At 50.6% G+C, this 121,896-nt stretch overlaps 3 protein-coding genes across 10 annotated transcripts; 2 read left to right on the top strand and 1 right to left on the bottom strand.

Annotated features, from left to right (window-relative positions):
- The first annotated feature begins 7,690 nt into the window (after positions 1 to 7,690).
- Positions 7,691 to 69,341, top strand: RFX2 (regulatory factor X2). 6 transcript variants are annotated; one of them, XM_082331098.1, is made up of 18 exons: positions 7,691 to 7,826; positions 38,476 to 38,588; positions 41,306 to 41,395; positions 42,383 to 42,462; positions 43,153 to 43,417; positions 47,721 to 47,795; positions 54,177 to 54,358; positions 56,661 to 56,780; positions 57,872 to 57,987; positions 58,916 to 59,034; positions 59,410 to 59,522; positions 61,592 to 61,743; positions 62,747 to 62,844; positions 63,494 to 63,643; positions 64,696 to 64,904; positions 65,241 to 65,394; positions 67,075 to 67,117; positions 67,273 to 69,341. In XM_082331098.1, exons 2-18 carry the CDS (start codon positions 38,484 to 38,486, stop codon positions 67,380 to 67,382), a joined length of 2,181 nt encoding a protein of 726 aa, XP_082187224.1. In that variant the 5' UTR covers positions 7,691 to 7,826; positions 38,476 to 38,483; the 3' UTR covers positions 67,383 to 69,341. The 6 variants fall into 6 exon arrangements, with proteins under 6 accessions (XP_082187224.1, XP_082187223.1, XP_082187221.1 ...); XM_082331097.1 differs by lacking the exon at positions 47,721 to 47,795; XM_082331095.1 differs by lacking the exon at positions 47,721 to 47,795 and having other exon boundaries at positions 7,742 to 7,826; positions 38,479 to 38,588.
- A 2,416-nt stretch (positions 69,342 to 71,757) lies between these two features.
- On the top strand, positions 71,758 to 73,961 carry LOC309599586 (la-related protein 6-like; the record flags this gene model as incomplete). Its single annotated transcript, XM_082331134.1, has 3 exons — positions 71,758 to 71,924; positions 72,197 to 72,407; positions 72,963 to 73,961. The coding sequence occupies 3 exons, from the start codon at positions 71,758 to 71,760 to the stop codon at positions 73,959 to 73,961; spliced, it is 1,377 nt and encodes a 458-aa protein (XP_082187260.1).
- A 3,352-nt stretch (positions 73,962 to 77,313) lies between these two features.
- Positions 77,314 to 85,017, bottom strand: DUS3L (dihydrouridine synthase 3 like). 3 transcript variants are annotated; one of them, XM_082331565.1, is made up of 14 exons: positions 84,970 to 85,017; positions 84,386 to 84,698; positions 83,282 to 83,866; positions 82,570 to 82,611; positions 82,319 to 82,471; positions 82,106 to 82,222; positions 81,668 to 81,733; positions 81,470 to 81,580; positions 80,696 to 80,792; positions 80,052 to 80,127; positions 79,539 to 79,727; positions 79,323 to 79,451; positions 77,562 to 79,097; positions 77,314 to 77,374 (listed from the first exon to the last, which is right to left on the bottom strand). In XM_082331565.1, exons 1-13 carry the CDS (start codon positions 85,011 to 85,013, stop codon positions 79,019 to 79,021), a joined length of 2,001 nt encoding a protein of 666 aa, XP_082187691.1. In that variant the 5' UTR covers positions 85,014 to 85,017; the 3' UTR covers positions 77,314 to 77,374; positions 77,562 to 79,018. The 3 variants fall into 3 exon arrangements, with proteins under 3 accessions (XP_082187691.1, XP_082187692.1, XP_082187693.1); XM_082331566.1 differs by having other exon boundaries at positions 77,562 to 79,094; XM_082331567.1 differs by having other exon boundaries at positions 77,562 to 77,686.
- Positions 85,018 to 121,896: the final 36,879 nt, after the last annotated feature.

The following is a 121,896-nucleotide window of genomic DNA, read 5'->3' as shown; positions in this document are numbered from 1 at the left end:
AACTCACCATAGTAAAAAAGTGACAGAACTTTAAAGTGCTCACAGTCATGAGCGTGTTGAACTTCCCCATAGGAACAAGCTGAACCTTTCTGTTTAATATTCGGGTTCCAAACTTACCTAAGACTTCAACTTTTTGTTCCAGTTCAGGATGGAAGAAGTGACCTGAAACACTGAAAACATTCACAAGGCAGGCGGATAGAAAGTGGCTGTCCTTCCCCAGTCTGGTTTGCAGAGGAATTCCACCCCAGCTTACCTGGCCAGCGTGCGAGTTACGCTATATCCAGCCGTGTGGTCCTCGCCCTATTGCTCGTCGGTCCCACAGGACAGCAAGCTATGCCCATACAGGACACAACTCCCAACCGTGATTTTTTTTGTAGAAGAAAATTCTCCCTCATCCAATGGCTCATTGAAATAGTTCTTGCCTTTCATTGCCCCCCCTTTACCCTGGCTGCTGCAGTTCACAGTGCCACAGCTCAGACTCGCTTCGCTGCTGGTCAAGGCTACAAAGCCAGGCTTTGCCTGGAGGTGGCCAAAGCACACGTCCCTTTCTCTTGGCATTGCTGGGCAGATGATGGCTTTTGGCAGAGAGCTGAAAGGGAAAGGTGAGGACAAACACGGCCTGTCCATCAAAACCTTAAAGACTCGGGTACACCTCTCTTAAATACAGCTGAAGCTGTTTGCTGCGATCCTTCTCCCGGCAGCCCGCTGGGACAGAAACCCAGCAGCTCTTCCCACCTACCTGAGCGCAGAGTCAGGCATCTTAAACAGCAGATCACACTGCTGGCAGGTCCAGCAGATGAGGAGCAAAGTTCTCATCCCAAGCCGCATCTGCTGATTGTCAGCCCCGTTGATTTGCTGATGCACAAATGTTTGCTAAATCATTGCAGGCAAAAGCAGCTGATACAGCTTAAATCACGTAAATCGCTTGTCTAAATTAGGGGGGCTGATTTTGCCTGATAGTAATTTCAGTGATCATTTCTCAGCTTCACTGCTGGTAACATTCACCTCCAAAATGCACGAGAAGGTGGTGTGAAATTAGGGCAGTAATCTTTCCACCAGCATATCCATACCTGGGAGGCAAACGGCCTTAGTGTAAGCCACAGAAAGAGGTGGTTTGACTGGTTTTGCATGGCTGCAGACTGGGCAGTGGTCACACATGCTGCTCTGCCAGGAGAGATGTGGGGAAAATAACCCTACCTGTTAGGAGGCAACAAACTGATGAGGGTGTAACATCTTCAACCAGAAGCTGCCTGTTGCTAATATTAACTAGAAAAAAGAGCCCCAAAACAGGACTTTTTTTGCCAGCACAGCCACATTCGCACAGTGCATTTTTGGAAGCAGCGGTAGTAACAGCTTGGAGGTAAGGGTTTTGTGCTTGGGGTGTCTTTTTCTGCACTCCCAGAGAACATTGCTGCACTGACTAAACGTGGAAATATAAACTAGGTCCTCCTTGGCCTCGCCCCTCGCAGGTGTCATTGATGATCTCCAGGAACCTCCTGGATTGCTTGTGCCCTGCTGCGCTGTCCCTCCAACAGCTCTCAGGACAGCTGAACTCCCCCGTGAGGACCAGGACCTGCGAACACAAGGCTCACCCATCCCCAGAGGAGCTCCCTCCTAAAGAGCCTGTATCCCCCCGCTGCAGCACTCTGGTCACGGGAGCCATCCCACCACGTCTCCATGATCCCAAGCAGACGGTAGCCCTGTCGCTGCCCGCAGGTCTCCAGCTCCTTGTGTTCGTTCCCCGTGCTGCCGGCATGACTGCACAGGCGCTTCAGAGAGGCACCCCAGCACGTTGACTTCCTAGAACTGTTTTTGGGGCTTTCTCCACGATGGTGCCTTATAAGCACTTCTTTGCTCACGTGCAAGTGCTGAAGGTGACAGCGCTTAAGCCGTTTTGTTGATTTTGCAATCCCTTCCCGTCACATCGCCAGGCCCTTTGCTTGTTGACCCTGTCGGTCGCTCCCTCCCAGGCTGCTGCTTGCTGTCCCTCCCCGTCATTCTTCGTGCCCGTGGCTACCTGGGCAATGGGGAGACTCATTGAAACTCGCTGCACTAGAAAAGAAGTTCTGCGTTGTACAGAAATTCCACTGAAACCTTACGCCAGGGCTGTCCGGGCATTGAGAGCTTAATGACACAGACGTTGCCTCCATACAAAAGTTGTGTTGACACAAGCTGTATTGATTTAGTTCTATCAGTATGACTGTCGCTGATTATGTCGAAGTTGTGGACACATCCTCCTCGAGCTTCTGTGAGCCGAGAAGGCTACGGCTCCCTGCAGGGAGGGGCACACAAAACCCCACATACACTGTTTTTTCCATGACTGTACCCAGTGTTTTTTGCAGAATTTCCAGACAGCTACGGCCAAACCAAACAGATAACGCTGCAGATAAATGGTTAGTCCTTTAATTCTGCCGAAAGCAGATTCCCAGGGTGGGGGGAAGAGAGCATTTGGGTTTCTAGCTGTGCTAAAAACTTGTTAGGGGGAAGACACGAGGTTGAGAAGAGTAACCTCTTCGAAGTCCATGTCCTCAAAACCACAAGCCAGAAAGCCTTTGCCGGGGACTGTTGCGATACTCGCTGCCACCCAAGGGAGAGGGAAGAAAGGGCAAGGGAAGGGCCGAACACCCTGTCTTCTTTCTCCCATCTTCAGCACTCCCCTGTTGGCTTTCAGGCTGGGAAAGGCTGTCGGGACAGGACAGAGCAGTCTGTGACACTGGAGCAGCGACAGCCCAGGTTTCATTTTCCTGCTGAAGAGACATGTGGGCAGAGGAGGACGTGTGCTACGATGCCACTGGCAAATTCCAGCACGGCCTTGGCACAGCCACAGTCAACAGATTTATCCTCTTAAGCCCAGCCAAAAGCGCTGAAGAGGGTTGTTGTCTGACCAGCAGCAAATTCAGAAACGTGTGATGCAGAAGACAACGCGCCTGGGCCCGTGGTTGGAGCAGGCTCTCACCCAGCGTTAGCGATACGCTGCAGGGCTCGAGGGACACGGCAGCTCGGCGCAGGAAAAGCCACGGCGTCAGGTTGTTTCAGCACCCCTGAAGAAGATTCCTCAGGAGCAGCGGGTATGGAGATCTACTCTGTTGTCTCTGTTTCTCTGGAGCAACTACCTGCCTACGAAACCAGAACCTATCCCATCTCCATCACAATTTAAAATCATTGTTAAGTTAAATTTTATTGCTGATATATTAAAAGAAAATCCGTTATCGCAGTTTAGACAATCTTAACTTGCGTGGGATGATGCTGTTTATACTTTGGTAGAATGGAGACAGAGAGCCACCAGTTCAGGCTCCTTATATTTTGCACCAGATGCACTGGGATCACTCAGCATTAAAATACAGCACGGACAGGGAGGAACCTGGCACAGAAAGTGTTCAGGTGGGAGAGCGCTGTGTGGGTTGGTACCTGTATAAAAATAGGGATTCTCCCCATTAAAACTGGATGAACACAAGCGATTTTTTTTTAAGCAAAAAACCCCAAAGGCAATTTTTTATTTTGGTTTGTTTTAATCCTCTGGGAATTCTTTCATTTTTTCAGTAAAACAATTCAAGGGAATAGCTTCTTTTAAGCTTTCATCACCAGCAACCAAAACTACAGTATTTTTCATGGATAAACAGGAAATTTCAAAGGATCCCACTACCCTCGCAGGGCATTTGCTTCCATCAAAAGACAAGTTTTTGTCAAAATCTGCAAGTTAAACGGCTCCTTTGAGCGGGATTGGATTTTAGCTGAATTCCAGTTTGCTTTGAGGAACGTGCCCTCCTGTGGGTATCTGTTACAGCTGCAGCAAATGGGCTCTTGTGCGAGCAGGCGTCGTTTCTTCTCTTTCACTACCAGCAGCCTGCTTAAATAAGGCTCCTTCCCCCAGACCCACCCGGTACTGTCCAGAGGGATGAGATCTGGTTTATGCAACAGGTTGCAAGAAACAAGGAAAGATTAATTCCAGTGATCACCTTGACACAAGAGGTGACGGACAGGTCCCTAAGGAAAACTAACAGCGCTGTGATTGCTCCCCAGGTTCCCAGGAGGGAACTGGCTGACTTCCAAGGTTAGGACTTTGTCAAAGGTTGTATTATCCAGCATTTCAGGATATTGCTGGCAGGGTAAGGCAAGATGGGGAACCTCTGCTTGGGGTTTCATACAATAATTGACGTTTCGGAAAGAGGAAGAGCACACCCGAATGTGTTTTACATTTCTTTTGCAGAGGTACAGATGCCGTGCGGTGGAGAATCGTGCCCTAAAAACTGAAGTGATAACAGATCTGCAACAGCGTGTTGCAGGTGATAGTAAAGTGGGAAGGACTGCAGGCACTTCTGAAGGATTTCATTAAGCTCTTAGTAGATTTGAGTGATGACTCAAAACAAACATGATTCACTATGGCCAAACGCAAAGTACGGTGCTTAAGCAGGAATAAGTGACCACAGTATTGCAGGATCAAAAATAACTATTTACGTAGCACCTCTGTAGGAAAGACCTGGATTTTTCTTACAGAAAAACCAGAGGTTTTTTTCATTTAGAAAACAAAAGATTGAGGGAAGAAATGAGAACAATCTTCAAACACATCGGCAGGTGCTATTAAGAAAAAGATGTTAATCTGGTCTCCAGTTCCCACGGTAAAGGTGGATGTTTATGTGCACTAGGTGACTTCTCAAAAACTATTCCATCTCTAGTTTCTGTTTTACTGTTTATTAAGCAATGACACCCTCATGTAAAAGTTGATCTCTTTAAATATCCTTGGCTCGAGGGGCTACAACTCATTAAGAGAGCAACTTATTTTTCTTCGGAGCTTCCCAGAATCTCAGCCAGCATGGCCTCGGTGCTCCGGGACACAACTCTCAATTTTCCCAGTATAACTCTCGTAGTAACCTGTCGAAAGCAGCGACGCTAACCCCAAATCTGCAGACAGGCCAAATGCTAACCCGCAAGTCCAGTCTCTCCCATTTATATTGCCTCACTCAGTCACTTTCTCTCCGTCTCTCCCTTTTCCAGTAACTCCTTTCCTGATATGTTAGGTAAGAAAACTAATAATCCTGCGGTGTTTGGAGCTGGCTGTGTTATTGGAGTCTCCATGGGTACAAATTCCACACACTTCCTTGGCTTAGGCTGGGACATACTTTTCAGAAAACGTTACAGAAAAATACATCATAAAAGCTTTTTATTGCATGTCAATAAGGTGATCCTTGAAATCTTGAAATGTCTGACAGGGATTTTTCACAGCAATTGAAAAGCACACATGGTGATTCTGCTGAGGTTAACTGGGGAAAAAAACCAGCCAAAACCCCACAAACAAACGTATTCTGTAAAGCTTTAGAAAAAAATGCTGCTTTCCTTGGCAACACCTGCTTTCAAAAACCATAGAGAAGAAACTGAGCCCGACCTAGAGCCGTATTGGTTTTCATTGTGCAGCCCTTACTGCCAGAATTAAAATAAACGGGAGAGGACGTGGGGAGCGGAGCACCTCCCTCTCCTGTGGTTAAAGCAAGTGGCTTAGCCACCGCAGACCTGTCAGTCATTTTAAACTTAAGAGAAAGGCCCGGGATATAGGACTGGGTTAACTCTGCACGGGTCAGGCCAGCTCCGAAGCAGCGAGGCTGATGGGTGTTGGTGGGAGATGCAGTTACCCGCAATAAGAGGCAGGACACATCCCCGCTCGTTTTTAAAGCTCTCCCTCCATCCATAATGTCTTCTTTAGGAGCAAAACTGTATTTAACCTTAACCACAAAGCCATGACCAGGCTTATCATCATCATAAAACTATCAAGAGCATTTGGTTGCAAAGAGAAACCTCTTAGAATTTGAACAACGGAACCATCTTAACTTTCAAATATGTTTAAATTTGTCACCTATTACAAATGCAAGACGAAAAAGAGAAAAATCACATTAATAGCAGTGTCAATGTTTCCTTCACCGTCTCTTTCTTAGGGACAGACACGAAACTCAGCCTGCATGAAATGCCAGAAAACAAGAGAATTTGGCCATTCTTTGCAAAAAGACTGGGACAAGATGGCTCAGCATGAGCTGGGGTTCTTGCAACTGCTTAATATTAATTTCCAAGGGAGTTGCTTTAACTATCTGGAAAGGTTTTTACATGCTGATTTGTTTTTATAGGAATCTGTATCCAGAGGAGCAGCCCAACCCTGCAGGGGCAGACTTTGTGATGCCCGCTACAAAAAGCCTCGTTTTCCCCCAAAAGGAAGGAATAAAAGCCATCCTTATGGAGAGATTTTAGTCTGCATGCGTTCAGGACGCCTGCCGCTGCCTTGCTGGCGAGGCCAGGCAGTCACGTCCAAGCTGGAAATGTAAGCCTAAGGCTACAAATCCCCTTTTTCACCCAGCACAATCTTTGAGGCCCTTCTGCTCACTCAGGGAGGGGATTTCAAGGAAACCACCTCAAATCTGCTGAGTTTCCAGCCTGAACCGCTTCCAGGAGGCAGCAGATGTCCGTGCTGGGTAACACCGATTCTCACCGCAGGCGTAGCAGGGACGTTCATGTAAGGGGAGAAAGCGTAGAGCCGAGGTAGCTGCTGCTTTTGCAATTCTCTGCGTCCAGAGACCCTAGTTTAGGCTTCGTTTTCTCCCCACCACCGACATAAAAACACCAGTTCCATCTTCCCACCCATAAGCAGGGGCCATGTGGGTTTTCCCCGGTGCAGTATCCCAAAGCCTGCACACGTGCAGATATACGTATCTGCGGGGCGGCCGGATTCTGCACATTTTCCGGCCGAGCGCGGGTGCTGGGAGCCGTTCCCGAGTTGCCGGCAGCTGGCCGATGTCTCCTCCGGCCTCGCTCCGGCTCCGCGTGGAAAACACGCTCGCTGCTACAGCCGTTCAGGGTCCGAGCCCAGCGTTTTGTGGACTTTGCCCCTTCTTTAAAACCCGTGAGGGATGCTCCGTCAGGAAGCATTTGCTGCTAGCCGGCTCATTCTGCGGGACGATGCCGCTGCTCCTATCCTTAGCCATCGCGCACTCCAAGCGCTGCCGGTGCCTCGCTTCGCCGGCGCTGGGGCGGGAGGCGGGAGCGTGCGCTGGCGCCTCGGGGTGCTGAGCAGCAATTCCCTTCGATTTCTAAAATTTGCACTAAACCGGGCCCCCCGGCCCCTGTTTCTCCATCAGCTCCCATCTGTGTCCCCTCCCCTTTGCTGGCTGTGACGTCACAGCCCGTCGCTATGGAAACGGTTTGATGTCACGGGGAGCTCAGGTAGGAAGAAACCAGCGGCAAAACGGAGGAACCACGAACCCGCCCGTGTGCGGGCCGGATTTGTGCCGTTGCCCAGGAGCCAACGGGAACTTCTTAATATTTAATATTAAATATTAATATTTAATAGTGGAAAAATCAACTTCCCCCCCCCCCCCCCCCAATATCAAAGCGCGGAGCTCGCAGCTGCTTTGTGCCCCGCCGTGCCCCCCCCGGCCAGCCCTCTCCCCCCGCCCCCCCCGGCCTCCCCGCCGCCCACCCGTGCCCGGGGCGGGCCCGCTCCGTCCCACGCCGGCCCCACGCCCCCCCCTTCCCTCCCCGCTGAAGCGCCAAAGCGCCCGCCAACTCTCCGCCCCGCCCCTTCCCCTCCGCCATTGGCCCATCCCCGCCGCCGTCCCGCCCCTCCGACGACAGACAACCGTCGCACCAACCGCTGCCGGCGCCCCGCGGCGGGGTGGGCGGGGCCGGGCGGTGACGTACAGGGAGAGGGTAGCAACAGTTGCTTCGAGACCCGGCGCCAGGCGCCATAGTGACCGTAGCCCTGGAGACTGTTACTTGCCAACGGGAGCAACGCGCGGCCCCGGCGGCCGGAGCCCAGCGCAGCCCGCGGCGCCCGGCGGGGAGGGCAGGTGAGCGGGGGGGAGGGGGTAGCAGGCCCGGCCGCGGGGGTCCCGCCCGCTGAGGGGTCCCGCCCGCTGAGGGGGCCCGCGGCGGGGTGGATGGGGGGGGGGGGAGCGAGGCGCTTCGCGGCCTCCGCGGGGGTCTGTGAGGCGGGGGTCTGTGAGGCGGGGGGCGGCAGCGGACGCGGGGACACCCGCTCCCCCCCCCCCCCCCCCCCGGCCCGGCCCTGCGCCCCGGCCGCAGGCTTCGCGCCTCGGAGCGTTTCCCCAGGGTCCGCCGCCCCTCGGTGCCGCCCCGGGGCTGAGGGCGCTCCCCGCGCCGCCCCCGGAAAGTTGGGGGGGGGAAGCGACGCCCCCGCCCCCCCCCCCGCTCCTCCTGCGGTGCCGCTGCCCGGCGGCACCGCCCGCAGCGCGGCGGTCCCGGCTCCGCGCCCTGCCCCGGCAACGGGAATCGAAACCGTCCGGTCGCCTGCGGCGTGGCCCGGCGCGGGGACCGCGTCCCTCCCGCGGCGGAGCGGGCAGCAGCTCCCGCCGCAACCAACTTCTCCCCGGCTCGGTTTTTCATTTTCCTTGAACTCCCCGCTCTGAGCATCAGCCTTGGTTCGGAACCAACCCCGGCTGCTACGGCCCCTGGCCGCCCCGGCTCCGCTCTTGCAAGTGCCCGGTGAGAGTTGGGAAGAGGGGGCGCCGGGCAGCCAGCCCCCCGGCCGCCTTGTTCAGAAGCTTGCATACCTCTTGCGTTATCTCCGCTTTCCCCCGGGCACTCCTCCTGCTCTTACAGGGGGTGGGGGCTCGGTTTCAACTCCAACTCATCCCTTTAGTTTGCCAGAGCTCTGAAATCCCAGCGCTTGCTTTCTTGTTGGTCTTAGAAACGAGCGAAAATTGCAATAAGACCTATTTTTAAGACTCTGCCGTCTATTCTTGACTTGGTTTCTCCTGTTTGTTTTGAATAAAGTACGTTGTGAAACAAGACTCATCTCCTGTTAAAGCAGGATTTTGTGTGTGCGCCTATTTCAAGCGTGAGTTCCTGCAGTCTGATTAAATCTTTCCATTCTTTGACTTAGATGCTACTCTAAAGTCTTTTTTTGGTTTTGCTATTGAAAGAAGCAAATCTTACTAATTAAAGAGCAAAGTGGAATAAAGAATACTTTTTAAAAATTTACTTTATGTTTGTGGGCTTGGAATATCCTTAAACTGGCCATGCTCAGCTTCAGATTCATTTGTTAGTCAAGGCTTTTTTCATCTGCTGCTGCCCAAGCTTTCCAACTCCATCTCTGTTACAAATCATGTGAGGATAGAGAGTAATTGCTGGCTTAAAAAAAGAGAAAAAATTAGTCTCAAAATATAAGCCTTAAGCTCCCGAAGACTGGGGTTCCTTCTGTGCCTCTGCTGTTTGACTTTTCGGTGTGAGTTTGCTTCAGTCAGTTTAAGATGAATTCAGTTTTATCTCAGGTTTTATTTTAAAGTTACACGTCTAGTGGAAAGCAGTCTGTGGAAGGGAAGGCATCTCGGAAGGCCCTCGGATGGTCACCTATTTCAGGATGTGTTGAATCAGCCTCTGAAGGTATCTTCCTCTGTTGAGGGAGTCTAGGATGAGCAAAGTTTGATTTCTAGATGGCTGGAGTCAGGTGAAGGGAAAAAAACCACGCTTCTAGGATAAAATCGTGGGTGTTGAATATCTGACATGGGGACTGGGATGCGGTGGCTCCGACAGTGACGCTTATTGTTTCATTTTGAAAAATCTTAGTTATATTTTAAAAAACCCAACACATCCAACTGGTGCTTTACCTCTCAATATTGCTGTCCCAAGGGACGTGAAATTTATTTGAATTTTGTGAGATGTTTTGCATTTGCCTTTCAGCATATACAGATGTGGGCATGCTCCATTTTTTTTATTTTAAGCCTTTAGAGTCCATGTTCTCAAAGCTGTTCCCGTACCGGCAAGGTTTGGAAATATTCATCTTTTCAAACAGAATCTGGGTTCTCAGGTAACTGCAGGATCTTGGCCTTGAGGGTGAAAGCGCACACGAAAGCAAGCGAGGGGTTGACGACTGGAATTTCTTTGTCCCCGCTTGCTTTCTGCAAAACGGGAATGATCCCAGGGCATTCGTGGATGGTGATAAGAGCATCCGCTGCCACAGCGGAATGCAAGAGCCAGGTCCCTCAGACTTCACATGGGGCTCCCACAGGCAGTCCCTGCTTTGCATTTCCCTGCTGGGTCATTTGCATCTCATGAATTCCTCTCATAGTACCGTGTCCCTGTCCTGGGGCCCTGCGTGCCAGCTCGGTTTGCTGCGGAAGGGTCCGAGCGAGCGCGAGATCCCAACGCTGTGCTACAGCAACCGGAGAGGGTGTAAGATGTGCGGGCAGCTCGCTGGGTGCCGTGGTCATGGCCCAGTACAGCAAATTCTCCCTTAGCATCAGATCTGCCCTCCCAAAGAGCATTTTGTAGGTTTGGCTTATAAATTTGTAGGTTTGGGATATAAATGGAGGCCCATCTTCATCCAGGGACTTGGCACCACGTGTCCCGTTGAGTCCCACGCAGCAGGGGTGGGAGGGAGGGAAGGGATCGCCCATCTCAAGACTTAAGGCTGAGTGCGGTCTAGAAAGAGTAGCTGTTAAATCACGTGTTATGTGCGTGAAGGTACATCAAAAATACGCTTTCTGTATATTTTTGCATGTGTAAATCCAAAATGGTAATTTAAGGCCATAATTGTTGAAGACAGGAGCAGCCAGTGCCACTGATGTCGTGTGTCCTGGCTATCCGCTGGGGTAAATTCTCCAGCTGAGAGCAGTCATTGCCACTAAAAGTCACCTCTGTACTTGTTACCCTCTTCTGTGACAACTTCTTCAGGGCTGCCATAAATGTAAAGCCTCAGTCAGCGGTTAATAACTGTAGCTTTTCCTAGCTCGATCGCAGTAAAATAGATGGCGCCAGTCATTGTCTTTAAATAGTCTCATGCTTGTAACACCTCAGAGCATTGACAGCTGTTATGTTTAATCACAACGTGTTTTCGCTTTTAATACAGGCCTGTAAACATAGCTGTTTTAACATATTCTAGCATATTTTCCTTGTTCGGTTTTAGTACTCTAGAGCTAAAAGCGTCCTGCGGCGTGCAGGGTCACAGCGTAGGGAGGGCAGTGCTGATTCAACAGGCGTATCTTACCGCTCGGCTTCTCAGCCAAAGTTTCTGCTGGAGGCTGCCGAGTTATATTTAAACCAAGTTTTCCCCTCTTTCCCTCCCTCGAAACAAATGCCGGCGCAGTTAACGCCTGGACGCCCGCCAGCTGGAGCAAAGCGCTGCCCGGCCCAGCGTGCCAGGGCTTGCCGTGGGTGCTGCGGAGAGGAGCGCCCAGCCTCCCCCTGTGTCGGCGCATGCAGCTCGGTGATCCGGGATTATGTTTCTGATATCTGAAACATATGCAAGGTTTCTTTCTGTAATCTGCGCTTTGAGACTCGGTATTTTGTCTTATTTGGACTGGCAGTTCTTGATTCCTGTGTTCAAACATTCGCAAATCCACCTTATTGTCTAAGAATGTGCTGGCTTTCTCACGTTAGGCTGTTTCCGTCTAAGCAGCAGATGAACTAATTATGCCATAAATACATAAACAGACAACAAAACATTTCTTCAACGCAAGCCATGTACCCATTAATACACCGAACAAAGAGGAATCTCTTCATACAGGGCGCTACCTACAGAAAATCACTTTTCTTAACAGAGAAAAAATGGAGGAAATTCTTTCAGGGCACATGAGTACACAAACCCTTTCCAGTTAGGGGGGAAAGGAAAAGTAAAACAAACCCACCTTCAGCTTTGGGTCATGTTTTTATGAACGATGGCTATGTCTGCATTTCACCCAGCTAAAACAGGAGGACTAGAAAAGTTTACATTTGTGTAATTCAGCTGACGTGTTAAAACAATATTTAGTGATGCATAGACATGTGATTTCATGTCAATGAATGTGAAAATCTTCCTCTTCTGATGACGTTCTTTCTTACTTACGACACTGGGGGGTTAGGCAGTATCTATCCGGCATTAAATTTGCAAGGAGAATTTTAAATTGCAGCAGAAGCAAGAGTCGCCCCGAACAGAACTTTATTAACTGTTTTGTTTTGTTGATCTGGTATTACACAGGAGTTAAGAGCTGTAGAAATGCCAAATTAAGGCATTTGAAAAGTAATTTAAAGGCAGGTGATAAGCTTGCTTTTTTCCTAAATTACATTTCTCTTAAGAAATTAAGAATTTATTTTTCTGAGCTTAGAAATGCCAAAGAAGTCTCAGCATAGAGTACAAATGTGTCATAGCAATGAAGCTTTGAAAGAGTTTAACAACTGAACGTTGCAAGTTGCCTTCAAAGAAACAGGGGTCACAGAATGCTGTGCCAATGACTTCATATAAAGCAAATGCAAAAAAAAAAGTTAGATTCTTCGTGTTCTTGTCACAAGTCAATATTCTGCTGAAGGAAATCCTCAGTGTCTCTAGCAAGAAATTACAGAAGTAATTGCATTGACTGCAGCGATATTCCTCACTGCTGCGTCATTTAGTTCATTGATGCATATTATGACTTTCCAGTCTCCACAAATCGTATTTTTTCTGTTTGAGGTGGTTCTTCTCTGGCTTTATGTGCAGGAATGTCTGGATGTGTGTGAGGACAAACGACAGCAGGTACCTGTGTGTATGCTATGATGAAGACCAGCAGTTTGAGACACGTCCCTGTCTTCTGTGGCAGAGTGACTTCAGGCTCAGACTTCTTCAGGCCATCTCTAGTTTTTACAAAGTCTCTAGTCCTTACAAAGAAAATGCAGAACACAACCAGAAACAAAGCGAAAGCAGGAGGCAAGAAGTCTTCTGTGGATGCCACCATCTCCAGGATTCATGTGGCAGCATCTCTCCATGGAGATCAGCACCTGCTCTTCAGGAATTGTCCTGTCGCATCTCTTGGGGCAGCCCAGGCTGCGCTGACAAAAGCACTTTTCTGTTGCTTGCTGCATCTATGCCCTAAATTTTGCTACCGTAGCTCCATGGTGCCGAAGGGGTGTGTTTCCTTTCTGTGCCCTTGCCAGCTGATGCTGTTCTGCTGTGAGAAATCCACAGTGTGGGTCAGGGTTTCCAAAACGCTGCCTGCTCAGCTCCCTCATAGGAAAGGATTTGGGTTGTACCGTGGTACGCGGCAGCAAGCTCCAGGGTTTGGGGCAGGAGCAGCAGACCTGCCTCCAGTCCCGCTGCCTCCTCTCTTAGCCACCAAGTGGCTCCTGGCATTGCACACAGATGGAGATGTTTGCATGTGAAATTATATTTTCCCCATCCCTTCTAGAGAAAAGGTTCGTGGCTGGATTTACTTTTCTCCCATGCAGCTTTGGAGTACGCGTTTTGCCTTTCCCGTCCAGAACTGAACCCGTGCTCGTACACACCAGCAGAGGTGTGCTGCAAACACGTGCACGTCCCCTTGGCAGGGATGTTATCCTTGGAAAGTCCACATGGTGTGAGTGAATCTGGGTGTGAAGAAAGATGGTTCTGCCTCCATAGCTGAGTTTCGTAAGTGCCCAACTCATTTGGAAGCGCTAGGATGAAATCAGTGCTGAATCTAAGCGGTGATGCACCGGTTGTTCGGGAGTTTGGCTGGGATTACGTGGTTGGTGGTTCTTCGAGGTTAACGCAAGGCAGAGGGCCCCACTGAACTAAGCCCGTAATTAAGGATGCTCCTTCTTTTGGAGATGTCGCTCGGTAAGACTGACAAGAAACATCAGGGGAAGAAGAGAAAAAGGAAAAGGCGCGGGTGGAGTGATTATAAGCAAACAACCTAAGCATAATAAGCAATTTCCTTAGCTGCCACCTAGTCATTGTGGGACTATTCTTTAGTATCAGCTTAAGAACCTATTGCCACCATGACAACCCTGGAACTATTCTGGATAATTTCTGGCTTAACACACAGCTGATCAAACATTCACCTTCTTTTGGGAATTCTATTAGTTACTCTATTTCTTACCCTCCACCAGGGATGAGATCTGGGATGCTGGGAGTTCAGTGGGTTTTAGAAAAAGGAACCTTGTGCTAGAGGTAATACCCCTACCTGTGCTAGATGAGGCAACATTTTAGGAGGAACTTAAATCTTCATGTTTACAAGCATAATTGGGAGTGTAAAGAAAATTCTGATGTTGTGTGTGAAATAGCAGAGCAACTGTCTGTAATGATCCTGTTCTGCTGCTCTGTCTTGAGTAGCAAATATACTGTTTTATGAGTCTTTGAGTTAGACTAGCCTGCCTTTGTGTAGCTGAGCAGGTAGACAGACACTTTACAAGGACCTTTTTTTTTTTTTTTTTTTTTTTCCTAAAACAGTGCTACAGTGATTGGAGCAACCAGAGCACTGAGCATTTAATTTTAATTTTTATCATGTATAGACATCCAGCAGCCCTGCACTGCGATGCAGTGATGGCCTGAATACAACGTTGGTTGAAGTTACTCTATTCGCTTGATTTGGAAAGGTTATTTACGGTGGATGCCTATGTCTTCTAGAATGGCATGGTCCAGATGATCTGAGCATGTTGCATCCGATGGTAGCGTTTGCACAAAGGATTTCCCATGGTTTGTTGCTCGCAGGACTGGATGCTGATGCAGTGGAGCTCTAGTCAGCTCCAGTGAAAAGGCCTTTTTCTTTCTTTTCCTTGCTTGACTTTCTTCAAGATCTGATCCTGAGCTGAACCACTGCTTGATGATGTGTGGGTTGGATTAGTGCTTCTTGTGCCTAGGCTGGGTTTACTGGCTGGTGTTGGACAATTTCACTAGTCTTAAGCATCCTCTACTCGGAGTGTAAACAAGGCTGCGGGACTGGTTAACAAGGCACGGGCAAATGGCATTCCTCGCCCCGTGGCTGTGGTGGCAGAGGGTTTCACCAGTGTCTGAGGACAGAACTGAGTCTCCACCTGGAGAAAGCAGGGCTTTGCTGAGACGGGTGGAGAAGGCAGCCTGTCCTTACCAAGCCGTGTATCGCTGCCTCCCAGGGATAAGCGTGCCTGTTCTTCACTGCTCGGCCAAACCTTTCCAGTCTGCTGCAACCGAGGCTGCTGCTGGAGAAGGGAAGCAAAAGGAGGCATCTGGAGATGCGTGTGATGAGGTGGACAAATGGCCCATCTCCATGCAGCTAAGGGATGCTCATGGGAAAGGAGGCTGACGGCCAGATCCTGCACAGAGCTGGATATTCCAGTTGGTTCAGCCAGATCTGGCGCCTTTCTGGCAAGCCGGCAGTAGTCTTGTATCTTCTCTTACCCAGACTGTGTTCTTGTTTGGGCAGTAAAGAGAATTTGTGCATAGCTTCTGATAAGATGAAGCTTGCAGAAAGCTGGGAGGAAGCAAGTTCTGAGATAAGAGCGATCTCTCAGTGTGTCGTAGGTACACGGTTCGTCAGTGTTGTCACCTCGCTGGTCTGCGCGAGGATATCTTTCTCCTTCTTTCTCCTCCCCCGAGCTGTCTTGGATGGTACAGTCAAAAAAACAACTTGAAATCCATCTCTGGGCTGTGAAATGTGGGGGTATATGTGAATAAGTGCACATGGACTAGTTCTGCCTAATTTATCTTCAGTCCTTGCATTTACACAAAATAGTTTATGTGCTGTTTAATCCCCCACCCCTTCCCCCCAAAAGAAGATGAAACGCAGATCTTTTCAAATATTTATTACTTCAAATGACCAGTCATGGGAGGAAATTTTTCTTTAATAGGTACAGATAATAAGAGAAATAATGGCTTCTGGTCACCAAGCTAATCTTCAGAGCTTCCTTCTTCCTAGCAAATATTTATTCTTCTTAATATGATGGATGTGCTCCATTGTTCAGAAGACTTGCACCCTCCGGGAAAGTGAAATATCCCTCACCTAGGGCCTAAAACCCTTGAAGAAACTGGGGCTTGCCTGCAGGCTACCCGTCCTCCGCAGTTGTTTGAACTCATAATGCAGATTTTTCTATATTAATTACCTTCCCCCAAACAAACACAAAATTCACCCTTCATGTTTTAGGCACCAGCTCTGTTACATTCACCTGCTGAGGCTGACAACCTGCAGCACTCTGACTTGAGCTGGGCATTGCAAAAGCAAAGGCTGCTCCTACTCATGGCTTAGCCTAAAGACCTGTTGGTGTCAACGTTTTCCTTTAGGAATAGCGTTTATTATGGTAGGTTCCATAAGATTGCTCCCAGCACTGTGACCAGATAATATTCACCAGATGGGAGCCGCTGGCAGGCAGGAAGCACTTAGAAGGTTAGAACTGCTGCTTGCTGTGCTAATAAATGGACTTATTTAAATTTCAGAGAATTGTCTTGGATGCTGCAACCATGAGAGGTAATTGTGTAAGGTAAGGAGTTGGAAGCCAGGTAATTCGTGTTTCAAGTTATACCGGAGCAGCAAAAGTGCTTTTTGATTCTTACCACTGCTGTTTTCCACATTTTCATTCTTCCCAATCCAGATGCTGCTCAGAACTTAAAAATCTTTTTAAAAAAACAACACCAAAACAAACAAACAACCCAGTGTGGTTTTAGATAAAAAATGCAGTCAACATTTCTGTAACACTTAATAAACGATGTGTTCCTGGAGGTTTACCTGGCCACTGAAATTTTGAGTCAGTTCATTATTTAATCTTTCTTAAGGAGAGGCTCTGAGTAGAAATAGCTTCTTTCAGACTTGTTATCTAATATCAGTTAAAAAACATGAATGTTTGAGCTGTTACAGTGCCAGGAAGCCCCAACATACCCCGATAATCTGTTATCCTGGGTGCAGTCCAGCAGTGCAGGGGGGCCCAGTCTGGGCCCTAAAGTGCTGACTGGTTTCATGGGACAGGCAGAGCAAAGATTGTCTTACGCCAGAGATGGGGGTTAATTATTTTGGGCTGGCAACGTGTTTTATCCGTCACAGAAACCTCCTCTGCAGTCCCCATCCAAGACATTCCAGAGTGGTGCCTCATCAGCTGCTGCTGCGTCATCTCCGTACTGTTGGGAAGGGCTGTCGCCACAGCCTTTCGTTACTAGGGAAGAGCCCGATGTGCCTGCAAATAAAGGCTCTTTAGGCTATTTAAGATACGTAACCCTTTTAGAGAGCAACTTTGCCAAGAGCAAACACCCTCCTGTGCCTTCACGGCAGAAATGCATGATGTGCGAGCTATCGTGTTGGTGCTACAAACAAACTACAAATGCCTAATTTTTAGAGTTGGTTTTTGGGAGTCGGTGTTCTGATCCTTAACGCGGCGTGAGGACAGAGCATACACAAGTATGGGCCAGGCCGTGCCTTTCTATTTATTCCACTGTATCTATTGTCATGGTGGATTACAGCTGAGCCGGGTAGTGGATGGCAGGGTAAGTCCCTCCTAAATACAAACTGTGGACCGAGTACTTTTCTGCATCTTTTTCGTGGATGCAATCACTCATAAAAACATGATCTGCCTTCTCGTAATGCTCAGGAATTTTTAAGTCCCCTACTGTTGCCCTGTAGGGAAATGTGCTTTGTCTTTAGCTCCACAGGTACGGTGCAAGCTCTGTCTTCAAGCTCTGTCTTCGTATCTCATTTGTAAAAAGCACTAATCATTACTTCCTTGATGGGGACTGAAAGGAGACATTTTAATATCAAAACATCTGAGGGTGTGCCTGTCACAGTAAAATCTCTCTGTGTCTTTTTGCAGGCCCTGGGGCTATATCTATACTTGTGTATGTGGAGATACATGTATATATTTTTTTTTATAGATATACACACACACACACATATAAAAATATACTTGTATGCATACATATATATACACATTATGATAAGAGTGTAGTTCCAAGAGTACACCGTGCTGAAGGATGTTTATTCCACATTTCGGATGCACCTCCTTGCCTCTGGACCCAGTCCTCGCTGGGGTTTCCGTGCCACCGTAGACTCTCCTGCAGGGCTGTGCTCTGAGGCGTAAATTAGTCTGATCTAGCAAGTCCCATCTCTTTCTGATCCAGAATCCACATCTATTGGTACTTCTGAGTCTGTTTGGGAAACCCTGCTTTGTTTGCCCTGGGCTTTCTTTTCCATTTTCCATTAGGGAAAAATTCAATACCTGCCTTTTTTCCAGGAGCCAGAAGGTTGAGATGGGTGGACTTGTAAGGATTAATATTTGTAAAGTGCTTTGAAATCCTCAAGTGATTGCTGCTTTACTCACTGATCAAAATCCCTTTTTTTTTTTTTTTTTGATGGTGTCATTATTAAAGGTCTTTTCAAACCTAAATGATTCTATGATTATCGCTCTGCTTCATGCCCTCTCAGAATACTTTGTGCAGAGACTCTTGCCTTTTGCCCCCCGGACACTGAGAACGGGGACGGGTGCTGCACGGCTCTGGCTGCTCGACGCATTTGCTGGCTTCTCTTTGCTCCCCGGGATGTGCACGGGAATGATTCTCCAGGAGAAGCACCTACTCGGTGGATTTTCCTCCCCCAGTTTTCTCTCCCTCCTTCAGAGTGCTGGCAATCTTGCAGGGTGCTCGCTGGTGAAGATGCAGAAACCATGCTCAGAGCCATGTTTTGGTCCTGAAAACTGAGAGAAGGAAAACAACCAACCAGCCCCCAGAGGAATTATTTTATTAGAGAAATGCTTTGGGGGAAAAAGAGATTGGGGATTTCTTGCTGAAGTGACTCCAGTATCATTCCTCAGGCTGTTTTACAATCCAAGTGAACACACATGTAGAGTGCTCTCAAAAAGTGAAATTTGGAAGAAAAACATTTGAAAAGATGAGCTGTAAACGAGCTAAACTCTGTTGTTCCGTGTTGCTCTGTTTGCAGCACCCGATGAGAAACATGGGATGGTTTCAGTGACACTCCCTCTCTTTGCACGTTTCCAGAGACAATTTATGTTGTGGATTGAATTTTTCCAGCTGTATTCTAACCTCATGTCCCTAAAACTCAAGCTTTTTTCTTAAATGCCACCAAATAACTAAATTAATACATCATACATTGCAATTCTTACTCACGTTCCCCGAAGAATTACTTAATACTTTAGTGATGAGTCTCTTCTTAGTCTATCAATCAGTAAGGAATTTTTGTGATAGCTTTCATTTTGGCAGCTACTTTGGTTGAATTTATATTCTGAAGTTGGACAACAAAATGTTCCACAGTGAACATTTTGAATGCATCTCCTGATTTCTAACTGCTTTCTTCATATATGAGGGTTGAATTACACGATCAGCCAGAATATTATGCAATATTTCTGCTGGAGAAAAGTAAATTGTCTGTGGATTAATTTCTACTTTACTCTTCTGGCCTATAGCCATCCTAGGCTAATAGTGAATTGAAAGTTGGTGAGAACTGATAGCCTGTGACCTCTATGCAATAATTTTTATACCTTTTTCTCTCTCAGGTTTATGAAAATTTTACTAATTTTGCATCAGAAAGTTAAGGGTTGAGTTACTGTCTGTTCCCTGGAAGTATGATTTTTCCCCAAATCAGCAGTAGCGTATGTTGATCAGATAAAGAAGGTATGCAATAATATGGTCCAATAATGTAGTAACAGAGGATTTTAATTTTAAAACTCTGCCCCCCTCTTCAGCCCCCAGAAATAATCCTCAGCTGGGTGCAGCGAGTTGACTGCGTTATTGCTTTGAGACAATAGTGTGGTGAAAACCTATTTTGGAAGGTAAACTAATCTCTGTACTGATGCCGTTTTATAAGTTTATAGCAACAGTGGATGTTTTCCCACTGCAGAAGTGCAAACACCGTTCTCCCTTGGACACGCGTTTGCACACACTCGCGGAACTGGAAATCAAGGCTGCAAACACAATTTTTTTTCTTTCCTTCTTTTTTTATTCCCTCTTTGCAAATGGCTTCTGGCATCATTGCTGTAACCGCCTCTCTGCTACAGACGACAACGTCTCTTGTGAACTTAGTAGAAACTGCTGCAGTACTTCTTTGAGTCCATTTCTTGACTCGTATCTTTGCAAGATCCCTCTGTAGCTTCATGTCGGTGTTGGAGGGTGAGCTAGCTGACTTTTTTGGCATATAGTGATTGTGGGAGAAAAAAAAAAATCTTAGATGAATGCTCAGCCGAACAATGTGCGTTATTTCTACTGGAGTGCTTTCTGCCTGAGCAACCTAAGTGCAGATGCAGACAAGATGATGGTGTTTTCTTTTTTCCCCTCCATCTGCAGAAAGTAGAACTTCTCCACTAAGAAAATTAATGTTGTACTTGATTTTTAAAAGCTGCTGTTAATGTCTTGATTGTATGTACTGCTCTGACCTATACCACTGAACTAAACCCATTCACTTTTGATTTACAATGTGCTAAATAAGAACAGAAGCTGACCCTTCTGCTCTGGAAGACTGAACTGGAAATTCAGGGTTAACAAAATCTACTTTTTTGCCTTTGAAACAGGCAGATGGGATCATTTAACATATCATTTGCTCAAGTTTATTTTGACTGAAGTCTGATGTCAAGTAGCATCCCAAGCAAATATTTAAGAATAAAATACCATATTGCTGACTTACAACTCTGTCACTGTTGGTTTAAACTAACTATGGTTATAAAATCACTCGCATTGGCAAAGGTTCTGTTAGCTGAACAGTAATTGTTTGTATATAGTATTTTAAACCAGTTGTGTTTTCTGCTATTACGTTAATGGAAAGCATGTTTTGACATCTTCCCCTTAGCTCCCTGGCTAAACTATCTGGTTTTGGAATTCCATCTGGCTGCACTGAAGAAACTCTTCCCTCTATTCCCCACCCGAATCTCTTCTCGGTAAATGAAGGAGCCACTGAAAAGGTTAACTGTTTTTTAAGAGAACAAATCATTCTGCTTTTAAAATTGGCAGTGCAATGGTCTTTACTGGCTACCTGCTGAACTGAGGCTCTCCAGAGGTACTGGAAGCTTTTTCTAAAATGCTTTGAGTTGTTTGAAGCACGCTTGGCTCATAAATACCTACAGATCATAGCCCGTGAGAGACCTGTGAGTCAGGGAGTAGGAAAGGGTCGAGTACGGATGTTGTAGAAACTCCAGTCCCAATACTTCAAGTAACAGAATAAACTGATGTTTCATTTGACAGTGCCAAAACCCATCCATAATTAATGCTCCTCGACCTGTCCTCTCTCCCCTTCATAAATGTCTTTTTTTTCCTTCTTTGTCTACTTGGGGAAGAATGTTGCAAATTGGAGATTTACCCTATGGAACCGGGAGATTAGTGTTACCGTGTATCTTCTGGCTTTCTTTTTAAAGACAGGTTTATGCAATTCGGTCAATGAAAGGAGAATTAGAGCAGTAATGGGTCGATAGCTAAACAACTCATAATTTAAAAAGAGAAAAAAAAGGTGAATCCCCAATACCGCTGGAAGATGTGAACGCTGATTCCTCCGATGCTTTTGAAGCTGCGCAGCTCAGACAGGAGAATCAGTTTGAGGTGATTTAATCAAGCCACCCATGCAATCTCTCTTATGGAAAAAATCCATTGAAAGCTTCGCAGCCCACACAGAGGAGCAGGGTCTTGGCTCTTAACGTCTCGGACTGAGCTCCCTCTGCTTCATACAACGACAAATCTTCGTTGTTCTTTGCAGCAGAATAAGGGGGAAAAGCTGCCGCTGACGGTTCAGAGCAACTCGGTGTTTCTTGCACTGTGCTTTTTGCAAAAACCAGAGTGGGTCGATGCTTCAGGCAATTCTGGAGGATGCATAAAACCGCAGTGTTCAGCTGGTGCTCCTGGAGGCACGGGTGTCCGGGTGCTCAGACAAGGTCCTCGCATCTCCTTACTTGTTCCAGAAAGAAAGTAGCTGTTGCCGGTTTGTGCGGCTTTGATACAAAAGTCTCAAGTCAGCTGTGGTGTCACTGTGAGGGAGGTTGACCTTGTTTATAACAATAACAAGTTTTGTTAATCCTTGAACTGCTAATTAGGCTGTTTGTGTTAATTCCCGAACATCTGGGTGGCCGAGGGAGTTCCACCTCCCTCCAGGAACCTGGCAGAAGAGGCCTGATTTCCTCCCGCACCACCGCCATCTCATCCGTATGATTTAAGAAGTAAAATCCGTGCCGCTCTGACTGACGAGGGACCGAGAGCGTGCAGGTTGTCGCGGCGCGCCGGGCACGAGAGCGCAGCGCGTGCTGTTTCGGCGATGGAGTGGCACAGGAGAGACCCCCTGCCCCGTCTGGGGGGGGGCTGTTGCCATTTCAGCTCTGCCGGAGCGAACAAGTGCGGCGGTCTGGTGCCATTTGAAATATCGAGGAAAAAAAAAAAGAATAAGCAGGTGTCCCAACCGCTGAGCCTTGCGGTCACTCGCTTTCTTTGTCAGGTCAATTCGCTGTCCCCTGCAATCACCCAGGAGAAGACGGTGGTGGTTAGGGCATTGCTTCTCACTCTGCCTTTTCTGCTCCTTTGTAAAATGCTGTATCCGATAAAATGCGCTCTGTTACAAAATACTTCTTGACTGCAAGTTTTCCTAGAAAACTTTTCTCTTTGCTAATGGTGCTGCACTTTTCTACTAGCGTTTGCTTTGCTGATTATTTGGCCTTAGGAGGGTAGTTACTTTGTTCTCGGCAGCTGATGGCTTTCCTTTCTAGAGGAGATGGATTTTTTTTTTTCCCCCCATCCCTGAATAATTTAGGTACTATTGATAGCTTAAAAATATTATTTTGCAGAGTAACTAGGTACTTGCATTAGACTGCAAATGAATACTCTTCTGTATTTCCACCTGCAAATTACAAAACTGCTACATGAAGTTTACTGTTACAAAGCTTTAGGGACTCCAATTTAGTTTTCATTTAATCAAATTATTTTGTGGAGGAAAATTTATATCAAATCTGGCAGTCCTTTTAATGGGTATGTTTCAGGAATGAAATGATGTCTGATTCTGGTTCCAAATGTGCTGTGAGATTAGTGTCAAAACAAAACAAACCCCGCAATTATTGCTTCTCTTAATTGTGACATGGGCAGAGTCGTCGTGTATAAAGAGATTTGTTTTATTTTTAAAAGGTTGTGTCGTCCTCAGCTGTAGCCCACTATTGTTGCTTACAAGTGCAGCCCCAGCCCAGGAATTGTCTCATAATTTGAAAAACAACTATTTTCTGGCTGGCCTGTATTAGACAAAACATTTAGCCTGCGAACTTGCATTACGATGGTGACATAAATCAATACGATGCTCTCAGTTGAGGCAAATGCTAATTTCTTTGTTTGGAACGTGGCAATGTGAGGTGTGATACAGAGTGGTACCCTTCGAGTCCCTGATCCGATGCCTGCGTAGAGGGGGAGCGTGTAAAGATGTAAAGCAAAGCACGCCTGACCGTCGCATTGCTTGCTAGCCGGTGTCTTGGCTGAACATTGCCATTGCTTGGCAGCTTGTGCTTTGACGGCAGCAGGGCCTTCTGCATCTGAAGAGAGGGTCTGGTACCAGGACCTTCTGAGAGCAGGACCTGCTCTGGATCCAGACTCCTTCCCAGGCTCTGGAGGTGTGTGGTTGCTCCTCTCTGCTCCTGGTCTTCCTGCTGCTCCTCAGTTTGCAAGTGGAGGCATTCTTAGCATTCCTTCCAGTCTGCATCGTAGCTACACAACATCTAATTACACTTCTCTACAACAACTAGCCAGCAAATTAACATTATAATGGATCTTAAGGTTTTGTAATTACTCAGAAATGTCACTGGGCTGGGCTCTGCCTGTCAACAGCCTTTCCTCCCCGGGCAGCAGCGTGCAGTACTTCTTCTGCCTCTGGAGTCTTCCTGCAGGTGAAAAATTTGTTGTCCTGAGGCCTTATTGTCCTTAGCAGCACCTTCCTCCTCCTTTGTAAAGGGTTGTTCTGGTAATTACTTTGGATAGAGGAGCGTCACCAAAGTCTGGGACCAGGCTCTCAAGGGGAGCTGAATATGTCACTGAATTTTTTGCTGAGCTGAAGTATCCTTGCCATTTCTAAACATGGCCAGCTGCTGCCTCCTTTTGTCCTGTCCCAATTTTGATTTTTGTTTCTTCAGGCAAAACGTCTACTGAAATTGCTGGAAGAGTTGCCTTTGGCAAAGGTGGAGATGCTACTTGCAGAACTGGTTCGCAGGAGGGAGCGGAGCAGAAAGCCTTGCACACCGTGTAGTGTCTCAAATCCTACCTTAGCTTGCCCTTGGGCAGGGCAGCTGCATCCTTTCTGCTCTCCGTCTCCCCGGCTTTACAGCGGTGTGACCCATCCTGGGAAAACCGGGGCTTTCTGAGCGTTCCCACCTCCGAAGGGACGCCTCTCGGCGTTCAGGGGCTGGGTGCAGCAGGAGCAGCGGGGATGTCCGCACTGCTTCACACCGGCCCCGAAACTGGAATCAGGATTTTAGACTCCCTGCGTAGGCAGCGCAGAGGCGGTTACCTCCAGAGGTTGGCTCAGAGTAGCTGCATCTCCTGGTGTACCAAAAATGACAGCTTCGGCCCCTAATGAGCGTGCTTGGGGCCGGTGGCTAATGCTGGGTGCTGGAAATCCTATGCATCCCATAACGCCTGCATCAAGAGCATCCTATAGCTAAACTGGGTGTACTCAACCCTTACACGGCTTTAACTCTGTTTCCAGCTTAGTTTAGCCAGCCTTTGCTTTTGAGAAAAGATCCGTCTGCGATGAATTGAGGTTGCTGCCTTTTTGTAGAAAGGGGGGAAGGAATGAAATAATAGTTAATACTTAATGCATATGAGCAGCAATGCTGCTCGGGTTGCCTAGCAGCCGGTTAGACAAGCAAGAGAATAAAAAGGGCTGCCTGAGTGAATGTGGTTGGAGCTGGTTTCTCGGTTTGCGGGTGGAATCTGACCCATGCAGTCCGGTTTTTTTTTTTTTTTTTTTTTTGGGAGGGGGAGGAGATGGTGGAATTTACCACTAATGGATATTTTAGCTCTGTCGGATCATCTCTATCCACTCCCCCACCCCCATCTGTTTTTCCTTTTCAGTTTTTCAAGTGTAACTTGGAAAGCTTTAGCCAAAGGGAGGTGTTAAAGTTTTGTATGGTTTCTGGAGATGGAATGGGCAAAAAAATCTCTCAAAGCGACTTTTTCCTTCTATTTAGGACTGTATCTCTAGCAGTCTGGAGATCATTAGCATTTCACAGTCTCTTCAATATACTGCTCAGCACAGGCAGTAAATGCTGTATAGACTGGAAATAGCTCCTGCAGTCACACTTAACGCTTCTAACATTGCTCTCATTCCTGCAAGCAGTGGATGTACACTTCATTTTCTGGAAAGCAAATGTAGAAAGATACTTTGAAAAAAAAGGGGGGCTTGAGCTGCTGTATGATTGCAAATAAACTGCCCCCTCTCCCATAAGGCCAGAAACTCCCCAAAGGATAAGGTTGGATTAAAACCCACGAGGAGATAAAAATAAGGAAGGCTGACTGTTCAAATAGTGACTTTCTGAAATTGGGTGGTTCTTTTTAGTTTTTCAGTAACAGTTGGAAAGCTCAAAACCCTTTTCCTTGTCAGCATAGCTCTGTGGGAGTAACAGGACTCCAGCTACTGAAACCCTAAAACCCCCCACCAGCATCCTCACTTGAGATAAGAGAGGTGTCAGCTCTCAATTTTAATGTATTTTCCTCATCCCAGCGGTAACTTTTTAGCATATTAAAGCAGGAATGAGGGCACTTAGCAGAAAGGAATGGAATGAGAAGAATCTTGGACTTAATTTGCCCATCTTAATAAGGCATAAGAATAGTGGCTCTTTCAGGGCAGCTAGCCTCTTTTACACTCTGAAGTGAGTTGATAGGTCTTGGGTCAATGCCAGCAAAGATATCACTCTAGTAATTTTGGTGGAAAGACCAAGGAGCGAGGGGGTCTAGACAGCGAGTTTTGGCTTCCCTCGCAGGCTGGCATTTGAGTGAGACCGGAGTTATCAAGAGGTTGGTGACGTTCATCTGTGCTGCTTCTGCTGTCATGGCAGAGACGTTCCTCTTAGCCAGAATTATCTCTTGAAGTCCTTTACTTGGCCAAACGTTGCAATGTTAAAGCATCTTTTAACCATATTTCACAAAGCTTGGAGATTTTGGTGCTGAAGTCTACCACAAGGCAACAGGTGGGGTGGGCAAGGATGCTGTTAAGTAAAGGAGCTTATTTTGAGTTTACTTTTTTCTGTACTGAGTGCAAACGCTACCAGATCACCTCAAATGGCTGCAAATGGTGTGTATTTTATCCATTCGCTGGGCAGATTCTTCAAGTTATAACATTTCTTAATTTTCAGTTGTCATTTTTAAGTTGCCAAGTTATGCCAAACTCTTGGCTGTCTCGCATGAGTGTCTGCTCTCTCTCAAATGCCGCTCTGAACATCACAAGAAAAAGATCCCCTGCTTCCTTCAAAACGTTCCCGGGCCTACCGTTCTCATGCAAGAGAGAAACGCAATCGAATGCTAGAAGACCAAGGAGTAGTTTGGGGGCTGAGGTCAGCAATAGTTTGAAAAAAAAAAAAAAAAAAAAAATCCTTAAATAAAGAACAGAATTTTTTAAAGACCGTATTTAAAAAGTGCCCGGTACTATGACTTCTTATTTTTCACCCAGTGGATGCGTGATTTCTGCTTTTCATGACATCTGCCTGAGCGAGGTGAAGGCCTTGCTGCGGTTCTGCGGCGGTGCCCGGGAGGAGCGTGCCGTTGGCAGACAGCGCCAGAGAAACCTGCGGCAAAGGACGCGCTGAAAGCACCCCACACTTGGAAATCGCCAACTTCAGTAACAAGCTTGATTGTTAATCACTGTGAAGATGAACTGATGTGATGCCAATGCCTAGATTTAAAAGTTGGAGGGACAAATTCTGCCCAGATTCTGTTCCTATTGAATTTGGGAGCCTGTGACAGCAGCTTGTGGCCTTAACGATGATTAGCAAGGACAGCAGAACTTTTCTGGTTTAGATCATGCTGCTGCGCCCAGGACAATGATCCGCTTCCACCAGCCCAACAAAAGCCTGTCTCTATTTCCACAGAGAGCAAGCTCTCCCTTAAAATCCCCTGAGTGTCTATAAATTTTTGCTTGTGATTAGTTGCCTCAAATTTTAACATAAAAAATGCAAAGTACAAAATTTAAATTAGTTTCCCCTGTTTATGGAACTAGAAGAAAACATCTTTCTGGTGAGTTTCTCCTCTTCATCAGATCCGAGGATGCTCAAAAACCACATGCGCCCTCTCCTGAAAGCTTATTGCCCAGCCAGGCTACCTCTCCCCGGGCTCATAGGTACCACCAAAAAAAGCAAACCCGTTTTAAGTAAGCTAAATCCTGCTTTAAAGGGACCTACGATTCTGCTGGGAAACTTCTAGGAATCTACAAATAGGTGGGGAGAAAAAAAAAAAGTAGTTGAAAGAGTGCTTGCTGAGGGACTGGGTGTTTGGGGGTAGCTCTGGCCGGGCGGCGCTTCCCTGCGGGGTGAACTGGGTTTGTGTAATGCCTAGTTACTACTGCCCCCAAAAGAGGTTAATATTTTTAAAAATAAGCATTTAAAAAAAGAGGAAAAAAAAAAAAGGTTCCTTTCCTGGGCATCTGCTTTTGAAGAACACTGCCCAGCCTGTTAATTCGTTTATTCTGAACTAACAATTAAATAAAATAAAACCAAAACAAAGCACCAAACCCCCCAGTCCTGCCCCCCCTCACAGTTACTATAGCAAAGAAATTATTTGTCAGTCCTCCCGGGCTTCTGAAAATACCCGCTGACATATTTAGTGCGCGTTCGCGGCGGGGAGGGCGGGCGGGGAGCGGGGATGGGGATGTTTGGTTTGGGAAGCGCTCCCCGCGTCGCCTGGCAACGCACCCTGGACACGGGAGTGGACCGCGTCGCCCCTGGCAACCGCTGTTGCTCCCCAAAACAGCGTGGGCCCCGCATCCTCCCCCGGCATCGGCCTCTTCCTCCCTCTCCCTCGCTTCACACGGGCTTGGGCTCGTCGGCTGCACCGTGTAACCCCTCAAAGCAGTCTCAGAATCGGGGCTAACCCCCCCCGTGATGATCCAAAAGGACTTAAATCTTCCCACTCGGCTTGATAGACTCGAAGCACAATCCTGATCCGTCAGCACAGCGCCGGAGGACGAGCTTTTAAAACTGCAGCTTTGCCTTGCCCACTTACTGAATGGATAAAAAAAATTGTTTTCTAGGTGTTATCTGAACCCCTCTCTGGCCAGACTACAGACAGCAAGTTTAGTGGGCTGAGATGTCTGTCGGAAAGCCACCCGCTCATGTCTCCAGGCCAAAAATACTGCCCACAGGAATTTGTTGCCTGGATAAAAGATATAACTCGGTTAATTCTAGTTCGGTAACAGTCAATTCTCTTTCTTTGGGAGAGTGCAAACGGTGTGTAGTTTTTGCAAGACTTCATCTTCTCCCATTCATCTAAAATACGGTCCGTCCTATTGCTGTCCTTGCCAAAAATACAGCAGTGCCTTTCTCCAAGTGCAGAATATTCAAATACATAATCCCAAGCTGCGTTTCTAGGGCATCTAAAGCAGCCTTCTCATTTCTTTGCCTTTCCAGGAAGAACTGTGGGATAGATGGTTTGTGTCTTCTATTTGGGGTCTTGTTTAGTCCCGGAGTCTGCAGTACCCATCACCGATAGCTGTATGAACCTTAAATTTCCACAGGAAAAAAACCAGCTCGTTCCCACTCTTCACTGGTAGCAGTGCACTGGTCTGGAAAGCAATTGCTTCTGTCCCATTACTTGCTGAAACAGGCGCTGAATACTGCAATGGAACCACTGAACAACAACCGTGAGTTTAGGTTTGGGACTCCCCGTGCCCGCCTGTGACTGAGGAGCGCGCTGGCAAATGCGCTTAGGCAATGCGGATTCTGAACTCGGGGCAGTTTTACTGCACGTGCAGAAGCAGAATCATCAACAAGCAAATCCCAAACTCTCGTGAGAAAAATTTGCACGTCCCCATGAGGACGTTTTGGTGTGGCACCATCACATAAAGGGCGAGACCCCATTTTCTGTGGAGCGCGGGAGCAGAGCCCACACCTCCGTGGTGGTTCCTTCCCAGTAGCACCAGTCCCTGGTCAGGGCAATGCTCCCCAGGAGCGTGCCGAGTTAGCACAGCCTGGAAGAGCATCTTGTGTGCAGGTGGAAGGATGGTGGAGTCAGTTTGAGAGAGACAAATAAACTTGCCCTTAGTGTCAGGAGGAAAGAAACAAGCCCTCCTCCTCCTCCTCCTCCCCACCCAGGCACTACCTGCCTTTTAGAGGGAAAAGTGACTGCTTCTTGTGACCACTTCCTTGGGAAAGGTGACCACTTCTTTTCCCTCTGCCTTTCAGAGGGAAAAGTGACCACTTGGCTTCTCAAACCACCCAGTACAAACCCACAGCAACACTAACGCTCGTGACCCCTTGTTTATCCCCTCGTGCCATGTTTCAGTCCGCCCCACGGTGGAATCTCTCCCGGAGACCTCCGGAGCACCGACTCAGCTGCTGCTGTAAAATCCGAGATGAAGTTGTCTCTTCTCCGAACAGCCACAGTTTATGTTTGTGGCTTGTTCTGCTTAACTTTGTTAAGTACCACAATGCTTGTGAATGGTGCTATATAAATAAATAACAATATACTGGACTGTGTTGGCAGCGGTTCCTTCTGTATGTGCTGTTCAGCAGATAGGCGTGATGGAAACAGCTGCTGCTGCCTCCCCGCATCAGAATGAAATACTGCAGCAAATCTCCTACCTCACACTTAAATTGTCAAAAGGCTGGCTAGCCTTAAGACCGTTGAAAGGATTGCCTAGTCTAAACAAGTAAAAAGTGATGGCTGATGGACTTACAGGTTTAAATTATGCTGATATATTGCAATTAATTTAAAATAAGTGACATATTCCATAGTCTTCTGCCATAGGACAAGCTGTAAAAGCGGGTCTTGCAAAAACTCGGTCGAGTACCAAGGTTTGCAGTTCCTCGTTCCAAAATGAGCCCAGTTCAGTCGGGGGAGGATTAGCTGTACTCAGGTACTTGGGATCGTCCGTGGAGCGTGCAGAGGCAGAGCTACAGACCGCAGGGGTCAAGTAACCAGATGTTCTGGTTTGGTTGACGATTGAAACTTTAAGATTTGTCCTAGAAGGCAACCTTTGAAATGCTTTTGCGCCAGATTTTTGCTTGACGCGCTGTATTTCCCCTATTGAATCACAGTCCTGGGAAACCCCTACAGTGCATATTCAAATAAAATATGGGAAAATTATTAATTTGGGCCCAGAACTTGTGCATGCTTTCGCCAGATAGCACCAATGCGTATGTTGCAGCTGGTATCTGAAAGGCCTGGATGTGGATTACAGCGTAGTGTGTGACTCTTAATTCCTCCTTCCAGATGTGAAAGCTTCCTTACTGCTCAGCAGAGATCAAGGTGGGGTTTTTTGGGTAGCATCATTTGCCATCATTGCAGCAAAACTTTTCTGAAGTCGAGATGTAGCTAGTTAAGAGGAAGGAAACAAGGAGTGTCAAGCACTTGTTGACAGGGTTGTGCTAGGCTAGAAATCGGGAAGCTGTTGGACTTTTTCGTAAGAGCAAACAGCTGGGACTCGGGCAGTGAAGTCCGTGGGAGACTGAGGGTGAAATGCAGCATGGCAGGCGACAGGCTGTGTGCTGGCCCCTGCATTTCTGAGCACCAGAAGGGATGCATTCAGATCTGAAGGAATGCAGTCCTGGCTTTTGACACTTGGAGAGTGTTCATTATTAACCCAGAAAGAAAATAAGACAGGTTTTTGTATAGGGGGGAGGTTCACAACATTACTTTGCCCATGTTCAGGCCTGAGATCTGCGCACGTGGGATTTGTCCACAGGCTGCTGCCAGCAACATAAAACCATCACGGCTTCTGCTATTCGGTCTCAGCTGGCTCTTAAGGGAACTCCAAATTACACGGCCAGCACAGATACATTCCTCGCTCTCTTCTGCCTCTCTGAAAGTTGCTTTTAAAGAAACAGCAAAGATTAGTGAATTGCTGTTAAACAACAGTTATGCGCGCGTGTATCTATTACTTGACTTGATTCCATGAAATCTGATTAAAGACTGAGTGTATATTTGTATTTCAGTGTATTATTAACTATCGCTAATAAAAGCCATTTCCAAATTTGTATTTTTCCATGAGGACCAGGTTTCTGAAAAAAAAAAAGCTATACTGCCTGCTGTCCTTGAAACGCGTGTTTGGGGTTTATCTGTGTTTCCAGGTAACTAGAGCTCTTAGACAAGCAGTGTTTGCTTCTGTTTTAAATTAATTTAACCTAATCAGTGGAAGGCTCTGGTGCCTTCTCTGTTTATAACATTTTGAAGCAATGTAATAAGCAGCCTCTCCAGAATCAGCTTATTATCAAGTTCCTTGTCATGTTTGCTTCCCCCTTCCATCCCCTCCACTTACCACCGCTTATTAAAAGGCTAAAGGTTACGACACGCAGTTCAGGACACTCTTTAGATGAGCCGGCCCGAGTGCCAGCTCCTGTTAGTCTGGAAGAGCTCGCTTTCAGCTGCGATGAGGGCACGTTCACACCGCTCAGAGTACAGAGGTGGCCCAGACCTCTCCCCCATCCTCTGCTGGAAGGGGATGCTGGTTTAGGAGGGGCTGGTTGCGAAAGGCGACTGCTGCTCCAGCCCTCGGGATGCGAACGGTACCCGAGTGCTCGTTGCTGCTAGCGGGGATGCCGGGCACCATCCCGCAGTATCCCAGGCTCCGTGGGGTGGCTCGGTGTTGCGTGGCTGCAGGCGTTACGGACTGTCCTTGGTGTGGGATGAGGGGTTTTGGTGCGGAGGCCAAGGTTTTGATGAGCCAAGACTCTGTCCAGTCCTAACCTGCTCCCTCTGAAAGCCAGAATAGCAGGCTCTTCTTCCAAGGCTTTTAGAGCAGTTAAAAAAACAGGGAATACCGTAGCTCTCCTAGGTCAAGCTGGTATCATGATTGCCAGTTGTACGACGTTTTGGACAAAGGTTAAGTTCAGGTGCTAAGCAGCCAGCCTCGCAAATGCTTTGAGCTGCACCCGTTGCTAACAGCCGTGTTGGGAGCTTTGTTCTCCCAGCATCGCTTGTGTGGTCTGAAGGAAAAGATAACTCCTAAACGTGGATGCTGGTAGAGCAGCTTCTCTTTGGCTCAGCCATCCGAAAGCAAAGAGTTTCTTTTGGTTTCACAGATGGGTGAGCTGGAATCATGTTTTTCCGAAGAGGGTGCAAAGATGGGGGCATGCTTGGCCCTTGGTCGCGGTTCAGAGCCACGTGCTGGCCATCTGCAAGTGCCTGCTCCCGTCCTCCTCTGGCTTCTGAGTTTTACGGGCAATGGAAAAAAAAAATTAATATTTTCCTGATTGGAATTTCAGGGGAACGCCTGTTGTTTCTTGGAGATATCATGCTTTGGAGACATGCGCAGCAGGGATAAAGGTTGCATGTGGAGGCAAGCTGGGTCTGATACAAGAATTTGCCTCGGTTCTGCTCTAAGGTGGTATAATTCACTCGATTGCATTTTCATTCACATAAAATAAAAAAGTTTCTTCTTCTAAAGAAGGAAACGCTTCCTTTCTATGCTCTGGTTAAAACACAACTAATGCCTTTTCAGGGCAAATTATTAAATATACAGACTAAGCCAAAAATGTTGAATGAAATGGAAAATACTTAAGAAGATTTTCTGTAGTACAATAGATGTGGCATAGAGTGTGGTGGATAAAGTTGATGGACAGTGTGCATCTGCTAGAAAAGAAAGTAAAAACCTGCTATTCCCTACATGCCTTTTATTATTTTCAGTCACTTTTGGGAGCGTTGAGGATTCTCAGTAGTGAATCTATTAAACGTAAAAAACATAATTTTTACTTTTTCTGTAGTCAGGGGAGAAAATACCACTTAGAGCCCTTACAGAATGCGATGGTTAAATAGCATTTTTATTTCTTCTGAATTCAGTTATTGCTGTTCTGGTTTTCCTATTTATCTAAGCTCCAAGCCAACTAAACCTGAATAAAAGTTCCAGAAACCAAATAGCTATTTTTATATGTAAGCCTTCCTTTCAAAGTATGCAAAAAATGCACAAAACCAAACAAAAAAAGGCAAAAACTTGGGTTTGAATTTTGATCCTAGCAGGTCAATGTTATAGATGAGAAATAGGTTTTTTTAATTAAGCTACAAGCTTCCCATTCTTTTCAGTAAAATACCAGGTTTCAGGAGATTTCTATACCAAATTCATAGCTGTATCAGGAACTTGTCTATGGAAACGTGACCGTGTGTGATTCCCTGGTTATGTTACCCCCTGGTCTGCCCGAGATCCGTTGAACAGAAAGAAAACTTGGAGCACAAACTGTGCCCAGCTGAGCATCCTGCCTTTGGGGATACTAAATCTCATTAATAAAAAGGCAAGCATAATTATAGCAGGTTCACCTGGAAAAAGAAACTTTTTCCATCTTTATATCTTAATTTGAAATGAAAGCCATGAACTACATCCTTCTTTCATCCCAGGTTTACTGGGAAGCTTAAATATAAGGAGCTGTGAGAAACTTTGTCCCAGAGGTGGAATAATTGACTGTTCTTCTTAAAAACAACAGCAGAAAACTCGTCAAAGACATTTTCCTTTCCCTCATTTATGTCCCAGTATTATATTCTATTTTAAAAGTTCTGCTGGAAAAAAAGGATATAATAAAGGAATTTTAAAAGTTGAAATAAGATTAAAGGACGACCAAGTAAACTTTGAAAAGCAAATTAAATAAAATAGTCCATGATTTGTCTTCAAATGAGTAAGTGATTCACTGAAACAGTAACAATTTTCGTATTTTGAAAGCAACACTAGTGTGATTGTATGATTATTCTGGATTAAAAAAAGCATTCACTGCTTGCTGGTGTGGGGTAGCTAATATGGTTTACATTTTCACCTTAAAAAATAAAAGATGTGTAAATACAAGACCTAAATACCCCATGAGAGCCAAGACTGTGCCAGTCCCACCCCTGATTTATGTAAGACGGCTCTTAAAAAATAAGAATAAGGGGGGCGGGAGAGTTATATTCACTTCAAATGGTGACATTTTCTTCTAGTATAAAAACACCGAGTAGGTCGGCCCGCAATTACAACCGAAGTGACCCTGGGCCTGAGGAAAGCAGGGACTTAAATCCTCTTTTCTTGGAAGCCTGGGAGCCGCCTGGGGTGGCTGCTGGTGCTCGGCTAGCCGTGTGCCTGCGCGTCCCGTGGAGCGCGGACCAGGGCGCCAGAGAAAAACAAACCACATATTTCCCTGGGCAGACTCCCTGCTCTGGCTCTAATCAGCAGCAGTTAGTAGACACTCGAGGTCTCGGCGTTTAGCTCCGAAACGTTTTTTGTTTGAGTGTTCAGGAGCCGATAGTTTATATTAAAACATTCTGTGGAAAAATACTTGCAGCTCCTCCTCATCTCCTGGATGGCAGAGGGCTGCAGCACAGACCGAGCACCCAGGGGCACCCATCTCACTACGGGGGCTCTCGCATCAGCCCCCCCCCTTCCCCAAGCTCTTTCTGGGAGCTGGTGCAGAGGATGCTGCTGCTTTCCCTTCTCAGCCCTCGAAGGCGACTCGCAGGAGAAAGCTGTGTGATATCCTTCTGCTGCCGCCTCCTTTTCTCCCCCGTCTCGCTGCAAACTTGAACGTGAAAAATATTTTGAAATGCTCCTCTTATCTCTGTTTTCCCAGCATTTTGGAGCTGGTTTAGGCAGGAGAGATGAACAAAGGCAAGGCTATTTACATTAAGGCAACGTGGCTTATGAATGAAACGGTGACAATTGGAGTTCTTATCAACCCTGAAGGCTTGTAGTATTACTACTTGTCTTTCTCAAACGCATTCAGACTTTGACAGCCCTCTGAGACCCGTGCTTGAAAGATACCTTACCTGGGGGAGTACTGTGGCTTTTTTAGGAGTGGGAAAATTGAAGCACAGGGGAGGGGAAGCATCCTGTTCAAGGTCACAGAGCAAGCTGGTGGCAGAACCAGAAATAGCACCCAGAAGTTATTAGTTTTTTCTCTATTTCCTTTCCTGTCACCGCTGTTTGCTTGGTTACCGAGATAGCTGTGGGTAAACAGAAGGTTTCCAGAGCGCAGCAGCCTTGTTATCTGCCTGATTCATTCAGTGGTGATGCAACCTGGAATCCAGATTTCTGCAAGGCCTTCCACAGTTGTGATGCTGCATGTGACATCACCGGCCACGTTGAGCAACCCAAGTTTTAAACTTGTCTCTACCTGAAACGCCCGTGTCTGAGTAAGGCCCTTCTCACTGCGATTTTATTCCTTATGCATGGTCAGGTCCTGTCTGCTCACTCCCCTGGCAAAAATAATTGACTTGACTTTTTGCTTTTCTTAACCCAGTAAGGAGCCCTAGAGCTGAGAAAGTCAACCGCGGATGCTCGTCCTCTCGGTGACCCACCGGCGGCTTTGTTGACTACTAATTAGGTTCTCAGTTTGTGCAAACTCCCCGGTACCGGGGGGCTGCCAAGCTGTCAGGCTTTCAGCAGCTGTCAGAAGCCACGAGACACCTTTTAATAGCTTCTGTCGGTCACTTCTGCTGCGAGGGAGCTACAGCGCTCTCCCCCAGCCGGCAGCGGGAAGCAAGCGTGGCTGGGATGAACCTCTCTTTCTTAGACCAGCTCTAAGAGGAAGGCAGCAAATCTTTGGGACACAGGAGGGCTCGCTGTTGAGCCACCCAGTCTCTGTTAGGAGAGGATGACCAAGAACACTGTAAAACTTCCTCCTCTGTGGGAGGTGAAAAATGAGATCGAAGGAGAGCAGCGAGTCCTTTCATGGGCATTTGCTTTAGGGATGTGGCAGAACTGCCAAAGAGCCGCGCACGCAGGCGGCCCAGCTCCAGCAGCCGATGTTCGTTAAGGAGCTACAAGAGTGTTCCTTACTTTGCACTCACAGCTCCCAAGAAGAGGGAAGAGCAAGACTTCGGATGCCACGTTTCTTCTCCTCCTTGAAAGCCGATGCTTTATTCATCCTCTGGAGCCTCGGCTCGGGTGCCAGCTCCCTTGGTAGCTGTGCTCCCAGGGTGTCGGCAAAGCTTTGTAGCACCTTGCGATGGCTTCTCAGAGCGTAGGAATTCTGTTTACGTTGTCAGCTTTTCATCAGCGCAAATTAATGTTAGCAGATGGCGCACACGTATCTGTCTCTCCAATTCTCAGGAAGCACGGGATGGCTTTAATGGGAAATGAATTATTCTTTGTCCGGGATGTTTCACTGATAAACAAAATAATAAGAAGTCTTGTACATGTGCCTTGGCGGCCCAGTACTTTCGTGTCTGTCTACCTTGTCTGGAAGTACCAGCTGCAGATTTCATCGGGGTCTTTGTGTCTGGCTTGGTTGTCATCATTAGCAGAGCCTGTGTTTTGTAACAAATCTGAAAATAATGTTGATGATTTATTTTGGCAGCAGACAATTCATCTTCCGCCCTGCCTGCCTCTCTCTGGTCTCTTTTGGTCACTGAGGGAAACCAGAAGACAAAATGTATCAGCAGAGATGAGTAGGTGGTAATTTTGAGATAGCATCGCTTCTGAGTGTCCTTTTCTGATTATAACTACACTTGAAGAGAGACCTTTCTGTAGACCTGAAAGGCCGAGATCTGACCCTGCCAGAACCATTCTCAAATAGATCATTAAAATATATTTGGTAACTTACCCAACTCTCCTCTGTAACCTCACTATGCTATATTTTTCCTGTCGCGAAACCCTAGAAAGCTGTGAACTGAAGCCCTGGGCACAAATGATAGACGATAAAACACCCTTGCAAGAGTCAGGGGAATTCGTGTGCTAAAAGTGACCCCTCTTCTGCCTGAGCATCTTCACCTGAGCTTTATAAACCTCCGCCTTTGCCAACAGCGCTGGCCAAATGTTTAGTTGCAAATAATTTTAGGCTGGAACAGGCGGGAGGCTATTTCATTCATTTTTTGTGAGAATTATTATTTTCATGATCCCACAGCGCTGTTGCAGCTGGTATCTTCTGCCAAAGAGGGTTTGGCTAAAACCCGTGCAGAGGCAGCGATGGGGAGAAGCAGGCGCTGCCTTTACAGAGCGGAGCTGCAGGGACCGGGGTTGTGCGTGCCTGCTACGGGCAGACTTGAGGGCTACGAAGGGACACGAATGGTGATAAATAGTGACTGAATTTCTTTACCTTCTTTCTGGATCATCAAATTAATCTGGTAGCTGTATTTGGAGCAGTGACTATGGGGGTTCTGTATCTACTCTTTCTCCTGGATGCAGAAGAGATGTGAAAGAGAAAATTACTTGCAAGCTGTGGGGTTTCAGGGAAGTGGGAAGAGTAATTGGTGTAATTTGCTAATGGGTAGCATGGGGATATGGGGTCAGCACTGCCTGGAAAAAAGTTTTAAAAACCTGTTTTGTGAAGAATCCAAATATTTGGGGATTTTTTCCATGGCTGAAGGAGAATAAACAGGTAACATTTGTAACTTCACCTCCCCCTTGCGTTTGTTTTTACCACAAAGAGCTATCAAATGAGCAGGGTTCTGTGTCCCTCAGTTTGTCATTTTTCCTTTTGCCTCTTAACTTGCACAAAGTTGAGGAAAAAGTTTAAACATTGGATAGAGAAGGGAAATAAACCAGAAAAGGTTTCACGCTGTGTTTTGGAGGCTACGTTATGCTCAGCAGCAAGGCTGAGAAAGGAGAAATGACACCACTCAAAATCTGGATGTTTCTGAATCTTTTGCTTTTGAAGTGACAGCAAAAACCCTCTTAAAATAGTTTTTTAAACAGGAACTTTCACAAGAAACTGAGAAAAAAAGGCTCCCCCCCCCTACATTACATCAAAAACCCCCAAATGACGTTGTCTGTTCTTGGGAAGCCCCATCGCAGCAACCCTCGGTGTCCCTCAGGCGGCTGGGCTTTAACATGCCCCGCGCCCCGCGGGGGACAGACGCGGGGGGCCGGGGCAGTGCCGCAAGGGAGCGAGGAGAGCCGGGGGATGGAGGGCCTGTGCTGCGGGGCAGGCGCTCGGCCCTGCTCGCCTGCTGCCTCTCCAGCCCCAGGACATTCCCGCGTGGCCCTTGGGATGCTTCCCAGGGTGGCTGAGCCATGCTGGGTGAGTGGCGGGACTGGGGGACCCGGGTGACTTGGTGCTGAGGGCATCAGCCCCGCAGGGCGGCAGCGTGGGAGCGGGACCGCGGGCGATGGCGTGTCTGTGTTGGGGGACCTTGGGGAGGCTGATGGGATTTTGGGGTGAGGGCACGGATGGGAGAGTGGAGGTGGTTCTTTGTGGGGATGGTTTGTGGGTTTTAAAATGATGGTCAATCAGTGCTCTTCTGCCATTCATGTCTGGTTATCGGTTGTGATTATAAACCCAAACTGACCACCCCGCTTTCCAAATGAAAGCATTAGCTAAGCTCCAGGCATGTACTTAGACTTGATTAAATTTTTTTTTTTGCGGTAGTTAAACATGATAAGGCAGAGGGGGAGAAAAAAAGATTTTTAAAATATGCTCTTACTCTTCCAGATCTGAAGTTATCCTCACTGTGACACAATAATTTTCCAACACTACTTTTCAGTTATATTTAGAAGTGCATTTTCTGTTCCTTCCCTGTCCTTTCTGTGGAACAATTGTGCAACTTTCTTTTTTCTTAATATAATACTATATTAAAATTAGCTCCAAGACTAAAAAAGAGTCCTCTGTGTAGGAAGGTAGCTACCTTCCTTCCTAGCACTTCCCCTGGATCTTCCACTGGGATTTTGTTCCTGTTAGCCGCGGGTTCCTGGGGCGTTTGCGGCGGTGCGTAGCTGTGCTTTCCCTGGCTGATCTCTCCTCTGCTCTCCCCAGCAGTGAGCATGCAGAGTTCAGAGGGTGGATCAGACTCAGCAGCTTCTGTGGCACTTCACACCTCTGCATCAGCCCAAGCTCCGGTAGTGCAGCCAGTGCCAGCGTCTCAGCAGGTAACGTATGCACAGCTGGGAGTGCCGTTTCCATGGAGAAGAGACCTCTTTTACTGGCAGATGTATTTTAATCCAGGGTTTTTCTATGGGGGAGAGGATTGTTAATCAGCTCGTTGAGGTAGCGGGGAGAACCTGTTCCTGGACTTCGTGTTGATAAAGGCCGTAGATATTTCATGTGTTAGCCCTACAAATAGGCAAGCTTTAAAACGTGGGATTTTTTAACTTAGCTCCCCAAGGAAGTCATTTCATGCCAGTTGGGTGTTTGCTTCAGTGTAATATCCTGTTGCCATTATTTGGTGTGTCAATTAAAGCAGGAGAAAATGAAACTATCCTTAAAGGCATCTCTGCAAATAGGGTACCGAGCTCAACAGAGAAGAGGTGGAGGGAGCGCTAGTGCGGGGAGAGGGTGGAGGAGCCTGACATTGGTAGGTGGATCCTGACGTCTTAAATTGGAGAGGGGGTATTCATGATTCATAGCCATGAATACGATGCACTTGGGAGGTCTCCTGATAGACAAGAAATGATATCTTCAGCTGATGAATGAAAACTACCTAATGCAAAACAGGAAGGGTTAAATAAAACTGGTTCCTTTTTATGCTCTTTGGGGAACTATCAAAAGACGTTTCTGTCGCAGGAAGCTGGAGGGATAAGAGGATGGGTGGGTATAACTTAGCTACACCCTTCTCCAACTCCCAAGTGAGCAGAAGTAGCTGCCATTGGATGCTGATGAAAAGGAAAAATTAAAAATTGTGAATTGGTAGGAGCATTCGGTTCACCAGGAGACGTGGACACTCACATCGTGTGATTCGGTGCGTGGTTGGCCAGCTCTCTGTCATCTTTCAGACTTCCCATCTTCGATTTCTCTGGGTCACGTTTTGTGTTCGTATTGGAATGATGTGAATATCGCTGATCAATAGCGTCAAGGATCTTGGGGATCGTCAGTCATTAGTGTGAATTTGACTGTGAAAACATGTTAAAGAAGTTTAGAAAACCCATTGGCTTTGGATTATGAAATTACCCGTCCAGCCTTTGCCGGTGCTGTCATCATGACGTGGAGTATCGAGTGGAACTCCATGGATTAAGGAAGACCCAGAGGATCGTGGAAGACTGCTGAAGAGGAGGAGCATCCAGAGCCTTCCCTTCTCACCAGCAGCACAAAGACAATACTAGGAATGAACTACTGGCAGCACGACTGGTGTGAGGCTGCAGCCTTTGGTGTTGTTGATCACTGGTCTACCTTTCAGTGTGAGAGAAGGCTGTATGAACAGGATGGCCTCATCTTACAGGTTGGGGATGATTAATTGTTTTGGTTGGAAGGTAGTAGCAGCAACCGGACAGGCGGTGACAAATTACACAAGTAGCTGAGCTGGGCAGCTGTGCCAAAGGAGGAGATGTGTCGTCTGGTAAAAGCAATGACAGAGAATGGGTAAAAAGTAGGAGAAAGGAACAGGTCTTTCTGAGACTTTGATGTAGGTGGCATTGCCTGACTTGAAAAAGGGCTTTTAATGTGCCCATCGTGCACTGGTTACAGCCTCCTTTGGAGAGAAAACGGATGAAGTGTTGGGCGGCATAAGTGTACGTGTCCTTATCGCTAGCTCAGCTGCGGGATCTCCGATGTACCCAGACTTACTGACGGTCAGCCTGGGGACTGGCGATGTAGAGGCTGCCTAGAAATCTGGGCAGTTATCATATTGCTATAATTCTGCTAGAACAGAACTTCTGGCTGGTTGCAAAGGGCACATTGGAAGGTTGTCAGAGGGCTAAAAATCATAAATATGTATGTATAAGGTAGCCAGTAATTGTCCAGGTCTCTTCTAGGATTCACGTGGGATTGTTTTGCAGCTTTTTGTTCGGTTGGCCCAATCTGCTGGATATTTTTAAAGCCTGAAGCCACAGAGGATGACTGTCTCCTTGGAGAAGGTCCTCGTCAGTTCAAAAGGCCATTCTGATAATTGGCTTGAATGTTTCCTTTCTTACTCTCATGCCGGTACCCAGGCTCTGTTCCCATGGGCCTCACTGAATCGTTTCTTTCCATCCACCACGTCCCCACGCTTGTTTTGCTGGACCTGCAAGGTGCTTGGCACTTTACGAGACGCGTGTCCAACCTCAGACCAAATGCTGAGCGTAACACAAAGAGCAGGGGGATGATGGAAGTGCCAGTGGAGATGCAGAGGACAGAGTGACCACCACAAGGCAACACAAAGCGTTTCTGTGCCCTTGGCGGAGATGCAGAACCATCTGAGCTTTGGTGCTGGCAGAAACCGTAAGGGCTGCGGCACCTCGGGGAGTGTGATTTCACGTCGCCCGAGGCAGAGCGTGGTTTGGTATGGCGTCTCTAAGAGCAGAAACGTTGCAGCCCTAGGAGGAAAATGTGAATGTGTGAGGAGTGGTTCTTGTTCAGCTGCGACTGAACCTCATGTTGAGCTCCTCTCGTCAATCAGCTGTTTGCTGTTATTTCCTTGCGTGGAGACTTAAAGATGGTCCATGTCAGAAAATGTCAGCTCTCTGCTTTTCCCAGGTTTAGGGTACTGAGCTCAGGCTGGTGTCCGGTGCAGATTGCGTTGGAAGGGGATGGGAGCCGCAGGGATGCTAAGTAAGGGGTACTGCTGCCTCTGGAGCAGGAGGCAAGCTTTCCATGGAAGTTTGAAAGAGAATACCTAACTCACCTGTGTTACAGACTGAAAGTAAGTGTATGTTACTGTATCTTCTTCTTTCAGAGGGTTTTGGTCCAAGCAGCAGGCTCCGCTCCCAAAGGAGCGCAGATGCAGCAAATCTCTGTTCCCAGAGTTCAGCAGGTTCCACAACAGGTAATATCTCTGGGGTGGGACACCACGCAGGGACCCCCGTGTCAACAGGACCCCACGTCCCCCACGGCATTTGAAGCTGTGCCAGATAGCTGCTTAGAAAAACCCCTGCTCTTCATTAAAGACTTGTGTGCAATTAGAGAGCTGGAGATGACTGTGAGAGCAGCTTTCTCCATCTCTCCCTTTCTTAGACTGATGGCAAAAGAAACTCTCAAGATATTTAAAGTTTTGAAAGAACCTTTACTGTAGCAGTTGTCTTTCATACATTTGAAGATTCGATGGATGCTTTTAATTGCGATTTAAAAGCAGTCCTCCTCTGTAAAGATTTTTTTAGAGGCAAAGTGTTTGGGATTTTTTTTTAATTACACAAATAAATGTACTGACTGCATGTGGCTTCATAGAAGGGTTAGGTGACAGAGAGCCGTGCAAGTGTTTTTATTTATCTGAACTTTGCCTTTTGCAGTCCTTGTTTCCTAAGAAACCAGGCATATGTGGTGCTGCTTCATGTGGACAGTGAGTCTGACTCTCTTGACTTTTTCCTCTAGCAATTTTTTATTTGGTTGCTCAGTTTCAGAAAAAAAACTTGACAGAGGGCAACTCTGTCCCTCCCAGTCCAATGAAAAAGGGAGCTGGGGTGCAGATGGACACTGCCAACCTCCTCTCTGAAGGCAAGGCTGCAGCATGATCTCACCCTTATTAGTCAGCGGAGAACCAGCCCTGAGACATGTGTGTAGAGGAAAGCCAGCTCCATTGTTTCCACTGCTCACGGAGCAAATACTTATTTATTTATTTTTATTTGACCTTTTAAAATAAATACGTCCTTTGGGATTCCTAAGCATGTGGGTTTCTGTTTGTTTTCTTTTTCTTTTCAAAAGAAAGCCTAAATGTCAAGGTAGGGTTGAAAGTCGTTTAAGGTTGTAATATGCAATTTCTCCCGCTGTTCCTAGGCAATAACATACCCATAACTGGAGTTTATGATGCTTGTTTCAGGTGCAATCCGTGCAGCACGTATATCCATCCCAGGTCCAGTATGTGGAAGGAGGAGAAGCTGTTTATACCAACGGAACCATGTAAGAGTCTCTTGTTGGCTGTAGCAGAGCCCCTCTTCCCCTCCCAGCTGGGTTGAGCCCTTCGGTCCTCCCAGGCTCCTTCCATCCCGGCCCTGCTGCTGACACTGCCCGCCGTTAAAAGGAGGAAGAGGAGGAACTGTTTCACATTCTACGTTGTGTGCGCGGGGGTGGTTTCAGCCAGACTCCAGCCTTGGGGGAGGCGTTGTCCTCATGGAGGGACTGTTCTCCAGGGAATCCAGCCTACATAAAAGGGTCTGGTGTTTTCCTCTGCCCAGCCCATCGTGTGGTGAGGTGGGGCACCTTTAGGAACCAGAGCGTAACTGCTAGAGGAAGAAAGGGGGTTTGTCAGGTTTCCTCTTCCTCCTCTCTGCTGTGTCCCCAGTTTGGGCCTGATGCCCCCGCTGCCCTCCGGGATGCTCTCAGCCTTCCCTACCGAGGTTGCCCACAATGGCTGCAGAGTGCCTCCTGGGCTTTTGCTCCAGGGCCGTCACAGGACTGATTAACATTGGGAGGAGTGATTTTTACAGCACAGGGTTCAATTTCAATGGAGCAAATCCCACTGACAATGGAGAGGAGGTTTTTTTAAAAGGTGGTCCAGATTGCGCAAACTATTGTCCATGAGATTAGCTCTGCAAGCTCCTCTCCACCCAAGGTGTGCTCCACCTCCTGACCCTGTTGTTCCTTTGACAGACGAGCCGCCTACTCCTACAACACCGAAGCTCAGATTTACACCCCCAGCAGTGCAGCATCCTATTTCGAGCCGCAGGGAGGTGGAGCTCAGGTGACTACAGCGGCATCCTCTCCTACAGCCATTCCCTCTCACAACATGGTGGGCATCACCATGGACATTGGGGGAAGTCCGATCCTCTCCGGCTCGGGAGCCTATCTCATTCATGGGGGGATGGAAAACACTAGACATTCTCTGTCACATACTTCACGCTCCTCTCCAGCAACGGTATGTAGCCCTGCAGATGTTGCAGCTCGGGGGCCAGGAATTATTCCAAGGGAACTGAAAAGCCTTCAGAAAATAAAACTTCCTATCGTTATCACTGTGTATATGTCTGTATAACGTGCCATGCAAATGCAAGCGAGAGAATAGACACTGGTGTACTACAGATATTTTTCAACAGGAGTTTGGGATGTCTCTCTTGCTCGTGGGCAGAGGCTTGTCCAAATTGCTGGGTGGATCACTGAAATTATGCAGCATGGAGATAAGAGAAAATTCTCGAGGGTTTTGGGGTTTTTTTTCCCTAAGCAAAATGTTTTGGCTTTGCAATTCAAAAGAATTGTCTATGTTTACATTTTCTAATAAGTGTAACATCTGAACACGGGGTTTGGCTTACCCAAAATAAGGAAATGTATAAATGTATTTTTAATTATGAAGAGACCTGAAAAATCCATTATTAGCACAGTGGATAATTAGCACGTAAGGTATGTCAAGCTGATCATGCCAAATGCACAGTGATTGAAAAGCCTTTGTATATATCTCCTACACCATTGTGTATTCTGTCCATGCCATGTGTTACAGAAAATGTATTTTAGGGATAATGCTGATCAAACAGAAATGTTTTAAAGCTCTAATTTTTTAATCATGTCCCTCCAACTGTCAGTCGAGGTGCCAGGTTGCTAGAAGCACAGCTGTACAGCTGTGTGGGACTCGGGGGATACAGCTGTTAACCCCAAACAGCCTTTCTGCAGCTGGAAGCTACCAGGGCTTTTATCGGAGAATCTACCAGCCCGTGGTAGCAGCTGTGGCCAGGAGTGGGCTGGAGCTCTGCTCACCTTCCTTTCCAGACTGACTTCTGTGTGTTTATATGTTTGTATGTAAACGTAATTACAAATGTAGGTGCAATTCAGGGTATGTGGCCAGATTGTAAAAATGTGAACAGCACCACCCAGGGAGAAAAACAGGAGCCGTTTGCTACCGAGTACTCTTGAAATTCTGGCCGGTTAGGTTGTACTTTCTTTTTCCACAGTTTTAGAATACAGACGTCACATTTTTTTGAATCTTTATGCCTTGAAAGGTTGCCTTTGATCCCGGAGTAAATGTGCTCTGCCTTAGGTAGAGGTAGCTATCTGTGGGGAAAAGTCCTTAGCTTCGGGGGGAAGGGAGAAGGACAGATGTGTCTGGGTTAGCTGGGCTTAGATTCTTGTGTGAGAATTCTGCGTGTGTGTATTTTAACTGTTCGTAGATAAAAACTAGCGTTGGACATCCTCTGATTTTTGCTCAAGCTTGTTATTTTGAAGAAAGTAGCTGCTGATTTTGTCACCTCCGAGAAACTGCGTCTTGCAAAGCTGCACAACATTACTCTTGGGTTTTGGCTTGGGGTTTGTTTTATTTTTTTAAATTTCCATGGTGATGGGCACAACGTAAAAAGCACGAGTAGAATATGTGTCAATAGCAATGTCCCATGAACAGCTTTAGGTTGTAGCTGTCTATCACATGGGATAAAGGTGTTCAGGAAAAAAAGAATTTAGGAAGTGACCTGTATGAAAATGCATCTGAAATAAATTCACTCTGTTGCATGCAGGAATGAACTTTCAGGAGGTATTTTTAACACAAAATGTCTGTGGCTCTTGTGGAGGGGCTCAAGAGGGTCAAATAGTGCGTAGATGCGGGTCTGGAAGACAGTACAGGGATGTGGCTGTGTGTGGTTTTCAGTTCTTTCAGCACAGACCAAAGTTGGAGGGGGATGGAGAGAGCCACGATAACTGCTTTCCATTTCACACGGTAATGGGTGAGCAGATAGTGGAAGGCTTAAGGAGAGCAATGACTAAATCAAATCAACGCGTAGGAACGTTATTTTTCATTGCAATGTCTTGCTTAAACAGAGAATAGGCAAGGCTGGTGTTAAGGAGGCCGGAGAGGCTGTAGTCCTGGCAAAATGTGTTTTGGGGCAGGATTAAGAGCTTTGTGGAGAGAAAGAAGAGTGCAGCTCACGCAGATGTAGACAAGGAAGCCGTGGTGTTTGCATGTGGCCTTGGGGGCGTAGTGCAAAGGGGATGGATGTCAAAGTGGCCAGCAATGCGAGGGCTTGGCAACGTGAGAGGCAGCTGCAAGGAATGGGGAAGCGAGAGGGCTTGGAGGGTGTTGAACGCTTGAGGCAGAGCCGGCACTGAGACCTCGAAAGCGAGGAGAGGATCTTCAGAGGAGCCTGGGAACAAGGTAGCGCTTCAGAATTAGTAATGGTGTAAGAGCTGCCTCAGGAGGCTGAGGGATGTTTGGTAAAGACTGTATGTACAGTACAATAAAATCTTCAAATATTTGAAGAAAGCCGTCTTCCATATCTGCTGGAATAATGATGTTCTGCTCCATCGAATGGGCTGAACCAGCACGTGAAGGAGTCCCATTCAAAGACTGTGCCAACAGAGCAATATTAATCTTCATTTAAATTAGGCTATACCAAGAGAGGCAATCCTTGAGACCTCCTCTAAGTGGGTCCTCAGAGCTCCTCACCTTTGTGCAGGGCCGTTTAAGAGCTTTTAGTCTTTCCCCTGTAATATTTTTTTTCTGCAGATGCAAGGTGTCCATTTGTACGGGACGCTTACCAAAATGCCAAAAGGACAGGCAGTGTTTGTGTGCTTGCCTAAGAGGTGTTGCTCAACCAGCACTGCCGCTGCTCCTTGACCAGAGGAAGGAAACGGTGTCTCCCTCGAACACTGACTCATTTCCTGAAGGCTGCATCAGCGATCAGTCTTTGGTTCCTCATGGTACATCACAGCGTGCTAGAGTTTTCTCAAAAAAAACACTGACGCATAGTCTTAGGCTGACCCTTTTTTGAATTCAGCGATAACTTCTTGCCACGGTGATGGCACTTCTAGATGGAAACCAAGGGACGTGTGCTGGAGGTGCTTGGACAGAGTATCACGTTCCGACATGGATGTGGCACAGACTGTGTCTTTGGTTGTTGAATATTACTTCAGAAAGTAGATCTGATTTGTTCTGTTCTCCCACCTTTCTGGCAGAGCTTGGTTTTGTAATCGGCTGCTTTTATCTCGGCCTTTATCTTCGCCATGCTATGAGTCAGTGCAAACTGGGAGCTGGCTAGTACCTGAAGGAGGCCATCGACAGATCATTGTGCAGATGCTTTGTGCATGTGCCTACAGATGAGTGCACAACCATGCATGTTAAATGAGGGCAGATGCTGGAGATAGCTGCTGACTGCAAGTTTTACTGGCTGATGTGTGCTGCCTTGTCCTGCCTGCACTAACAGGTCACACGTAACAGGGTTTTGAGAACCTCTGCTGGAGAGAAACAGCAGGTTCTGCTGCCAGTCCCTTAATGTGGGGTTTTTTTTTGGTTTGGGGGGATTTTTTTTGTTCCTCACTTGGAAAAAGCTTGTGCTCAGGAGCACCAGAGCCCTGGGACCAGCAGCCATCTGCTAAGTAGTTTGCCAGAGATTGCCCAGGGAGCCCCAGTGGCAGAAAGGAGAAGGCAAGAAGGGTCCAGGAGAGGGTCCGGGCACAGGGCAGCAGCCGTAGCCGGGCTGCGTGTAGAGCAGAAGGCAGGCAGAGGGAAGCAAGGGGGCTCTTCAGGGGCTGGAAAGCCTCAGCGTGACTCCGCTTGCGGAGGCTCAGATCAATGGAAACGAGCACAAGTAGCATCGAGATGTGCCAGCCTGTCTTCATGGGAAGAAGCTCGCTTAATTGAAACCGTCTTCTTCCTTCAGAGTCCCTTTGCAGTTCTCTTCAGTAGCCAAGAGCTCTTATCTGTTCCAGCTTATGCATTCTGTGTGTCAGCCTTCCTCGTGCCCCTGTTTTATTTAGCTGCCATTAATTTTTTGTCAAAATGTTGAGAAGTAATAATAACCGAAGTCATTACTTCCAGTTTTCCTTGAAAGATCTGGGTAAAAGGCACTTTCTCTGTAGCAAATCTCCTTTGACCTGCTGCGGCGTATCTGTCTGGTGGTGTTTTGGTCTAGGCATGAAGGGGAAAGGAGAAGGAAAACTGCTTCTCTTTTATAAATGGGCCATGCATATAGTGGAAGATCAGAAGCCCCCTGGTCTCGCTCTTTCGCCCTAGTAGGGATTCTTGCTGTGTTGTTAGTTTGCATGCCACACAATAACGTCTCTGCAGCTTCATCCCATACGGACTGTGCCTCATCTGTTTGCCTCTTTTTCACAAGCCTGTTGATATAAAGCATTAATCATTCAAATATTAATAAAGAAATAATAATCCTGGCTGTTGCTAACTATCTGATTTCCTTTCTTTTTCTTTTTTTCCTTTTTTTTTTTTTCCCTGTGCACATTTTCTTTAGCTTGAAATGGCGATTGAAAACCTACAAAAAAATGAAGGGATTACATCACACAAAAGCAGTTTGCTCAACAGCCATGTAAGTTACAATCGGAATTTACAACCTTTTTCCTGCTTTGGTAGGAGCATTATTTGTAGCCCCTTGGTGTATTCGACAGCACGAGCCACTCCGAGCAGCCTGTGGGTCAGCTGTGCTGCCCAAAGCAGCCCATTCCCAAGAAACAAGACTGCAAGAAGTGCCATGATGTTCATGTTTGTTTATGAGATGCTCTGGATTCTGTTAACTGCCTCTACCCTGTGTTTATTTATTTCATCTGCCCTGCAATGGAAATTGCTGGCAATTAGATAAACCCATTTGAGGGGGTTCTTTCCTTTCACTGGAATTGAAAGATGGCTGGAAAATAACTTGCAATTCTACAGCAATAACTTGGCGTGAATCATGACAGATACCCCTTAGATAGCCTGTACCAAAAGCCTCCTCCTGTGAATGCCTTTATTGCCTCTTTTCGTGCCTCCGGAAGACCGTTACTGTTACAAGGCTATGCTAAATCCATTTGCTAGACCTCTCTCTTCTCACTACGCCAACAATTTCCCTGCTTTGTGTGACGTTTCCACTGTTCTGCTGGGCCTTCTGCGTCATGGTTTATGGCTCCCATGCCGTAATGCTTAACGGTGAGCACATGCTTGTGTGAGATTTGAAGGGTCTAATTCAAGTCCTCTTGAAGTCGTTGGACTTAGCCTTGACTTCATTGTGTTTTGGATTAGGCTGAAGCATGTTCTGCACTGATAAATCACAGTGCACAAAGTGGTACTTTGTTATTCTAACAGGTTTCCTTTTGCTTTGTATTTGGGGGCAGATCTGTTGTCATTCTTAGGTCCTGCAAAAAAACTCTTTGCCCTCTTCACCCTAGAGACATAGCCTGAGAAAATGAAAGGAGCATTAAACCTAATGGTCTGATGTCAAAGCTGATGTCAAACTGCAAGCCAGGGCTCCTGAATGAGCTCGATCCTCATTTCAGCATCTAGAAATTGAAGGTTCCTTGTTGTAGTTGGGGAAACATAAACCTGCAGAATCAGGCTGGTGGCTCCTGTCCTGAGCACCTCTGTGCATCCCCGTCCCGGGCCGGGGCTGTGCTCACGCGCCCGTGCTGTGCCCCGGGTGCCATGCGGATTTCTCTAAGGATAACGTTGCTCTGCAGAATTTTCCGTCTTTGTCCCAGTGCAGAAAAGGACAGAGCAGAGCAGGACGGGGTGGGTCGTGGTGTGGTATTGAAGGAGGTTTGAAAAAAAGCAGGAAAAGAGTAGAGGAAAGAAAGCAAAGATAGAAAAGAGATTTCATCTGACCACAGGCTGTGCAGGATGGAGTTGGGGCCCGATCCAACCTCTGGTCAGATCTTCCCCAGGGGAAGGAGCTGTCTTGCAGGGTAGAAGTAAAGGACTTAATGTCTCTCTTCTCAGGTCACGGTTTATAGTTTGGCATCAGGCTTAAGTTCCCTTACAAATTCTGAAGCAAATAAACTACTCCCTGAGCGCGTGTGTACACATCAGCTCTCCGCTCGCCCCTGCTGCAGGTGTCAGTCCAGGCACAAGCGCTGTGCTGCCCTGGGCAGCTCCAGGCCGGGGGCGGGTAATTCTCTCTGCCAAGGCAGAGCCTGAGCCAAGGAAACCTGCAGGGCCCTTGCTGCCCTGTGAACCTCCAGCGTCCTTGCTCTGCTTTCCCGGAGCACGGAGCGATGTCTGCGGACATGTGGGAATAACGAGGAGGCGATGGCACGAGCAGTGCCTGTAGGAAATGCAGCACATTGCAGAACCGGATCGGGCGATCTCTTTCTAGAGCTGGAGGAGGGTCGGTGCCGTTGCCCAGCAAGGCTGCGCAGCCTCTGCCTGGGGAGGTTCTCAGGGCTCCACTGAATGAGCCATTCGACTGGACTGAGGGGCCTGACCGCCCCTGGAAGTGAGCCCTGGTTTGAGCAGGAGGCTGGACTGGAATCATAGAATCCATCATCAAATGGTTTGGGCTGGAAGGGACCTTTAAAGGCCATCTAATCCAACCCCCCTGCCATGAGCAGAGACATCTTCCACTGGAGCAGGTTGCTCAGAGCCCCGTCCAGCCTGGCCTTGAATGCTTCCAGGGATGGGGCATCCACTGCCTGGAGAGCGGAGGCTGCCAGAGGTTGCTCCCAACCCCGGTGCATGGGACAGCGCGATGAGCGTTGAACCTCTGCACGTCTTCCCTGGCACGTGCCGTGTTATAAAGGTTTCTGCTATCCGGGATGTTTCATTTCCCACCTCTTTACGTTAAAAAAAAAACCAAAACAAACTCCCAGAGGATTACCTGTCCCAAATGCTTGTGTGACCGACACACGATAGTGTCAGGCTTGCGCATGAGAACCAGAAAGTGAAGCAGCAGGTGACTGTGATTTGGCAAGGCTGAAAGCAAAATGGGAGCTTGACAAAAGGTAGCAGCCGAGGCGGCTGTGAGATAATGCTAATTGCACTATTAGGTGGGACTTAATTGCTCTTAGTCTTAAGGTTGCAGAGTTTTTCATTAAGTGTCCTGTCCCTCGTTTTAAATTTCACATTTTGCAAACCTGTAACTTCTTGGGATAATGGTTTATTTTGTTGCTGTCAGCAGATGTTTCATACCAGGAATCTCTATTCTTTTTTTTTTAAAAAAAGGAAAACTAAAGGTATCTCAGTCAAGAGGGAATTTTTTACATAATGCTGTTTAAACAAAGTCAATGTGAAATGGAGCCACACTTGATAACTTAATTTAGCTTCAAAAACTCTCTGAGAGGTTATTTAAGTGCACTTGAAATATCGAATTTGGAAGCCTAAGCTAATGCTAATACCCCAGGGACACATGATGTTTCTAATGAAATTATGTCAATCTATTACTGGTACTGAAAAAGCCCTGCTCACAAGGGTACTCCAGAGTCACTGGGTCAGAGGATTACTTCTGTGCCAATTAGGAGCTTGCAGATGATGCAAAGAAATTTGAGAAAAACGACTACAAGGTTTGTACACCAGTGCCCCAAGCTAGGCACGTAAGAAGTAGTTGGATGCTATAACCTGCCTGAGGCCCTGATATCCATAGCACTCGTAGGAGAAGGGGGAAAATGTATTTTTTCCTCACTGCCTGTAAAACAAAAACCAAAAAAACCCAAAATAAACCCCCCAAAAAGCATTGGACTTCTTCCCTGCGGGTGAATGGCTCTTAGGTAGGTGCTGATGGAGTTTTTCCCCCGAGGCACAGATCTAACCCCCAAAGGGTGTTTAGGTGGAAACACCTAAAATAAGACTGAACAGCGAAGTAGGAAAACTGCTAAAGGGAATAATTCCCCCTTGGGCAGGGGAGGAGTGTAACGACTTAATGAAGGATGAATCTCCTGCTTGGTGGAGAAAGGCGGGCGATGCTGGAGCTTGTGCTCACCTACACGGGTAGCTCGGGGCTTAACTGTGCAGGGGAGCAGAGCTGACAGGCACTTGTTCTAGAAAAGAGACTTTTCAAGAAAATATATAGGTTTTGATGCAACTTTCATTGCAAAAGGTCGGTGGGGTTGAGCCGGGAACGCGTGGTGCGAGGGAAGCGTTTCTTCCCATCGCTGAGCTGGGGATGCTCGGCAGCGCGTGGGTGCTGCAGGGTCGGTCCTAACTCTGGGCTGGACTGCGCGGGGACTTGGGAGCCTGCTCCTCTTAGTCTCAGATAAAACCACCTTAAATATGAACCACAAATGTGTGTCTTCATTGGTTTCTTTTTCATAGAAGTGCCCATAACAAAAGCTCTCCAAACCTGGACCTTCAGAAAAGAAGAGTTTGTTTCTTTTCTCAGGCAGCCCCGTGTATTGCTTTTTCCATCCTTAAAGAGCCACCCCTGAATCGAACAAGGCCGAGGTTTTTGCTAAAGATTATTCTTTTTAAAATCAAAACAGTCAAGAGAAAGAAAGTTAAAGTAGAAATGAAATTTAAATGTTCCCCTGTAGTGTCGATAACAAACAAAGCAGCATATGGCTGCGTAGTGATTTTATTGGAACCTGATGTGGTATAAACAGAAATGAAAGTGTCGGATAGCTTGTCATTGTCACAAGGGAGCAAAATTCAAAAAGTAAACAGAATAAGGGATACAAATGGAAAGAATCTTTAATGTTCTCATTTTAAGTGTCCGGTCTGTTATTACTAATGCAGGAAGAGCAAAAATTGTGTTTTGAAAATTATTTACATTCTGACAGATTTCTTTTTTAAGCTCTTGTTCATATTGTGAAACTCTGTAATGTTTCAAGGAATACAAAAAGGCACTTGCAGAAAAAGAAAGCTGGAAGATGAAAGGAATATTCTAGAAATATCTGGGATTAGACTAAAAATCTCCAGGATCAAATTTAAATGAGAAGGATTTACCTGAATTTTACCTTTATTACCTGAGAGGGGTTTATCTGAATTTTCCATAGTAACATGCAATTTTTATTCTTTTTTTTAAGGCTTGGGATTGGAACGGGTTTAGAAAATAAATAGGTGATCCACATTCAGTATCTTCCATAGGTTAAATAAAAGGTTAAAAAAAAAAAAAAAAAGAACCGTCTTAATCATTAATCTTTTAAATACAGGGTATGGGCCAAAATTAGCACAGATGTGGACTACTTAAAAACTGAGCTCCTGCGGGTCTTTGATGTCAAAAGCACTGGGGTCCACTTTTGTTAGAGATCCTTAATGGGCGGGGGAGGCTCGGGCTCCGGCGTGGCTTTTGGGGGCTTCCCAGGGACGTCTTCTCTGCGGAGGAGAGCACGAAGGGCCGCAGATGGTTAGCAAAGACCTCCTCGTAGGACTGTCGGGTTTGGAGGTCAGGAGGATCTTCGTCTGTGGAAGAGCACATCAAAGAGTGTCTTAGGTGGTGTGTAACTGGAGGAAGGTGGGAAGGTGACAGGCAGCTCTGTGAAAAGCAGGACGGGGGAAAATGGCCAAGAGGTTTTTCTTCTTCCCGCTCTGGCAGCCCCTGGGCTGCTCCAAAGGCCACCAAAACTGATGGATCCGGTGATTTGAACTTGTGGTTGCTTTGAATCAAACCCAACTAATGAATGAAATAGTTTTAACTGTACAGCTTTGGATTCAGCTCATTTTATGTAGCAGGAGTTTAAATTTGGATACGTGAATGCTAATCACAGAACGTACATTCATAGGTGCTGAAAAGCCTTTGTGTGAGAGCAAAGTTGGATATGAAATACATAAACTGAATATAACTCAATGGAGCGAGGTGTCGGAGATGTCATTGCACATTTCAGGTTGCATTTTCACAGAGTTATTGATGTCGAACTCGAGTATAGTGGTGAATTGGGACCCCAAAGTTTCACCAAGAGAAAACCGTAGAAAAGAGCCAGATACTGGAGTATGAGTGGAGAGGACTTAAGCATAGGCCAGCTTGTAGATCCATGTGCATGGTTAAATCCTGCTCATTTCTAGACTAAGATTGTGCTTAATTACAATATGTGCTTGAACTATTTGTTGTAAGGAGATGATGTAGCTAATATTTTGGCATCCGTAGCCTGTTTTGCCACTGATGGGGTGCGGATGCAGCTGCTCCTGGTGGAGCTGTGCCTGCTGTGCGAGCAGGCGTGGATGTCTGGGTGGAGAGCAAAGTCTTGAAAATGCTCATCCCAAATGGCCCTAACACAATGAAAGGGCTCTTACCAAAGCTATTGATTTTAGTCCATTTGTGCATCTAGTTCTTTCAAAAATTCACTTAATATAACACTTATTTTATTGATGCTGAAGTCATTTAGCCAATTAAAGGAGATTGGGGTTTTTGTCTTTTTGCATTTTAATTCCTGTGCTGACATTGTGTGCTGGGCCTGCCCTTTCAGCCTGCCTGGGTATAAATAATTTATATCTAATTGCAAACTTTAATCAACAGAAATGTCAGAAGAAGTTCAGACAGTATATTTTGAAAAATAGATGGAACCCCTCAGATTTTTAAGGTTGATTTGGTAACCATTAATGTTATTGTTAAATGAACAGTTGCAGACATGCCAATCTTCAAATTAATAAAGACTTTGCAGCGTATTTGGTTTGCCTAAAATTTATTCCTCTTAGGCAGTATCTTAACATCTTTATTCTTGGAAAACATGAGTTCTTACAGCTTTATTTTGGCTCTGCAGGAATTAATCAAAATCCAAGGTGGACACTGAGATGGCAGGCGGACTATGTTTTAATGCTCTTGCAAAATCTGACAGCGTTTTTGTGGGGTTATTAGCTTTGGGTTGGGGTCCTTTAACTTTTGTAAAAATGCAACCGGCATAAATTATATAAATTAACTTATATAAATTACCTACCCAGCATTAAGTTCTCTTGAACTCTTAATGTCAGATGGGCTCTCCTGACATTTAAGCATTGACATGGTTTATGCAGCCCGTTCCAGCCCTCTTTAGACTTTCATGTGTTCTTTATTTATTTATGTTTTCCATACATAAAGCTCCAGTGGTTGTTGGACAACTACGAGACGGCGGAAGGCGTCAGCCTTCCCAGGAGCTCTCTCTACAACCATTACCTGCGGCACTGCCAGGAGCACAAACTGGATCCAGTGAACGCTGCTTCCTTCGGAAAACTGATCCGGTCGGTGTTCATGGGGCTGAGGACTCGCCGCCTGGGAACCAGGTTGGTATGAATCTACAGTTAAAAAAAAATAGCTCCTACAACTTCTCTCATGCATACTGAGAACCTGCCGAGCATCATTTAGCAGGGACAGGTCTTTCTTCCGAGATCTACAGAAACAACCAACCACGATCTTGTGGGGAAAAAAAATTGCTGTTCTGAGGCACAGAAGTCATTTCCGTGTGTTGTGAGGAAAAGCTGCTTTCTTACCATGAATCAGCGGTGTGAGAGGCTTGGCAATACAGTTAATTTCAGACACGCTCCCGGTCGCTGGTGACAGTGCCTTGTCCAGCCACACAGTGGAATTTGGTCCAAGTCCATTTCCTAAGGAGCCTAAGAATATTTTACTTGAACCTAAGCTTCTTCTCATTCCATTACTGTCTCAAAAAGATGAAGTAACTCATCTTCACAATTGCTGCTGTCAGCTGCGGAGCCCGAAATTCTGATGCAGTGAAACGGTTTCTCCCTTTGGGTCCCGTAAAGTTCCCCCATCACGGATGAGAACAGAACCTCTGATGCAGACAAGCTGTACAGATGTAAATGGCTTATTTCGTAAATTCCCAAAGCGGCAGCCTGAATCTTGTGACAGCATTTTTTCTTTTAAAACATCAAAGATCCATATGATGTTACAACAAAAACATAACATAAGAAAGTATGCCTGCAGTAATTACATACATGTCCTTCAAGGGAGCATCCAAAGGATCTGCACAGCTTGCACAGCTGAGTTTGCATTTTATCTCAGTTTCTAATTTGAAAAAAGTAGCTAATACACTAGAGAAACACTGATTGCTCTCATTGTGTAAGATTTTATAATAAAATTCAAGCTTAGATGTTTGGGCTTCAAAACGAGAACAAAACCAGATGTGGCCGGGGCATTCCACAGCTGGAATGTGGAGGCAACAGTCGTAGGAAGAGCAGGGGAGAGTTTGGATTTCTCTACATTGGTTCAAGTGCAAGAGCTCTGAAATAATTTCTTTAGAGGAGAGAAATTCTTTAATCCTACCAAGGATTAAAGAAAAAACAAACAAGCAAAAAATCCACTGAAAATTGCAAATGTGCAGGTTGGGAAAGATACAGTAAACCTCAATAAATATGGAAATAGCTGTCCACCATTATTTTCTTATTCGTTCATTTAGATTATAAATGCAGCTGTTATTTAACAGGCACTTAAAATCACTTAAGACATGGCCGAAGCGTACTTCATACCTGAGCACTCAGTCTGTGTAAACCCCTTTCGTACAGTGACAAAGAGTGAATGATTCAGCCGTCCCCTTGAAAAGAAAAAATTCCCCCCGCCAAGGAAGAAAGAGTTAATTCTTTGACAAATATTCCTCTCTTAAATTTCTCTGTGTAATTTTCCAATGGGAAGCATCATTGGATTTAAGGTGCCTCCAGACTCTGTCATAGTGACGCAGCAAATGAATTTTAGGCATCCCCACTAAGAGGGGTCTGGAGACCCTGCTGCTGCTCCCCTGGCTCCGTCTCCCCTCCCACGGAGGACTCGGCTCAACCCTTGTTAGCGACAAATTGGCTAAAACCAAGTTGGACATACTGTCGTCATGTATCCATGGCTGCATAATTGTCCTTCTCACTCCCAAGAGCAGACGCTTGGGGATTGAAAAATTCCAGTTTGGTGGAAAAACTTTAGCTGACACATCTGTCTAATGTGATGGAAAGACATTCGCCTAAGGAGCATCACAGCAGCTTTACTGACCAGCAAAGGAAAAAGAATTACAGCCTGTTTTCCTTGCAAAAAGCTTTAAGTTTTTACAAAAACTACAAAAACGAGCAACTCCAAGAACAAAGCCACATCAAAGCCTGTTGCCGTTGCTGTGAAAGTGCTGGCAACAGAAAGACATTTTTCTTATCGTATTTGACTATTCAGTCAGGCCTGTTTTATCCAAGTCTAGATAATGATGGAAGTTTGTTTTTATGGAAAAAACAAATCCTTAAACCCTAATCAAATAGCAAAGTGTCCCCTGAGGTCTTTCTGCCATTCTGTTTAACAGCACTTTGTTTTGTAACACTTGTCTCTTCTTCTCCAGTTACCATGGGTTACTTGGAACAAACCTTGCCGCGTTTTAAACGTGGATGTCACTGAACTTTGCGACATGTGGTTTTAAATTTTACAGGGGATGATGGCATTCATTAGTTCAGCCATTCAAATAGTGCTTGGCAGCAAACCGACGTGTGCTGTAAGAAGTCGGGTGTATTGTCAAAACAAGCCTAAGAGTGAACTGCAGGGCTACGATGTCCCTTCCATTGACTAGCTTACACTGACCAATTTCATCGCTGATACTTCCAGGGGAAACTCCAAGTATCATTATTACGGGATCCGTCTAAAACCAGAGTCTCCGCTGAACCGTTTGCAGGAGGATACCCAGTACATGGCAATGAGGCAGCAGCCCATCCACCAGAAGCAAAGGTAGGTGCTCCCAGCGTCTTGGAGCTCGCGAGCGGTGCCCCCGACGCTGCTGCGGGCAACGATCCTTTCCCAAAGAAAGCCGCAGACCCCATCTTGGGGCTTGGCTTGGGAGTAACGGGATTGTGTTGGGACAGTTCAGACCCAAGTGTTGCTGAAGTGCCAGAGCTGAGCTGCGGAAGAGAGGACTGCGAGTCACTGGCTGCTCTGAGTAGTGGAAGGGTCCCAAAACGATTCTGGTAGATGCCCCATCCCTGGAAACATTCAAGGTCAGGTTGGACGGGGCTCTGAGCAACCTGCTCTAGTTGAAGATGTCCCTGCTCATTGCAGGGTGGTTGGACTAGGTGACCACTAAAGGTCCTTTCCAACCCAAACCATTTTATGAAACTGCATTTATCCACCTATTCTGTTTGCCAGCGGCTTGATTCAGCCCGCTGCTACAGAGAATGCCACCATATGTGCCACTTTTCACCGCCTCCCTCTGACCAAACTGTTTTAGGACCTTGGCTATGGAGTTATTTGTGTAAAGGACGTGGGGGCTTCTGTTGTGCTTGGGTGGGTTTTGGTTTTTGTTTGGGGTTTTTTTTGTGCAATAGCGCAAGTTAAATAGTGCTGTGGTTAGTTTTGTGTCTGAGTAATTTTGAAGATAAAGTACAATGTGCAAAGGAATTTGGAATTGTCTCCTGGAAGCACAGACACTTCTGGTTCTTGCTGGAGTGAAGAAGGAGCAGAAGAATTTATTTCTTCAGCTCCCAGACAGAAAGTAAATGCAAAAGTCAGCTCCCGAGACGGAGAGTCTGCACTCTGGCACCCACTCCAGCTCTGCTTCTCATTTTCTTTTTTTTTTTGGTGTCACCTTGGGCAAACTCCTTAACCCCTTTAATTCTGTCTTGAGGAGTGCTTTTCAAAAGGAGGCTCTCATTTTCCCCCTCCACTTGAGTAGATGATATAAATGATCAGCCCTCAAAACACCGGCCTCGAATGTAACCTCGTGTATTACGTGACGAACACAAAAGTCTGCATGACTGTGTTGCGAATAACGTATACCTGTTTGCTCGTGCCTGTGTAAATCCCAAGCCACACTCTAAATTTAGGTACAGACCGGCGCAGAAGATGGATGGCATGGCAGAGAGTGGGTCCAATAATAACCCGCACACTACGCCGGAGCAATCGGTTGCTGCTCAAAGTCAACATCATCAGCAATTCATAGGTGAGGAGACGGCTTTAATGTGTTGGGTAGCTCACATCTAGGCTTATATCTTTAAGAGGAAGGAAGGTCTTGTCCAGCAAGCCCCATCTGTTCTGCATTTGTTTGCTTTTCTAATAAATCTACAGTATTATATACATAAAATATATATATATTTTACATATAGTATATATTCTAATAAGGTCTTGTAACGTCACACTTGCTAAGTTTATTTGCTAACTCCCATACCTACAGGAAGGCTTTTTCCTTGCACCATCAGGTCTGTCGGTTCCCTCCAAGTATGTTTTTAATCCATCTGGTTTTATCCAAATTGGATGGAAGGAGTGGAGGTCCTGAAGAGCCTTGCTAAGACAGGCAGCCAGAGGGAGAAGAGCGATTCTCTTCATTGCAAAGGCTGCAATGTGTATCCCACGCAGATGATCCATACGGACCTTCTCCTTGGGAGACAAGCTCTTTGGCTTTACCGGATCTATGGATCTATGTGCCTCCATCATCTCCAGTAGCGATACCAAATCCTGGCCAGCTCGGAGCCTTCTCTGAAATACAATTGCTCTTGATACGTCTGCTGTCCAATTATCTTTTCCATTGTACTCTCAAAATACCAGAGAGACATTTTTCAGGCTTCGGAGGAAATCTAATGGGAAGCGCAGTAGATGAGGACAATGTATTCTTGTTTCTTTTATTACAGAGAGAAAGAAAACATTTTCCTTTCTACACTGAATAAAATGGGCTGCGGTTGTTCACTCTTTGCCCAGTATAGAAGCAGGAATTGGGAAAGTACTAGATGATCGGTCTCATTTCTCTCATTTCATCCCCACTTAAAACATGAAAGATAGCCACCAGCGACAGCAGCACCTCGCACTCATCTGTAGTCCTGCGTAACTGAGTGCTCCTGACTCTCACCATCTTTCCCAATCTTTTTTATCCCTAGATGTAACCCATGTCTTTCCCGAGTTCCCAGCCCCTGATCTCGGTAACGTCCTCCTACAAGAAGGGGTCACCATGAATGACGTGAAAACTCTGCAGCTTCTTTACAGGCGACACTGTGAGGTGATTATTTGGAATATTTTAAATTTATTTATTAATTCATGTTTATTATCATGACTTAATTAATTAATTAATTCATGTTTATTATCATGACTTAATTTATTAAGTCATGTGCTCATTGCATATCCTGCTCTTGGGAAAAGCTAGAATATAGTAGGGAATGCTTGATTTGCTAGGTATTACAACTCAAATATTGCACTTTATGTTATTTTTTCATTGTATGATCTGTTTTATGTTATGTTGATTATTAAAACAATGCCCCTGTCATTATTTTTCTTGTAAATTATTTAATCTAAATGGCAGCACATGAAATTTATGCTTACACTGCGTGACAAGATGCTAGCAGAGCAGCTAATGAGTTGTGTTCTTTGTTGTCAGGCGACTTTGGATGTTGTAATGAATCTTCAGTTTCATTATATTGAGAAACTGTGGCAATCCTTCTGGAGTCCTAAAACACCATCTAGTGATGGCTCTACTGCCCTGCCGTCCAGGTACGCTGCTGTGCTTTGATTATTTCTGAATGATCCGTTTTTTGGTGGTATTTTATCTTTTAAAAATGTGTGAAGTATTTTCAGCTTCATTAGGCATTTTGAGTGCTTTGTAGGACTTGAAAGTATTTACTTCCCTGCAGAACTGTCACAAAGAGTGTCAGAAGTGTTTAATATTGTAATGACCGCACAACGTTCGGACCTCCGCGGAAAGCATCTGCTCTGATTATGTACTTCTGCGTGCCTTATACCTCCTGTAACAAGTGCTAATCCAAAATGCAGAGAGTGTTGGGATGGTGGAGGATGGGATGATGCTTTAGTAAATGGTCAGCGGGAGCAGACGGTAACGATTCCATGTCATTAGGTATCGGTCTCGAGTGACATCTCAGACTCTGAGGTTTTAGTGACATCTAGACTGACTCACTTCTTTGGATGGCTCTCCAAGTCTTTAAGTGCCACGTGTTTTGAGGCAGATAATGGCAAAGAAAGCTGCTCTGATCTTTGTACTCCTGCCTGGCTCGTTGTTATTGCCTTTTCTTTATCCTTTATGCATTGGTAGTCTGATGCCACGAGACAGGGGAATGGAAATAAGTGAAAACAGAGAAAAATTGAAAAGGTGAAGGTTTCTTGTTAAAATTTGTATTAAAAGTCTGTACTGTCCACTTCTACAGATTATATAAGGACTTCCAATACTGCCATTTTATATTCAGAAGAAAAATGGTAAAAGTTTGAGTAATAAGCAAATACCCCATAATAATCGGTACAATATGGCCCTGTTGTGCTCAGTAGATGTTACCCAATGGATGTTTTCCCACAGAGAATCACTGTAGCTTTGCTTGATTCGTTCAGAATTTCTTTTCCATGAGGGGATATCTGCAAGGTGCATTGCAACACGGCAGGGAGAGCCATGCTAGGTACGGATAGGCTCCCTGGACACTGGAGGCAGCATTTCGGCAGGGCTCTGGCTAAACTAGCGCATCTCGCTAAGGCTGTGTGCTCTAGTACCTCTCCCTACCACTGCTAATAATCAAGATAGGCAAATAAAGCACTCCCTCCCCCTGCTTTATTTATATACAAATATAAACCCAAGATATTATGAAAGTGGCAAACTGTTTGAAAGCATGATAAATGCAGAATATGGTTCCACTTAACAGAAAGTTTGGGCTTGACGGCCAGTTTCTCCGTGTGAGTGTTTAGGAGTATGCCTGTGGAGTTCATTTACAAAAACCGCTCAGGCAGAGGCTATTGGTACCTCTTTATAGCATGTCCAAGGCTCGGCTTTAAGGGTTTTGATGTAACACATGGGGAAAGTCCCTTGCAAATTCCCAATTCCCAGCATAGTGTCTCAGCAGCTCTGCTTTGATGCTCTGGCAGTGCATTAAGGCTTCGGCTTTCTCTGCTTGCTGTTGAACCAAATATCTTATGCCTTAATCATGCAGAAAAAGTTTCCATACATCTCTAAAGTGAAAATAGTGCAAGCTTGATTGACCTCATTCAGTTAGAGACAATATGCTCTGTTCTCATCAAAACACCAAATCTTTTTCCTTCTGAAAACATTCCGCATTTGAAGGTGTTAAACACCTCAAAACCATTTGTAGGATCTGTCAGTACCGGCTAATCTGCTCCAAAAGCATTCGCTGCAAACGTTTTCTCCCCACTGCTACAGCTGAGGAGGTTTAGAGCACAGGAGAGAGGCGTGAAGGTTTTGGAAATAGCTGGGTCTGTAAGGAGGCACCAGCTAAGCCTTTGCCTGCTGAAATGACTGTACAATTCCCACGTACACATCAACATGAGTGTGTGAAAGGCAGTGGAGGCTAAAGACGGAAGAAGCGAAGGCCAAGCACTGGGAGATATGGATTTGAGGGAAAACGGTGGTCAGAGCTCTGACCCCATGGACGGGAAGGCACTTGCAGAGTCAGCAAAGACTTGTACAAACGATCAAGCATTTCCTTTTGAAAGAAACATGAATGGCTTTTTTCTGCTGAAAACTGGGGTTAGAAATTGAGAGGAAGGGTGAATGCACTGAATGCAAACCTGCTGCTAACGCTGCCTTCCTCCTCCTCCTCCCATAGCGATGAAGAACACGAAGGGACCCTCCCAAAAGATAAGCTGATCACTCTGTGCAAATACGAACCCATCCTCAAATGGATGAGAAGCTGCGATCACATCTTGTACCAGGCCCTGGTGGAGATTCTCATCCCAGACGTGCTCAGACCGGTGCCCAGTGAGTACCCTGCGGCGTGGTCAGGAGGACACGGGTGGTCCCGGCTCCTGCTCGGCTCCTGCTCCTCGCTGGGATGAGTCATGGGATGTTGTGTCTGACAAACAGCCATTCATGACTCACTCAGTCTGGCTATCGCTTGCCACAAAGATTTCCATTATAAAAACTGATTTAGAGGGTTTTGTTTCGAATATAAGCTAAAATATTATGGCAACAGCAATATTTTTCCTTTGTGGCCCCTGGAAATTCCCTTGCTTTTTAAAATTTGGTTTATTGCATATCACATCTCCTGACTTTGGCTAGGAGTTACGGTAAAAGCATAAGCTTAATGCGCAAGTAAGCACGGCTAATCCTTGTGAGATGTTTCCTTGGAGATCATATCTTTGTTTATGTAGGACCATCCCGGCCCCTACTGCACCTCCTGGAAATTTGGGGTCAACTTTCATTTGGGAGATTAGTGATGGGCTATCGAGGGTTTTCTCTCTCATTTGGCACCTCAGTGAAGTGTGTGCGTCGCTCTCCCCGGAGCCTCAACGCAGCCATAGACTGGGCTGAGCAGCACTGGAAAGCCGTGTCCCTCTGAGCTGCTGTTGTCAGTCTGCATGCTGGGGCACAGCTGCGTCTTTAAAGAGCATATTTCAACATTTGGAAAATGCTCAGAAGGACCATGAATAAGAAAAGGATAAGAAAGAATAAGGATAAGAAACTAAGAATAAGAAACTAAGAATAAGAATATAAGAATAGGAATAGGAATAGGAATAAGAATAAGAATAAGAATAAGAATAAGAATAAGAATAAGAATAAGAATAAGAAAAGTTTGAGTAACAACACTGAAGAATAAGAAAAGTTTGAATGCATCTCAGGACCCAGCTGATTTCCTTGATGCTAAATCGAGATCACCGCTAACCAGATCAGAGGCTGTGCTTTCCACAGCAGTCCTCAGCTAGAAAGTGGTGTCCGAAGATGATAAGGAGCAGCCTTTCTAACTCTGCAGACTTCTTTGCAGGCACGCTTACACAGGCGATTCGTAATTTTGCCAAGAGTTTGGAAGGGTGGCTGATGAACGCAATGAGCGAATTCCCCCCCCAGATTGTCCAGACCAAGGTAAGCAGGGGGAGCACGGTGCAGGTCAGGGGGGTGAATGAGCCTGTGTGTGCGTGTTGCGGTTTTCCACAGTGACTGGAAATCCCTGCCGGGGTTTGGCCATGTGTACTCCAGACTAGCATGGTGTAATGAATAATTAGGACCCAAAACCAGCAAGGAGTGGGAGGACAGGCAGGACAATTCCTTGGTACCAGAAGTTGACGGTGCTCTGTCCATTGAGCCGTTCCCATATCCTGAAATTGCAGATAAAGCTTTCTGGAGGAAAATGTCCACGCTGGGATGAAGCTGTCCTACTAGAAAGTGCAGGACACCTCATGCACTGAATGGCATTGCAGAGATTGAACCTCCCTCTCTCCTAAAGCCGTGGATTCTTGCAGCCTGTTCTCACCTTGCTGGTCTCTGCTGGAGACAGAGTGTGAAAACCTGTTAGTTTAAAGCAAAGAAGTGCAGAGGCTGGTTTGCAAGATGCAATAGATGCTGCAAAAGTGCTGCTCTGGAGCTCTCGTGTATGCTTTGGACAGCAGCATGGGTGGGACTGTGCAGGTTACCCCAGCTGATGTGTGATGTGTGCTGGAGCTCGGCACTGGGAAGAGTTTGCCTTCTGGCCCCATGGCCTCCTGCTCACCGTGCCCTACGTGCTGTGTTGCAGGTCGGGGTAGTGAGTGCCTTCGCGCAGACGTTACGGAGATACACATCCCTGAACCACCTGGCTCAGGCCGCCCGTGCGGTGCTGCAGAACACTTCCCAGATAAACCAGATGCTCAGTGATCTCAATCGGGTCGACTTCGCCAATGTGCAGGTAACTTACAGCATCTTTCCCTAGCTCGTGTTGTCTAGAACTGGGACTCTATAATCAGGTTGTCTGCTGGTAACCAGCTGTCCTGGTTTCAGCTGGGATAGAGTTAATTTTCGTCTTGGTAGCCAGTATGGGGCTGTGTTTTGGATTTAGGATGAGAACAATGTCGATGATACACTGATGGTTTGTGATGATACACTGATGCTTTGGTTCTTGCTAAGTAGTGCTAAGCTGTTGCTAAATAGGTGCTAAGTGGCGCTCACACTGGTCAAGGACTTCTCAGCTTCCCCTGCTCTGCCGGGGGCACAAGGAGCTGGGAGGGGGCACAGCCAGGACAGCGACCCAGACTGGCCCAAGGGCTGTTCCATACCCTATGGCGTCAGGCTCAGTATATAAAGCTGGGGGAAGAAGAAGGAAGGGGGGACATTGAGTACGATGGCGTTTGTCTTCCCGAGTAACCGTTACGCGCGATGGAGCCCTGCTTTCCTGGAGATGGCTGCACACCCGCCTGCCGATGGGAAGGAGGGAATGAATTCCTTGTTTTGCTTTGTTTGCGTGCACGGTTTTTGCTTTGCCTATTTAACTGTTCTAATTTATTTTACTTCACTTATTAAATTGTTCTTATCTCAACCCACGAGTTTTCTCCCTTTTACCCTTCTGATTCTCTCCCCCATCCCACTGGTGGGGAGTGAGCGAGCGGCTGCATGGTGCTTAGTTGCTGGCTGGGGTTAAACCACGACAGTCCAGCATCCTATTTCCAATGCTAAGAAGCAATTAAATAAACAATTTAACGGGTTTGGTGTTAGTTTTCCAGGTAAGTCTGCCATCTTACTGTGAATAGTGGAGAAGGTACTAAGGAACTTCTGTAAGAAGTAGTGCTACCAACAATAATATAGTTCTAATAATAATATTGTGGTCTGGACAGATCGGAGGAGACATGATTCAGAGCTGGTTTGGAGTCCTTGTCTACTAGAAATGAAGTTGAATTCCTGGGTTGGGATGCAAAAACTGTGCAGGCTTGGCATGAGTAACTCTCAACCCTTCTTTCCGAGCAGGAGCAAGCCTCGTGGGTGTGCCAGTGTGAGGAAGGCATGGTACAGAAGCTGGAGCAGGATTTCAAGCTCACTCTGCAACAGCAGAGTTCTCTGGACCAGTGGGCTAGTTGGCTGGATAATGTTGTTACTCAAGTCCTGAAGCATCACGAGGGCAGTCCCAGCTTCCCCAAGGCAGCCAGGCAGTTCCTGTTGAAATGGTCTTTCTATAGGTACATTTTCTTTCTCATTTTGGAGATATTTCTGCATTGGGCTTAGGGCATGTGAATAGCTCCTTGAAAAGCCAAGGCCAAGTTCTTTACTCCCATGCAACTCTGGTTAACTGTTGCTCACCCTGGTACAGAAGGGAATGTTCTGTCTCCCGTGTCCTTTCAGGATGGGGATAGGATACTCCATCAACTCATTTCTTAAAGTGCTTTGAAACTCTTGGGTTAGAGGTAGAAACAGAGCACTGTGTCCCACGGTGCCTTCAGGATCAAGAATTCACATCAGCCATGATGCAAGTGTAAAATACAACCCAAATATTTTGTTTCCCGGCCGTTTTCCAGCTCCATGGTGATCCGTGACCTCACCTTGCGCAGTGCTGCCAGCTTTGGTTCCTTCCACCTGATTCGCCTGCTCTACGATGAATACATGTTTTATCTGGTAGAGCATCGTGTTGCCCAGGCAACAGGGGAGACGCCGATTGCTGTAATGGGAGAGGTGAGAATTGTTTATTCCCTAGAAACAAACCCAAACTAAGCAGCGCTTGAAGAGACACAAGTGGTTCACAAACAACGCTGTGTCCTGAACATGTTTTTGTAACCATCTTTGCCAAAGGATTCACTGAGTTCTTTGAGTGCCTGGCAGAAGGATCCAGCTCCTTGAGCGTCTTCCATCCTGGCTCACTAGTACCTGAGCTGGTGGGTTTGGGGCAGTTGAGCATCAGCTGGGCTTTGGAGGCCTGGAGGAGGGAGGAAAAGGATCTCCCCACTTCTCTCCATAACCTCTGGGTACCAACCCTGACTTTGGAGTTGCCACCAGGGCAAAGTCCCATCAAACACAAAAACTAAACCAAGCAAAAAAAGGTCCAAAAGTTACTTTCCCTGCAGCTTTCAGTGGTGCTGTTCACTGAACTTCTTCAGGCCCCTGTAAGCTCCGGAGTTACGTGCACAGTCAGCCACTCTCTGGTTTTGACTTGAAGAAGAGAAATGATGGGTTGTTTGTGTTGGGGGGTGTGTGTTGGTTTTTTTTTTAACAAATCAGACAGTAAATCTGGTGCCTGGCTTGCAGGCAGGTCCTGTCCTGCCTAGCTGAAGCCACTTGCAATTTTTCACACTGAAATGCCCAGATTTAAAAGGCCCCAACCAACCTGTGGCAGCAATATAGCAACTACTGTTAGATTAGAACTGGTCTCATTTGCTCCTTGAAGCTCATAACTGTTTTCTTCCTTCTGTGGAGCTCATGTAGGGGAGCCAGACAAACCAGATGCATGCCTTTTGCTTTCCCTTCCCCTCCCATTAGACCCGTGCTGTTGCCCCAAGTCAGCAGCGCTGTGAGTTCCCACTCTTCCCTGCAAAATCTGTCTTTATTGATATCAAAAGAACATGAAAGGCAGCGAGTGGCTTCCAGCAAAACCTAGCTGTGGCAGGCTTTCATCCTTCAGGTTTTGCCTTTCCTTCTTTAACCTCTTGCAATATTTCTGTTCTCCAGGAGGAGGCTGATTCTTCCCAGCAAAAGGGGATGAATCGTGTTCTTCCATTTCCATTGCTCGCTTTATAACTCCCGCTCTCCTCAATTCCTTCTGCTGCTCAACTTTGCATGACTTTTCAGCATTGTTACAGCAATTTAGTGTTTCAGACCTCGTCACAGAGGGAGAAAACACATCTCCAGAACGCAGCGTATCCCAGCTCTCTGGTTGCACTTGGCACTGTGGCCTGGCAAGCCAAAGCACTTTCCTGACGTGAATGCAAAGGCTTTGCAGAGTTGCACAGAGGTGGATTGATGGTCGAGTCCCAGGAGAGGGGAATAGCTGGCCTGTCTGAGCGGCTGCCCGGCAGATGCAAAGGCTGGAGAAAAGGCACCGTCCTTTGCTCTGTGACGGTACTTGGTTGTGACTTGGGAGACAGAAAAATTTCTCCCTTCATTCTAGAGCTCAGTTCTGCCCTGGGTTTTTGTGTGTGGTGTTTGCCCAGAGGTTTAAACGGCAGTGACAGGCTTTTCCCCAGAACACGTGGTTGGTTTTGGTTTCTGCTCTCCACCACCGGCACTGCTGATGCTTGTGGTTTCTCCTGAGCGGTTAAGCTGCTTGTTAGAATTGCTTGGAAGTAGATACCAACTTGCGGGTCTGGCGCCTCGGGTCTCCATAAGCCTCGCTTACCTTGTAACTCCTTTTTCTTTCAGTTTGGTGACCTCACATCCCTGTCCCCAACACTGCTGGACAAAGGTACCTCCTCTCCCTCAAGGGAAGGCCCGCTGGGTCGGGGATTGAATCGCTGTGGGAGGGGGAACCTCGTGCTGGCTCTTCCACCCTGCTCTCTTGGGAAAAAGGACCTCTTCCCCTCCGGTCCCCACTCTGATGCTGAGACTTGTCCTTTGCAGATGACATTAGTGACCTGGGCAGCGAGGTGGACACAGACTCCCGGAGCGTGGGGGAGCCGCTGGTGAAACGGGAACGCAGCGACCCCGGCCACTCGCTGCAGGAGATCTGAAACGGGGACTCGGCTTTTCTTCAGCTGGACGAAGACATCCGGAGCCAGGTTTGACGGTCGCAAGCCTGAGTCTCCCCGTATCTGCGTTATTAGTGCCTCTTAGTTTCTCTTTATGTTTACTTGTGTTTGCGGAAGGGTGAGCCTGGGTGGGCGGTGGGATGGGGCTGGTTTGTCTGCCTGCTTTCCTCCTGCCCGCTGCCAGCAGCACGACTGACTGCTGGCTGGAGGGCGAAGGTCCAAAGTCTACGACCGAGCGATGGAAGCCCCCATGGTCAGCAGCGGATCGGATGTGCGTGGCTAGGAGAGGCTGTCCTCTCCAGCCTGAGCAAGGCGGGCAACCGAGGCTTTCTCTTTCAGGGAAGGTGGTTTGGGTTTCTTCCCCACTTCTCAGACTTCACTGTGATACAAACTTGAACCAATCAGTGCCCAAGAAGAAGGAAAAACACCTGACCCTTCTCCTCCAGCCTTTCAAGACAAGCTGTCCCGACTCTGACTTTGCCAAATCATTCGTGCCAGGGAGCGCAGGACAGTGCATCTCTTGTACCTGCCTGGGGAGAGGGCTCCAGGCTGCACATCCATCTGGTCCCGGCAGAGTGGCGCACGTGCCCGCTCTGGGACTGACACGTATGTGCTCTGGGACTGAGACATGCTCGCTCGGGGACCACGGGACGAGCGTTCCCACCTGCTCCCGTGTCTCCCCAGCTGGGTTTTTTCATCGCTCATCCACGAAGGCTCCTGGGACACTGTCAGGCCAACTCAAGATACCAAAGGACGCTGAGGAAGCGGCAGCTGGTCGCAAAGCGTGTTCATTGCCCCCTGCTCTCGGATGCCCGTGGGCAATCCCACAGGCAATCCCCATCCTCGCCAGGGTACCCAGGCAGGGGGGAACTGGTCCCACATCCTGGGTTTTGTAAAATTCTCGCTTGATGTCCTGCTAAAATGTTGCAGGTAGGGTGCAGCTGCCCGCGGGGCTGCATCCAGGCCATGGGCGAGGGTGTGCGACTGCAGTGCCTTAGGGTGGGCCGGCGGGCCCGCTTCCCCCCGCTCTGGGCGAGCCGGTGCAGCAGTGCCTGTTGCTCAGACCCTGATAAAATGAAACAGCCTGTCCCATGTAGCAGCGAGGGGCTCGCACGGGCCCCGGCTACGCTCAGCACTACGGTGGTGTTTCCCCTTGCTGTACGGCTTCGCCTTCTCCTGCGGCATCGTTGCGGTAGTGGCTCCCGCGGGGCTGAGCTGGGGGAGCTTCTGCCCCGGGGGGGTTTTATTCTCCTTTTCTGTGTCCTGTGGGGTCCGGGCTGACGGGGGCTACAGGGCAGAGGTGGGGGGGAATCTGTCATCAAGCCAAACTGCAAAAACAAAGCCCCGGGGCAAATCTTTCTGTGAATAAAGGCCGTGTCATAAATAGCTTTTATTATTATTATTTCTAATGATACAGTATTTGATGTGAGCTTTTCCAGGGGCCTTGTGTACATTTGCATATCAGAGTATATTCTATCCAAATATATTATTTACTCATTCCGAATGGTACCAAGGTAGCTGTGACACTTGAAAAAATATTGCTAATGGAAAGTAAAAAGAAAGTGTGTGTAGTGGCACATCTTTCCCTCTTACTGTCCCGTGCTGTTGTCTGTCAGGGTGATGTTTGTCTGTAAATGTCTCGTATCAAAGTAGCAGGAGACGAATGAGAAAGCTGGATTTATTTGTAAATAACGGCAAGGAATAATCCCTGGGTCAGAGTCCACACTTCAGATCCTGCTGATGAGATAAGATGGTCTAAAAAAACCGACTGAGCAACCAAGTCTTAAACTCCCCTGCTCCCAGTGAGTGTGATACTGCCTTCAGCTGGTGCATTGGCTCTTCTTTGCAGCCGCTACCGACCGACCCCGGCCACCTTCTGCTTACCACGGACGTGCAAACGAGATGCTCTGGAGCTCTGCAGCACAGTGCGAGGAGTCTGGATAACCACCTAAACCCGATATGCACAAAATTCCCAGCTAAACCTGAATAGCAATAAACATATATCAAATGCTCAGGCATGTACAATAATTGTTGTGGTCCCATTTCTTCTTTAATCACTGAAAGGAGATGTCGGGGAGACGCTGCAGCCTTGCAGCGGCAGGGGGAGATGCAGGATCTGCCCAGCGCAGTCTAATTAAAGCAATTTTGGCCGGGGATCCGGTGTTTGCAGGGAGGCAGATTCACCACAAAACAGCGGCGGGTTTGAGGGGTGGTAGCCCATTAACCGGGGTTCACGGAGGGGAGAAGAGGCTGAAAGATCAGGCTGCTGCTAAGCATGGGGCTGTAAAAAGCATTTTCTAATTACGCTTCCAGACTAATTGTGGAGGGTGGGAGCAGTGAGACAGGGATGTGACAAGTGACGGATCGCTCCTGCTCTGACCTCGGGAAGGGGAAGGTTCAGCCTCAGCCTCTCTCCCTCCACATCCTCGCTCGCTTCGCTCTCCCTCTGGATTCTGCCCAGTCGTGCGGGGTGGCTGGACCAGCCGGAGCCTCTTCCCTCGGACACAGTCCCAGGGCTGGAACAGGGGGGTTATTTCCCCCTGGGGAGCTGAGCAGCACCTCCTGACCCGGAGCATAGCCGGCTGCAAGTGAAAGCAAAGCACAGCTCAAAATGTTCCCGTTAAAACGCAGACAGCCCAGCTTTGGCTTGCTGCTGGCTCCATCGCCCCTCCTAGACGGGCAAATCCCTGCAGAGGTTGGGGCTGGGCTGGCAGGCCAGGGAGCTGCCGGGCTCGGGCGATGGCACCCCAGCGAGGGACGGGGGAAGCTGGGCCGCCTGCGCGGCCCCTCGCTGCCGCAGGGGTGGGCAGCGCCCGTGCGCGGGCCACGGGTGGCTTGCGGCAGCGTCGGTGGGTGCTGCCAGGGGAGGCACAGCTTGGACGGGAGCGTCGGGGGGAGCTCAGCCCTGCAGTGTCCCGACTGGCAGCGGATCTGCCTCCCGTCGCAAATTCAGGTGAGGTGCGTCCGCGTTGTCACCTGCCACCAACTGGGCAGCTCTTGGCCACCTCTCTCATCCCGGGACTTTCTCTTCCACCCATCTCACCGCCGTGCAGTTCCCAACCAGCAGGGCAAGCCGGGAGGTGGTTGGGGGGTGACACCAAACGCACCAACCCCCAGGGCAACCAGGGGAGGGCGACATCCCACAAGCGGCTTGGCGTTGCCGGTCCCTGTCACTCGTCCCAGAAGGGTGATGTGCGTGGGCGATGCTGCCAGTCTGGTGACAGGTTGTTTTGAGAGCTCAGGGTGGACGCACGATGAGCCCTTGGCTGGTCCTCGTAGCCACGGGGCACAGAGCAACATCAGCTCAACCCCGTGCCCGGACAGACGGGCTGAGGCTTGGCTGGGTCAGGCTCCCAGGATCGACCCCTCCAGACGGCAGCCCTGGTTCTCGGCCGCCTCCACAGCCCCCCCGGGCCCTGGCATCGCCCCCAGCCTGGCGCAGCCCCCCCGCTGCTCTGACAGCCACGTCCCTGTCCCCACGTTGCCCTCCCGCTGCTGCCCAACGTGGGGATCAAGCAACAGGGATGAGTTTCATCCCGGACCTCCTTCCCCATCTCGTACCAAAGCTATGGACCGTCCTGCCCCGGAGCCTCACCCCCCCCAGGGAGCCCATGCCCTTCCCTGGGCTTCAGCCCGTTCTTGGGGCTCTTCTGCTCCCTCTCATTGGGGTGGGGGGTATTTCTGCAGGGCGAAGGACCTTTGCCTGTCACTCTGGCAGCACCAGGAGCCCGAACAGTGCCTTGGACCCAACGCTCCCTCCACCCCCATGTGATGGTTACTGTCCCTGCGCAAGACAGGGAAACTGAGGCACGGACCGAGATGCCTCATGGCAGCAGTTCACCGCCCTGCTGGGTACCACTGGGTACCAGTACCAGTACCTCTGCCCCTCCTCTGCCTGCCTGGCCTGGCTCAGCAGCAGTGGCCGGAGGAGCCTGGCCACTCCCAGGGCTCAGCTGGGGCCGTTTAACCTGCAGACAGGTTTCACCTGGAGCCTGGCGGGTCTCGGCGGGGGCAGGTCCGTAACCGCCCGCTGGGACTCCTTCTGGGTGGCTGCTCTTAAAAACCAGCAGCCCACTGCCCCCAAGGGCTTTTGCTTGCTTTCTTTTCCCTTTTTTTCCCTTTGTCTTTTAGGAGCCTGAGGTTGGAGGGTCGGGGCCTGCTGCCTGCGGGTCTCTAGGATGTAGTGCCAGGACTTCCCACCTTTCCCGGCGCTGCCAAGCAGGTAAGGGCGCAGCACCCAGCCCCCTTCGCTCCCCCATCCCTGGGCTGGGGGCTGCAGGGCTGCCCTGGGGCTGGCTGTGGTCAAGAAGTGTCCCAGCGCTGTCCTTCTCCTCTGTAATGTCCCAGATGAAGGACGATGTCATCACGTAGCTCTGGGGTGGCCTTAGTGCTTGGGTCCCAGCCCGGCTGCAGCGCCCGGCTGCCAGCGCAAAGGAATTCCTTCCCGGCGCTGCATCTCCGGCCACCGCGGAGCCGATCGCTCGCCCTGCTCAGCCAGGAGGACTTCTTTGAGAGCTTCAGTGGGTACGTGGCCGCTGGGATGTGCGGGGGGGATGAGCCCAGGCTTTGCCTCGTGTTTGTCCCCGAGGTCTGGGGTGGGTTTGGGTTCATGGTCTCGCACTGGCGCTCCCGGCACCAGGAGGCTCGCAGGGCGCAGGCTGGCGTTGCTCCCCTGCAGCCCTGGCTCTCCCCGGTGCCTTTGGCCTTTGCCAACCGTAACGCTGAGGCTGAGACCAGGCAGCGCTGCGCATCCCAAAGGCCCCCAGCTGACGCCTGCGTCCCTGCTGCTCTGCCAGGAGCTTCTGCGGCGTGAGCGATGCTTTGGGGGCTGATCTGCTGGGCTGCGACTCCCCCATCCCTGACCCGCAGCTGGTCCGGAGGATCGTGTCCCAGGTGGAGTTCTACCTCTCCGATGAGAACCTGGCCAAGGACGCTTTCCTCCTGAAACATGTCCAGAAGAACAAGATGGGCTTTGTCAGCATCAAACTGCTGACGTCCTTCAAGAAGGTAGGCAGCCCATGGTGCCGGCCAGCCAGGGTGGGAAGCGGCCTTCACGTGGAGGATGCCCGGGTGCTGGGTGGGTGCTGGCTGTCTGCGGTGCGGTGTCTGGGGAGGTCCTGGCTCCGCTCAGGCTGTCTGTGCCCCGGCGAAGCACTGGTGGTGCAGAGCTGGGCTCTGCTCTTTGCCTTCAGTGGGCTGCAGCAGTTCTCTGACCAGGGAGGGTGGCTGGGGAAGCGGCAACAGTCCCCAAACCACCCCCAGGGCTGGATTTGCCTCTTCTGCCCGTGGTCCCCCGGGGCTGCTCTGGGAGAGATCATCCCTGAACCAAAAAACTGCAGGGAAACACTGGTGGTGTGACACGCAGGGAAGCCGGAGCTTGTTGCCACAGTCTGGGGGGCACTGGGGACCTTCTGCAAACCCCGAGGATGCTCACGTGAAAGGGGTGCGTTGCCTTGCCTTGACTTGAGGTTGGTGGGGTTGGAGCCTGCCTGGAGGACGGGTTTAGGGTGGTCCCTGCCTGGGGAGACTCACGGGGACCCAGCGGCCCCCTCTCTCCCGCAGGTGAAATACCTGACGCGCGACTGGCGGCTCACGCTCTACGCCCTGCAGTTCTCGGAGCTGCTGGAGGTGAACGAGGAGGGCACCAAAGTGAGGCGGCGGGTCCCCGTCCCCGAGTCCCTGCTGAGCATCCCCCCCAGCAAACTGCTGCTGGCCTGGGAGCTGCTGCCCCAGGAGCAGGACGCGCTGCTGCCGCTCCAGAAGAATTTCCTCGAGACCATCACGAGGATGTTCAGCCCCTTCGGCGCCATCGCCTCCATCCGCATCCTGCGGCCGGGCCGCAAGCTGCCCTCGGATGTGCGGAAATACACGTCGCGCTTCCCCGAGCTGCTGAGCAAGTGCTGCGCGCTGGTGGAGTACGAGAGCCTGGAGAGCGCCCGCAGGGCCTTTGAGGACCTCGGCCGCCAAAGCCGACCGGGCGGCGAAAGCATCAGGGTGGTCCGGCTCTGCGGGAAGGGCTCCAAGAAGAAACTTGGGGCTGAGAGGGAGGCGGCGGAGGAGCTGGTGGACCAGCTGGGTTGGAAGGCACAGGCGGCGGCCGCAACATTCCCCTACGGCCTCAGGGACTCCCTGCTCTGCAGCTCTCTGGAGTCAGACGGTGCCCCAGCGTCACCGCCCCTCCTGAACAAGGACCCCCCGGCACCCGTCTGGCCCGGCAGCGACTTCAAGCCCAGCAACTTGGGCAACGCCTTCGCTGGATCGCTCCTCACCAGCAAAGTCTTCCCTCCGCTCGAGACAGGCTTGGGCACCGGCAGCTGCTACGGCCTCTGCTCCAGCACCGAGAGGCCCCGCGGCTGCGGCTGGGGGAGCGGGGCGGGTGCCTGGGCGCCCTGGCACAGCAGCCCCTCTCCGGATGCCAAACCTCCTCCCAGCAACCCCCTGGCAGCGAAGCAGATGCCTGAGCCCCTGGGCCTGCGGGACGGGGTGCTTCGCCTGCCCCACGGCCCCGATGGCACCAAGGGCTTCTGCAGCAGCAGAGGAGAGCTCATCCTCCGGCACTGAGGCTCCTTTATGTTTGGGTTTGGGGATTTTTCTTTTTTTTTTTTTTTTTTTTCTTCCCTCTCTCGAGCAGAATAACTCTCTGTGGCCCCCGAGAGCTGCGGGCGGTGGCGGTGCCGCTGCTCCAGGGCACGGGAGTTTTGGGGCAAGGACGATGCTCGGGGCGGGTCAGCGTGCGAGGCGAGACGCTGAGCAGCAGCGGCACCGGGAGCTGCGCCGTGCTGACGCCAAGGGGACTGCGCCTGCCGGGGGTCCAGAGCAGCTCCCGCCGCCCCAGTGGCATCACTGGGACTGCCCTGAGGAAGGGGCTTATCCCCCCCGACCCCCGACGGGGGCCTCACCCTGCACCGTCTGCAAGCCGGACCCGAGAGGTGAGGCCGCTTCCCGAAGGCGCCGTTGGCTGCGTTGGCCCCAGGTCGTGGAGCTCGGATGGGAAATGGGCAATAAAGAGAGATGAAGTTTCCAGGCACTTTCTGGCCGGTGCAGTGATTTTTTTATTATTATTTTTCCCTTCCTGGTCTTGCGGCTGCCCAAGGTGCAGCCAGACAAGGGGAGGAGGGTCCCTGCCCGGCCTGCAGCTCCCTCCCTCGCCATTCTTGGGGTGATTTGGGGTTGTCTTGCTGCGGCAGTGAGGCCAAGCCGGGCTCTGGAGCTGAGCCCGGGGGGACCCAAGGAAGGGCGTGATTGTCTTGAGGCTTTGAAGGGCTTTGCACCGAGCCCTGTCCCCGCTGGAGGGGACGCTGGTCGTGTTCATGGCGAAGGCCTTGCAGGCTTTGTTGTCGTGTGTGTCTGTCCCCTTCCCAGCCCCTGAGGTCTGTCCTTGCCCCAGGGACTGTGTGCTGCTTTCTGCGTGGGGCTGTGTCCGTGAGTCCTGCAGGGACCCGTCTGTCTTGTCCCTGCCAAAGGGGAAGGGGACAGGGGAGTCCCCCCGCCACTGCCTGCCCCGCTGGTGGTGGCTTGGTGCCCCTCGGGGCTCGCTGGCTCTGATTTGGGGCTCAGTGGGGCTTTTGCACCTCTTGGGTGCTGTTTCCCAGTGGCCGCTGGGCTCCCTCCCCCTCCCAGACAGGCACGGAGCCGTTCTGCAGAAACAGCTTTTAATGGAGAGGAAAAAAAAAAAAAAAACATCCCCTCAAAGCTGCTCTAACCCCCCACCCCCCAAATACACCACCCCTCGTCCACCCCCAGCCCTGGCTCTAATCCCCCCCCGCCAGCCCCGTGCTGGCTGCGAGAGCCCGGCGCTTCCTGGGGGGCTTTGCCGGGGTGCTCTTCCCCCGCTGCTTCCCCCGCTTCTCTGACGCGGCAGGCGGGGACGGTGGCAGGTCCCTGTCCACCTCCTCCCACAGGTCCTGGGGCTCCATCCCGATGGTGAGGAGTTCTTCGAGGCTCAGGATGGCATTGGCCGTCTCGGGGACGCTGTAGTCGGGGCTGAGCAGCTCCTCGGGCAGCAAGAGCGAGGCGAAGTCGCAGTGGGGAATGGCTGCGCCGGTGTCACCAGGGTCCTCGGGCATGGGGCTGCTGCCAGGACCATCCTGGCTGGCTCCCACCGCGTTCAGGGAGCAGCCAAAGAGCCTTAGGGCCTCCTCGAGCAGCACCTCCTCGGACACCGCAAGGTCGCCGGCCGGGTCCCCAAGGGCTTGGTTGTGGGGCGCAGCAGAGGGGCTGGTGGGGACGCTGCTGCCCGGGGGAGTCCCTGCGGGGGTGGCTGTGCCGGAGATGTCAATGAGCTGGCAGCTGGGGAGGGATGGCAGCACCTGGGGGGGTGTGGCCACCGCTGTCCCCTGATGGTTGTAGGGTGCAAGGTGTTGCAGCTGGCCCTGGAGGGTCCCGGGGTCCCACAGGGCAGCACCCGGCAGAGACGCAGCACCGTGGCCGAGCGTGGCGGTGGCCGGTGGGGACGGGTTGGTGCTCGTCCACTGGATGTGGAAGATGCGGGGGTCGAAGAAGCAGCCGCATGGAGCCCTCTGCAGACCTGCGTGGGTGAGTAGGAGCCGTGCTGGGCCATGGGGACCCCCCACGGGCACCCGCCGAGCCGGCCCCCATGGCCAACGTCTGCCGGCTCTGAGCCAGGCACGTGGGGAGCTTGTGGCCGGGGCGCTGCCCGCCGGGCGAGCCGCTGTGCTGGCGGGATAGGGTTGCAAATCAGGGAGGAGAGTCGCTTCTAGGAGGTGAAAAGGGAGAGATGGCCCCAAATATCTGGGAAATTCTCTGGAAAGTGGATTTACTGGGCGCGGATCAGCCAGCCGAGGGCACGGCCGCTTGCCCGGGCTTGTGAATCCCTGTGCCGCATCTGCCGGGGGCGGTGGGGATGCTGAAGGTGCCGGAGCGGGGTGCCGTACCTGGTGGTGGGGCCTGGGGTGCCCCCTGCGCTGGGGGTGCCCAGGCTGCGGGGAGCGGCTGCTCCTGCCCGGGCAGTCGGCACAGGTTGGCTGAGCCTGAAAGCGAGACAGGAGCGATGGCCGGCGGTCACCTCCGCTCTCGCCCCCGGGAGCGTCCCCGGGCTGCAGGGCTCGGGTCGGTCCCTACCTTGGGGGTAGAAGGTTTCGGGGAGCACAAAAGGCTGAAGCAGCCGGGGCGCCGGCGGGGCCCGGGGGCTGCGTGGTGCGAGCCGCAGCGGTGGCAGCGCCATGGTCTGTTGTGCTGCCGGCTGCTAAGGACTCGCTGGGGTCTCCCCGGAGGGAATGTGGGGGCTCCCCGGGTTCCGCCCCGCCCCAGCAGCCTCCCCGGCCCCTCCTGGGGAGGGGAAGGGTTGAGGGGGGCTGGGGTGCCCCGGCCCCTACGGGCAGCTCTCGGGGGCTGTGGGAGCAAGTGCTTTCTGCTTTAAATAGTATTTTTCAGGGGGAAAAAAAGAGTAAGTTTATCCAGCCGAGCTGTGCGGGGACCAAACGGCATCCGCAGCCTCCTCGTGCCACTCGGCAAATGCATTTGTGACTATTGCCTGTGCTTCTGCGTGCTGCGCCGACTGGAGCGACGCGGAGATAGGAAAAAGGAGCTCGAGGGCACGAGGGAAGGTCACGCAGCGTCACTCGGTGGCACGCTTCCCCCCAGCCCTTGCTCAAGTAGCACCAAGTCTCCTGCTCGGAAACCAGCAGCTCTGGATCCCCCTCGGAGGGGGCCGCGCTCTCCCCGGGTGCACGACCCCCAGGAGGAGACGGCAGCCACCGCTGCGTGCTCCCAAAAAAGGACTGGATTCTGCACAACATCTGACGATGAGATGGTGGGGCCGTTTGTGCTCTACAGGGCTCCAGGGACTGGGTTAGTACATTCCCTCCTCCCATGTGCGGGATTTGGCACTACCAAGGACGTCCTGGTAGGAACAGAGGCCTCTCGCTCCTGCTACGTGAACAGAGTGTGGCCCGGGGGAGTCAGGACAACTCCTGCTGTGAACTGGAGGCCGAAGCTCTCTCCTGGCCTGTATCCTGTTAATGAAACAGATTGCTCTCTGTTAGCGAGGCACCTCTGGCTGCAAGATTGTGCAGGGCCATCTGCTGCCTAACTCGCGGCAGGGACCGATGCCGGGGGCGTGAAGGCAAGCGCGCTTCTAAAAACATAAAACTTTATTTCATTTCGGAGCGCAGCTGAGCAACCCCGCTCCTCGACACACACCATCCCGACGCCGCCTCTTGACTCGACGCCGTGGGAAGGGGCCTCGTCAGCCCTATCTGTAGGAATTTGCCTTGTGTTTAGGCAGGAAGGTGAAGCTGGTAGGTACGGGTCCCAGAAGCAGCTCACTGGAAGAAAGAAAAGAACAAAAAAAATTAAAACAAAACAAAAACCAAGGAGAGGTTTGTGTTCAGTACAACAAAACCACCGGTACTCAGCTGTTGGTGGCCCCGTGGCTCTACAGCGAGGGTGACTGCAGTCAGACGTGTCAAACCAAGCCTTTACCCTCCCGAAAACTTAGGGCTGCTGCACAAAACCACCTCTGGTGCTGAGCTTTAACCCTGAACCACGGGAGTGGAGGGACGCAGCCTCCAGATAAGGGCAATGCCCTTCTTGCTGGGGAATCACCGAGCGTCGATGCCAAAACGGGTTCTGAAGTTTGGTGACCTGAATACCAGCGTCACCGCTGGCGAGGACGTGCCTAAAATCAACACGAGCCTCTGAAAAGCTCCTCCCCACCTCTTGCTGCGCTCGTGCAGAGCCAAAACCCTGGTAGTGCCAAAAAGTATTACGGTCAGATCCTAAAATGATGTAAGCCAGTTCTATTGCGATCAGATTTATCCTAGCTTAAGACTTCAACTATTTCACGCTTTGGAACACACGTCGTATTTTCAGTGCAGAGTCATTTTCGTTATAGTCAAGGAGGCGTAACTTATTTCCCGGATGCTGGTTCAACGCGGCATCACTAAAACTTTCCGTAAGACACGGCAGAGAGCAGCCCAGCAGGGCACAGAATTGCACGGCAAGAGCCTGAATCTACAGCACAAAAGCAGAAATCGTGCGCTCAGAGAACCCTGCTTCTGGTTAGTGTCTCCTTAAAATGAGCTTTAACGAATAAACCTAAATTGCTTTAAAATTTTGAGTTCTTGCAGCTATAAATGTCTATTACATGGCACGGTAAAGACGACAGGTTACAAAGCTTTGTGCAGGTGCTGCTTTAAAAATGACATTTAAAAATTCTGATTGAAACTTGATGTACTTGTAACGTGGTTTTAGGCAGCTGCTCACAGTGCTAACGAACGGATGAGGATTAGCAAAACCAGGGAAGGCTGTAGCCATGCTCTATTTTTGCTAATCTGTTTCTACGAGATGGGAAATAGCAGCTGGCTGCTCCAGCTCTCCTTTTAGCTGGCTCTGAGCTTGCAAAGTCATTTCAAGCCAGCGCGTGAGGACTCGTGGATGTGGGGAAAAACAGTTTCCTGCGCTTTGTTGCGTGAACTCAGAAATCAGATAATGAAAAACAGGGAAAAGGCTCAGCTCCCCTAACTTGGGGATGGGGGCTGCCTTCCCGCTCGGCGTCTGTAGGGGCCTGGCAGGGTGGGACTGTCCGGGCAGAGCACGGAGGGAGCTGATGCCGAAAGCCTGAGACGTCCCGTCGTTGCGCTCTCCGCTGTTGGTTCCTACGACTGTCCTGGGATGAACAGCGTGTCATGAGAGAGGTCAGCTAGTCGAGATTTGCAGCGAGTACCGGAAGACCTGCTGAAGCAGATACCGGGATTGAGAGAGCTCTTTACAGCAACCTCACGCCCAGTTAAAACCTCAAAGTAAAGCACTGGTTAACCCTTGCTGCTTTCTTACAACCTCTTAAACTGACGGGAAAGAGTCATTACCCCCTCTCTGGAGGATGCATGCGGGCACAGTGAGTTTGTGGGGCTCTGCAATGGCCCTCCCTAGCAATTTAAATGAAATTCAATGCTTTACTACCTTATTTTAATCCAATCATCCACGTTTTGGCTTGCCATCAGTGTCTCCAGATAGTCTCTCCCCATGTAGTAAGGCGGCCGCTCGTTAATTTTCTGAGGTAGGTATTCTAACAAGCCAACTGGAATATACCTGCAACGAAACGTAACGGCACGGTGTGCTATCGCTCCAACGGCAGGGGCTTGCTGCGGTAACGACCTCTCAGCGGGGGCGGATCACCTGCACAGGAAGGAGAGCCACTCCAGCAGGAACTTCCTGGTCTTCTCCACGCCCTGAGTATCGGACCCCCAGTGCTCAAGGCCGTAGTTGGTGAAGTCTTTGAGGATATCAAATCTCTCGCTGGAGGAGACATCCCAGTGTCTCTGTTCCTTAATTTCAGTGAAAAGCCACGGTTTGATGAGTGCCCCTCTGTAGCCAAAAAAAAAAAAAAAAGGTGCATTGATATTCCCGTGACTGATGCTTCTGAATTTGCCAGCTCATTTAACAGACTTTCCAGCACTTATTTGCCATTATAAACCACTTTATAAGGCTGCTTTTTTTTTTTTTTCCTCCATTTCAACAGGAAGCTGCTGTAAGTTCCCACAGAAGCAAACTGATTTTACCAAGCGTCAAAGAGTACTTTTACCAAGAGGAAACTTCTCGTGTTTTGGGTATGTTTCAGTATTTTTTTAATTCCTTTTTTACTCTTGCACGACTAGAGCTCAGAAGCAAAGGGGAAACAGAGGCACTTGCCTTGCAATCATAATTCCCGAAACACCCATCTCCATGGCTCGATTAGCATCTTCGTAAGACAAAATATCACCGTTTCCTGCCAGAAGGAAGGAAGAAGCCAGGGGTCAAAGCGATACACGAGGGCAAGTCAAAATGAGTTAATCCAGGCATGGGATAAAATTCAAAATGGACACAGGCTCCAAGAGCCAGCTGGTCCAAAGAGGCTCCGGGGCTCCTGTTTAGAGGCTCCCAGGGATGTTTCTGATTAACGTTCCCCTTCCGAGGAAAAGGAGAGCCTTCTCCTCTCTTCTCCACTCCCAGCCCCTGGCCTGAAGGTTCAGCTGGGACTGTCTGTGCCACGGTGCCCAAGGGAGAAAGCACCTGCTAAAAACCAGGTGTTTTGTGTCCTCCTGCCTGTCCCTTTCCCCCCTACTCCACTCAGTGCTCGTCACGCCTGGCCCCAAGCACACGGGCAGATCTGGGCGGCACAGGAGCTGCTGATAACTCACTCCACCGTGTCATCAGCAGCAGTGGGGATACTCCAACCTTTCCCTTCTCCCCAGGGCTAAATGTCCTCGGGAGTCTGGTTTTTTCTTTTTTAAAGATATTTCAAATCAAACCTGCGGCACTTGCAGTCCACATGACAAAACAACAGAAACACCTACCAAAAAGAGGCATGGGGCTTGCTATTTTAGCGCATTCTGCTATGTAGTCCCAGTCGGCGCCTCTTGTGTACCGCTGTTCCCTGGATCGGCCGTGAAGCTGGGGAAGAAAGTCACAGCGAGACCTCACCGAATGCTCTGGAGGAGGCAGGGCAGACCAGGAGCGGCGGAGGAAGGTGCTTCAGCAAAGGCAATGACACCAGGCTGGGGTAAGGGATCCCTCTGGATCTACAGCCCCACCAGCTGCTAACAGCCCAGGCTGCGGAAGTGGTGAGCAGAGCTGAGAAAGGGCTGGATGCTTTCTGAGTAACGTTTCGGCTATTTGCAAGCCGGAGCAAGACCTGACCGTTCACAGGGAAAGGGAATATTCACTGTGGGCAGGAACTACGCATCTGCATGCAAATGAGATGGCCCCATCGCTTCCCCAGCCCTGCTGTAACCAGGTTTATTTGGCTGAAAGCTCTGTTCGGGAGCACTGCAGGAACCATCTCCCTTTGTAATGGATCCAAGGCTCGGGAGCACTGCAGGAACCATCTCCCTTTGTAATGGATCCAAGGCTCAGGAGCACCTAGGAAAATGCTCTCTGTGTCTGATTTTTTTTCTGTTATTAGCAGAAAACACTAAAAGGTAGTACGCAGCTGGTCAAAGGTGTCTGAAAGAGCTGCTCAGCTGTGGGGAAGGGTAAGGGCACCCGCACCCCGTGCTCTAGGGTGACATGCAAGCAGAATTCCCCAGACACCAGCCAACAACCTCACGCTGCAGCAAGTATCCCTGTACCGTGACCATGGATGCTCCCCACTCCCGGATCTTGGGGATTATTTTATGAGCCACATTAATCTTTTCTTGTACCCCCGTCCGTATCTTCACAGTCAGCGGGACGTCCAGCACCTGCAGAAATGGGGGAGTGAGGCCAGGCCGAGGCAGGAGCCGGCTCCATCAGCTCGTCTCCCGCTGCCGGCAGGCGCTCTGACTCACCGAGTTCATCCCTCGGACAATCTGTTCAAACTTGTTGGGCCGAGTCATCAGAGCACAGCCTCCTCCCTAGGGGACAAAAAGCGGCATAGTCAAGACTTTCTGCATAGTGAAGAGCCTCCTTGGAGCTGCTCAACAGCAGCCCTCTACTCAGGGAATGTAGGTAAGAGTTGGAGCAGCCCAAGACCTGGAGAAAGGGGAATCTTCAACAAAAAAAACCCACAGCCCTTTTCCCTCCCAACTTCTGCCTGCTGCCAGGCAGAGACAGCTAACCATCCCGTGCTCTCTGAACAGCTTATTTGCCTTCTCGTGGACGTCTAGTGCCCATAAACGAACTGGGAGCTCTGGATCAGACTGGCAGAAGCAGATCAGGTAGCGGGGGACAAGGCAAAAGAAGCATCTATTGAAAGAAGCAAAACATGCTGCAGAATGTCTTCTTACCTTCTTGTAGACCAGGTCGATGGGACACCCGACATTGATGTCTACAAAGTCCACTTCAATTGTCTGGTTCAGGAGCTCTGCACATTTGGTCATCGTGTCCGGAAACGCTCCCTCCAGCTACCAAAGAGGGACAGGCTGCATGAGCTCAAGAAGAAGCTTTTCTCCTCAGAAGTGAGTTCTCATTTGTTTGGTTATCAAGATGATAGCACTAACCTGCACCCCAAAAATATCTTCGGTATGATGCCGTTTGAGGAGAGCCCACTCGGAGGACTGGCCCTGAAGCAGGTTTGTGCACACAGCCATCTCTCCACAGGTGACATCTGCTCCGAAGCGCTTGCATATCCTTCGGAAAGGGAGGTTACCGCACTGAAAGAGACAGCAGAGAGATGGTTTGTCAGGAGATTTGCTCTGTTCCAAATGTGGCAATGGCAAATTTTGACAAAAGGAGAGAATTATCTACCCACCGTGGTCAGTGGAGCCAAGTAGAGCTTGCCTTGGATTTCCAGCTGGAAAACAAGAAGGACGGAGAGGCATGCTAGCAGAGCTGAACCAGCAGTGGTTAAACAGGAAGATATTCCAGTTACCAATTTTATTGTTTGCCTTGGGTAAAACTCAGCAGGAAACCCAGGAAATCACTGGTTTTGTTCGAGAACCTCAGCTGTTCCAAGAGAACGTATCATTTGGATACAAGACCCAGAAACTTGAACTGCTCAATTTGTTTTCACTGCTCAGCTTGGAGAAAACTCAAAGCAGTTACAGATATAGAGGGATGCAAGACTGGCTAATGGATGCAAGGATGGAGGTGAGGAGGAGGAGAGGAAGAAGGCAATGCTCTCACCCCAGGAGAGCACTGTGCCGTACACACAAACCAACCAGCCCCAGCCTCGGCTCTCCCTGCAGATCACATCCACCCTCACTGACAACTCAGTCCCTGCTCTCCTTCACGTGCGAGGGGCTGCAGCTTCTCTTGGTTCTCACCCCTCCAAGGGCACCACCACAGCCCCCAGAGCTCACCTTCCTGCACCCTTCCCCTCTCATGACAGTAACGCGGTCCCCAGGCAGCTCTGTCCTCTGCCTGCCTCTCACCCAGCTAAGAGGTCTCTTCTGTCTTCCCAAGCACAATCTTAACCCCTTCACAGGTACCCGAGAGACGGCAGCCCTCGACCAAACTCTCACCTTCCTCTTCTCACATGACCGCAGCTTTATAATATCTTCATCTGTCACTGGGCCCACTGTTTTGATGGAGGAAGCCTCCTCGCCACTTGTGGGGCCGGGGCTCTGCAAGGCGTCCGGTTTGGGATCGTCTCCCTGCTCCGGTAGCACAGGACATTCGGGGCTGTCTCCCAGAGCCTCCTGGGGTGTTGTGCAGTCGGACACCTCTTGCTCCTCTGTAGATTGCCCCGTGGCTTTGCCTCCCTTCCCGCCGTTGCCGTGGGGCTTGGCCAGCCCACGGAGGTACTCGTCAGCCTTCTTGAAGATAAACTTCCTCTTGCGCAGCTGGTGCTGGAGGTCCTTGGAGAGGTTGTTCCTCACCAGGGACTTCCCTTCCCACTGCTTGGCCAGGTCCGTGTTGACGATGTTCTGGTAGCCGTCCCCAAGGTGGGCTTGGGCAAAGCGACAGGTGACGCCGTAAATGCACTTGCCGAAGGTTTCGAAGAGCACGCAGCTGCGCCCCAGGTCAGCCGGCTTCGCGGCCATGTACTCGCCGACGTCGTGAAGAAAGCGGCACCGTGGGCCGAAGTAGCACTTCTCTGCGCACCCCTTAAAACAATAAAGAGGAGGTCAAAATCTCTGTCCCCCGCTTGCTTGCCCAGCCACGCCGGTACCTTCCGGCACAGGCGACGTGAGCCTGGGTCTGCCCGGCCCAGAGAGGGGCCAGAACTGCTCCGAGCACCCATCGCTCCCTGGGTGACATCAGGCACATCCCATGAAATGCTCCCAGGAAGCTGACTGCTGGAACGTCCCGTAGAAGGGCAGCGATGTACCCACTTGAGGGGACATTTTAGCACTACCGCTTCAGGGAAGCTGACGCTTCCCTTGTCCTGCTCACCTCATCCCACTCCACCCTCTCCGAGCCAGCCAACGGAGGTGGTTTGGCCAGCACAGCCCCCTGCTCCGCTCTCCCTGCTGGGAGTTTGCCCTGGTGCGGCTCTATCCTCAACGCGCTTTCCTAGACTTAAAAATCAATGCAGCCCTTGGGCAGGAAGGGCCCACCAGCGTCCCAAATGCCCCACCGGGGTCCCAAACTCCCCACTCCGGAGCCGGGCCCCCGCTCCCTACCTGCGTGACCGAGGGGCAGAGCCTGCTCTGCTCGTAGTGGTTGGGTTTCATGCACGGCCTGCTCTTGTTCTGCCCGCGGGCCCGCTTCCGCTCCCCAGGCTCCTTCTCCGCTGCTCCAGCATCCTCACGGCTTTCCCCGTCCTGACCGAGGTCCTCCGACCTCACCCGTTTGGCGGGGGGCTCGCTCTGGCAGCTGTCAACCTCCTCCTTCTTCTCCTCGCCCTCCTCTTCCTCGCCCTCGTTGCCTGCTTGGCCACCGGGCTCGCCCCCGGCCCGCAGGTAGGCATGGAACTGCTCCTTGGAGGCGAGGAACCTGCGGAGACACAGCCCCGCTGTGACCGCAGCGACGGCGGGAGCGGGGTGCCCGGGGAGAGGGGGGAGACGGGGCGGCCTGAGGGGAGCGGGGGCTGCCGGGGTACGGAGAGGCCGGGCACATGGCGGGGGGGTTATGGCGGGGCCGGGCACATGGCGGGGGTACGGAGGGGCCGGGCACGTACCGGGGGGGGGGGGGGGGGGTGTACGGCGGGGCCGGGCACGTACCGGGGGGACGGGAGGGGCGGGGGCGGCCTTGGGCCCGCACTCACCGGGCGCGGACCGGCGCCGCCCCTGCCGCCACCACCGCCGCCATGCTGCCGCACGCGGTGATGACGTAGGGGCGGGGCGGGACCACGTGACGGGGCGGGGCGAGTCCGGCGGGCGGGTATAAAAGGCCCGGCTGGGGCCAGGCCGCCTCACAGCGGCGGGTGGGGCGGGCCGGGGGTAGGGGTAGGCTGCGCTGCGCTGCGCGGACCGGAGCCGGGCGCCCGGCCGGGCTCTGTCAGGGGCCGCAGCGCCACCGAGGGCCGTGCCCGTCCGGCTGTGGGAGGCTCTGGGCTCGCTGGGGCCTGTCGGCTGTGGGAGGCCCTTAGGAAGGGCCTGGCCGTGGGGGCAGGCAGCCCTGCTGCCCCGGGGCCGGTTGAGGGGCTGCCCGAGTGGGGAGAAGGGGGTGGCATGTCTCCCTTCCACCCGGTGTCATCCCTTGTCGTGACTCTTCAGCGCTTCTCTCTATTTTGGGGCACCTCCTGGTTGGGGTCCTGCGAGGAGCCCAGGGTTTGCTGGGCTAATGCCAGCTGCTGGCCCAGGCCTCGCTGTCTGGCGGGAGCAGGGCTTGTCACGGCTTGAGGGACGGGGAAACCACCTGTGGGCCTTCGGTGGCTTCTGTGGGGTTCTGCGATGCGGGGGAGAGGGTTTGGCCCTTCTGCCTCTTAACAGCTGTCAGCTGGAGAAGGTGGAGCTCTGCAGAGGTGCAGGGCGCTTGGTGGGGTTTTTTGTATGCTTGGGGTCTTTACTGAAGTGGTAAATGCAAGGCCTGGTTGCTAGGCTCAGTCTAAACTGAGGGGATGAGCCATCTCCTGTTGCACAGAGCTGTAAATCTGCTTCAGAGCTGTCCCACGGGCAGAATTTTGTTGCGGCTGCTCCGGCAACAGGATTTTCCGTATTACCCTTTGCAAACATTTTCAAGCTCAACCCAGCTGCGGCACGGGAGGGCTTTGTCTTCCCACCGCTGATGGCCCCTGGGCAGAACCGGCCTGTGCTCCTCGCAGCAGGCTGCTGCCATCGCGCCGTCCTCCTGCCGTGGGCAGGCTGCAGGGGGGTGGGGGGGCCCTGAGACAAGGCCCCCCCGTCTCTGGGGACTGCGGTTGCCCTCGACATGGGCTGTAGCCAACACAAAACTAACTCCAGATCTGAGGTCCTGCCACACGTTTCTGGTGGCTGCATTAATGAGGCTGTCCCGCTAACGCAGCGGGCGAGGGCTGGCGCTCGTGAGATCGGCTGGAGCGCGGAGTCTGCCCTTGCGTTTGGTCCGTGGGTGGAAGTTCAAGCTGAAAAACAGACATGAAGTGGGGGGTGTTTGGTGTGAGGCGGCACACGCTGACCTCTGCTCCCTCCTCCGTAGCTGCCACATCTTCTCCACGTGTTTGGGACACTCGTTACAGCCTTTCCAGGTCCATAGTCCCTGCGTGCCAGGAAGGGCCAGCGCCTCATCTGTGATCCTCTGAGCCCGTGCCTGGTAGCGTGGGCCTCGAGCAAGAAGGATCTTGTAGCGAAGGGGCTCGATGTCTCATGGGGTAACATGTTCGGAGCTCTCCTGGGTGAGGTTTCCTTTCCAGCTTAGGCTCGCGTCCCTTCCTTTGCAGTTATGCTCTGTCATCTGCACAGCCCTGTCGATTGACTCATGCTTGGCCTGGGCTACCGAGAGGGTGAGAAATAGCTGTGAAGTCCAAATGAAGAAAGACCCGTGCTCCATCTTCTTTCCCGTTCCCCGCCCTGCGCTGAATCTGAGGGCTTTGCCAGGCCCTTTTATCCGAATAAAGAAATTGCCTCTTTGTTTCCACGAGCCCGGGAAAGCAGGAGTGCGGTTTCAGCCCCGCATTGTAGCGCCGGTACCAACAAGAGGAGGCAGAAGGTAACTTGGCGTTTTTGCCTTTAGGGGCTGCTAGAAGCTGGTGAAGAGCAGCCGTGCTTGCGGTGGCGGGGAATTACCGCAGCATGAGTTTGTTTATGGGCGTGTAAGAGTTGTGTGCGCACGTGGGACAGAGGTAAGACTGCACGTGGGGCTGTAATTTTACTGTTTTCCTGTTTTCTGTTGCCTTAGCGCAGTTCTCTCCAGATGCTCCATCAGAAATGTCTTTTGGGAGGAGCCGGGAGCCTGGTAGGGTGCTTTTGCTGTTGCCAGGGGTGGGCAGGTTGCATGATCAAGCCAGGCTGCTGTGAGAAGAGCTTTTGGCTGATTGGGTATTAATTAGTTTTGGAGTGAAAAATGAGGAATGCAAAATACTATTTTAAGCTTCAGCTTGGCTGAGGGAAGGAAGGAAATGAGGCCCTGGGGATTAATGAAATGATTTCACTGATGTTTTTGTGGGGCAATAAGCCTGAAGTCAGAGTGCTTTTGACTTGCTGTACTCAGCTGAGGTCACAGACTTTCGCATCTAATCCCTTCTCAGGGCAGTGCCTCGGCAGTTTTATGAGGCTGAGCCTCAGGCGAGCTTCCCAACAGATCCTGGTGAAGGGTCTGGGAGCGGAGCAGGGAGCCCCTGGGATTGTCACCTCTGCCACAGCCTCGCGGGCACCACATCGGAGCCAGCTGCGGTCTGTGCCGTGCATCCACACGGCCGCTCCTGCCCGATGCGATGGGGGCTTAGCCGCACGCAGCCGAGCGGCTTGATGTTCACCCGTGGTTGCGAGAGGACGTAGACGAAGGAAGTCAGGGGAATCTGCGGGGTACGGAGAGGTGCTGCTCTTTTGGCTGCTTCAGTGTTTTCACCCCTTGCTGTGGTCGGGTCATACTGAGGCTGGAAGCGGGGCCGGGGGAGTGAGGAGCTGTCAAGCCTGCATTGCGGCTGCCTGAGCTGGACGGCTTTCGTGGGTGAGTATAGCGCTTGGATGGCCAGAGCTGTCACTTCAATATCCTTCAGCAGCACTAAAGCAGCTTTGAAGAAAATCAATACCCGAGAACTCACTGGGAAAGGCCAAGTCAGGAAAAAAGGAAAGGTTGATTACAGGAAAGTGTGATATATATACAGGGAGGACTAAGTCAGAAAAAGTTCAGCTACTTCAGCGTCCAAGTTAAACAACACACATGTATTAATGAAAATACCCCTTCCACGGGCTCCCGCACAAAAGTCGGATGTGTCAAGCCCCTGGTTCTGGCTACTACACCCAGGCGTTAGCTGAAAAATGAGGCTCTGTAGCAGCCCCAAGAGGTCACCTCCACAGCTGCAGTGGGGTGAGAGCGGGGATAGAAATCTGGGCTGGTCAGATTTGTTTGGATGCCTTTCATAGGAGCGCAGTAACATTCTGACAACCTTTGCTGGTTAATCGTGTAAATGGGCAAATGCCGCAGAAGGCAGGTGTGAAATCTGCCGCTGATGTATGGGCAGGGTAGCCAGGGCTGGAAGTGAACCACTGGGTCCTATCCATCTTCTGGTCAAAGCAAAATCCATTCCTCATGTCTGTTGTCTACTCTTTTATCCGGTCTTGTTTTTAAAGCCCCGTGCAGCAGCGCTTCCAGCCTTCTGCAAAGGAGACGATTCCCATTGCTCATAAATCTACTATCAGGAAGCTGTTTCCAAGATTAAAACTTAAACATTTCCCCTCTCCAGTTTCATGCCCCGGCTCCCAATTCCCTCCCTACTGTAATCACCAGGTCTCGGTCTCCTCCCAGCAGCTGGCCGTTCATGTGGATACGTGCTGGGGTCTCCGTACCCCACACCAAGACCCCAAAAGCCACCATGCCGCGTCTGCCCCAAGAAGACCTGTGGTGGGACACTTTGGAAACGGGGTGTGCTCCTCCAATGCTTGTAAATGGCTGAGCCAGGCTTTGGGCAGGCAGTGGTGTAATGGCGTTCAGAAAAATATCTCTTGCCGTAGCTCCCTCTTGGATAGTTTAAGAGCTGTTTGAAGCGCTGATTTAGCGTTTGGCCCATGGATGGAGTAGTTAAAGGTCATTATCTGGGCAAGGCCTGTGTGGTTTTGGGACAAGCTGTCGGTGCGCTGGAAGTGGACTGGAGTTCAGGGCCTGTTGTGGATATTGTACCAGCTATGGCAGGAACGATCGTTCCCGAAACTGCGATAACAAACCATGGCGGTGAGGTCTTGGATCTGCAAAGTCTACATGGTGCGTGGGCAGGGATTTCGAACGGAGGAAGGAGCGAGGGAAGGAAACGCGCAGGACATCTGGGCTCACGTGGGAGTGGTAGGAGCGAGGGAGCAGTGTGGGATCCTGAGTCTCTTGGCTGTGGCACTCAGCCCTTCATTAGTAAAGCTTGGAGAAGACCCCAAGTCTTTTCATCAGACCCTAAAATAAGACTAAGCCAAGGCACCAGTCACGGGAGAGGCCGATTTCTTGGCAGAGGCCGCTCTGCGTGACGGAAGAGGCAGGATGTGGCTTTCCCCGGCGCCCCGGGCGCGAGAGCGGGGGAAGGCCCCGCTTCTCCCATCCTGGGAGCTGCGGGGGGCTTTTCACACCAGGCGTTGATGTTCCTCCCAGCCTTCGTCGCCCTCCACCCTGCTGTTCCCAGGGCCATTTTGGGGCAGCTCCTTGGGTTGGTAGGGAGAGAGGCTCCTGGGAGGGACCCTTCTCTTCCGACCTCCTCTGTCACCTGAGGTCACCCTGTCGCTTTTCCGTGCAGGTTGGCTGATCCCCCGTGGCTCCGTCCTCTGTTGGGACTTCAGGAGAGCTGAGGATCCGGACAGGAAAGGTGCTTGCCTTCAGCCCTTTAGCTGGCCTCTTCTAATGCCCTGTACCACCAGATAAAATCATTTTTGTACATTTTTTATTTTTATTTTTACATGAAAAAGCAACACTGAGATTTCCTCCTGACATTTAACTCAGTCGGTAAGTGACAAAACGAATAAACATTCCTGTTTCACTGGGACAAAGGCTCCAAGATCCTGCTGTGACTAAAATGTTTCATCATTTCCGAAGTGAAATGTTTCATTTAGAAAAAATAAGAAAAGAAGAAGAACTAAAAATGACATGTTTCAATGTTTTTCTAATTATTTTCTCCATTTTGGCTGAAGCTATTAGTCAAATTTGGCCCCACTACACAAATAGTTTTGGAACCTTCCAAAACTTCTATTTTGGTGACTTTTCCTGTCATTGATGAATAATAATGTGATCTCTGCCCTGCTCACCAGCGCAGTGTGTGTTCCCGTTCACCCCTAGCCGCTTCCCTTGCAGGTTTGCTGCTGGGACCTGCTTTGGCACCCCAGCACCGTGGCTCCCGCAGCTGCCTGGCTGCGCGGCCGCCCGCCTTCCCCCGGGCGGACTGGGGCTGCCTCTACCCTTTCCCACGCTGGATGTATGTTGAAACGCGCGTGTGTGCATGGTGGGTGTTCTTGCGTGCTCAGGCCATAAGACTCCTGCTCGTCTGTATGTCTCGCTTACATGTGGATGGAGCCCCGGTGCCACGTGGTGATGGAGCAGGATCTTTTTCGCAAGACCCATCCCATGCTATGCTAGCAGTTGCACCCCATGCCATACCTGGGCGGATCCTCCGTGCCGAGTTCCTCCCAGTCACTGGCACAAGAAGTTTGTTGGATTCCAGGTGAGCAATGTTTTTCTCCCCAAAACCTGGCTGCTATAAGCATGTTGCCTCTGCAGCTCAGCAGCAGTCCTGGAGCCGAGCTGGGGAGCTCGCAAACCGAGGAATGGCGAACAAACTGGGATCTTTGCTGTTGCCTCTGTTTGTCCTCATGTTTGCTCTGCCTGCATGAGTCACAGGAACAACATCTGTTGATTTTTAGGGTCACAGATGGCTTTGCTTAGCTTGTTAATTGTGATAGCGTGGCCTGTGACTGACACATGGCTGCTTTCAGCAGTGGGTACTGAGGCCCAGAAACAAAAGGCTGAAGCACGTTCTTCTGATAGCCCGTTTTGGACCTTACCTCGCCTCAACCATGGCTCGCTCCATGCAGTGGCCCGGGGGATTGCCCTGCTCAAGGATGGATGTTGTTCCAGGGCTGGGGGAGAGGTGGCAGAGCCTCGTCCCTCGCGCTTGTGCGCTGCTCAGCCCCAGGAGGAGGGCGGCTCTGCGGCACTGTCTAAAAGCACAGTGCTTTTCTGAGCTCCCTTATGTTGAATTTTGGACCCATGTTGTTTCTTAGCATCCTTTTGTACCCTTTTGTTCACCTTTCTTCCTGCGGCACCTGAATGAAGCGTCTGCTTTGAATCGCCTCTTTCCTGATCCCTTCTACGTATGAGTTGGCTGTTGAGCCTGTAACTGCGGGACAAGCCGATACCACGAAAGATAAGCAGGGTGGGTCACTCGTGCCATGTCCTTCACTCACTCAGTCCTCTTCAGCATCCTGCTGGAAATATGGATTTACAAGAAAAAAAACCCTACAATTTCATTTAATTTTGGAAAAATAAAATCTCAGTGCCAGTTATATCCAAAGCCCTTCCTGGCATCTGCTTTTTTGCAAACTGGGGTAGATGTATTTTTTTTTTTCTTCCTCCTCCTGACTAAAAGGTAGAGAGGACCGATGCAATGTCATCTAAACTTGGAGCGGCCTACGCTTCAGCAGCTGATGAGGTTTTGCAAAATTAGAACCATCCCCAGTTTTCCCCCATCTCTCGGTACGATGGTGTGCCAGTTTTTCATCCTGTCTTTGTTCTGGAAAACTTACCGTATGCCTTAAAAAAACAAGTATCGGAGGCAGTTGCCCCTGCCTGCCTGGAGTGAGAGATGCTCCCGTGTGTGTCAAGGACCCTGCCCAGCTGATGGGGGGGTCCCCCTTTGTCTTAAGGGATTTGTAGCCAGATGGTTTCGTAGCTGTGCCCTGCGTAGCTGTGCCGCTCCGGGCGGCTCAGAGGTGCCTCGAGGGGATCGCACTAGCGCAGTGACCACAGCGTTCCTGCGCCGGTCGCTCGCGTTCAGCTCAGCCGCAGAGCACGCGCTTGGCTGGCATCCCTGTAACTTCAAGGCTAGCTCAGCCCTTCTGTGAAAAAGAGGCAGCCGTCCCTGTGCTGTGGACATGGTCCCGTGCAAATGAGTGGGAGAAGAGGCAAAGGGACAGGCAGTGTTGTCCCCAGACAATGTTATTGCTTTTGAGATGGAAAGATGTCGCTTCACTCTTCCTTCTCAGAGCACAAGGGAGAGAGAGTGAACCAGCTTTGGTTTAGCAGTCCTAATAAATATCATATGTGAGCTTTAGGGTGCTTATGGAGGACAAACCGTGCCTTCTGGCTTTTCGCTGCACTCGAACAGCTGCTGGCAGCTCTGCTCATGCTGTTGGAGGGTGAAGGAACAGCAGCACTGAGAGCAGCCATTAGCTTTTTCCAAGGAGAGCTTGGCAGTCCCTGGGATGTGAAAAGTCCAGAAGAAAGCAAATGGCCTTTGGCTGGGGTCTTGGAGCCTGAACGTGAGCTGCGCTACCAGAACTCGCTGTACTGGTAGGGAAGCGAGGAGAGCGCGATGTTTGCAGCGAGCGTTGACACTCCCCTTCCTGAACTGGAAAACTTCCTGCCCGTTTGTTTCTCCCCCTCTGCCCCCGTCTCCCTTCTCAGCAGGGACTAATACCCTTGCTTTCTAGGCTGGCTTAGCACTGACACAAGATCGCATCTGTGTGTATCGGTATGCGTGCTCCCTCCCCCTGCAGCCGTCCCCCTGCTAATGACAGCTGGATCCCGGGGCTGCTTGCAGCAGCGTTTGGCAGAGGGGAGATGTCTCAAAAGCACTGAGTTCCTGCAGGTTTCATAGAGGTGGGTGGCTTGGTTCAGTACCCAAATTTGTGCCCCCTCGAAGGGAGGTCTGGGGCAGTTGGCCAGCTGACAGAGCGGGGGCTCGGTGGCCAGTTGGCACGTACAGCTCCAAAGCCCGCTGCAGCGTAGCCCAGTTCCTGCGCAGCAAGGTGGGGAGCAGATGGGGGGGGGGAGGGGAAGAGTAGGGGGTGTGTTGGAAGGGTGTATGCATGTGAGATCTGGCATTACTGCAGCACAGGGGCTGTAATGGGTATGGGAAGGAGCTGTGATTATTGATGTGTGAGGAGAGATATAGGAGCTATAGGACATCAGTCCATAAGGGCTTCTCCTACTCCCAGTACAGCCCCTGCTCAGCAAAGCAGCAGAGGGCAGGTTCCATGTTAAAATGTGCAAACGGCTCTATGGCCACACTAAGAATAAAACATTGCTTTAAATAAATCCCCAAAAGCCAACCCAAAGTGAGTCAGGGGTAGGTAGCCGGAGCCTGTTCCTGCTGGTTTTGACCTACAAGGCGGGATTGCTAACGCAGGCGCTCGAGCAATGCAAATCTGTCCAGCTGTAAAACTGCTACTCCAGTGTGTCACTTTTAAGAACAGGTGAAGCTTTTTCCAAAGCTTTGCTTTAAGGAATGGGGTGCCCTTTCCTGGTTAAAGTTAGGATCATGGTTCCCTAAGCACTATTGAAAAGCTCGATCCGTTTCTCCCCACAAAAAGCTCCGGGTTTCCCCCTCCCTTCTCCCGCCCCAGGAGGTTCTGCACCGGGCAGCGTTTGCTGAACTTGGCTCTGCAGAGTCTGTCTCCCTGCAGCTGCTTTTTCTGCTGCATCTCTGCAAACCATCAATATTCATGTGCTTCGTCGGCAGAGCCTCTAAAGGGCTCTGGAAATCCAGAGTGGGATCCGGTGCTGGAAAAGTCTTTCCCGTGGGGGGTCAGGGAGCAGCGGGCCGTGTGTTTGCCACGAGAGGGGGTTATGAGCCTGCGGGAGCCCAGGAGGAGTGGGTGCTGAGGGTGCCCTGGCTCAGGCAGGGTGCCCTGACGGGTCCTGGCTGGAATGGGCATCACCCTCCAGCTGCACCGAGCAGCTTTGCTGCCGGGGCCGCCCTGGTGAGCAGTCCTGCCGTGGGTTGCAGAAGGCGCCTTTATCTCGCTGGGCAGACTTTGCTGCAGCTTCATCCCGTTTGCCCTGTGAAGGATGGGATGACAGCGGATTAAAATGCGATAAAGCCCGATAAGTGCTGGTGGATGGTTTAGTGGGATGGTGTTTAGCAGGAGTTGTGGCACCTGCCACAAGGCAAACGGTGAGACAGGAGCACATTTGGTGGGGAGGAGCTCAGTCCTTGTTTGCCCGCAGGGTCTTGCTCCCAGATGACCTAGTGTATTAGAGCTGAAGCAGAAGGTGATTTTCCTGATACAATCTGGGTCAGGAATGCTTCCCACACCCTCCCTCCTCCTCTAGTCTGGTTAAGCATCGCTTTCCTTGAACGTATTTTCCCGTGAGCTGCCCCGTACCGCTCTCTCCTTTGCACTGATGCAACTATTTGTGTGATTGCAGAAAAGCAGTTTGAGGAACTGATCTGGCTGATCCTATTTATTTTATTCCCCCTCTCCCAGGACAGGAACATTTGCTTTGCAGGGGTTGCTTGAGCATGTTGTGTTCTGGGGTCTGAGCTAATCTACCTGCAGCCAATAGAACGGGAACTAAATTATCCTGGCATATTCTCTTGTGCCTTTCTCTGCTGTAATATAAAAAGCCCTGATTTCTCCTGCTAGCTGATCTCCAAGTTGTTGAGGTGGGTACATGTACAAAGAGCTTAGAGAAGTTTGGTTTCAGCTTGAATACTGAATTGGGATTTGAGAGGCCTGGGGTTTATTCTGTTGTTTTCTGGGCTTTCTCTGTTGCTTTCTTCCACTGTTTTGCAGCCTTCATACTCACGTGCAAAGACTGAAATGCTGGAGCCAGGGCTTGGATGTTTGAATATCTTCATGGGTGGGATATTCTCTCCCACCGTCAAAGAAGGTGAGATGGAGAACATAGAAAAGGACACTAATTAGGAAACCCTTTTCTTTCTTTGAGAGGGAAAATACTTAGCATTTGTGGACTTAAAATTTTGGACTCAGTTTTGCGATTTCCTGTGATCTGCGCCTGTTATGTGCCTTTGAGCCCAAAGGTTTTTTTCAGCCAACAAACCACCCTCAGAGCAAGGGCTAGTCCAGGGAGGACTATCAATGGGATCAAAAACTAGCCTAGCCCATGAACTTCTCATCCTGTAATAGTTCCCATTTAAACCTCCTATTTCTGCCCTGAGGCCACTGCCAACGGCCCCAGTACAGCATTAAGTGTTTGGAGGCTACATGGTGAACTGGAACTGGTTCAGAAGAAAAAGAAACCTGCCACCAGATGGGGAATATCAGCCCCGACAGCGTGCAGCCTCGCGGGCAGTGGTACCAAGTGGGAAGCACAGGCGTGAGATGTTCCATCAGCTGTGAAGAACCCATGGACGCTTTTTAAGTATTCATGGTGGAACAGGAATTGGGCGTCTTTGGTTTTATTCAAAGATCTGTTTTTCCCTCCTCTGTGCTGCAGCCTCCGTGTTCTTTTGGCTCCTGTGTTTATTTAATTTGCTCGTGCTCCAGAGCCTAGGTTGCCTCCAACAACGTCCTGCTCTGTGGCCCTGCAGTTCCTGCTGCAGCAAGGTCCTGGTCTCATTTTGGATGTCAGGACACTAATCTGATATTTGCCTTTTGCTCAGGATTTGAAGCCTTGGGAACGGTAGAAGTTCTGGGTCTGTGGAGTCAGGCCGGGTTCGTGCTGTGCAGTTGCAGCATTTGCAGTTGAATTCTCCTTTGCAGTATCCTCTATGGTCTGCCTGCTGCAGAGAGGTGAGTAATAGTCCCCAGTCCCCATCCATCAATCATAATTAGGTCCATTTCCTAACGAGCCGTCGGATTGCTCAAGTGGGAGCTGAAAGGAAGACGGAGCACCTGGTCCGTGGGCATCGCTTCCAGGAAAGAGAGGAAGCCACAGCCTCTTCCACAGTGCTGGGGCTGGCTCCCGGAATCCCAGTTGCTGGACCAACAACCATCAGGAGCCCAAATATCTGCTCAAAAAGGAGAAAAGTCCCAAGCGATGAAAACCTTAGGGGTCAGGATGAAATCAGGTACTCGCTGATGCTTTGTGCTCTTCTGCACCAGTGTGCTCAGTGTTGTGGTCCTGACCAGTGACCTGGATTCCTGCCTCTGCCTCCCATAAACTCGGGGATCCTGGGCAAATCTTATAATATGTTTTTCCCTGAAGTGGCTAGGGTTTATTGTTCCTGAGAAAGGATTTGGTTTTTAGAAGATATCCATCAAAATAAAATCTGAAGCTGTTCCAGAAAGGGTGTTGGTTGGATGAGTGTCTCGGTTTATTTATTTTATTAGTTTTTGTTGGTTTTTACATTGTTGACGCATCCATTAGGCCACATACCAAGGAAAATGTGGAGGGGAGGGGTTAGACTAAAGCAACTGTGTCCTTTGAAATGTCCATTAATCTCCATTTATGCAAGGAATTTTTTTTCCAAAGGTCGCAATTAAAATATGTTCCGGTTGACCTGGTAGGTTGTCCTCCATTCTCTGATTTAGTACCTTGACAAAATGTCCTGAATTTGACTTTTCCTGTGATTTGGGCTTTGGTGAGTTGGTTTGGTTTTTTTACATTGGAGATCTTGAAACAACTTGCAGGGTGACAATTGTGTCCCCTCGTGACCGGACATGCGGTAGCTCGGTACCGTTAGGGTCTCCGCACATTCTCCACGGGTGCTTCGGATCCCGTGTCTTCCAGCTCTCCATCATCATCACCACGTCCTGGCCGAGGCTCGTTCCCTAACGCACATACTGTGTTACCACTGAGCAGGTCCACACAGGCTCTGTGGAATATACCCTTTTGGGAATAAAGTTTTTGCTGAACTGCACGGAAGGCAAAGGGAATTGTTTTTTGCCGGCGTAGCTTGCTGAAATGGTTTGGCACAGGCTGTGATGGGTGCGTGGGCGAGGGCGGACGTCCAGCCAAGAGGGCAGGGCTGGGGCAGCCAGCAGTTGAACTGGTTTAGGCTTCCATGGAATCGATGCTGTAGCTGCTCAGGTGTGAGAGTGCTGCTTTCACCTACCTCTGTGCCCAAACAACAAATCAGTGCTGCGCCTGGCATAAGAACCAAAGAGTCCTGGTCCTCCAGGTGTTGCTTTTTTTTTTTCCTCAGGGCAAGTCATTAGTGAGCCTGGCTTTCTTTGGCTTTGTGGTCTCAGGACTCTGGCTGGCAAGCATAATTAACAAGGGCCGGGGTTTGTAATTCCTGGCACAGAAACAGCATTAATGGATTTGTTCAGTTCCCTTTTATCAGCCTTTCCAGCCTGCCTCTTATCTCATTACTTTGGGGAGAGCTGAGATGGGATTAAAAGAACGTGAAGGTCTGATAAATGGAGATAGAAACCTAAGAGCTGGGGCGGATCAATACAGGTCCATCAGCAGAGAGCTTGCAGGGCTGATTAATTGAATGGACCCAAGCCCCGAGGCTGCCATGGGATGGTGCCGGAGCTCAGGGACCCCAGAGGAATGTGTCACAGCCGTGGTGAAACCTGTTGGGCTGGGTGAAAGTGGAGCACATGCGAAGGCATCTGGCACTTTGCTTCCTGCAAATCAATCCTGTGCTTCTGTTTCCCTGACTCAGCAGTTTGCTGTAGTGCTGATTAGCATCTTGGCGGGATGAAATTTTCCCAGGCTTCACAGCACTGCGAAGAGCTGCTGGTGCTCCTGCATCTAAAGAAGCTACTGATGTTATTTGTGCTCTTCTCCCCCCAGAGGTGAACTCTGATGTGTGGAACATATTAGTCGCTGTCTGGAGAGGGGCTCCGGATGGAGCTGGGATCTGGAGGAGGGGGAAACGCACTGCTGCTGTTTGGTGTGGGGATAAGGATGCAGAGTTTGGAAACTTCTCCAAGCCATCCAACACACCTGAGGTTGCCAAGGGAGTGGAAAACAGGTTTTGTGGGAGCAGGTTTCTCTGCATCTGGAGCAATACCATGAGAGTGACCTTTATCCTGAATGCTGGGCAAGCTGGTGGCTCCTTGTCCTGGTTTCAGCCGGGATAGAGTTAATTTTCTTCTTAGTAGCTGGTAGAGTGCTGTGGTTTGGATTTAGGATGAGAATAATGTTGATAACACACTGATGTTTTGGTTCTTGCTGAGCAGAGTTTACGTTAGCCAAGGACTTTTCAGCTTCTTGTGCTCTGCCAGGTGCACAAGGAGCTGGGAGGGGGCACAGCCAGGACAGCGACCCAGACTGGCCCAAGGGCTGTTCCGTACCCTATGGCGTCAGGCTCAGTATATAAAGCTGGGGGAAGAAGGAGGAAGGGGGGGGACGTTCGGAGCGATGGCGTTTGTCTTCCCAAGTCACCGTTATGCGTGATGGAGCCCTGCTTTCCTGAGGATGGCTGCACACCTGCCTGCCGATGGGAAGGAGGGAATGAATTCCTTGCTTTGCTTGCACGCACGGCTTTTTCTTTACCTATTAAACTGCCTTTATCTCAACCCACGAGTTTTCTCACTTTTACTCTTCCGATTCTCTCCCCCATCCCACCGGGGGGGAGTGAGCGAGCGGCTGGGTGGGGCTGAGTTGCCGGCTGGGGTTAAACCACAACACTCCTTATGCATCCTTCTTTTTTCTTACCCTCATAGGCTGAAGGGGAGTATGCCCTTATGGTGGGGTTTGTAGGCAGCCTTGTTGCCTTCCTGGAGTCAAGGAGCAAGTCTCCCTGTTCAGCACAGAGCCACCCGTCGGCACATGTTGTGGTTTTGGGAATTTTGCTTCAGCAGCCTGGTTGTAGCATGGCTACTGACGCAAAAACTGGCTTCTTGTCTACGAGCAGGAGAGGGCTGTAGGGTCCTTTCCCTGCAGGACTGCTCTCTGTCTTGCCTTGCCTGGGTTCGTGAGGCTCCTAGCATGTAGGAGGGTGGGGAAGGGGGAGTTCTGTCCTTCCTCCATGCCTGCTGGGATCAGCATGGCGAGGACTTCGTGGTGGATGTGGACACTGAGTGATTTCATGTGACGTTGCCGCGTTCCAGCCGAGCTTTGACACAAACCCAGCCAGGAGTCAAGACCCAGCTTCTCAAATTGGCTCCTGGAGCATAGCCCTTGTCCCTGTCTTCCTTTAAACCAGTTCTTTCACTTCTGCTTGGAAGCTCTGAAAAACATCCCAGCACTCTCCTGGGGACCCCTTTTTTTGACGCCAGCTCTGCCCTCCCTCCCTCATTTCTTCACATACTTTCCCAGGCTTCTGTTTCCCATGAATCTCCAGCAAGAACCTGGGAAGAGCTTTCTCCTCACCTGGCATTGGTCGCAGATCTCTGCTCAGTCTGTTTCTCCTCCCTGCTGTCTTTCCCTTCCCCTGATTCCCTCCTTTAATTTGCCTTTGCTTATTTTGAATACAAAGCTCCTCCATCACAGTGTTTATAGTTTGTAAAGCCTTGGGCCCATTGCTTATTCTCCTTCTTATATCCCTACTTAACCGCCTTGGCTCCCCGTGCCCTTTCCCTGCTTCCAAAGTATCCAGGATGAATCACAGTCCCTGTCCCCAGCTGTCTGCCGCGTAGTTCCCATATCCCCGGAACCCGGTTCCCAGACACCGCAGCAGTTCAGTCACAAAGTCCTCCTCTTTCTCATCCCTTAAAAATTGCTTTTTCTGGAGTCAGCAGCAGACGTCTTTGCCTCTCTCATGAGCCTCCCGAGCTAGGAGCAGCCTTGAGCAAGATCTCTCTCGTCCACGCGATGCCCAGGACGTATCCAGTGTGGGCTGGATGAAGGGTGCGGGCATCCCCTCGCTCAGCCGCTGCTCAGAGCATCCCCACCTGCTTCGGGAGCTCCTGGGTTGGTGCTGGCTGGCACTGGGCATATCGCCCTGGCACCAAGTAAATGTCATCAGCTTGCTTCGTATCCACTTTTCCATATCAGCTTTTGTCATGGTTTCCCTTCGTCTCTTCCCAAAATAGGCTGGTCTGCTCTAAAGCACAAATGCCCCGGTTCCCATCTTTGCAGGGGTGTGGTGAGGACCGAGTGTTGGCGGCATCCCAGCTCTGTTCCCCTCCAAGAGCTGCTGGATCAAGATTTTATTTATTTATTTATTTATTTAAGTGAACTGAATCTTCAAGCCACGTTTTGTGTCCAAACAAGCAAAGCGAAGCTGATGTTCATGTGCCAGTGGGGACTGAAGCAACTGGAGAGCAAGTGTGCAGTGAACAGAAGACAAGTGGGACAAGGATGTGGGACGCTTTGGTCTGAGACTGAGTCAGAGCAAATCACGGAGCCTGGTGTCGGGGAGACAGACCCGCGTCCTTGAGTCAGGGCTTGCGGAGAGGAGGAGCAGGAGAGTCGTGTGGTTAGCCCGTTGGAGCCGTACCGGAGCAGGGCTGGAGCTGTGAGGAGCCAGGGATGCAACCTGTGCCAAGCCTGCAGGAGTGAGGCCAGCCAAAGGGCAGGGAGCGCTGAGCGGGCAAGCGGCGAGGCGGGGGCCGGGGCGGGAAGCCGAGGGGGTGGCTCGCTGCAGCGAAGCCCTCCTTGGTCAGGGCGCTGCGATGGGACCCAAGCAGGTCCAGGTGGGTGAGAACAGCTCTGCTCTTGCTCTGGGTGGCCTCTGGAGGAGAGAGCATCTCTACCACCAAGGTGGAGCCTGGGCAGAGTGAGCTCAGGCCTGTTTGCTCCTCTCCAGAGAGGTGCACCCAGCGTTTAAACTCCCCGACTGCCACACTTTTCCTGCCTGGGACTTGGGTCCTCCTCCCCTTCCCCAGGCAGCAGCATCTGAACTGAAATAATTCTGCAGATGGAGACCAGGACACCGTGTCCCTCGAAGTCCCTGTTGGGCCAGGGTCACTCCGTAGGGAGCTGGGACTCAAAGCAGCCTGCAGCGCGGGTGAAGGCTGCAAAGCCAGCGGGGCACGGCCGCTCACCAGCTCTGGGTGCTTTTCCGTGGTGGAAATGTTCTCACGCACATCAGAGCCCGCTGCTGCTGCCTTCGCTCACCTCCCGTCACAGGGGACAGCTCGCTCCCCTGTCCTGTCCTCCAGAGACGCAAGGTCCGGCTCGTCCCATGCCTGCACACGAGGAGTTGGGGACAGTGGCCGGCAGGAAAAGCGAGCCAGGCCAGCTCAAAATAGACAGCTTGTCAGAGTTTTCCATGAGACCTTTGAGACTCCTTATCTCCCTGCTGCCGTTCTGGCGCGGGACGAGTTGCAGATGGAGCAGCCTCCACGAGCAACGTTACCTCGGTCACCCCAAGGCTTCCTGCTGCCCGGGCAGGACACGAGGCCGTTGTCCCATGGGATAACGGCTGCTGCAGGGTGCACAGTGGCCTCTCGTTTAGCAGGACTAATTGGGTGGAAGTGAAACCTGCCTAGTGTCACGGGGACAGGGGATGTTGAGGAGGCTGGCTTTGGTGACAGCAGCTTTAGCGGAGATGGGGCACACAGGCTCGGTAAGCTGTTGAAAAGACGCCAGCATTCGGAGGGTGCTCTTGCACCTCTCCTGCTGGAATATCTGCCCTGCTCTCAGCGGTGCAAAAGGCAGCAGGGGCAGCCCAAGCCACCCTAAGGTCTGTGATCCTCCTCCTTTGTAAAAATAAGTATATTCCTGCTAGGAAGCAGGCGGAGCTCCTGCTTTGCTTGATGGGAAGTTGGTCCTGCTTGCCAGGCTCCTCCTGCGTGAGCCATGGGTTCGTGGTCCTGTGCTCAGGTGTCACCAAGCTGTAGGCTTGTTTGTAGCCCCGGGGCAGGTTTGGCAGTGTGACCTCCTGGTGCTTTCCACAAGTGCTTTCCTGACCCTGTAAGGATTTTCTTGTGGCCTTAATGAGACATCTGGGGGCAATTAGTTTTCTGGTTTATGACATGCCTGGCTTTTCTCATTGAATGTGGCACGGTGGGGCTATGCTGGTTCTCCAGCCACATCTGGGAGGAAGGGAGGGAAGGCAGGAGGTGCTGAGTCAAGCTTTGCATCCATCCTTCTCCTTCCTGGTGCTCGTTGCTGCTCTGTGCCGTGTGTGCCTGTACAGAGCCCAGGCCCAGGCGTAATCCTGCCTGAGCCCTGGTGCACAGCAATGGAGGATCAGTCTTGCCGTGACCTCTTGCTCTTGTGCAAGCCCTGAGATTAAGGTTGAGCCTGCTTCCCACCCGCAGTATCCTGAAGTTTCCTCGAGTAAGAGATTGCAGAGAGGATTAGATATAAACCTTTGCTGCTGCAGTAAATCATGTTTTTCACTGCTGCCAACTACGCAGAGAGGAGAGACAGCGTAGACTGGTGTTTCCCCTGCACCATAGCAGTATCGCTGACCCCAATTATTTCAAAAAGTGATAAATCACCGCCTGTCCCTGGTCTATCATAAACTACTGCGTAGTGCTGAAAACCAAGCAGGCTAAAGAGGAAATAACGAGCATCCTTTTCCTTTGCTTTTTAGTCCTAGGGCTTTTGGGGGGGTGTTTCTGAGGTTTTTCTGTATGACCTTTTTTTGAGTATATCAACATCACCTAGGGGTGTGTGATCACTTTAGGAACTGAGGCTTTGAGATTGGCACTAAAGCTCGTGAGACCTACGGCACGTTTGTAAGGGCTTCCATCACCAGCAGGGACCAGCTGAAGGGGACTCTCCATCGTGGGGCTTGAATGATTACTTTGGACAGTTGCCATCATTTTTATTTTACAGAGGGCGAAACTGAGGCACGGAAGAGTGCCTTACATTCCTTACTGCTAGAAGCAAGGATTTCTGGGGCTTCACGTGATGTTTGGCCCATAAGGTCTCCCTGCCCTGACCAGTGCCTGTGCTGGAGAGGGTGCTGGCGGTTCCTGATGCAGATGCTGGATTTGTAGCAAAGGTGAGCCCATACTTGGTGCTAGGAAGAACCAAAAGGAGAAGCTGATGCTGGGCAGCTACTTAATTGTGATTTTTGAGAACGAGGTTCATTTTAGACCATTTCTGACGATCCATCCCTTTAATAGACCAACACATGTGCAGACCTGTAGAAAACACTCTAAGAAATCTATTGGAAATCCTGCGTGGAGGAAAAGGCCATTGAGCAGCTCCACTGGGAATGACAGGGCTTTTTTGTCTTTTGTTTTCCTCTTGTAGTTCACTTAATCAGCTAATGGTTTTGGCTGACAGATATTTATCAGCCTGAACATGCTTTCCCTGGTCTTGGAAAAATAGAAATCTTTACTCCTGGCTCCAATAAAAAAATCAGCCCAATATCCCTGAACGAACAAGTCTGAATATCAATCCTTCTCTTGGCATCTCAGCTCTGGGAGTCGTTAAGAGGAGAATGGCAAAAGCAGAAAGCAAAGCCACCCAAGGTTAGAAACAGGCCTGACTATTATTATTAATTTTTTTTTCAGCCAGAAATTTCATATGTTTAATGAGCTGAGGGGCAGAGCACGCTAGCAGCTGTCCCCAGGGCTGGAAGCAAAGCTGCCCCAGCCCAGCTCGCTGCAGCGTGTGGAACAGCCCCGTTCTGGTGTGGGAGAGGATTTGTGGAGCAAGGACCTGGGAGTGCAACGTGGCACGGGCGCTGCCCTGTCCCCACCAGCTGTTCCCAGGGCCTGGCTCCAGCATCTGGCCCTCTGTTACCCGTCAGAAGTCATTTCACTGAAGAAAAGGGCTCAGCACCCTCTTAGAGACTGATTGCTCTTCCTCTGTGTGTGTCCCTCCCTATCTACAGGGCTAATCCTCCTCTCCTTTACACCCCATTTGCCACCCTGTGTTGATTTACTCCTTTCTTACACCAGTTTAGGATGTTGAAATCTGCTTTCAGCCCTGTCTGCAGCAAGCGAAAATCGACGGAGGCACCTCTGTTTGCATTAACCAAGTCTGGCCTTACAAAAATATCTGTTAAGCAGAGCTCAGCAGAGGAAAACGTCCAAGGTACCTTAGATCGTGATGTTAGATTTATTATCAAGGAAACAACCCATAACTTGTGAGATGCTGCTCTCCATCATAAATGCAGTTAGACATTCTTTCCAGTGCTAATGAGAACGAAGATGGATGTCCTCGCCCCTCTCCTCTGCTGGTGCCAGCAAACGCTAGGGTCTTCCCTTTTTTTCTTCTTGAAGCGCTTCACGGTTCTGAAAATTACTGAAGTGAAATTTTATGATGAGTGCCTGCTGCTTTGTGACTTTTGCACATCTAGGGAGTCCGAACAGGTTTGTTGAAAGCTCTCTTGCTCTCTGTATATATGAATGTATGTATATACATATATATATTTATATTTCATATTTATGTGCATATGCGTGTGTATAGACTAAAAGGAAATCAGCTCCTATTCTGTTGCTGAGGGCTGGGATCTGCACAGTCTCTTTTGAGTATTTCATGCCAGATATTAGCTGTGACTTATATTTTGAATAAAAATTTTAATTAAATTGGTGTTTGTGAGCTGCTGGGGGGCTTTGGCCACTATCTTGCTCAGGAAATAAAATGACCTCATTTGTGAGAGTTGCAGGGTGAAGGAAACCAGCTTCCATCCCTGTTGGGTAGTGAGGAATATGTGGAAGAAGGCAGCATTCCCGATGGAGAGGGAGGTTTGGCCGGTTTAACCAGGAAGAGGTAGCTCCGGCTCCGGGATGCCACTTCTCAGCAGGGATCAGAGGGATGCCCTGGACCAGGTACCGCCAGCACAAGGCTTTGCAGGCACCTCCAGTGCACCGAGGGACTTTGACCTCGGTCTGGTCGTTCAGTTTATGGGAGGAAAACGTCTCGTACACAGCCCTGGCGTAGCAATAGGACCTTTTTCATGGCTAATGTAATCCAAACCATAAGGAAGCCAATAGAGGAAGAGAACTGTTGTGTTTTCAGCCAGCTCAGAGGCATTTGCCCAGGCGCTGGACTGAGTCCGGCCATTGCAGAGTCTCGTGAGCTGTGCAATGCTTGCCAGCCCTCTGCCTGTTTGCAGATCTGTCTGCTTCCCTTCGTGCATTCTCGTTGCCCATTGCCTAAAACGTAACACGCCTCATTTGTTTCTGTCCAGGCACAAAGTTCCAGGATGCAAGAAGATTTGAGGAAAGATTTATCCCCACTGATTGGAAGCAAGAGAAAGTTTTCCAGTCCCAGATTTCCCCACTGCCATCAGAGCCTGGCTGAGAGATACTCACCGTCATGGTGCTGCTGAAGATCGTCTGTGCAAAAAACATTGATCTCGGGTGACAGCCCCATGAGCCTGATCTGGGAACAGGTAGGAATGACTGGAGCCAAGAAGGATCTCCCTGGAGATGATGTTAGTCCTCCAGCAACACCCAGGTCATCACTGCACTGTGTTTGCTGTTAAGGATGGGCACTTGTAGCTGGACGGATAACTCCAAGGCAGATGTTCCTGTCCTAGCAGTGAAACTCGGTCCTCAGTGTAAGCTAAATCAGAGAATCTCCCCTGGAACTAAGCTCTGGCAATTTACACCTGCAGAGGATCTCTGCTGTTGTCCTGGGAGATGATGGAAATGATGCAGACGCTGCCAGCCCTGCTCTGCAGCAATTGCCGCCTGGCTGTAAATAGGAAACAGTCTCAGCAGTGCTTCCACTTACCCAGCGTTTCTCTCTCACAGATCTTTGTGCATTTTGTACTGGCTTGGGAGTGTTATGAACTGGAAAACCTTTAGTGATGCGTTATTCAAAACACACTGGCTTTCATTGTGAAGTTTCAATTGTGGTTTGTAGGGTTGGGCTGAGATTACTGCATTTAAATTCAAGGCAGATTTCATTCACTCATGGGGAATGAATGCTAGATCCTCACTTCCCTGCTAGGAAATAAGCCCTGGCCGAACAGATCTGTGCCGAGGCCCTGGCCCCAGGTCGCCTGGCTGCTCTTGCGCTGCTCAGATGACAGCTCTGCCCCTCGGCTGGGTGGCCGCATGCTCCAGAAACCTGCTGAGATGTTGACATGTTGCACTCATAGTAGCTTCTGGAGGTGGGAGAAGGACAGGAGACTGGTGAGGGAACACAGAGCTAAGGAGAGGTTTGTCCCTTCTGCAGGTAGCCTCTGATTTTGGCAGGGTGATGAAGGTCCATCCCTCAACAGAAGGAGCCACCACAAAGTCCCCTCCCTGTGCCCAGGGTCTACATGACCAAGGTGAAGCTCTCATGGATAAACATTTGGACTCAGGGCCCACCATGCAATCTGATCCTGACCTTGGTTTATTGTTTAAACTGCCGCAGCCTCGATGTATGGTAGAGGCTGAGCAAACCTCAGATCTTGTTTCAACTGAAACAGGAACCTCTGCACAGCCATTGACACCAGATGGTCTCAGCTGGGTTGAAGTCCAAGTGGATGAGGAAAAGCAGGATAAAATCTGTCATGTGGACGTGGCCTTAGAGTCTCCTAAAGGGAGCAAGGGAACATCAGTGCTTGGGCTGCTTAAAATCAGACTGGACTAACTTTTGGGGAACTCATGGAGTGAAACCCTGCTACCATGGCCCTGGGGTTTGCTGTTTGACAGCGATGAGGGGAGGCCTTCCCCCAGTTGCTCAGCAGTCACTCCAGTATAAGGTCCAGGAGAGCTGATGTTTGCTCCTGATTTTGATGAACGCACCAGTAGGTCTGTGCCCTCTCAATCCTTATCTTTTCTGACGAGAGGAGAAGGTGGACCCATCTTTCACCGGGGGTGTGTGCAGCACCTTGCACGCTGTGGCTTTGAGCTCGGTTGCGACCATCATGCTGTGAAATGAAAGCAGAGTATGGGAGCATCCCTGGGCAGGACTGGGCACAGGCAAGGAGGTCTCCGGGAGCCAGGCTGGCCGCAATCTCGTTGCCACAGGGTGGCAAGGCAGGAACGGGGAAGCGGCCACGGGGCTGGAGGTGACAGAGCGCTGAGACCTTGCCGCCCCTGCCTGATCCCTCTGAGCAGCAGCCCCGGCAGCAGCAGGTCCGGAAACCCCGGCAGATGCCGTTCGTGACACCGATTAGCAAGGCTCTGAGCTGTCATAATAGGACAGGCCCCTTGCCTGCAAGCCTCGGTGGTGATTTCTGCTTTGGTTTCTATTAACAAATCTCTGCGGTTATGTGCTCATGCTGCGCAGTGAGGGGCGGAGGGTTCAAAGCCAAGATAAATAGTCTTGGGGTCTGGCCGGGGCTCTAGGAAAACAGAGAACACAGCGAGTAATTTGGTTAATGCGTTCAGACACAACTATTAGCCCGTCAGTGCTTCCTGCGAGGGAGGCTCAGCCAGAGAAAGCTGGACTGCGGTGGGTTAGGCACAACCAGCGTGGCTCTGCAAAGCCGCCGTGCTGCGGTGCAAGGGCTGGCCCGGCACCGGGACGGCCACGCATCCCTGAGCTCTGTCCTGGAGCCAGCTGCGGTGGGGATGGGAATGCAAAATCCCTGCCTTGTCTTTGCTCCCAGGGACAGGGGTGATTCGCAGTGGCCTGGCGCATCGTGGAGGACAGAGGCTGTGCCTGTCCCTCTTCCCAGCTTCCCACTCGCCCATGCAGGAGAGCAGCATGGAAACCAGTGAGCGGGATGGGAGAGGTCTGTCCCACGCAGGGCTGCAACTGGGTCCCCTTCACTTGCAGCGATTCGTCTTTGGCTGTGAGGGGCCTGGATGAGGCTCGTTCAGTGCATTGGCATCTGTGAGATGGGATGGGGAGGCAGTGACCCCAGACCTCCCACAGCCTCCAGCAGACGTTCAAACCCTCTGCTGGGTCCTGCTTGGTGATGGGTGTTGTTTTTTCCATTGTGGCGTTAATATTCCTCCCTCCTGCTTCATTCCCAGGTGTGCCAAGGTGTATTTACACCGCCCTGGCTACATATGTAGGTATCAGAGCGGGTGTGAGCAGAGTCTACAGGTAAGAGTGTTTGTAGCCCTTGGCCAAAGAAGACCTGGGGCAGTTCCGGAGGTCTGGCGTGGTGGGGCTCCACTCTGTGCGCAAGTCCTGCATTAAAGGTCCCAGGAAAGAGGCTGGTTTCTGTGTCCTTGTGCCCAGGCATTCGGCAAGGCTGTGTCTTTTAGTGTGGGTCTGAGAGAGCAACAGCAAGAAAGCCGGATAATCTGCCGTCACCTTGAGAAGCAGTGCTGAAGTGTTCAGCTCCTTTGAATGTCTCCTTTTGGCAGAGGAGAGGGAATAATCCCAGAAATAACGGGTTTCTCTGAGAATCTAAATTAGAGTCCATCCATTACAGCACCTTTTCATTACTTCTTTATGCTCTTTCTTCCTGAGCAAATTTGTTCAGCCATCCTGGTCTGTCCTGTTGACGCCACAAGACTGAGAGGGAGGGAAACCTCGCAGGCAGAAGACCCTCCTGCCTGCTGGCTCCCTCGCTCCCCCTTTTCTGGCTTCAGGAGGCAAGAGCAGGTGGGTGCCAGCCAGCAGCCGCCGCAGTAAGATTGGGTTCTTGGGAGTCTTCTGCAATGGCAACTGATCTTGAGCATGCCAAGACTAGCTCCTTCAACTCTGATTCCATAAAAAGCATCCAGCTTTGGCAATGAAACAGCTGGAGCTAATGGGAAGAGCATCTCGCCCTGCAGGCATCCGAACGGTTCAGCTCTGAACCTCCTGGCCCTCGGTGTGCTGTCATCTCTCTGTCCATCAGCAGCTCCCAGATCTGTATGCTGTGCTGCATCGCTACCTCATGGAAGGTTTATCGCATGCCAAAGGATGCCTTTTGCGTGTAGAGCGATGTGCCAGCTACAGCTGTATGCCATGTAGCCTCGTTGGGTCTTTTTCTATAAGGTCCAATGTCTCTGATCTGATCTGAATTCTCTCAGTGCCAGGAGGCACACAAGGCACGAACATCGTTCTTGCACTTCGATCGGTCCGCGGCTGCGTGCTCTGGAGTCAAGGGCCACAGCGCAGTCTTCTGTTGGTTTCCCCCTCAGGACACGACCGATCCAGCTCCATCTCCTCCTCCTCACTTCGTTACCGATTTTCTCCATCATTTCTGATGCTCGTTGTTCTGCAACTTTTTATTTTTTATTTTTTTTCCAGGAGGAGGTAGTTGGCCTCCTGCCCAACCCCCATGACTTGGAGGGCCAGTGGTTTTTCTGTCAGGGTGGCCTTCCCTTAGGCTGCGTTGGTTCACGGCACCTTCTTCAATTTTACCCGGTGCACCCTCCAGAGAGGGATCCCCTATCCACCACCCAGGGGACGCGCCTTCTAGCCGTGCAGCCCCAGCCGAAGGTAGGGTCCAATGTGCAGGTGCATTTTTGCAGCCTTGCAGGCTACCGGTGCTCGTAGGACCACACGTTGGGGAGCTCAGCTGTGTGTGCTGGAGGCCTGCTGGGCTACGGAGAGCACGGAGTCCAGCTTCAAAACACGCAGAGGGAAGTCTCCAGCTGGGAAAAGACAAACTCACTCTGTTGAATGTTTTAGGTCCAGTTCCCCAGCTAGTGCGAGAAAAAACATGTGCTCTCTTTAATCCCTGTCTGTACTAAGCAAGGATGTTGCTGTGCATTGTCCAAACAGGGTTTTTGCAAAGGAAGGAAAGTAAAACCCAAGATAAATCTATCACTAATGGTGAATCCTTTGAGAAAGCCAAACACCATTCCAGGAGCTGCAGTGAGAATCGGGGAGTGTCTCCCAGCTGCAGGCTCAGGAGCACCCTCAGCTCCAGCGTTACCACATCTTGCCCACACACGGCGTCTCCGAGCTGGCCAAATACTGACCGCTGCGGATGTGTGAGCAGCCAGGTCCTACCCGCGCTGCGGGCTTCCCCCAGCTGCACCCGGGGCTTTGCTTCTGCCCTTCTCGTCCGCACGGGCTGGAGGCTCTGAGAGCTCTTGCAGTCCCCGAGCCCTGTGCCAGCATCCAGACTGCTACGCTCCAGGGTGGCTGCCAAAAGGGATAGAGAACAGAAGTAAAAAGGTAGTCTGGCTCATCACGAACTCTAAGTAGCCAAGCCACCACCTGCGATGGATCACAGACTTATATTAGACCCATCTCCATGGAGATTAAACCCCGCTGCCACTCCAGAGGATCAGCGGGAGAGCTCTGCCGATGGCGGGGCGCGCGAGGATAAGAGGAAGTTTCGCTCGTGCCGCCTGCCAAGTCTAATCGGGATCTTTCCACACCAGCTCCTATCTGTTGGCGTCTCTCCGGGAGCGGACAGACCTGTTCTTCCTCTTGTGCCCCAGGGAGCAAGAAACATTTCACAAGTCTCCTACACTGATTTTAGAGAGTAAAGGAAACCTGGGTCAGTGAGTTCCAGTCCCCTGGAGAGGAGGAGACGTTGGGAGCAGCTCGGTGCCCACCTGGAGCTCACAGAAGGGCTGTAGCACCGCTCAACTTGGTTGTCTGCACTCGAAGCAGCGGGATGCAGCTGCCCTCACATCTCTGGTCCAGCCCGGTGGTCCCTCCCCGTGTTTCTGCCTCGCATGGTTTTCTCTGCCTTTCCCTAGCCACAAGGGCAGAGGGTTTCCCTTATTGTTTGCCCGCTGAGCTTGCCTGGGGCTGCAGCAGGTTTTCCAGCTGCAAAGCACAGTAAATCACGGGCCGAGCAAGGCTGCCTCCCAGCTGCGTGGAGAGGGCTCTAAGTCCAGGGTCACTTAGCTGCTGCACGGTAGCTCCAGAGAAGTGATCTGTGGATTAAATTTCCAGGAACTGGTGGGGCCCAACTCAGTTTTGAGCCACCAATTCACCCGATTAAAAATAAACACAGAGTTATAGACGGGCTGTGCTCGGTCACAGCTGATTTTTATCGACCCCGGCTGGGTGTTGGGATGGAAAGAGCGCTGGGTTGGAGTCACTCTCTTTCCATTCCCAATCCATGCTGCCTCCGGAGGATTTGGGAAGCAGAAAGTTCGAGTCGGGGCCTCTGTGAAATTCTGGCTGCTCTGAGATTTTCCCACAAGTTCATTAGACATACAGCTCATTCAAGTTTATTTCCAGAGGTTTTAAGGGCTGAAAGGCTCATTGTGTCTATCTGGTGTGATACCCTGTTTCTGCGGGAGCTTGAACCTATGGCGTGCAAAGCAGACAGGCACTAAGCACCGTGTCGCTGCGATGTTTAATGACTGGGCGAGGAGACTCTTTTCTGTCCCAGTTTAGAAGGTGCAGGAGGCAGCAGAAAGGCAGAGCCGCTGTGGAGCTCAGTGGAGAGACGCCTGCCCTGTGCTGCATCCCATATGGATGCTTTTCAGCTGAGGTGTCCGTCCGTGCAGTCGGAGCCATGAGATGCTACCGCAACAGAGCTGCGCCGTGCCGGCAGCTCCCAGGGAGCAGGGTCCCCGGCCCCCCCGAGGCCCCTCGCTGCGGTGGGAACAGCGGGGTTATCGGAACGGGGTGGCTCCTCTCTAAGATGGAAACTTCTCCTCTGGCCAGAGGCAGCGATCTTGGCTTGCATCCCTGCTCCCTGTCACTGAGCCTCGCCACCTTCCAGGGTTCGCTTTGTTCACAAAGAGCCTCAGATAAGCTTCTTGGCAGGGGTGCTCTGTTCTGCTGCGGCATTAGCATGGCTCAAGACAGGTTTTTTTTTAATATTAACCTCTTGTATCCCTTAGAAGATGCAGCTCAGACACAGACCCGGGGGCTGGAGTGGCAAGTCGAGGCTCTGCGTCGGTGGGAAGCATCAGCATCACCCCAGGGGTTGGTTTTCTCTGCCTGCCATCACGGACCGAGGAGATGTCGGCCTCCTTGGATGAGCAACATGGAGGTAACGGCAGTGCTCACCCGTGGGCTGAGCCCTGTGCCGGGAGCAGCTGGTGAGACCCGGTGAGTAGGAAGAACCTTCTGCCTGGTGAAAACGGGCTTTGAAGCCCCTCCCGTCAGAGCCACGGGAATCTTGCCACGGTTATGAGCACGTGTGCCTGAGATTGGGTCTGTGAAATGCCTAAGGAATGGTTGCAACTCGGGGAACATTTTTTTTCACTGAGTTGGAGTATTTTATGTGGAGATGTGCTTCTCCATGAGCGAATTTTTTTGCCAGTCTGAAAAACCACCTTAAACCCCCTGCTCACACTCTTAAAACAAGCGGTTGGTGATTTGGGGGAGCCAGTCTAAGGCATCTCATAAAGCACCTTGTGGAATGCTGTAGTCCTTAACCAAAAGCGTGGCCCCGGAGCCCTACAGCGTACCCTGATTCACAGGGAAGGGCTGGCTGGCAGCCGATGTGCTGCCTTCCCCTGCCACTCAGCCTCATTTATCTTCATTACTTGGGCTGTTTACGCAAGCGAGAATTGGCCAGAGGCGCCCGGCACCGCTGCGTGCCAAGGGAGGAAGCAGGCACCGGCGCAAGCTCTTGTGGCTGGCACCCAATTGCCTGCACGCTCTCTTGCGAGAACAAAAGGCCAGGATGCGGCCTCCATGGCCCAGGGCAAGGGGTGGCTCTGGCTCCTCGCATGGCTTGTGCTGGAGGTCCTGGCAAGGGGACCCATCGCATCGTGCTCTGTGCTGGTGGCCCAAGGGCATCACGCAAGCAGAGATGCTTGGGCACCTCCACACAAAGTCTCTGGGAGCAGAGCTCCTGAGTACCTTTGCTTCCAAAGCTTGCGAGTGCTGTCCTTGGCTCTAGTCCTTGCTTAATCCTTTATGGCATGGGAACTGCTGCTGAGCTTGTGGTTGAAGAGAGATGTCTCACAAACAAAGCAGTATCTCCCCTGGTCGCTGAGCTAGCACAGCCTCCGGTGCCTTCCCACTTTGCTTCTCTTATTCAAGCGGCTCCTAGAAAGCTCAGCTCAGCCTGTGACCCTACTGCAGAGAGAGGGGCATCCTCCCTGTCCTCGGGGCTGGAGGGGGCCCGGGGCAGAGCCGGGGTTTAGCACCCCTGGCCGGGCTGCGCTCGCCAGCCTGGAGTGGGTTTCTGAGCTCAGGGTTGGAGATCAGACGAGTGCCAAGCTGCTGACAGCCAGCTGCCACTAAAAAGAGAATACACATAATTTTCCAGAGCGTTTGACAGGGTTTCTGTGTAAAACAAAACAAAACAAAACAAAACAAAAAAACCCCGCATTTTTATTTTTCTGCTCCAGCAAACACCATTTGATGTAAAATTGCCGCTGGGAAAACCACTTGCTGAGGTTCTGAAGAAAGGAATGAACAGGATGGTCCAGGGATGGTGTCATCTCAAAAGCTTCTCTAAGCCAGCAGCCGTGAAGAGAAGCCTAGACATGGCAAAACCCCTTTGACTCCTGCCTCGAGGTAGCCAAGTCCCCCGCGCCAGCCGCTTCCCGCGGTGGGCGGCTGTGCCAGCGGCGTGCCCGGCGCCAGGAGGAGGTGCGAGACAGAGCACGCTTTGTGTCACGCCTGGCCCGGGCTTGCCTGGCGAGAAGAAACACAGCAGAAATATGCTGGGGTCTGACACACCACAACGGTGGTGCTGGCCCTTCGGCCCATCCCGGGACTTGGTGAGGAGCCGTGATGGAGTCTCAGGACTGATGCCGGTGGGTCCTTCCGCTGTTTTGGTTTATTCCAGCTTTGTGTCTCAGCACCTCCACTCTGACAGTGGTCCTCTCCTGTCCTGTCCATACATCGTGCCGGGGAGAAGGTCGTACCCCATCACAGAAGTGGGGAAGCAGGAGGTGATAGCGGTGCCCGGGGTGGTCGCAGGTTCGGTCAGGATGCCTTCAGGGTACTTTGCTCCTGGCTCCTTCCAAAGCCACGGAGGTTGCCCACTCATGGCAAGATCGCCCACAGAGTCACTTGGGGACACTGGCTTTTCTCACACCTACTTTCCAGGTGACGGGAAACAAAAGAACCCAAGATTTTTAAAAGCAGGAAGCCAGATTCTGTAAACTATCTAAAAATGTATCCTCCGGAGATGAGATTTCACTCTGGCTACAAGCCCAAAGGAGCGATCAGTGCTAATGAAAGCGAGAGAGCGAGGAAGGGATGGCGGCGGCGGAGCGGGCTGTCCTGCCCGAGCATCCTCTCCGCATCCCCCTGCCTGGGACACCCCGGACCAGACCAGCACACAGAGACCTTGGGTCTCACCGTGCCTTGGGATGAGGCTGCTGCCTGGGAGTCGGGATGAAATCATTTTAACTCATTAATGCTGCATGTTTTTGGATTATAGCCCAAGGCAGCCAGTAAGTGCTGCAGGAGGGAACAAAATTCACAGAAGAGAAACAACTACCTGCTGCTTTACAGCTGCTGGTGGCACCTGGGGCACCGAAATCCCCAAGGTGTCTGGGGAGTCCAGGGTTTTTGTGGCAGGAGCCCTCGCTTTCAGGCCTTGCCTGACTCGAACCTTTTACAAACCAGCTCTAATTGCCACCACTGGTGCCCTTTCAGCTGGTTTTGGCAGCTGGGAATTGCAGCAATGATGAGCTCTGCTGGTTGATTTCCTGAACGTTGTTTCCTTGAGACTGACACATAATTGATGAAACCAAAACCTTGGAGTGGCTCATCATGCGTGGTTGCTTTCTGCATCTCATCTGTAAGCACCTATCCACCCTCCAAGCCTACCTCACCCGCACGCCGTCTCTCTCTGGGTGATTTGTAACATCTCTGCAATGAAACAGCTCATAAAAAGTATTATTCCGTGACTGATCTCTGCCAGCTATCCGGTAACTCCTGTTGGACTCGGAGCCAGCTGACTGGGTGCTGGTCCATCTTTAGAGGTGTGCTGGGCAGATCAGCAATGCACAGGCTAATGGCCAGGAAGGGCATCTCCCAGAGCAAAGATGTTGCTGAAGAGGAAGGAGAAGTGGGATTTGGGAATGTCTTCCCTTAAAACACAAATGATGTGACTTCTAGGCAAACCATCCTCATCTCCCATGACAGGCCTCGGGGCGAATACCCCTTACCAGGAGCAAGGGAAAGGCTGTCATCACCGCTTTGGACAGAGAACAGATCCCAGAGCCCACGGGCTGAGCAGCCGGGAAGCCCAGACAAGGGCTCTCCTGAGGCAGGCACTCACAGACATCCTCTCCCTTGTGACCGGCTCTTCCTGACTCGATCCTATTTAAATCCCTAAAAAAGCCCTGGGAAAAATAATACCCCCAGTCACTGGCTGCTGCAGTAGGAAAGCCAAAGAGCTCCTGGGATCCAGGGCAAGGGCGTGAAGGCAGCAGGGACCTGTCTCACCATTTCGGCTCTGTGCCCTGGAGAGGGTGAGCTCGCTTCCAAAACGGCAGAGGCAAGGAAGGGGAGTTTAGCAGGAGAGGATGGAGAGCGGAGCTGCTGCCAGCGGCCTTTTTCAGCCTCCCGCCTGCTCTGCGCCAGAGCAGGGCTGCAGGACGAGGGGGTGATGCCGCTTCCAGGTGCAGGTCTTCTAAGCGGCATAAATCATTTGCAATTAGAAGTAGGGAAACACTTAAAAAATCTGGGAATCCTGGGGAAGTGGAAGAAGAGAGAGGACTGAAGAGGTGGGCTTTGCCCTCCCCAGTAATAATAACTATTAGCCCAGACACAAGCTCTGGGGACAGTCTATCTCTGGGCAGAACAGGGCAGCAGACGTCCAGGACAGGCAGGCTCTGACCACGCTTGCAGCTTGGCAAAGGGAATAAATCCTTTTTGATTCTGACCAATGTAACCCCGGCACACGCAATGTCTGGGCTCGTGCAAACCCGTCCAGAGAAACAGCCAAGAGACACGGCCGAGGCTGCTGGAGAGCCTGGCTCTGCCGGGGAAGCTGATGCTCCTCTCCCGGCACATGACGGCGTGGATGTCTTGATGCCACACCATCCGTCCCTGGCGTTTGCATGCTCCTAACTTTCACAGATCTGCCAAAAACCTCAGATTAGTTTTTTATCTGAAGAGGTGAGGGCAAGAATTGACTAGGATGGGGGTGTGCGTAGCAGCAGTATAAAACCTCCAAATACAGCTACTTTTCAACAGGAGCTCTCCAAATGCTTATCAAAGCACCTGGTTTTGAAAATGAAATTTTTTAGTTACTGGTTTTATTCTCACCTATTAAGTTTTGGAAGAGATCAGTCGACTTTTGGATTTTTTTGATGAAAAGGCTTCTTTTTTTTTTTTCAACCAAGCACAGAGGAAGAAAATACAAATATTTTCATCCACAGTTCTTGTGGATGAAAAGTTTTTCTTCCCTTGCCGCTGTCTTCGGCTGCCCTGAACTGAGCTCACTCGAAAACCTGGGTCTTATTTAAAAAGCTCAAACGGGAACTCTTTTGAAAAATCAACCTAATACTTACAGACTTTTCTTTGATTTCTCAGGAGTAAAGCCAAGTCAGCTTGCTGCAGGGAAGGGAAGAAAGAAAATTCAGGATGAGCTTGTGTCTCTGGACTTTTCTTTTTTTTAAACCTGTCCTTAGTTGATGCCTCAAGATGCTGCACACATTCGAAAAGGTGAGTTTTGTCCCTGCCCATCATATATGTGTTTGGTTTTCATAGGCAGCAAGGAGCAAGCACAGGAGCGATGCCCCTGCCGATCTGTACAAACCCATGAATTGCTGGGATGGAGCTGGCTGCCCGTTAATTCACAACTAAAAGGTGCAGCGGGGCCGAACCGTTCCCTTTGACAGCACGTGTAAACACCACGGTGCTCCCAGCTTTCCCATCCAGCGTCTCATCCAGAGGGGAACGTGGGCCAAGCTGGCAGGAGGGGGGCCCTCGCCCTCCTTCTCTCCTAGTTTCCATTTCCCTGGACCTCGTGTCACGTTAATTTTTGCGCTCCCAAGGTTTGTCTTGGCACATGGCGTAGAGAGCAGGGGGGCCCAGAAGCCGAGCAAAGTGATTCTTTATGTAAACGAGCACTGATTATAATTACGCTGCTATAATTACTGCTAAGCAAATAAACAATAAAGGGCAGCAGCATCCCGGAGGCATGCAGGGCTTATGCAAACTCTGCAAAACCCCGGGAGCGATCGTGTGCGTTCCCCCCAGGGCTCGTGGAGGGGCAGTCGGACTCGGAGCAAATGCTGAATGTTATGGCGGCCTGCTCCAGGCGAGCCGGGGTGACACAGGAGCAGCCTGGGGAGACAGGGAATTGGGAAAGTGAAGCATCTCTGTGTGTCTTTTGCACAATGAGGACACCCTTCCACTAGGCAAAAGTCCTCCTTGCTCCCTTTCTGGGCTCTTTGGATCCAAGTGGATCTGCTGGGGGACCTCTGAGCCTGCCGGTGGAGCAGGCAGTGAGTTTTTCATCCCATGAAAACCAGCCAAGCAGCAAGCCACCTCCGCCCTCCCGCTGCGAGGTTCCCAGGGATGGTCTGGGAGGCTCTCGGAAGGCAGGGCATCACCAAGGGATGCAGGACAGGACCTGGCCTCTCGCCTGCAGCCTGCGCGTAGCCAGGAGGAGCAGCCCAGCCTGGCGCCCACCCAGGCCTCCCCTCCGGCGGCGTGCCCTCGCCGACAAAGGCCAGACCTTCATACCTTAGCGAGAGACACGGCTTACGCGCTCATTTACTCCTAATAGAGTAAGTACTGGCTGTCTCACGCCTGGCACCGTGTTGGCGCTTGTGCTTCATCCCTGATTTTATTTGTGGGTTTTAAATGTGGGCAGTGCCCAGCAAAGCCACATTTCGGGAGTGACTGCAGTGTACATAAAACAATTACCTCCTCCAGAGACATCCCCCCTCAGCTTTTTTGATGCCCCTATGGATGGTGGGGGGTCCAAGGACTTGTGGACCCGGGTGCGGGGGATAGGAGACCTGGAAGGGCAGAGGTCTGGCTCTAGCGGCCCCCAGGATGCTGAGGTGGGGAAGGGATCTGCAGGGAGGGATCTGGGGAGCCAAAGGAGGCTGGCTGATGATGGGGGACAGGGAGGGGGCTTGGGGCTGAGCTGGGGAGGGCAGGGAGCCCCCGGAGCCGCGGAGGGGGATGCGACCCTGAGGAGGGGGATGCGGCGGTGCTTGCTGGAGATGCCGCTCTTCTGTCTTCCTCAACCCATCTTTTCCCAGCCAGGCTGGGACAACACTGCACCGGAGGCAAAGAGAAGGGCTGGAGCAAAGCCAGGGCGTGCTGGCTGCGGTGGGACAGCTTGGGCGCAGGTGCTGCTGCACGGAAACATGTTGGGGCCAGGCTGTCTATGGGGGGATGCGCAGAGGAACCCGTGGAGGGGAAAGGGCCCTTGTACGGAGCTCATATATCACATGGCTTTACCCCAAAGCATGTGGGCTTTTGCTTAGCGAAGCTGTTTCTATCTCCCTAATGACTGGGAGCCGTGCTCCAGGTTTATAGGCAGCCAGCTAGTGCCCGTTTACACCAGAGCAGTGTTCATCTTTAGCCTAAATCGCCCCCCTCTATCTCTGCAGTCTCCCCTGCCTGCAAGGGTGCTTACAGCACTCCATCCTACCTCCCTGCTCCGTGGTTTCCCAGCTAAAAAGGCCAGCTCCCATAGTCCTTGCCTGCAAGCTGGATGCTCTATTTCTTTTGATTCCCAGCTCCTCTTCATCCATTCCAGTTTCCCCTTATTTTCCTTGAGCAGGAGTGACCACAACAGTTCCCCCCGAGCCTTCCCAAGGACTCAGTCCCAGCTTTCCTACTGCTCTTTTCTCCCGAGCAAGTCTGTACCTGCGGCAGCCTACAATCCTCCCTGCCTGCACGCCTGCCTCCATCGGCACGCGGGGCCGGCAGCTGGAGACGGGAAGCAGCCGGCACTGCGGTGCTGTGCAAGAGCAGGGTGCGAGCACTAAACCCGGCCCGTGACATGTCGGCGGAACTGGGAACATCTAACGTGGCCCTGAGTGATGGTCCAGCGCTCTGAGCTGCTCTTACACCTCCATTCACTGCCTGCTGTGGTTGTTTGCAGCCTTCAAATAATATTTCAGATGCAGCTGTTTGGTGGAAAATAGTTTTTCCTCCTGGATTGCTGTGAATGTGCCACATCGTAATTAAAAGCCAGTGAGTTGTGGGTACTGGAATTAGCAAGGGCGTTTGCAGCCTGGCGGGCCGCTCGCCGGCTGGAGGGACAGCGTTCGCACGAGGCTTCTGCTCTGCTTTCTTTCACGTGGCTTTCTGTAATAAAATCAGACTTCTAGTGCTAGCAAACCATCTGCTGCTTCCCAAAGGGCATTAACTCCCTGCTTAACCCTCTGCAAAACCCCTGCCATAGTCCTGGATGGTTTCGTGGTGGAGGGTTTGAGTCCTTCAGCTCTGTAGGTTCTGTAGGTCGTTCTGTTCTGTTCTGGTTTTCACAGGAGGTCAGCGTAGCTCCAGAGCCCCGGCGAGATCCTTGGGCAGGAGGAGGGTTGAGCCCTGGGACAGGAAAAAGGAAAAAGCATCAACAGGGAGAAAACATCTCCCTCCATCCCCTCTCCCCACTGTTTTTTCTGCGCTGCTGAGGCTCTCTGCTCCTCGCCAGGGTTCCCCCCACTTTGCTGCTGAAGAGCCATCTCCGAGTGACGACGGTGAGCGGATTAATTAATCTGCCTGTCAGCCCTTGGCAGCAAGAAGCTCTGCCACGCCAACTCTAATTAAACCGAACAAAACTTACCTTTATCTCCAAACCGTGCCGCAGGCTGGGATAAGGCAGGAGGCCACCGGGAGCTTAACTCAGGCAGCTTCATCATGCCCAAGAGCCTGGCACCCACCCCTGCTTCTCGCTGAGCATGGAGGGGCTGGGGAACGTGTGGTGCCCTGAAAGGCAGATCAGGAAAGGGAAAGGTGTGGGTGCTCCGGCCCCTCCGACCACACCAGACCTCGCAAGGGCTGTCAGCCCTCGGGCAAATTTGGTGCTGAATGTCTTGCCCACGTCTTATGCCCAAGGCGGGATTTTCCACTTCAGCCTCCAATCCTTCTAGCAAACCCTTGGATGGGCTTCGAGCATCGCTTGTCACGGGACCACTCATGGGCTGTCGAAAGGGTCCTGGGTGAAACCTGGTACCTGTTGATGCTCCAAATGGCTGGAAAGCAATATGTAAACCAGAAACAGATGTAAAAAAAATGCAGAGAGGAGACAACCTGCTGGGAGGGCACGTGCCACGCGGGGTGCGGCTGCTCGGAGCCTGGCGCCGTGAGGGGCGGCCCCCAGCCCTGGAGCTGCCATGGCGGGGGTGACCCTGCCTGTCCGTGCCCTGGACCGCCAGCCCCGGTTCCCCTGCGGCATGGCCTCTGGGCTGCGGGGAGTTGCTCGCCTTGCATTTCTGTTTCTCCTAGCAGAGGACAACTGATCTTACTTAGCTGAGGAAGGCTGATAAGAGCATTATCTGGAGGTACGGCCGGGATGAAGCGGTTGTTTGCAAGGCAATAGCCTTCTCCCGGTTCCCTAACGAAGGGGAAAGGCAAGGCTAAGCCCAGCTGGGTGTTATACAAATCCATGTACACATGGGCCTTCAGCCGATATTTTACCTGGGTGAGCATCGTTCACAATACGTGCTGGTGGTCCTGTCCTTCTAGGTTTTTTTTTTCTAGCTACATAGTTTGGGGAACTTTAATTGCTCTATGATTAAGTGACTTTTAATTTCCCTCTAGTCAAATGTAATCCCATTTGCTCCTTCTTCTTTTCCTTTCTTTCCCCCTCCTGGAAATTAAATTAACATTCCATCTAATTACTCAGCCACTTCTCTAATTGCTGAGGGGACTGTGGTTGTTGTGCTCATTTAATTAATTGAGACCCGTAATGTTTAATGCAGAAGAGGATTTATTGGCTGTGGAGCTGGTGTGCAGGGCTTGTCTGGCAGGAGCAGCGTGCTCCGCGGAGAGGGAGGTAGGTACCAGCCCAGGGGGCTAGGAAAGGCTGGATCTGAAATCTTTTTGGAATATAAATATGGAGCAAACAGCTTTCCCTGCTGGTTCAGTCACCTTTCTGGGTGCATCCTTTTCAATGGTATTTTAAAACATATCATGTCTAGAGACCTTCCTACAGTCAACAGAGCTTTGCCCTCTGAAGGTGACCCTTGGGATGCTCGTCTGTCCCTGCTACAGCACCAGCAATCCCCGGGGGCTGCTGGCCATCTCCCGGCACGGGCAGCGATGGCTAACAGCTGAGGAGGAGGAGCAGGACGGACTTGCCCGTGTGCCAGGAGCGGGAAGCGGAGGGCTGGCTGCACGTCGGGGTTCATGGGCCCTGGGGGAGGACTCTCCAGGGAACAGAGGCACATTCAGGAAAGGAGATAATAGGCTCCTGCTGTGTTTGTCCTGGGGACAGGTTGCTTTGGCTGTGGTCTGTGCGGGGGATTTAAGCAAATTCATTGTACTTTGCATTGCTGTTGACCAGGAGCACGCGTGCAGCCTGCGCCTGTGTCTGGGCTAAGGGCAGGCAGGATCTCCCAGCATTGAGTTTATGCTTGGGGTTTTTTTTAAATGCATGCGACTCAACTGCTAGAGACCTGCCTGAAGTCGCTGCCTGCGTCTCCCCTCCAGCCCTTGTTTCAGGGCTGACCCCCACCACTACCCTGAGCATCACAGCCGGGACGTGGCGCAGTTCAGCTCAAAGGCTGAGTTATTCCTCCATCCTGATGCACAAGGTCCTTCTCTCTGACTGCTTCGCATCTCTCTGGGGCAAAACCTGCCTCTGTGTGTGCAGTGCAAGCCTCTATTCTAAGCTGATGCTTCCATATGTCACCATAATATCAATACTTAACCCCCGCCCCCCCAAGCCAGCCAACTGATCTGAATGTTTTATTTGCAGCCCTGCCAGGCATCTGTAAATTCCAAGCATCCCCGTTTCCGTGGCAGGGGATTTTATACGAGGCAGAACAGCTTTGAAGTGAACCCCCTCTGCCCCAGCAGCTCTCCCAGCACCGGCAGCAGAGTCGGAAGCCTGGCTGTGCAGGCAGCTCCAGCTGCAAACCCTCAGCCGGAGCTGGAGTCGCACCACGGGTCCGTAACGCAGGATGGCCGCACGCTGAGACCAGCTACGTGCCTTTTAAAGGATTATACCCGGCTGGAATGTAAAGGGGAGGGAGGAGTGAGCAGTGCTCCCCGGCCAAGCCCTTGCGGGCACAGCCACCAGCACCCAGGGGCAGGTGAGTCCTTCACATGCTGCTTTGCCAGGAGGAATTAAACCAATTCCCCAACACCCTCCCTTAGCGCTGGAGCAGAGGACGTGGCCGGAGCGTGGATGGGGCCTGACAAGCTGCCAGGGCTGAGCCACAAGGATCCTCAGGAGGATCTGTAGTAAGGACACGGATGTTGAATCTCTCTGGACCTGCAGCTCCCAGTCAGCTCCCCAAGCTCACCGTCTCACTTTGCTCTAAGCCCGAGGCGGGCTGAGGGTGGTACGGAGATGGCTGCCTGCACAAGGCATGTTGCCCAGGTACTCGGTGAAAGCAATTCTGCAGCAGAAGCGCTGGGTGGGGGGAGGCAACTCTTTGGTCTGCACCGTGGCAGGACCTGAACGTTGGAGCGTGTTTCTGTGATGCTCTGGCCTTCCTGACCTGCGTGAGATAGCCCTGCACGGCGCCTGCTCCAGACTCAGCTCCCTCCTGCCACCAGCCCCACGCCA

Source organism: Platalea leucorodia (genome assembly GCF_965183815.1).
Source record: "Platalea leucorodia genome assembly, chromosome: 21".
Classification (NCBI taxonomy): Eukaryota; Metazoa; Chordata; class Aves; order Pelecaniformes; family Threskiornithidae; genus Platalea; species Platalea leucorodia.
This window is presented reverse-complemented; position numbering and strand designations above follow the sequence as displayed.

Coding starts and splice junctions, on each gene's coding strand:
- RFX2 (XM_082331098.1), top strand. CDS start 38,484: ATGCAGAGTTCAGAGGGTGGATCAGACTCAGCAGCTTCTGTGGCACTT. Junction 38,589..41,305: donor CAGTGCCAGCGTCTCAGCAG/GTAACGTATGCA, acceptor TTCTTCTTTCAG/AGGGTTTTGGTCCAAGCAGC. Junction 47,796..54,176: donor GCAGTTTGCTCAACAGCCAT/GTAAGTTACAAT, acceptor CCATACATAAAG/CTCCAGTGGTTGTTGGACAA.
- DUS3L (XM_082331565.1), bottom strand. CDS start 85,013: ATGGCGGCGGTGGTGGCGGCAGGGGCGGCGCCGGTCCGCGCCCG. Junction 82,612..83,281: donor GGTCATGTGAGAAGAGGAAG/GTGAGAGTTTGG, acceptor CTTGTTTTCCAG/CTGGAAATCCAAGGCAAGCT. Junction 81,581..81,667: donor TTGTCCGAGGGATGAACTCG/GTGAGTCAGAGC, acceptor CCATTTCTGCAG/GTGCTGGACGTCCCGCTGAC.